The following is a 140,147-nucleotide window of genomic DNA, read 5'->3' as shown; positions in this document are numbered from 1 at the left end:
AGAAGACATCTGGATGGCCAACAGGCACATGAAAAGATGCTCAACGTCACTCCTCATCAGGGAAATGCAAATCAAAACCACACTCAGATAGCACTTCACGCCAGTCAGAGTGGCCAAAATGAACAAATCAGGAGACTATAGATGCTGGAGAGCATGTGGAGAAATGGCAACCCTCTTGCATTTGTGGTGGGAATGCAAATTGGTGCAGCCACTCTGGAAAACAGTGTGGAGGTTCCTCAGAAAATTAAACATAGACCTACCCTATGACCCAGCAATAGCACTGGTAGGAATTTACCCAAGGGATACAGGAGTACTGATGCATAGGGGCACTTGTACCCCAATGTTTATAGCAGCACTCTCAACAATAGCCAAATTATGGAAAGAGCCTAAATGTCCATCGACTGACGAATGGATAAAGAAATTGTGGTTTATATACACAATGGAGTACTACAGGGCAATGAGAAAGAACAAAATATGGCCCTTTGTAGCAACATGGATGGAACTGGAGAGTGTGATGCTAAGTGAAATAAGCCACACAGAGAAAGACAGGTACCATATGTTTTCACTCTTATGTGGATCCTGAGAAACTTAACAGAAACCCATGGGGGAGGGGAAGGAAAAAAAAAGAGGTTAGAGTGGGAGAGAGCCAAAGCATAAGAGACTCTTAAAAACTAAGAACAAACTGAAGGTTGATGGGGGGTGGGAGGGAGAGGAGGGTGGGTGATGGGTATTGAGGAGGGTACCTTTTGGGATGAGCACTGGGTGTTGTATGGAAACCAATTTGACAATAAATTTCATATATTCAAAAAAAAAGAAAAATATTAAAATGATTAAAAATATAATATTTGGATCTTATTGTATTTCTGCACCTTTAATGAATCTTTTCATCCCTCAAAATTTTAATCATGGCATGTGGTAATCATGAAGTAAATTGTTAAATACTGCATATATAAATACTTTGAAAATAATTTTAAAATTATGATTATATACTTATATAGCATATATAATTATATATATATATAATTTTAACCACAGATATACACCATATATATATATTTATATACACATGCACATACACACTATTCAGTATATGTATTTTTTTTTAATAAAAGGAAGAGAAAAAATAAATGAACACTTTGTTTGCCTTAAATGATAGGCTTAGGTGTTTGCTATGTTCATTCATTCCCTGAGTAGGAATCTAGTACTTATGCACAATTCTCTTTCCTTTAAGGGCATACAGTCTAGTTGGGAAAGGGCAAGCAAAGAAAAAACTGTGAACCAATAATTTAATTGCTCCATTGGGGGTCACATTTCATATGCAGTGTGAGCATATGAAGGACACTTAGGTTCGCTGACTGCATTACAGAAGGCGTTATTAATGATATACATTTTGAGATAAAATTGAAAGGTTGTAGAGAAGTTTTCTAGGTGGATAGACTGGGCAAGAGTATTTCAGGCAGAAAGAACAACATGTGCAAATCCATGGAAATATGATAGAACATCATAACTTCCTAGAATATTTGCCATTTAAAAGAATAGCACAAAATAAATATACTGGCTCAAAAACAAAAACAAAGAATAGTCTTGTATATAAATCTCTGTACTTACTCTTTTCTGAATTTCCCTGTGGTACTATTTCCCTTCAGCTTAAAGAACTTGTGGTAACATTTCTTGCAGTGCAAGTGTGGTGGCAATGAATACCCTTAGTTTTCCACTGTTTGAAAATATCTTTCTTTTACTTTCATTCATGGAAGATATCTTGGGGGATACAAAATTCTTAGTAATGGTTTTTATTTCCCTGTCAGTGCTTTAAAGATATTTCACTGTATGCTGGCTTCCTTGGTTTCTGATGAGAAGTTGTAATCATTTGAACAGTTGTCGACAAGAAACATAACAAGCTTTAAAAACACGTGAAAGACAGAAACTTAGCCAAAATGACAAGATGGAGGAATTCTCCTCACAAGAAATGTCCAAGAAGAAATCACAGCCAGAGACTTGCTCAAAACAGATACAAACAATATATCTGAACAAGCATTTAGAAAAACAATCATAAGACTATTAGCTGGGCTTGAAAAAAGCATAGAAGACACAAGAGAAATCCTTGCTACAGTGATCAAAGACCTAAGAACTGTCAGGATGAATTAAAAAATCCTGTAACTGAGATGCAAGTGACAATGGATACAGTGACAGTGAGGACAGAAGAAGCAGAAGAGGGAACGGAAGAAACAGAAGAAACAATTATGGAAAATAATGACTCTGAAAAAAAGAGGGAAAGGAAATTACTAGAGCATGAGGGGAGACTTAGAGAACAAAGCGATTCCATGAAATGAAACAATATCCATATCATAGGAGTCCCAGAAGAAGAACAGTGAGAAAAAAGGGTAGAAGGTTTATTCAAACAAATTTTACCTGAGAACTGGTATAATTAATATAATATAATATAATATAATATAATATAATATAATATAATATAATAATAATATAATCTGGGAAAGGAAACAGGCATCCAAATTCAAGAGGCACAGAGAAATCCCCTTAAAAATCATCAAAAACAGGTCAACACCATGACTTATAGTGAAACTGGCAAAATCCAAAGATAAAGAGAGAATTCCAAAAGCAGCTGGGGATAAAAGGTCTTTAACCTACAAGGGTAGACACATAAGGTTAGTAGCAGACCTGTGTGCTGAAACTTGGCAGGCCAGAAGGGAGTGGCAGGAAATATTCAATGTTGAATAAGAAAAATAAGAAAAATATGCAGTCAAGAATCCTTTATCCAGCAAGGCTGTGATTCAGAATAGGAGAGATAAAGACTTTTCCAGACTAACAAAAACTAAAGGAATTCGTGACCACTAAAGCAGACCTCCAAGAAATTTTAACGGGGACTCTCTGAGTGGAGGAAAAAAACCCAAAAAAACCCAAAGCAACAAAGACTTCAAAGGACCAGAGAACATCACCGGAAACACCAAGTCTACAGGTAACCCAAGGGCACTGAGTTCATATCTTTCAATAATCACTCTGAATGTAAATGGACTAAATGTTCCAATAAAAAGACATAGGATGGCAGAATGGATAAAAAAAGATCCACCTATATGCTACCTACATGAGACTCATTTTAGACCTAAGGACACCTACAGATTGAAAGTGAGGGGATGGAGAACCATCTATCATGCTGCTGGATGTCAAGAGAAAGCGGGAGTAGCCATACTTATATCAGACAAACCTGATTTTAAAATAAACAGTTGTTAAATACAATGTGCCATTTTCGTAGAAATAATGATTCCGTGATTTTCCATTTATCTTTGATTTTTGAGTATTTGAGCATGATGGCCTAAGTATGATTTTCTCCAAATTTATTCTGTTTGAGGTTCATGAAACTATGGAACCTTTAAATTAACACTTTTAACCAATTGGAAGTTTCTGGCCATTATTTCTTGAGATACTTTTTCCCTGTCCTTTTCTCTTTCTCTCCTCTTTAACTATATTTACACATGTTAGACTCTTTGAAATTGTTCCATATATCTGTGAGGCTCTGTTTTTCTTCCTGTTCAGATCATATACTTTCTATTGATCCATCTTCAAGTTACTGCCTTCAGAGAAAAGCCACAAAAAATGGAAACTTACCATGTTCGCTTATGTTCCTTGTGCAGATTTCAACTTTCCTCCAAATATTGCCTGCTTTTGTTTGGTCTCCAGAGTGTAGGGTAGTTGCTTTATATTTTGTCCAGATTTTCTAATTTTCTAACTCTCTCTTTTTTTTTTTATTTTAGAGAGAGAGGGGTGGAGGAGCAAAGAAAGGGGGGGGGAACTTAAGCAGGCTCCATGCCCAGCACGGAGCCAGATGTGGGGCTTGAACCCATGACCCTGGAATCATGACCTGAGCCTAAATCAAGAGTTGGTCGCTCAACTGCCTGAGCCACTCAGGTGCCCCCAGATTTTCTAACTCTTATTTTCAGCAAGATCAGGTTCTTTGGCTTCATTTCCTCATGCAGTAAGCAGAAATGAAGGGTATCATTTTACTCTGCATCAGCACAGATTTAACTCAATCCCTTACAATTTATACAATTATATTCACAGTCCTCAATGAATTAATAATAATCATAACGACCTAAAGTCTGCAAAAGTAGAGATTAAAAACTGCTCATTATACTACACTTATTAATGAAAAGAACTCATACATTTACAATATTTTTATTGATTTACTCCTAGTTAACTAGAAAGATCTTTCTGAATTTCCAATGCCTTGGTTTCTTTATCAGTAAAAAAAAAAAAAAGGTTAAAAAAAGCTAAACTATATTAAATTTTTCCTGAAAAATACTCTACTGTTATATATGGTGTTGCTTACAAAAAGGTTGTATGGTTAAATATATTTGGGATTGTAGGATTAAACAAAGTTGAATAGGGTTCTTTTCTGCAATATTCATCAAAGCTTTTGATGTGCTAATATGGTAGAAGTTTCTGAAAAGAGGACAAGATCATTATTACTTTTTTTTAAGAGAGAGAGAGTGAATGTGAGTGGGGAAGAGGAGATGTAGGAGAGAAAGAGAGAAAGAGAGAGAGAATCTTAAGCAGGCTCCATGCTCAGCGTGGAGCCCGATGTAGGGCTCCATCCCACAACCCTGGGGTCAGAACCTGAGCCAACATCAAGAGGCAGATGCTCAACAAACTGAGTCACCCAGGCACCCCAATATTATTTATTTTAGCTTTTGTCTAAGGCTTTAAGATGCCTCAGCAGGCAACTGTTATTCATCCTTGATATTTTGTTCTTCATGGAGTTTTTCCCCATTAATTTGTCTTTTAAATGTTGCAATAAAATATTATTTATCTTGATTACTGAGTTTTTTTTTAATTTTAATTAAAAAATTTTTTTAAGTTTACATCCAAATTAGTTAGCATATAGTGCAACAATGATGTCAGGAGTAGATTCCTTAGTGCCACTTACCCATTTAGCCCATCCCCCCTCCCACAAACCCTCCAGTAACCCTCTGTTTCATCTCCATATTTATGAGTCTCTTATGTTTTGTCCCCCTTCCTATTTGTATATTATTTTTGTTTCCCTTCCTTTATGTTCATCTGTTTTGTCTCTTAAAGTCCTCATAGGAGTGAAGTCATATGATTTTTGTCTTTCTCTGACTAATTTCGCTTAGCATAATACTTTCCAGTTCCATCCACATAGTTGCAAAGGGCAAAATTTCATTCTTTTTGATTGTCGAATAATACTCCATTGTACATATATAACACATCTTCTTTATCCATTCATCCATAGATGGACATCTGGGCTCTTTCCATACTTTAGCTATTGTTGATAGTGCTGCTATAAACATTGGAGTGCATGTGTCCCTTTGAAACAGCACACCTGTATCCCATGGATAAATGCCTAGTAGTGCAATTGCTGGGTCGTGGGTAGTTCTATTTTTAGTTTTTTTGGGAACCTCCATACTGTTTTCCAGAGTGGCTGCACCAGCTTGCATTGCCACCAACAATGCAAAAGAGATCCTCTTTCTCCACATCCTCGCCAACATCTGTTGTTGCCTGAGTTGTTAATGTTAGCCATCTGATAGGTGTCAGGTGACATCTCATTGTGGTTTTGATTTGTATTTCCCTTATGATGAGTGAAGTTGAGCATTTTTTCATGTGTTGGTTGGCCATCTGGATGTCTTATTTGGAGACGTGTCTATTCATGTCTTTTGCCCATTTCTTCACTGGATTATTTGTGTTTTGGGTGTTGAGTTTGGTAAGTTCTTTATAGATTTTTGGATACTAACCCTTTATCTGATATGTCATTTGCAAATATCTTCTCCCATTCTGTCAGTTGCCTTTTAGTTTTGCTGATTGTTTCCTTCACTGTGAAGAAGCTTTTTATTTTGAGGTCCCAGTAGTTCATTTTTGCTTTTGTTTCCCTTGCCTCTGGAGACATGTTGAGTAAAAAGTTGCTGCGGCCAAGATCAAAGAGGTTTTTGCCTGCTTTCTCCTCGAGGATTTTGATGGCTTCCTGTCTTACATTGAGGTCTTTCATCCATTTTGGGTTTATTTTTGTGTATGGTGTAAGAAAGTGATCCAGGTTCATTCTTCTGCATGTCACTGTCCAGTTTTCCCAGTACCACTTGCTAAAAGAGACTATTTTTATTCCATTGGATATTCTTTCCTGCTTTGTCAAAGATTAGTTGGCCATACGTTTGTGGGTCTATTTCTGGGTTCTCTATTCTGCTCCATTGATCTGAATGTCTGTTCTTGTGCCAGTACCATACTGTCTTGATGATTATAGCTTTGTAGTGTAGCTTGAAGTCTGGGATTGTGATGCCTCCTGCTTTGGTTTTCTTTTTCAAGATTGCTTTGGCTATTCGGGGTCTTTACTGGTTCCATACAAATTTTGGGATTATTTGTTCTAGCTCTGTGAAGAATGCTGGTGTTACTTTGACAGGGATTGCATTGAATGTGTATATTGCTTTGGGTGGTATTGACATTTTAACAGTATTTGTTCTTCCTATTAAGGAACATGGAATCTTTTCCCATTTTTTTGTGTCTTCTTGAATTTCTTTCATAAGCTTTCTATAGTTTTCAGTCTATAGATTTTTCACCTCTTTCGTTAGATTTATTCTTGGGTATTTTATAATTTTTGGTGCAATTGTAAATGGGATCGATTCCTTGATTTCTCTTTCTGTCACTTCATTGTTGGTGTATAGGAATGCAACCGATTTCTGTGGGTTGATTTTATATCCTGCAACTTTGCTGAATTCATGAATTAGTTCTAACAGATTTTTGGTGGAATCTTTTGGGTTTTCCATGTAGAGTATTATGTCATCTGGGAAGAGTGAAACTTTGACCTCCTCCTGGCCAATTTGGATGTCTTTTATCTTTGTGTTGTCTAATCACAGAGGCTAAGACTTCCAACACTATGTTGAATAACAGTGGTGAGAATGGACATCCCTGTCTTGTTCCTGACCTTAGGGGCAAAGCTCTCAGTTTTTCCCCATTGAGGATGATATTAGCATTGGGTCATTAATATATGGCTTTTATGATCTTGAGGTATGATCCTTCTATCCCTATTTTCTTGAGGGTTTTTATCAAGAAAGGATGCTGTATTTTGTCAAATGCTTTCTCTGCATCTATTAAGAGGATCATATGGTTCTTGTCCTTTCTTTTATTGATGTGATGAATCACATTGATTGTTTTGCGGATATTGAACCAGCCCTGCATCCCAGGTATAAATACCACTTGGTCATTTAAATAATTTTTTAAATGTATTGTTGGATCTGGTTGGCTAATATCTTGTTGAGGATTTTTGCATCCATGTTCATCAGGGAAATAGATCTATGCTTCTTCTTTTTAGTGGGGTCTCTGGCTTTGGAATCAAAGTATTGCTGGCTTTATAGAAAGAGTTTGAAAGTTTTCCTTCCATTTCTATATTTTGGAACAGTTTCAAGAGAATAGGTGTTAACTCTTCCTTCAATGTTTGGTAGAATTCCCCTGGAAAGCCATCTGGCCCTGGACTCTTGTTTTTTGGCAGATTTTTGATGACTAATTCGATTTCCTTACTGGATATGGGTCTGTTCAAAGTTTCTATTTCTTCCTGTTTCCATTTTGGTAGTGTTTCTGGGAATTTGTCTATGTTTTCCATATTGCCCATTTTATTGGCATATAATTGCTCATAATATTCTCTTATTATTGTTTGTATTTCTGTTGTGTTGGTTGTGATCTCCCCTCTTTCATTCTTGATTTTATTTATTTGGGTCCTTTACTTTTTCTTTTTGATCAAACTGGCTAGTGGTTTATCAATTTTGTTAATTCTTTGAAAGAACCAGCTTCTGGTTTCATTGATCTGTTCTACTGTTATGTTTTGGTTTTTGGGTTTTTTTTTTGGTTCGATAACATTAATTTCTTCTCTCATTTTTATTAGTCCCTGTCTTCGCTGGTTTTGGGTTTTTAAATTTTTTTTTTCAACATTTATTTATTTTTGGGACAGAGAGAGACAGAGCATGAACGGGGGAGGGGCAGAGAGAGAGGGAGACACAGAATCGGAAACAGGCTCCAGGCTCTGAGCCATCAGCCCAGAGCCTGACGCGGGGCTCGAACTCACGGACCGCGAGATCGTGACCTGGCTGAAGTCGGACGCTTAACCGACTGCGCCACCCAGGCGCCCCGCTGGTTTTGGGTTTTATTTGTTGTTCTTTTTCCAGTTCTTTAAGGTGTAAGGTTAGATTGTGTGTCTGATATCTTTCTTCCTTCTTTAGGAAGGCCCAGATTGCTATATACTTTCCTCTTATGACCGCCTTTGCTGCGTCCCAGAGGTTTTGGGTTGTGGTGTTATCATTTTCATTGGCTTCCATATACTTTTTAATTTCCTCTTTCACTTCTTGGTTAGCCCATTCATTCTTTAGTAGGATGTTCTTCAGTCTCCAAGTACTTGTTACCTCTCCAAATTTTTTCTTGTGGTTGATTTCGAGTTTCATAGCATTGTGGTCTGAAAATATGCACGGTATGATCTCGATCTTTTTGTGCATGCTGAGGGATAATTTGTGTCCCCATATGTGGTCTATTCTGGAGAACATTCCATGTGCACTGGAGAAGAATATATATTGTGCTGCTTTAGGATGCAATGTTCTGAATATATCTGTTAAGTCTATCTGGTCCAGTGTGTCATTCAAATTCATTGTTTCCTTGTTGATTTTTTGATTAGATGATCTGTCCATTGCTGTGAGTGGGGTGTTGAAGTCTGCTACTATTATGGTATTACTGTTGATGAGTTTCTTGATGTTTGTGATTAATTGATTTATATATTTGGTTGCTTTTGCCTTTGGACAATAAATGTTTACAATTGCTAGGTCTTCTTGGTGGATAGACCCCTTGATTATGATATAATGCCCTTCTGCATCTCTTGATGCAGTCTTTGTTTTAGAGTCTAGATTGTCTGATATGAGTATGGCTACTCTGGCTTTCTTTTGTTGACCATTAGCATGATAGATGTTTTTCTATCCCCTTATCTTCAATCTGAAGGTGTCTTTAGGTCTAAAGTGGGTCTCTTGTAAACAGCTTATATATGGATCCTGTTTTCTTATCCATTCTGTTACCCTTTGTCTTTTGATTGGAGCATTGAGTCCGTTGATGTTTAGAGTGAGTACTGAAAGATATGAATTTATTGCCATCATGTTGCTTGTATAGTTGGAGTTTCTGGTGGTGTTCTCTGGTCATTTCTAATCTTTGTTGCTTTGGTCTTTATTTATTTATTTACTTATTTTTTATTTATATTTTCATCTTTTCTCTCCTCAGAGAGTCCCCCTTAAAATTTCTTGCAGGGAGGGCTGGTTTAGTGGTGACAAACTCCTTTAATTTTTGTCTGGGAAGCTTTTTATCTCTCCTTCTATTTTGAATGACAGCCTTGTTGGATAAAAAATTCTTGGCTGCATATTTTTCTGATTCAGCACATTGAATATATCCCGCCACTCCTTTCTGGCCTGCCAAGTTTCTGTGGATAGGTCTGCTGCAAACCTGATCTGTCTTCCCTTGTAGGTTAGAGACTTTTTTACCCTTGCTGCTTTCATGATTCTCTCCTAGCCTGAGTATTTTGTGAATTTGACTATGATATGCCTTGTGGATGGTCGGGGTTTTTTTAATCTAACGGGGGTCCTCTGTGCTTCCTGGATTTTGATGTCTGTGTCTTTCCCCAGGTTAGGAAAGTTTTTCTGTTATGATTTGCTCACATAACCCTTCAACCCCTATTTCTCTCTGTTCCTCTTCTGGGACTCCTATGATTCTGATGTTGTTCCTTTTTAATGAGTCACTGATTTCTCTAATTCTTAAATCATGCTCTTTTGCCTTAATCTCCCTCTTTTTTTCTACTTCATTATTCTCCATAAGTTTGTCCTCTATATCACTGATTCTGTATTCTGCCTCATTCATCCTTGCTGCCTTGGCAGCCATCCGTGATTATAGCTCAGTTATAGCATTTTTTATTTCATCCTGACTAGTTTTTACTTATTTTATCTCCGCAGAAAGGGATTCTAATCTATTTTTGACTCCAGCTAGTATTCTTATTATTGTGATTCTAAATTCTGGCTCAGACATCTCACTTGTGTCTGTGTTGGTTAAATCCCTGGCTGTCATTTCTTCATGCTCTTTCTTTTGGCGTGAATTCCTTCTTTTCATCATTTTGAAGGGAGAAAAAGAATTAATGAGGTAGAAAAAATTAAAATAAAAAAATTAAAATAAAAAATATTAAAATTAAAAAATTAAACACACACACAAAAATCAAATAGATGATGCTATATCATATGTGTGTTTTGGTCTGGGTGTTGAAAGTGACTTGACAGATTGGAGAACAAAGGGGGTGGGGTGGAAAAGGAAATCGTTTGAAAATTTGAAGAAATGAATACACTGAAGTAGACTAAAATGAAATGATGGAAGTAAAGTAGAATTTGAAAAAACTTAGACAAAAGTAAAGAATATAGTAGAAAATATTAAAGAAAAATAGTTTTGATAAAAATTAAAAATAAAAATGAATTTTTTCTCTTTCTGTATTCAAGAAAAAGAAAAGAAATGAAAAGGAGAAAAAAGGAAAAAAGGAAATTGTTTGAAAATTTGAAAAAGTGGATACACTGTAGTAGACTAAAATAAATGATGGAAGTAATATTGAATTTGAAAAATTTACATAAAAGTAAAAAATACAATTTTTAAAGAATTGAAAGTAAAAATGAATTTTTTCTGAATTCAAGAAAAAGGAAAGAAATGGAAAAGAGAAAAAAGAAAAAGAAAAATGAAATTGTTTGAAAATTTGAAAAGGTGAATACATTGAAGTAGACTAAAATAAAGTTATGGAAGTAAAATAGAATTTGAAACAATTTACACAAAAGTAAATGATGTAGTAAAAAATTAAAGAAAAATATTTTCAATAAAAATTGAAAATAAAAGTGAATTTTTTCTCTTTCTGTATTCAAGAAAAAGAAAACAAGTGAAAAAAGAGAAAAAAAAAAGATAGAAAATTGAATAGACGGACCGGCTAACAGATTGAAATATGGCTAAAATTAGTTCGTCTTCCCCTTGAAGTCAGACTCTGAAGTGCTTTATGGTCCATAAACTAAGCAGGCGGTGAGACTTGTGTTCTTGAAGAGTGAGGTTGACCCAGTTGGTCAGGGCCTAGTGTAACGGTTCCCTTCTCCACTAGATGGCGCTGCTAGCCTACTGGAGTGGATTGTTGTGGTGCTCATAGGTATGTATGCACATGCGCGGGAGTGGTGAAAATGGCATCACCCAGCTCCCCAGTCTCTAGTATCAGAACTCTGTTCTCCCCAATCAGCAATCGTGCACCTGTCCTTTTTCTTCAGCTTTCATCCACTCCCCACTTTTTCACTCTGTGACTAGGCCCCAGATAGTACCTCTCTCCCAAGTTTTGTCTCAGATGTGGCTGTTTTTCCTGGCCCCCCACTTCTGAGGCACTGCAGCTTTGACCAGTTCTGCCCCTCTGAGGAGGGTCTCAGCAAGCAATGGCTGAATGCCAACTGCACCCAGGAAAGTTCGCAAGACCATGCTGCTGTCGGTGCCCAGTGATTGTGGCTGGGTGCCAGCCTGCCCTGAAAAGTTTCGCAAGATAGTGTAGCAGCAGTGTTTCAGGGATTATGGAAAATCACAACACACATCTGGCACCAGGCTTCACCCTTAATGACCTTCTTCCAGCACCAGCGAATGTGGACATTCTCTGGGGGCTGCTGGGCCCAGGTGGCCTCAACAGTCTCTACCAAATGTCCTTCCAGCAGTGTAACTGCTTTTCCCCATGTGGCCCGAGAACCTCCCAGACCCCACTCTGCTCCTGGGGATTCACCCTTCCCTTCAGAGCACTGCCAGGTATGGAGCTGCATAGTTGCAGACTCTGAGCTCCCCCTGTTTACAGTCTAAATGGAATTTAAACCCTCTCCTTTCTCCTTTCTCCCCTTTTAGTTCAGTCCCTGTGGCTGTTTTCAATTTTCCACTTTCTCTCCAGCTACTTTTGGGGAGGGGTGCTTTTCCCATATTCTCCCCCCCCCCCGCCTCCATCCTCTCTCTGCCTGCAAAAGCATACTCTGTGCCCTCCATGGCTTCTCTCTTCCCAAGTTCAGCTCTACGTGCCATGTACCTGCTGAAATCTGTGGTTCAGGTTGTGCAGATTGTTGTGTTAATCCTCAGATCAGTGTTCTGGGTGTGCAGGATGGTTTAGTGTTGGTCTGGCTGTATTTCACGGACGCGAGACACATAAAAAACTTCCATGCTGTTCTGCCTCTTGGCTCCCTCCATTCTTATCACCTCTAACTCTCGAAATCCCACCCACGTCTTAAGGCTCATTCCAACTACTCTCTTCTATAATGCATCCATATGTATTCAGATGGATACAGGGATATAAGGCCTTTACTGAGTTTTTTGATGACTCCTTAGATTTTGCCCTAGAGACAATGCCTCCTATGCCTCACTTGCCTCCCTCTGGTGTGCCAGTGTAACCACATATCTAGTAGACAATGCTGGTCTAGAGAAACTCACACATCTCTCTACTCAAGAGGACATGTACAAGAATGCTTGTGGTTGCATTGTTTGCCATCGCAAATTTAGAAATAACCTCTATGTTTATCAACAAGATAATCAATAGCTCGTCTCCATGCAATGAAATTCTCGTTTATACAGAGTTAAGATAAATAAATTTGTGCTACATACATAAGTAAGGAGAAAGCTTCAATACATTCAGAGTATCTTAAGCAAAAATACAGGTTGTAGAATATTATATGATGTGTGGTACCCAATCATTGAATGTTTTAAAAACTCCACAGAAAAATAACAAATGTTGTTTATGATATACATATGCAGTAAAAGTATAAAAACACAGGTGTGATACAAACCAATCTCAGAATAACTGTTGTCTCTGGGAATGGAAGGAGGGAAATGAGATTAGGAAAAGTTATATTAGAGACTTTAACTGTATGATTAATTTGTTTTAAATGAAAGATTGGGAGCAAAATGGCGACTTGCTAGAATTTGTTTTCTGCCAGTGGGCACATAGATCTATCTTGTGTTATTATTCCCCATAGTTTTCTCTGTGTTAAAAATAGATCACCACAACAAGTAAATGAGAACAATACATTGTGTGAGACAGGTTTTTTTTGAGACAGTTTTTAAAAAGACTAAGTTTCATAGACTTGCTTACAGCTGTTGCATTTGAGCAAAAGTACAGGGAAGGTTCTATTCCCTCCATGAGCTGGAAAGACAACCTGGTATAGTGGTAAATGCTAAAGCTTTGGAGAGGTATAAAATCCTAACTTGGTTGCTTGTTAGCTCGAGTGATGTCATTAAATTTTTGTTTTCATGTCTGTGAAATAAGGATCACTGTATTTGTCTTATGGCCTTCTTCTAAAGGTCAGAGTGACAACTTTCAAATGGTTGGCACAGCTGACATTCTATAAACTGCAGACTTATGTACATTAGTGCAGATTTTCCTTCTGTTCCTTTATACCTCAGACCTTCTGTGTACCTTCTGCTTTTGTCCTTACTTCAAAGCCAAGGAAAGAGGAGTATCTGCTTAAATGAGAATAAAACCACAAGCGCACCTGACTGTGTCCCTGAGAAAAGCAAATAGCTCCTGACACAATCAATATATATATTCCAGCAGAGTGAAACTGAATTGAAACTTTACTGTATAACGGCACTAACACTTGCCCAACTGATCTCACTGAGAAGCTATGAACACTAATTCTGTGATGAGAAAGAAAGCCTTCTCTGAACTCTAGTGGGTTCTTGCTTCTTCTGTCGTAGTCAGGATGGGGGACTTTTCCTCACTTTGGCCGGTTTGACGTGCAAAACACATCGCCACAGGGGCCTCTGAAACCAAGAGCTGGAACTGCAGAGATACTGGATATTTGTTATCAGAATGATCTTAAACCATTTGCTAACAAATAACAGGTAGCTGTCAGAATTGAAAATGATCTTCAGTATGGTTGTCTCAAGTGTTCCCCACAGATATGGAAAATGAGGTAAGATATTCCTAAGGTGTACAGAATTCTGTTTATTGGGGTGCTCCAAGGACAGATAAAAATACCAGAGTTCCTTTCTTCCTTTGTTGGTCAGTCCACCCATTTATCCACCTGGACATTGACCCTTCTGTCCAGTCAAATGGGAAAGCAAACCATAAAAGAGAACCTCCTATGTGTCAAGGAGTATGTCATAAATATTTTGTATACAGTATTCTATGTAACTAGATTATTATGTTCTAGGTGCTATACTTAAATGCATTAAGATGAATATGGCTTATTTCTGAACCAGAAGTGTGCTAGGGTAACTGGGGCAATATTATAAGTACACAAATAACTAATACCAGTCACAACACACAAAAATACAATGCTCAAAGAAAATGCTACAGGAATCAGAGGAAGACATGTCAGACAGGGGCCAGCATTAGGAAACAAAAAGGGAGCCTTTGAACTGGTTAGGAGTGATCACACAAACCTGTGCACAGGATGGGGTGAAGAACATACCAGATGGAGGAAGATGGTGAATAAAAGCATGAAAGAGGGAAAGGATTATAAAATCTGAACTGATGGTATCGGACTCATGTGCTCATCCCTTTTATGGAATGACTTCATTGTGGTCCAGAAAGGATCCTTCTATCTTCAGTATCCAATCAACCCCAAACAGTGGGTCTCCTACACGTAGACACTTCTAGCTTTGATCATATGAAATAACATGCCTAGAACAGAGCTAAAACTGTTCATGTTGTGAATTTATTCCTTTCTTACAGTTTGATATTAGAGCCCCTACTTTTTCTCCTTGGGTGGAGACTTGGGAGCACATAAAAGTTCTTGGAGCCTGGAGAGACTAGGCAACTTGGAGATGGCATATTTATAGCCATTTTTAGAGCAAGCAAGATGTAGAGTCAAACATGACAGAGCCATTAGGATGTCACTTCTCTCTCACAGCTTCCATGATCTGTTCCCTCACTGTCCTCCAGTCACTGGGAGAATGTGTCCCCTTTCCTCTGTCACCACAAAGACATTGATGAATCAGCATCCCCCATGATCTTTATCATCAGACTCTTTTTCTCTATTGGTTTTTCCTTCCCCAAATAAAAACATGATCAGACCTCTCCCCTTAAAGTATAAAAACCATCAAACTGTTTCTTGATGCTAAATCCTTGCTATTTTTGTCACTCACCCATCCATTCTTTATAGTCAAGTTCTTGAAAGAGTGCATCTACATCGGTCTTTTCCATTTCCTCTTGTGCAAATCACTATTGAGCCTGCTGTGTCTTGGGTTCCATCCCATCCTTCCCCTGAAATGGCTCTCATAGTGTTCATTATCTGTTTCTGCGTGACAAATAATTTCAATATGTAGCAGTTTATAACAACAAATATTTGCCATCTTACAGGAACCAGGAATTAGAAAGTGGCTTAGCTGGGTGGTTCTGGCTCAGGATTTCTCACAAGGTTGCGATAAAGCTTCCAGGAGAGCTACAATCAACCAGGGCTCAACTGAGACTAGAGGAGACTTCCACATTCCCTCACATGGTTGTTGGCAGCCCTTGATTCTTACTGGCTGCTGTTCAGAGGCTTCAGTTTTCATCATGTAAGTATTCTCCATGGGGGTTCTGACAACATGGAAGCTTGCTTCTCCTAGAGCAAGAGACCAGAGAGAGAGAGAGACAAAGAGAGAATGCACTTAAGAAGGTGCCACAGTCCTCTATAACCCAAACTTAGAAGTGATACACCATCTCCTCCACATGTTATCTGTCAAACAAACCAACCCTGGCATGATGTGAGAGGGACCGCATAGGGCTGGGTCAGTGGGGTTGATCTTTTAGGCTATCCACCATGCTCACTAAGGTCACCACTGAGGACCTCCTTTTTTTTAAATTTTTTTTTTTTTTTTAACGTTTATTTTATTTTTGGGACAGAGAGAGACAGAGCATGAACGGGGGAGGGGCAGAGAGAGAGGGAGACACAGAATCGGAAACAGGCTCCAGGCTCTGAGCCATCAGCCCAGAGCCTGACGCGGGGCTCGAACTCACGGACCGCGAGATCGTGACCTGGCTGAAGTCGGACGCTTAACCGACTGCGCCACCCAGGCGCCCCACCACTGAGGACCTCCTAATGGCCAAATCCAGCAGACACTTTTCTGTCCTTGCCGGGTGTTATGGGCTGCATGTTTGTGTCCATCACTCCCATTTCATGTGTTGAAGCCCTAATGCCCACAGTGATGGTATTAAGAGGTGGGTCCTTTGTGAGGTGATTAGGTCATGAAGGTGGAACCCTTATGATGGGATAAGAAGAGACCTGAGAGAACTTACTTCCTCTCTCCCTCTCCCTCCAGCACATGAAGACATAACCAGAAAGAGGGTCCTTACCAGGAACTGAATTGGCTGACCTTAATCTTAGGACTTCCTAGTCTTCAGAACTGTGAGAAATACATTTCTGTTGTTTAAATCACCTGACTATGGTAGTTTTGTTACAGCAGCCCAAATTGACTAAGATACCAAGTAAAAGGTTTGGCTTTGGTGTAACACTTCACTCCACCTGACCCCTCCCTCCTTAACTTCCTCTTTTCTCTAGATTTCTTCCCTCTTGGTTTTCCTCCTACTTCTTGGTCTGCTAATCCCTAGTCTTCACTCTTCCCTTCAGTTTGCCTCCTAAGTATGGGTATACTCCCGAGGAGAATGCCCTCAGGTCCCTGATTGCCCTTTGCCAAAATTGGTGGCTCCAAGCTGAACTCATTTTCCCCTTTCCACACCTTGTCATCCTGTGGTCACCTTGTCAGTGACTGTTCTTGAACCTCACGTGCTCCCCAACATCAAGGGTCTCAGCAATGTCAGAATGATTGGCTTAATTGGAGTTTGCAAACTATGGAGCCCCAGGAATATTTTGTTTGTTTAAACTAAATTGTGTCTACAAAAAATGAAAAAACTAAAAAAAAAACCCCAGGTTTTCATCTACTCTTGAAACCTGAATTTTTACATAGCAACATGAAGTGGAAGCCGAGTGGCAGCTACCCCACTTATTCTAAGCATGTACCATCCAATCTGCTGCGAAATTTGCCATGGTCCCCACTGCTGCCTACTGATCTCTAAGAAGGTCCCTGGATGGCTGTGCTTTTTACATTTTATTATTATTTATTTTATTACCTGCACAGACCTTGTAGTGAAGTGTGTTATAGATTTTTCTGTAAACATGCTGGTATTTCTTTTAAAAAAAAGTTGCAAAATTATTCATTGCCTTCTGCAAAAACATAGATACTATCGCAATAGTATAGGAAATGTGGGCTTTACATTCTCCACCTCAACCTCTAAATAAAGGAAATGAAGTCAAATTCCCTATAAGTGAAGACTGGTTCCTTTTAGTATCTGTGGTAGCTCCTTTTTGCCTTTGCTGTTGTTTATTATAAACATGGCAAATAAGCTGCCTGATTTGTATGTATACAGCATTTAGAAAGAGAATTTAGAGCATTTTTGGTCCAAGGATTATGGAAAGACTGACCTGACCTCAATGATCAAGTCACTTAAGTTAGCTTGGTGATTTTTGCTCTCTCAGCCAGACACATTTATTTCAGTCGGATGGGTTATTTCTGCTTAAATCTCTCCAGGTCATCAGTTTTGAGAGGAGGTAGGTGTCACTTTTCTACACCACAGAATTATTCCAGTCGGGTGGAGTCGAGTCCCTGGGAAGCTGGGTGATCACCCACCTTTCTTGCAGATTCAGCTCCTTCCTGAGCTGCCTCGAGGTAAGGGATGGTACCAAGCTTTGCAAACACAGGGTTTAGTCACCTTAGTTCCATGTAACCAGGATCCCAAGGGCCTACACATGAGCCTGAAAAACTGCTTCTTTATAAGTGAAACAGAAAATTATGTTTTTGAAAACGCCACACAGGGGCGCCTGGGTGGCGCAGTCGGTTAAGCGTCCGACTTCAACCAGGTCACGATCTCACGGTCCGTGAGTTCGAGCCCCGCGTCGGGCTCTGGGCTGATGGCTCAGAGCCTGGAGCCTGTTTCCGATGCTGTGTCTCCCTCTCTCTCTGCCCCTCGCCCGTTCATGCTCTGTCTCTCTCTGTCCCAAAAATAAAAATAAACGTTGAAAAAAAAAAAATTTAAAAAAAAAAAAAAAAAAAAAAAAAAAAAGAAAACGCCACACAAAAATTTACTATATTTTAAAATCAGAGATGAGTAACATGTAAGGACAATTATAAACAAGGAAAACCGCTCTGAAATGATAGATGGTTTGTTCAGTCTTTTTCAGTTCCTTGATAACATTTTTCAGGTGTAATCAGGGTTCTGCTCTGCTAAAGTTAGGCCACAAATTACCTTGTCTGCCAGCAGTTTGCTAGATGGATTTACCACCATGTATTTCCACATATAAAGATCCCTAGGAACCTATTTTTTTCAGGGGTTTTCATTTCCTTACACAAGTTTACTGTTTCCCACTTTTCTTTCATAAAATGGGGGGCACATTTTAAAACTAGGTTACTTTTCAAAGGTCTGCGTATAATTTTTTTTCTTTTTCACTATACTAAGCTATATTATATAAATAAAAACATGGTGGGAGTCAAACACATTCATATTTCAACACAATGGAGTTTCTCTGGAAGCCATGAAATTTAAATATCCTATCGAATGAATTCAGTTCCACATTGAATTCCCTTCTTGGAGCCACCATGTTTCTGAGGTCTTATTACTTCTGGAAACAGAAGAAACTCGTCAGTCTTGCAGTATTTCACTCTGGGCAGGGAGAGGAGTAAAACCTGGTCTCTTCAAGTCAACTGAAGCCAAATAATTAAGTTAGCCCCAAATGGCACAACTCGCTGCCTTAACCTCAATGTTACTGCACATCATTAAAAGTAGGGTTCGAGAGTGTCAAAACAACTTGGCCATTTGCTTCAATTTCCATTTTAGTTTGGCAGGATCTCCTTTTGCTGAATAAGGACAAAGGTGAATCTTGATTCAGGAAGAAAGTGGGATAAAAGAAGCAGAAAAAGCAGAAAGGGAAAGTAACTAGATATTGGGGTAAGGGAGAGGGAAAGGAAACATTTATTCAGAACTGCCTATGACCAGGCATTTTGTGTATTTTACCCTATTTAATGTCATAAAACCCTGATAAGTGGGTATTGTGTCCACACCATGAATGAAAGATATGAGACTTTGAGACATTGGTGGGCTAACTCCCAAACCCATGTTCTTTCCATCACTATCTGAGGAATAAGAAAAAGTGAGAATAAACATGTTGGAAGGATTTTGACCCATTCACTGTGGGGATTTGTTGGGAAATTGGTGCAAGGGATGTGTAGGGCTTGAGGAATTTGGGTTGAGGACGACAGGCTGAGATGTTATTTTAAAAGGCTGAGAATCAAGTACAAGTTCCAAAGAGGTCTGGCAAAGTTCCTAAAGGCCCAGGCTTATGTCTTGATGGTTTGGGAGTGTTTGGAAGGCTTTCATGGTTCCTTGATTTAGCCTGGTGATGGATTTAGCCTGGTGATTTAGTGAGTGACGGAGAAGGCAGTACATTTTATCCATTGAGGAGAAGGAAGTGGACAGGTGCCAGACACGATCTGACTTATGTGTTAAGAGAATGACTGCTTGCTTTGTGGACAACAGACAATAAGGGCTCAAATATAGAACTAAGCCAACAGCAAGGGGTTAGGGCAGGGGTCCAGGTAAGGTAGGGTGGTGGCAAGAACCAGAGTGTTAGGGTGGAGAGAGTGAGGAGTGGTTGGATTTATATCATCTTTTAAAGTAGAGCTCATATCTGGTTAATGGGTTGGATATAAGGTGTGAGACAAAGATACAAAGTCAAGGATAATGACAAGGTGTTTATGTGGTCTTGGAAATTGAGTGAAACTGTGATGGGAAGACATCAATACAAATATCAGAAGCATTTTTGAAAAGCTAAAAAGAGAATTAACTCCAGTGTGGTATATAATAACTTTGATACATCTGTTGGTCATTTAAGGGAAAATTTTGGGACAACAGTTGGATGTACAAGTCTGAAGATACTATATAGGAGTTAGATATTAGGGCTGGTGGCCTACATAGAAATATATAACATTTACTTTCTATTTTTAATTTATTTTATTTTATTTTATTTTATTTTATTTTATTTTATTTTATTTTTAATTTATTTTAGAGAGAGAGAGCACAAGCAGGGGAGGGGCAGAGAAAGATGGAGAGAGTCTTAAGCAGGCTCCACACTTGGCATGGAGCTCGATGTGAGGCTCGATCCCACAATCCTGGGGTCATGACCTGAGCTGAAATCAAGAGTCGGATTCTCAACCAACTGAGCCACCCAGGCACCCCAGAAATGTATAGCATTTAAGTCCATGAGATTGGGTGAGATCTCTATGGTAGTGAGCGTGAAGAGAGAAGAGAAGACGTCCACGGATCAAGGGCCACTCTGGCCTTTGTTTTAAGAGTCACCACAAGGCCATCTTGGGGCCGTCTACAGCTCTCTTTTATACCCCACATCCAATGTAGCAAGCAAATCCCTCTTCTAACCATGCCCATAGTTATCATCCCCATCCCAGCTGCTGTGAACACTCCCCTTGATGGTGACAGTCCTCGTCTTCCTTCTTTGTGGCAGCCTAGGCTGACTAACACAGACGGTAGTGACTTCTTGCAGTACCTGATCTCTGGGTAACAGTCCTTCTCTTCCCTCTCCCCACTTCAGTAGTCTAGTCCTTTTAACACTTTTAAATAGTATCTCCTGTATTAAATCCCTTTGTGCTGAAAATACCTAAGGTGATTTCTGTTTTTCTGACTAAATCCTGACCGATACAGTATTTGCTACCAAGGATGATAATGGCACATCACTCTCGGGATGATAACGGCACATCAAACTGCATTTATTGATACAGGTGCAAATGCCAGTGATTTTGAAATTTCTATGGTATCTTAAGCAGCTGGTGTGGTTACTTTCAGTTCACTTGTTTAGTTGACTGAAGCCTGGACTCACCAGTGGCCTAATTCAATGAATCTGAGGTGCCATGACTTCCTTGGTGTAGTGGAAAAGAAGGAACCCAAAGACTTAGGGAGACAAAGGTCAGGGTAAATTTTTCGGGTATGACTCTCCCCATTCCACTAAGAGGACCCAAAGCACTGAAAAAAATGCACTGAGGAGTGAAACACCCTAATTTTGTCATGCTCTGTACAGTCTGTCTCTTGCTAACTGGGGATGAAGGTGATAGAGGCCGCCATTACCATGCACCCTCAGAGCGGCTGAGACCAAGCAGCAGCACTTAAGTGCCTGAGACAACATGGGCCCAGCTCCTGAAATGGTCAGTAGGGGTGGAAGAGCAATCTGAATGTGGTGACTCATTGTGGCTATTTGATCAGTGTCTTTGTGACTGGTAAATGGGCAGCCAACTAAAGTCATAAAGATGGTCAGAAACATTTGCTATCTGGACAATAGGCTCTGAGCTTGTGTAGCCCCAGTGGCACTGTGTCCTCTCACCCAGAACCCACTCAGGCCAATTCATTGACTTGGAGCCTCTTGAATGAAGGAGAGACTGAGTCTCTTTGAAGAAGGAGCTGTGACAATACCACAATTACATAGTGTAAATATTCCTCCACAATTTCCCCCAAAGGACCTGCATCCATGTATCAAGATGATGGTGAATTGAGTAAAAAGAAATAACAATATATTTAGGAGGTGTAATCAGCAAATCAGAATTCATATTAATTCCTGGGGACCTGAAATGCATCCATAGTCTATGAGATTTGGGGCTCATCGAAGTTGGGTGATAAATGGACTATGGGTCTAAACCCATCTTACAGCAGGCCTAGTAAGTCTGAATTTCCCTCGAGTTATTTCCCAAGTTCCTGAATGCATGATTGGAATAGACCCACTGGGAACTGGCAAAATCACCACATTGGCTTCCCGACTTATAGACTGAGGGCTGTTAAGATAGGAAGATCCAAACAGAAGCCGCTGGGACTTCCTCTCCCTACCAAGGCCTGAGTGAACTGCAGTAGTTAGTACTACTACCAGAGACTTGAAGGATGCAGGAACAGTGATTCCTTCTACATTCTCACTTACCTGGCCCGTTGGCCTGGCTGGAAGGCAGCAGGGTCATGGAGAATGACTGTGCATTTTTGCACACTTAATGGATGTGGTTCCAATTGCAGCAGCAATACAGCCGGAGTAGGTGCCATGGGAGACTGAGCCACCTGCTCATAAAACTTATTTATGTTTCAGAACCATTTCTACTTAATTTGGCATGCTGTGGTGCATGTCCAGTGCTATAAACTGGGATTCAGGTAATACCTAGCTCGTAATGAGCAATGGTGATTAAATTGTGCCTTGGGCTCATGGCCAGGCATTCAGTCTCAGTCAGGGCTCAGGGGTAAGCCAGAAGCTGTTTCTCAAAGGAGAGTAGACATTTGAAGAGGAGGACATGGCCTTGCTCCCAAACCTGAGGCGTCTGTATTGCTCCTGGGGTTTGCCAAAGAGACCACGCAGTATCTTTATCTATTACAGACACTGTGAGCGTCATGGGATCTTCTGGGTTCTAAGGCCCATGTGGCTGGGCAGCTTTCACTAATTGGACTAATTGCAGAGGCTTTTCTTGCTCTCGGCCTAATTCAAGTCTGGCAATCCCGTGGGTTTGTCGGTAAATGAGTCAGAGTAATTGACGCGCACCTCAGTGTGGTATGTGTGTAGCATGATCTTACATTTCAATTTGCCCAGGCCAGTCCCAGTTGGTTTTAAAGATAAAATCTCAACCAACACTGAGTCCTTAATGTTTTATTCTCCTGGACAGTCACTTTCACTCTTATATAAATCTCCACCATTTTATTCTCTTGGAAAAATACTTTGACTCTTTTTTTTTCTTCTAGTTTTATTGAGAAATAACTGACATACATCATTGTAGAAGTTTAAGGTGTCCAGCATGATGGTTTGATTTACATGAATAGTGGTCCCCCTTATCCACGGGGGATATGTTCCGAGACCTCCAGTGGATACTTGAAATTGGGGAGAGTACAGAACCCTATGTGGGCTATGCTGTTTCCTATACAGATATGCCTATGATAAAGCTTAATTTACAAATTAGGCAAGTAAGAGATTATAATAATATTATTGTAGGGTAATAACAATAAAATTATAAAAATAGAACAATTATAATAATACTCTAGTAACAGTCAGGTGAATGTGGTCCCTTTCTCTCTCAAAACATCTTATTGTACTGTATTCACCTTCTTGTGATAACGTGAGATGACAAAATGCCTATGTGATGAGATGAAAGGAGATGAATAACATAGGCCTTGTGACATAAATTTAGGTTACTATTGACCTTCTCACGGTATGTCAGGAGGAGAATGATCTGCCTCTAGACCACGTAGTTGACCATGAGTCACTGAAACCACAGACAGCAGAACTGTGGATAAGGAGAGATTCTTTACTGAGTATTTACTCTGTCAGATGCTGAGGACATAAATAAGTCATAGCTTCTCTTGTCCAAGGGTATGGGTTAGTGGAAGAAACAGACACAGACAACTGCAGTCTAGAACAACACATATACTGATGTAGGTGTGTACTAAGCTCAGTGACACAGAGGCAGGTGCAAGGCACAGGAAAAGTTTCACAGACAGAGGCTGATAGAGCTGAGTGGTGAGGTGCTCTTTGGAAGACAAGAGTGAAAACTGCAGATAAGGGGGCGAGTACCCTGTCGTGAAATGATTACCACAGTGGGTTCAGCTAACATTCATCTTCTCATATAGATACACTAAAAATAAAAGAAAGGAAAAAAAGAAAAACAATTTTCTCCTTGTGATAAGAACTCTCAGGATTTATTCTCTTAACAACTTTTCCTATATGTCATACAGCAGTGTTAGCTGTGGTCATCATGTCGGCGTCCACATCCCCAGTGCTTATTCATCTTATGACCGGAAGTGTGTACCTTTTAACAACCTTCCCCCAATTCCTCCTACCCTCACCCTCCACCTCAGAAGTCCAATCTCTTTTCCTATAAGTTTGGTTTTTTGTTTTTTGTTTTTGTCTTTTTATTCCACACATAAGTGAGTTCATACTGTACTTGTCTTTCTCTGACTTGTTTCACTTAACTCATCCATATTGTCACAAATGGTAGGATTTCTTCATTTTTTAAGTGTCTGAATACTATTCTATCATATATATATATATATATATATATATATATATATATATATATATCACAAATTCTTTATCCATCCATCAATGGACACTTAGTTTGTTTCTATGTCTTTGCTATTGTAAATAATGTTGCTGTGAACATGATGTGGGGATTCAGATATCTTTTCAAGTTAATGAAGTTAATGTTTTCACTTCTTTGGGTGTATCTCCAGAAGTAGATTTGCTGGGGTCATATGATAGTTCTACTTTTTAATTTTCTGAACATCCTCCATACTGTTTTCCATGGTGGCTGTACCAATTTATAATTCCAGCAAAAGTGCATAAGGATTCCCCTTTCTTCACATCCACATCAGCATTTGTTATCTCTTGTCTCTTTGATGATGGCCATTCTAACGGGCATGAAGTAACATCTCATGTGGTTTTAATTTGCATTTCCCTGATGACTAGTGATGTTGAGCATCCTTTCATGTACCTGTTGGCCATTCATATCTTTTCTTGGCCCATTTTTAAATTGGGTTATTATTTTTTTTCCTATTGAGTTGAAGAGTTCTTTATATATTTTGGATATAAACCCCTTATCAGATGTATGATTTACAAATATGTTTTCTCATTCCATAGGTTATCTTTTCACTTTGTCAATGGTTTCTTTTGCCATACAGAAATTTTTAGTTCAATGAAGTCTCTCTTGTTTATTTTTTTGTTTTGTTGCTTGTGCTTTAAGTGTCATATCCAAAAAATCCTTACCAAGATCCACGTCAAGGAGCTTTATTCCTATGTTTTCTTCTAGGAGTTTCTCATGGCTTCAGGTCTTATATTTAAGTCTTTAATCCATCTTGACTTAACTTTTGTGAGTGATATAAGAGATGAGTCTAGTTTCATTCCTTTACATGTGAATATTAAATTATCCCAGCACTATTTCTTGAAGAAACTTTTTCTCCATTGAGTATTCTTGGCTCCCTTGTCAAATATTAATTGACTGCATAGGCTTGGGTTTCTTTCTGGGCTCTCAGTTCTCTTCCATTGGTCTATTTGTCTATTTTTATGCCAGTACTATGCTGTTTTTGCTGACTATAGCTTTATAATATAGCTTGAAATCAAGCAATGTGATTCCTCCTGAATTTTTCTTTTTCTTAGGATTTCTTGGCTACTCAGGTTCTTTCATGATTTCATATAAATTTTAGGAGTGTCTTTTTCTACTTCTGTAGAAATGCCATTGGAATCTTGATAGAGATTACATTGAATCCAGAAATGGTTTTGGTAGTATTGGCATTTTAGCAATATTGATTCTTTTATTTTTAAGTTAAAAAATTTTTTTATTTATTTTTGAGAGTGATAGGGATAGATTGAGAAAGCAGGGGAGGGGCAGAGAGAGGGAGCAGAGAATCCCAAGCAGGCTCTGCCCTGTGAGCCCAGAGCCAGAAGCAGGGCCCAAACTCATGAACCATGAAATCATGACCTGGGCCCAAACCAAGAGTCAGATGCTTAACCAACTGAGCCACCTAAGTGCCCCTAACAATATTGGTCCTTTTAATCCATGAACATGGAACACCTTTCCATTTATCAATGTCTTATAATTTTCAGAGTAGAAATCTTTCATCACTTTAAATTTAATCCTAAGTATTTTATTATTTTGATGCTATTGTAAGTGGAATTGATTTCTTTACTTCTTTTTCAGAAAGTATGTTGTAGGGGCGCCTGGGTGGCGCAGTCGGTTAAGCGTCCGACTTCAGCCAGGTCACGATTTCGCGGTCCGTGAGTTTGAGCCCCGCGTCAGGCTCTGGGCTGATGGCTCAGAACCTGGAGCCTGTTTCCGATTCTGTGTCTCCCTCTCTCTCTGCCCCTCCCCCGTTCATGCTCTGTCTCTCTCTGTCCCAAAAATAAATAAACGTTGAAAAAAAAAATTAAAAAAAAAAAAGAAAGTATGTTGTTACTTATTTTTATACATTAATTTTGTATCCTGAAAACTTACTGAATTCATTAATTAGATATAACAGTATTTTTTATTGTCTTTAGGATTTTCTATGTAAAAAATAAATCATGTCATCTAAAATAGAGACAGTTTTGCTTCTCTCTTTCCAATTATGATACTTGAAATTATTTTTAATGCATGATTACTCCAGCTATACTTTTAGTACTATGTTGAATAGGAGTGGTGAGAGTGGGCACCTTCCTGGTCTTAGAGAAAGTTTTCAACCTTTCACCATTGAGTATGATGTTAAATATGGGCTTATCATAAATGGCCTTTATTATGTTGATATATGTTCCATCTATGCCTAATTGGTTAAGAGTTTTTATCTTTAATGGATGTTGACTTTTGACTTTGACTCATTTATAGAGTTATAACATATTACTCCCTTGGACTAATGCTGTGATCACTTATAGATCTTTAATATTTACTGGGGAAATATGTCCTCTTTTGTATATATGCTATCAACACCCGTTTCAAATACCCTATTTAGAAAGTATCTAATTTTATGAAGGCAAAGTCTAATCGCACCATTGTGCTGAGTATCATGAGGTCCGATCTCCCCTTCCAGGGCCTCTTCCCTTGATGACTTCAAGGAAATTCTCAGAGGATTTTGGATTATATTTATAAAGGAAAGAAACACTGATGTGTTGAGGGTGTGGTAGTCAATGCCTTAAGCTCTTAACCATTTGCCTGTCTGCAGAGAAGGTTTTGCAAATAAGTCCTTTTTTTTTTTTTTAATTCCAAGTCTAGGGTTTTATATTTCCACATCAGTCTCCACCTGCCATTTCTATGCAGATGCTTTTCCAAGCTTACAGCATGGAAAGTCTTGATTTAAAGAAGTAAATGTAAGGATCCAACTTACCAGCATTTTTATTAAGGTCACACAATGGGAGCATACACTGGCCCCCACTCTATTGTCATTTTTCCCACAGATAGAATGAAGGATGTAGATATGGATGCCAGAAAAGGGTTACAATTAAAGGAGAGAAGGAAGCTGGGAGTGGTGGGAATGTGTAAGAAGGGAAAGTGACGGAGAAAGGGTAGGGAGAACAAGCTCCTGAGACTAACCCATCCTGATCCTTTTCCACCTGCAGAGTCAGGCATTCAAGAGGAAAATGATTCGTTTGAAAGATAACACACCACTTCCATCTGTCAGGAAACCAGACCCAGACTAGGTGATGTGGGCCTGTTCTACTTGCTGTCCTTCCGTGGGAAAGTGATTGTTCCATCTGTGTGAAACCTAATCTTGCCAGCTCTTGTTCTCACTTTCCTACCATGGACCATTGGCCTCCTGGGAAGCACCTGCTTAACCTGTGCCAGTGTCTTACCTATCCATTCAGTTACTCTGTGGTTTTCACTCTGTCTTCCTCTCCTCCTCTGGTTCCACTCAGGGCTGTGTGAAGAAGCATACCCATGGCTTCTGACATCTTCTGAGCTGTTTCTCTCTATCTCTGCCAAACCCAGAATTCTGGGGGCCAAAGCTGAGTTGTATTCTTCCTATTAACTGAAGCCAGCACCACACTGAGCCATATCAGTGCCAGGGGCCAAAAGAAAAATGTATATCCCTATAAACATGTTTTTACCTACCTTTTAATGTTTTCTTCCAGAACATTAAAGAAGTTGAAGGAATATTGAAAAATTGATAAGCAAGTTCATTAAAACTCACATTATTTTAAGTTTAAATATTTTATTTATATCCCCTGAAAGAATTTGTTATAGTTTTACTTTCCTTTCTTTGATGGAAGCAAAGTCATCAATAGTCTTTCCAAAATCTACTTCTGGAAAAAACTAACCATTAAAACTATGCCTCAACATGGCACTCTGGGATCCTGTCTTTATTTAAAATTTTCATATTTTGTTCATCATTTGACATTAATTTTGATTTTAAAAGATATTGCACTACAATAGCTTTTATGTTAATTATTGAGTGGGTTTTTTGCACCCTGTTAAACATGAGCAAGCGGAGAACCCCATTTGCCTTACCCTAATCCTGGCAATGACGATGCTACACCGTGTTCTGGGTTGGAGAGGGCAGAAGGTGTATCTGGCACTATTGGCCGATGCCTGGATGGATTACTGGAACAGGCTGATTAAACATGTGCTCAGGGAACACACAAAATAGACACACCAAAACCAAAACTGAAACCAAACAGACAAGATCCCAACTGCTATAAGCTTTTCCTTTTTAACATTTGTTCCCTTTGCTTTCTCCCCTCCCCACATACATTATTATTTTTCTGAACCATTTGAGAGTATGTTGTTCATATCATGTGCTTCTACTGTTAAATACTTCAGTGTGAAATTCCTAAGAACAAGGACATTCTCTTCTCTTACGTTATCACAGTACAATGATTCAAATCAGGAGCTGTAACATTGATTTAATCCACAGTCTATATTCATTTGTGCCAGTTGTCTCCGATAATGTCAATTATGGTTATTTTTCCCCCAACCCAGGATACAATCTAGGATCAAAGGTTGCATGTAGTTCTCATGCCTCCTTAGATTCCTTTAGCCTTTCTTTGTCTTTCATGACCTTGACATTACTGAAAGATACAGATCAGCTGTTTCGAAGGACATCTCTCAGTTTGAGTTTGTCTGATGTGTCCTTATGGTTATAGTCAGATGATGCATTTCTGATGAGAACACCACCAAAATGATGCTGTGTCCTTCTTGGTACATCACATCAGGAAGCACAGGATGCTGCTTTGTCCGTTATCACTGATGTTTGATTTGATCATGGGGTTACGGCGGTGTCTGTCAGGTTTCTCTGTTGTAAAGTTGTTCCTTTTTTTTCTTTGTAATTAGTAAATAATTACTGAAATTGGGGATAGTACTGAACCTTATATGTGCTATGCTGTTTCCTATACATATATGCCTATGATAAAGCTTCATTTACAAATTAGGCAAGTAAGAGATTATAATAATATTGTAGAGTAATAACAATAAAATAATACAAAATAGAACAATTATAATAACATACTCTAATAAAAGTTAGGTGAATGTGGTCCCTTTTTCTCTCAAAACATCTTATTGTACTGTACTCACCTTCTTCTTGTGATGACATGAGATGATAAAATCCCTATGTGATGAGGTGGAAGGAGATGAATGATGTAGACCTCGTGACATAGACTTAGGTTACTCTTGACCTTCTCACGGTATGTCAGGAGGAAGATGATCTGCCTCTAGACCATGCAGTTGACCATAAGTAACTAAAACCACAGACAGCAGAACGGCGGATAAGGGGGGTACTCCTGTACTGAGTATTTACTCTGCCATGAGTACATACAAATTCTTTGTAAGTAATTACATGAGACCATGTAAATATCTTGCTCCTCTTCACACATTCACCAGCAGCTCTAGCATTCATAGAAACAAATGTTTTCAAGATTCAACAAGCATGCACAAACTTAGCACTTTGAAAAGGACAAGGAAGGGCAGGGACAGCTGTGCCAGTTTTTCAGGACTTGAGGACCTAAGTGTTTGTCTGGCCTGGCCATACCTGCAAACCAAGAGGTCACTGCTACCAAGTAGAGCTGAAATCCTCCTGGTGCAGAAGCTATTTTCTTTCTGGCTCTATACATACTGCCTGCCAATCAGGTAGAAAGTTTACCATAAACAGGTGAAGAGCTACAGGGAGCAGGGAGGGGAGCTCGAATGACTCAATAAGAAAACTCTTGGAAACTACCTTGTGGGATTTCAATTCTACAGCCAAAAAGAATAGAATTTCTCTTTCTAATTCCCGGACTTGGTTGTTGGCACCATACCTCTTCTTTTTGAAGCCAATCCCGTGTGTTATCAAATTGTAAATATTAGCACTTCTTCTGGCATCTTAACCTTGCCTTAGGGACAGGAGTGAGGGCTCTCAAACAGTGGCTCTTAAAAGTCCATGTTTGATGGGAAAATGTAACTGGGCTTTCAAGAGCAGGTTGGGAAACGTTGGCACAGAGATAAGGCATGGAGATGATAGCAAGCAAGGGGGAAATTGCAATGTGAACATGGATTGCAACTGCTTAGGCAATCTGCCAGCAGGAGACTCACCCAGGACTTTACCCTAATTTCTGTCTAACCCTCACTATCTTTAGAAGAGTGTGCAACGTCTAAGCAAAGGTCAGTTCTTATCAGGAAAAGTATGCTTAATATGAATAATTATTATATCAGGATTTTTACTGAAAGGACTATATTTAGCAAAACAACTCCATGTGCAATTTTTTGACTTGAAAGAATAGCCCTTGGAGAATTTCCTCGATTGGCTGGCATCAGTCAAAGAAGACTAAACCATTCTGCACAAATAATGAAAGCAGAATTTTGAGTGTCCAAGGACAACCTAACAAAGGACAAGGTGAGGACAGCCCCCATCTCCTCCATCCTCCTCCTTCTACCAAAGACACAAGGAATAATCTAGACAAAAGACTGAAGGTGTGTTGGGGAGAGGACCTAGCAAGATGGACACAAGTTGAGAAGGGGAAGCAGGTGAAAAGCTGTGTGTCTTATCTTGGGGAGTTTGTGGGGGCTCTCAGCTCCATGCTAATGTCCCAAGATCTTCAATGAAATCTCCTTCTTCACAACTGTCTGTATGGTGGTGCTTGGGAGAAACAAGGGAAAGGGACTGAGCTCCAGGTTTGGGTGGCTGCAAGGTGGAGAAGAAAAAAGCTGCAGGAGGGAAGATGTCACAGAGAGCAAGACTTCAGTGAAGGAAGGAGCTAGATCAAGAGAAGACCAGGAGAAATAAAGCCTCTGAAGAGTCCCAGCAATATTGGTGGAAGAAGAGTGCCGAGGGCTCTTCTATGCAGGATCAAGTTCAACCTATATTTACTTAAATCTCAAAGGACAGGAAGCTGGATGGGCCGGAGAGCATGGGGCACCCAGGATCAGGGCAATCTGGAGCTGCAAAGTTTGGCTTAAAGAAAAGGAGGGACAAGAAGGACAAGACGACTGATTAGAGTGTATCCTGCACTTGGAACAGATACTTCAACTTCTTAATATGCCTTTTGTTCTCTTGGAAAGTGCTAATTTAACTTTCCAGAAACTAGAAGGACATCTTTGTTTCCCCCCAGTGTTTCTTAGTCTCTTTCCTTCCCACACTGTATTGTCTGACTGGCCAATGTTGTTTCCTGCCATGCCTTGAAAGCAGCCTCGTGCTTTCTTCCCCCATGACAGGAGGTCGTGCCAGTTCATGCTTCTCTGACTTTAAAAAGCACATGGTAGCTCCTCTTTGTTCTTTAAGGTCTTAAAAGATGGAGAGCAGTATAAAGGTCTTTGATGGAGAGCAATAAAATTCCATCCCACTAAAGAAGCTAATTGCAGGGTTTTAAATATTGATGAAAGGCTCTTTCCCCTAAAGGGGAGATTATCTTCTTCCAACTAGAAAAAAAGCCTGAATCCTCAAGGTGAAGTCACTCAGCTTGCCACCTGGCACCCACATGAGGTTTCTGAGGGCTCTCAGAAAGGGGTTGAAGCCATGCAGAACAAGCCACTTTTTATTGTGGAAGAGGACAAAGTGGAGCAGGGGAGTAGGAATAGTCAGACAGCTACATGTGCTCTCTGGAAGGTTCTATGTGGCTGGCAAGGGCTTCCCCTGAAAGGTGGACAGAGTGCCTGTGAGAAATGTTGTCAGCCGGCTATCTAAAGGTTTTAAGAGCCTTGGTCAGAGCCACAAATCCTCATTCATCAGGAAGGATTTTGTGGTTGAAAGGAAAGGTTTCGACTAAGTTTTTTTTTTTTTAATTTTCTTTTTATTTTTTAAAATTTACATCCAAATTAGTTAGCATATCATGCAACAATGATTTCAGGAGGAGATTCCTTAATGCCCCTTACCCATTTAGCCCATCCCACCTCCCACAAACTCTCCAGTAACCCTCTGTTTCATCTCCATATTTATGAGTCTCTTATGTTTTGTCCCCCCTCCCTGTTTTTATATTATTTTTGTTTCCCTTCCCTTATCTTCATCTGTTTTGTCTCTTAAAGTCCTCATAGGAGTGAAGTCATATGATTTTTGTCTTTCTCTGACTGACTAATTTCACTTAGCATAATACCCTCCAGTTCCATCCACATAGTTGCAAAGGGCAAGATTTCATTCTTTTTGATTGCCGATTAATGCTCCATTGTATATATGTACCACATTCTCTTTATCCATTCATCCATAGATGGGCATTTGGGCTCTTTCCATACTTTGGCCATTGTTGATAGTGCTGCTATAAACATGAGGGTGCAGGGGCGCCTGGGTGGCGCAGTCGGTTAAGCGTCCGACTTCAGCCAGGTCACGATCTCGCACTCCGTGAGTTCGAACCCCGCGTCAGGCTCTGGACTGATGGCTCAGAGCCTGGAGCCTGTTTCCGTTTCTGTGTCTCCCTCTCTTTCTGTCCCTCGCCCGTTCATGCTCTGTCTCTCTCTGTCCCAAAAATAAATAAACGTTGAAAAAAAAATTAAAAAAAAACAAACAAACAAAAAAACATGAGGGTGCATGTGTCCCTTCGAAAGAGCACACCTGTATCCCGTGGATAAATGCCTAGTAGTGCAATTGCTGGGTCGTAGGGTAGTTCTATTTTTAGTTTTTTGAGGAACCTCCATACTGTTTTCCAGAGTGGCTGCACCAGCTTGCATTGCCACCAACAATGCAAAAGAGATCCTCTTTCTCCACATCCTCACCAACATCTGTTGTTGCCTGAGTTGTTAATGTTAGCCATTCTGACAGGTGTCAGGTGACATCTCATTGTGGTTTTGATTTGTATTTCCCTGATGATGAGTGATGTGGAGCATGTTTTCATGTGTCAGTTGACCATCTGGATGTCTTCCTTGCAGAAGTGTCTATTCATGTCTTTTGCCCATTTCTTCACTGATTATTTGTTTTTTGGGTGTTGAGTTTGATAAGTTCTTTATAGATTTTGGATACTAACCCTTTATCTGATATGTCATTTGCAAAAATCTTCTCCCATTCTGTCAGTTGCCTTTTAGTTTTGCTGATTGTTTCCTTCACTGTGCAGAAGCTTTTTATTTTGATGAGGTCCCAGTAGTTCATTTTTGCTTTTGTTTCCCTTGCCTCTGGAGACGTGTTGAGTAAGAAGTTGCTGCGGCCAAGATCAAGGAGGTTTTTGCCTGCTTTCTCCTCGAGGATTTTGATGGCTTCCTGTCTTACATTGAGGTCTTTCATCCATTTTGAGTTTACTCTTGTGTATGGTGTAAGAAAGTGGTCCAGGTTCATTCTGCATGTCGCTATCCAGTTTTCCCAGCACTACTTGCTGAAGAGACTGTCTTGATTCCATTGGATATTCTTTCCTGCTTTGTCAAAGATTAGTTGGCCATATGTTTGTGGGACCATTTCTGGGCTCTCTATTCTGTTCCATTGATATGAATGTCTGTTTTTGTTCCAGTACCATACTGTCTTGATGATTACAACTTTGTAGTATAGCTTGAAGTCCGGGATTGTGATGCCTCCAGCTTTGGTTTTCTTTTTCAAGATTGCTTTGGCTATTCGGTGGTCTTTTCTGGTTCCATGCAAATTTGGGGATTATTTGTTCTAGCTCTGTGAAGAATGCTGGTGTTACTTTGATAGGGATTGCATTGAATGTGTAGATTGCTTTGGGTGGTATTGACATTTTAACAATATTTGTTCTTCCTATTCAGGATCATGGAATCTTTTTCCATTTTTTTGTGTCTTCTTCAATTTCTTTCATAAGCTTGCTACAGTTTTCAGTGTATAGATTTTTCACCTGTTTTGTTAGATTTATTCCTGGGTTTTTTTATGGTTTTTGGTGCAACTGCAAATGGGATCGATTCCTTGATTTCTGTTTCTTTTGCTTCATTGTTGGTGTATAGGAATGCAACCGATTTCTGTGGGTTGATTTTATATCCTGCAACTTTGCTGAATTCATGAATCAATTCTAGCAGTTTTTGGTGGAATCTTTTGGGTTTTCCATGTAGAGTATCATGTCATCTGGGAAGAGTGAAAGTTTGACCTCCTCCTGGCCAATTTGGGTGCCTTTTATTTCTTTGTGTTGTCTGATTGCAGAGACTAAGACTTTCAATACTGTGTTGAATAACAGTGGTGAGAGTGGACATCCCTGTCTTGTTCCTAACCTTAGGGGGAAAGCTCTCAGTTTTTCCCCATTGAGGATGATCTTAGCATTGGGTTGTTCATATATGGCTTTTATGATCTCGAGGTATGCTCCTTTTATCCCTACTTTCTTGAGGGTTTTTATCAAGAAAGGATGCTGTATTTTGTCAAATGCTTTCTCTGCATCTATTGAGAGGATCATATGGTTCTTGTCCTTTCTTTTATTGATGTGATGAATCACATTAATTGTTTTGCAGATAATGAACCAGCCCTGAATCCCAGGTATAAATCCCGCTTGGTCGTGGTGAGTAATTTTTATAATGTATTGTTGGATCTGGTTGGCTAATATCTTGTTGAGGATTTTTGCATCCATGTTCATCAGAGAAATAGATCTATAGTTCTCCTTTTTAGTGGGGTCTCTGTCTGGTTTTGGGATCAAGGTAATGCTGGCTTCATAGAAAGAGTTTGGAAGGTTTCCTTCTATTTCTATTTTTTGGAACAGTTTCAAGAGAATAGGTGTTAACTATTCCTTTAATGTTTGGTAGAATTCCCCAGGAAAGCCATCTGGCCCTGGACTCTTGTTTTTTGGCAGATTTTTGATGAGTAATTCAATTTCCTTACTGGATATGGGTCTGTTCAAAGTTTCTATTTCTTCCTGTTTCAGTTTTGGTCGTGTATATGTTTCTAGGAATTTGTCCATTTCTTCCATATTGCCCATTTTATTGACATATAATTGCTCATAATATTCTCTTATTATTGTTTTTATTTCTGTTGTGTTGGTTGTGATCTCTCGTCTTTCATTCTTGAGTTCATTTATTTGGGTCCTTCCCTTTTTCTTCTTGATCAAACTGGCTAGTGGTTTATCAATTTTGTTAATTCTTTCAAAGAACCATCTTTTGGTTTCATTGTTCTGTTCTACTGTGTTTTTTTTGTTTTTTTGTTTTTGGTTTTGATAGCATTAATTTCTGCTCTCATTTTTATTAGTTCCTGTCTTCTGCTGGTTTTGGTTTTTATTTGCTGTTCTTTTTCCAGCTCCTTAAGGCATAAGGTTAGGTTGTGTATCTGAGATATTTCTTCCTTCTTTAGGAAGGCCCAGATTGTTATATACTTTCCTCTTATGACCACCTTTGCTGCCTCCCAGAGGTTTTGGGTTGTAGTGTTATCATTTTCATTGGCTTCCATATACTTTTTAATTTCCTCTTTCACTTCTTGGTTAGCCCATACATTCTTTAGTAGGATGTTCTTCAGTCTCCAAGTACTTGTTACCTCTCCAAATATTTTTCTTGTGGTTGATTTTGAGTTTCATAGCATTGTGGTCTGAAAATATGCACGGTATGCTCTCGATCTTTTTGTGCATGCTGAGGGCTAATTTGAGTCCCTGTTTGTGGTCTATTCTGAAGAACGTTCCATGTGCACTGGAGAAGAATGTATATTGTGCTGCTTTAGGATGAAATGTTCTGAATATATCTGTTAAGTCCATCTGGTCCATGTGTCATTCAAAGCCATTGTTTCCTTGTTGATTTTTTGGTTAGATGATCTGTCCATTGCTGTGAGTGGGGTGTTGAAGTCTCCTACCATTATGGTATTATTATCGATGAGTTTCTTTATGTTTGTGATTAATTGATTTATATATTTGGTTGCTTCTGCCTTTGGAGCATAAATGTTTACAATTGCTAGGTCTTCTTGGTGGATAGACCCTTTGATTATTATATAATGCCCTTCTGCATCTCTTGATACAGTCTTTAAAGTCTAGATTTTCTGATGTAAGTATGGCTACTCTGGCTTTCTTTTGTTGGCCATTAGCATGATAGATGGTTCTCCATCCCCTTAATTTGAATCTGAAGGTGTCTTTAGGTCTAAAGTGGGTCTCTTGTAAACATCTTATAGATGGATCTTGTTTCCTTATCCATTCTGTTACCCTATGACTTTGTTTGGAGCATTGAGTCCATTGACGTTTAGAGTGAGTACTGAAAGATATGAATTTATTGCCATTATGTTGCTTGTAGAATTGGAGTTTTTGGTGGTGTTCTCTGGTCCTTTCTAATTTTTTGTTGCTTTTGGTGTGTGTGTGTGTGTGTGTGTGTGTATATATATATATATATATATATATATATATATTCATCTTTTCTCTCCTCAGAGAGTCCCCCTTAAAATTTCTTGCAGGGCTGGTCTAGTGGTCACAAACTCCTTTAATTTTTGTTTGTCTGGGAAACTTTTTATCTCTCCTTCTATTTTGAATGACAGCCTTGCCGGATAAAGAATTCTTGGCTGCATATTTTTCTGATTCAGCACATTGAATATATCCCGCCACTCCTTTCTGGCCTGCCAAGTTTCTGTGGATAGGTCTGCTGCAAACCTGATCTGTCTTCCCTTGTAAGTTAAGGACTTTTTTTTTCCCTTGCTGCTTTCATGATTCTCTCCTTGCCTGAGTATTTTGTGAACTTGACTATGATATGCCTTGTGGATGGTCGGTTTTTGTTGAATCTAATGGGGGTCCTCTGTAATTCCTGGATTTTGTTGTCTGTCTTTCCCCAGGTTAGGAAAGTTTTCTGCTATGATTTTCTCACATAACCCTTCTGCCCTTATTTCTCTCTCTTCCTCTTCTGGGACCCCTATGATTCTGATGTTGTTCCTTTTTAAATGAGTTACTGATTTCTCTAATTCTTAAATTGTGCTCATTTGCCTTAATCTCCCTCTTTTTTCTGCTTTGTTATTCTCTATAAGTTTGTCTTCTATATTGCTGATTCTCTGTTCTGCCTTGTCCATCCTTGCTGCTGCTGCATCCATTCATGATTGCAGCTCAGTTATAACATTTTTTATTTCATTCTGGCTATTTTTTTTTACCTCATTTATCTCTGCAGAAAGGGATTCTAATCTATTTTTGACCCCAGCTAGTATTCTTATTATTGTGATTCTAAATTCTGGCTCAGACATCTTGCTTGTGTCTGTGTTGGTTAAATCCCTGGCTGTCGTTTCTTCATGCCCTTTCTTTTGGGGTGAATTCCTTCATTTTGTCATTTTGAAGGGAGAAAAGGAATTAATGAGGTAGAAAAATTGAAATTAAAAAAATTAAAATAAAAAAATATTAAAATTAAAAATTAAACACATACACACACATGCAAATCAAATAGATGATGCTAGATCCTAGGTGTGTTTTGGTCTGGGTGTTGAAAGTGGTTTGACAGATTAGAGAAAAGAAATGTGAGGGGAGAAGAAAGAAAAAGGAAATCATTTGAGAATTTGAAAAAATGAATACACTGGAGTAGACTAAAATGAGATGATGGAGGTAAAGTAGAATTTGAAAACATATACACAAAATTAAAGAATATAGCAGAAAAAATTAAATAAAAATACTTTTAATAAAAATTAAAAATAAATATGAATTTTTTCATTTTATGTATTTAAGAAAAAAGAAAAGAAATGAAAAAGAAAAAACATAAAAAAAGAAAACGTTTGAAAATTTGAAAAAAATGAATACACTGTAGTAGACTAATATAAAATGATGTAAGTAAAATAGAATTTGAAATAATTTACATAAAAAGCAAAAAATGTAGTAATAAAATTAAATAAAATATCTTTAATAGAAATTTAAAGTAAAAATGAAGTTTTTCTGTTTCTGCATTCAAGAAAAAGAAAAGAAATGAAAAAGGGAAAAAAAGAAAAAGAAAGAAATAAAAGGAAATTGTTTGGAAATTTGAAAAGGTGTGTACACTGAAGTAGACTAAAATAAAATGATGGAAGTAAAGTAGAATTTGAAAAAATTTACACAAAAGTAAAAAATATAGTAATAAAAATTAAAGAAAAATATTTTTAATAAAAATTGAAAATAAAAATGAATTTTTTCTCTTTCTGTATTCAAGAAAAAGAAAAGAATTTTAAAAGAGAAAATGGAAAAAGAAAAAAAATAAAGAAAATTGCATAGATGAATCTGCTAACAGATTGAAGTAGACTGCAATTGCTTCATTTTCCACTAGAAATCAGTCTATGTAGCTCTTTAAAGTCCATAAATTAAGCCGGCAGTGAGATTTGTGTTCTTGAAGAGCAAAGTTGGCCCAGTTGGGTGGGGCTCAGTGTAACAGCTCCACTCTCCACTAGGCTGGGGTGGATTGTTGCAGCGCTCCTAGGTGCATATGCGCATGTGTGGGAGTGATGAAAATGGCGCCACCCAGCTACACAGTCTGTTCTCCCAGATCAGCAATCATGCACCTGTCCTCTATCTTCAGCTCTTGTCCACTCCCCGCTTTTTCACTCTCCGTAACCAGGTCCCAGGCAGTACCTCTCTCCCAAGTTTTGTCTCAGATGCGGCTGTTTTCCCCAGCCCCTTAGTTCCAAAGGACTGTGGCTTTGACCTGTTCCACCCCTCTGCGGGAGGGTCTCACTGAACAGTGGCTGAATGAGCAATGGTTGAATGTTGGCTGCACCCAGGAACGCCCGCTGGGCCCTGCTGTTGCCGGTGCCCCAGGACTGCGGCCGGGTGCCAGCCCACCCCAAAAAATGTTCGTGAGACAGTGTAGCAGCAGCGTTTCAGGGATTATGGAAAATCACAACACACATATGGCACCAGGCTTCACCCTTAACGATGTTGCCCCAGCTCCAGCAAACGTTGCCGCCTTCTGGGATCTGCTGGAACCAGGTGGCTTCAACAGTCTCTACCAAATGTCCTTCCAGCAGTGGAACTGCTTTTCCCCATGTGGCCTGAGAAGCTCCCAGACCCCACTCTGTTCCTGGGGATTCGCCCTTCCCACCAGAGCACCGCCAGGTATCGAGCTCCGGAGTTGCAGCCTTTGCGCTCCCCTTGTTTACAGTCTTAATGGAATTTAAACCCTCTCCTTTCTCCTTTCTTCCTTTTTTAGTTTAGTCCCTGTGGCTGTTTCCAATTTTCCACTCTCTCTCCAGCTGCTTTCAGGGAGAGATGCTTTTCCCACATTCTCTGCCCCCCCAGTCTCTGTCCTCTCTCTGCCCGCGAAAGGGGTTCCCTACATTTCGCGGCTTCTCGCTCCCCAAGTTCAGCTTTCCGCGCCATGTACCCACTGAATTCTGTGGTTCAGGTTGTGTAGATTGTTGTGTTAATCCTCCAATCAGCTTTCTAGGTGTGTAGGGTGGTTTAGTGTGGTCTGACTGTATTTCATGGATGTGAGACACACAAAAAGCTTCCCTGCTGTTTCGACATCTTGGCTCCTCCCCTGGACTAAGTTTTTTCAACTTTATTCATGGAATCAGAGTAAAATTTATAGTAAATAAGCGTCATGAGTCATGGCAGCATTATTCACAGACAAATGCTAAAAGGTGGAAGCATTTCAGGTGTCCGTTGACAGAGGACTGGATAAACAAAATGTGGTATATGCGTACAATAGAATACTATTTGGCCTTACAAAGGAAGGAAATTCTGACACGGGCTACAATATGGATGAAGCTTGAAGACATTATGCTCAGTGAAATAAGCCAGTCAGAAACTTACTGCATGATCCTACTTATATGAGGTACTTAGAGTGATCAAATTCACAGAGACAGAAAGTAGAATGGTGGTTGCCAGGGTGGGGAGAAGGGAATGGGAGCCGTTCGATTGCTCCACAATTTCAGTTTTGCAAGTTGAAAAGAGTTCTGTGGATGGATGGTGGAAATGGTTGCACAACATGAATGTACTTAATGCCATTTAATTGTGCACTTAAAAATGGTTAAGATGGTAAGTTTTATGTTGTGTGTATTTTTCCACAATAAAAAAGAAAAGCTTGGTGAGAAAGATAATGTGCTGTTTGCACAAAAGCTTGCAGTTCTTTAAAGCATGGTTTTCAACATGTGCTCCATGAAAGCTCTCATGAGAAAAAGATTCTGTTGTTCAAAGCTAGAAAACCCTTTGTACATTAGGTACAGAAGAGTCTCTGATAAGGTCTGCATTGAAAGTTATTAGGCTTTTCATGTGTATTTGATCCTAAAACACCTTTTCCCAGAGACCCCTTAAACACCTGTTAGCACTCCCATTCTGCAAAATATCAGCTTGGAAAGCATTATATAAATCTTCCTCCCATCTGTATAGAAGATGTGTATAGAAAGCAATGGGTGGTTTTCTTCATAGACTTTGGAAACTCAATTCTTTATAGACGTATCTAGTGACCTTTGTGATTAGCAATTAGAGATTAATATGTTATGCTTTGTTAGTTCAGTAAAGAGACCATAAATAAAAAGCTCTCAGGGTGTAGATAGGTCTTCTGACCTCCCTTCTTCAAAATTAGTCATTTGGATTTTGCTGATAATGGATGCCACCACGGTCACCCTGACAGCAGCTACCACTGAGATTGCAGGCTTGTTGATGTGGTTGAAGTGTTGGGGTTTGGAGCCAATGAAAAATAGAATTCTTGAGGTGTCTTTGGTGCAAAAAGGTGGTTTATTACAGCACTGGGACAGGACCCGTGGGCAGAAAGGGCTGCACTGGGGTTGTGAGAAGTGACTGATTATATAAGATTTTGTATCCTATGGAGGGGAGGGTTATGTTAGGGCTCTAGGAAATTGAGTCTATAGGTTTCTGGAGATTGCCTTTTGCTTGCAAATCATTAAGACAGTTGCAAACTGATGGAGACTCCCTCCTGCATGACTGTGATCTCTATCAGTTAACTATTTGCTTTTGGTCAGCTGGGAGTGCCTGAGGAATGTCACACATACCACACCTGGTGGGGAGTTGTGGGGTGCTAGCTAGATTGTGCTTTGTCCTCAGCTTGCCTTTTTCTCCCTCATCACCATAATTTGCAAATAAAAATCAGCCAGGTGGTAGTAACTGTCCCTAGACAGGCTTTTTTTTTAATCTGCCAGATGCTTCCCTTTACCATGACTGATGCAAATGGTCAATAGGTCCTACTTGGATAGAGAGACTAATGTAAGAAAAGGTCTTGCTTTCATACTTATTATTTAATGCTTGGATTTTCTCCTGCATCTCCATCCAGGAAAGTTACAGAAAAAGAAATTATCTCACCGTGTATCTTAGGTCCACCAGTCAACATTTTGGGCAAATTATTTCCACCTTCTGGATTTTGTATTTCCTAGCTCTAAATTAAAGAGGTTGGATTAGATTGCAAAAGTTCCTTCTGGTTTAAAAAAAAACCATTTTGTTTTGATAAAAGGAGTAATTTTCCTTTTCTTGGTAAGTCAACATTTCTGTCTTTATGAAGTTTTTAAAGTCTGGATATTTCCTGTTTATAAGTATCTGCAATTTGCATACAGTGTGTTTCATACTTAGAAAACACTTTTCTTATCAATTCTATTGTTCTGTTACCTTTATTGCTAGGCTTTTGACAGATTGTTCTTAGAAAAGGTGGAAGTTTTAAGCCCTCAGCTATTTTGAACGAGAATAGAACATTTAAAAGTGAAACAAAGCAAACTTTTAAAAACACCTGTAAGCGGCAACACTTAAGGACAACCATTAAAAGAAATGAAATGGAGTCTAAAAGTTCCAAACCAGAAAAGAGAAAGAAATGGAATAAGAAGGCAAACATGCCAGAAACTCAAAATTAAAAAAAAAGAAAAAGAAAAAAATCACACACACACACACACACACACACCACAAAGTAAAAAATGGTAGGAACAAGCCCCAAAATTGAAATAATGAATAAGATGTTAATGACTTAAATATACTACCTAAAACAGACTTTGGAAAGTCTCTTTGGAAAACAGTAATGCAAAATTCAGCCATGTGCTTTTACAAAAGACATGCCCAAAACTTAAAGACATGGGAAGGTTAAAAGTGAAAAGGATAGAAAAAGATAAAACACACAAATGTTAAACAAAAGGAAGCTGGAGACAAGATATTCATTTCAAATAAAACAGACCTTACGACAAAAAGCATCTTCAGGAGTAGAGTGGTCTCTGCATAGTATTTACAAATTAGCAGAAAGATGCTTTCAACATAGTTTCAAACACATAAAGCAAAAATTGGTAAGATACCTGGAATTCCCAGGAGAAATGGGTGAATTCATCATCGGAGTAGACTATTTGGATGAAAAAAATTTCAACTGCAGATAAGCGAACAGACAAATATGAGAGTTGTGGTTTGGATTCACTGGTAAAGTATGTTGTTTCACTTACAAAATTTGGCTGAGTGCCTAGTTAGTTTTAACCACCAGTCTAGATTTTGGGTGACAGTGGTGACACCCAGGTGTGGTCCCTGATGTTAGGACTCAGACCCCAGGTCCCAGGGCAGTCTGGAGAAGGGTGGCCAGGATGCCCTCACCACAGCATGGCATTTAGAGGTATAGTTCACGTATTTTGGAGCTAGTCTTGTTTGGGTCTTGCCTCTAGCACTCAGGAGCTATATGTTTGGGGGCAGAAATTTAATATTGATTGATAAAATGGGTGCAATGCCCGCCACCAGGTGTAGGTGGATGACACAACAAAAAGTATTTTAGCTCTTAGCACCATGCTTGGCCTGAGCTCTCAATACTTGCTAGTTACTTATTATTACATGGTATTTTGGAAAAAGCATCAACAGTTGCTGCTGAACCTGGTGATAAAGCTTTAATAACAATCTGGTAACAGTACTTAGTGGATGAGTATAAGATAGATGAATCCATTCTCCCACAAATCCTAGTATTCCGGTTTTTATTCTCTTTAGCCAACTTTAGAGTTTGGCATTCTTGGGGCTCACAGTTGGTGAACCTGAACATTATGGCTATTTTCAACAGTTCTTTGTGTGCTTAGAGTTTCAGAGTCAGGGTAATGTGGATGGGAGGGCAAAAGGCAAGCTGAGGGCAAAACACGTGTTGACACCTGGTAAATCTCCACTGCCTTAAGGCGGGATATATACATGTAAAACATTCCTCAGCACTCCTCACTGCCTGACTACAAAGGCAGAGCTAAAACAAATGATCAACTGATAAAGATCGCAGTCCTGTAGGCCATGAAACTGCACTATAGTTTATAACTGTCTTAATTATTTACAAGAAAATCAGAATCTTTTTTTTTTTTTTTTGAGACAGAGAGAGAGCATGAACGAGCGCGTGTGCACTCATGCACATGGGGGAGGGGCAGAGGGAGAGGGAGAGAAAGAATCTTAAGCAGGCTCCTTGCTGAGCATGGACCTCTACCCCGTGACCGTGACATCATGACCTAAGCAGAAATCAAGAGTCAGATGCTTAACCGGCTGAGCTACCCAGGCGCCTTGAAAAACACAATCTTAATAACAGTCAGCCCACCAGGAACCTATAGACTCAATTTTCTACAGCCCTAATGTCACCTTCACCTCCATAGGATAGAAAACCCTGTATAATCAGCCACTCCTCGCAATCACAATGCAGCACTTTCTGCCCATGGGTCGTGCTATGATAAAAACACATTTTTGCACTGCAAAACATCTCAACAATTCTTTCTTGACCATTGGGCTTGATGATCCTGCATCAGTGAAATGTTTCTTACTTTGCCTCCTGGTTCAAAATGGTCACTTTACCCAGGACATGCCTAGATATTCTAATAAGATATTTGCATAAAACTCAGAATATGAAACTATTAACTCTTTTTTAAAAAAAAAATATTTTATAAGTGGCTGCCTGTTTGTGAGCTGCCACTTCATTTTAAGAGATCAACACCAGGGGCACCGGGGTGGCTCCAGATGGTTGAGCGTCCAACTCTTAATTTCGGCTCAGGTCATGATCTCACAGTTGGTGGGTTTGAGCCCCACAGGCTCTGCGCTGACAGTGTGAAGCATGCTTGGAATTTTCTCTCTCTCCGTCTCTGCTCCTCCCCTGCTCATGTGCTCTCTTCTCTCAAAACAAATAAATAAACATTAAGAGATCAACACCAAATGAGGCCAGTATTCAAAACAGAGGTCCCAAGGCACTTCCACCTACTGTCATTCATGTCAACATCAATAAGTGTTTACTAAACTCTTCTTAAATGTCAGAAACATTCCTATGTTGAGCATGGTGGAGAATACAACTCTGGATAAGTCATGATTCCTACTTTGAAGGATCTTACTGTTTAGTGGGAGAAATAAGACAGATACAAAACTCTTATCTTCCTGAGAACAGAAGCAAGGCAGGGATGTCTACTCTTGCCACTTCTACTCCACATTGTTCTGGAGATAAAAAATCAATATAATAAGGTAAAAATTAAAAAAGATAAATGAAAGACATAAATATTGGAGATGAATAATTAAAACACTTTATCCTCAGACAAATAAAAACTACTAGAAGGAGTGAATTTACCAATGTCATAGGATACAAGGTCATTATACAAAAATCAATTATATTTCTATATACTAGCAATGAAACTTGGAAAATGAAATTTTAAAAGCATTACCACTTACAATAACATAAAAAATATAAAATGCTTACGAATAAATTTAACTAGAGGTGTTCAAGTCCTGTACCTTGACAATTACACAGCATTGTGGGGAGAAATTAAAGATCTAAGTACATGGGGAGATAGCCCATGTTCATGATGAGAACCCTCAACGTTGTTAAAATGTTAATTCTCTCTAAATTCCTCTGTAGAAATACAACCCTAAACAAAATCCCTTAGAATTTTTTGTAGAAATCGATAAGCAGATTTTTAACACTTACAAAAAATAGAAAAGACCTTTAAAATAGTTGAAACAATCTTGAAAAATAACAGTTTTTGCTTCCTAACTTTAAGAATTATAAAACTACAGGGGTGCCTGGGTGGCTCAGTCAGTTAAGCATCCAACTCTTGGTTTCGACTCAGGTCATGATCTCACACTTTTGTGAGTTCAACCCCCACAGAGGGTTCTGTGCTGACAGTGTGGAGGCTGCTTAGGATTGTCTCTCTCCTCCCTCTCTCCCCCTCCCCTGCTCATCTGTCTCTGTCTTTCTCAAAAATAAAGAAATAAACTTAAAAAACAAGAATTATAAACTGTAGTGATTAAGACAATGTGACAGGGGCATAAGAACAGACAAATAGACAAATGGAATAGAATATAAAGTCCAGAAATAGGCCCACACATGTACTACAGTCAGTCAATTTTCAATAAATTACCAAAGGAATTTGATGGGATATGAAGGTTAATTTACCAAAGGTGATGAAACAACCAGATTATTGTATGGGAATTATGAACCCTAGCCCTATCTCATAGCATGTACAAAAATTAATTTGATATAGATCATATACAAAAACACAAAAACTATATAAGGCTTCTATAAGAAAACATACAATAGTTTTGTTACCTTGAGGTGGGCAAAATTTTCTTAATTAGAACATAATCCATTAACCATAAATAATCAATAAATTACACTGAAACAAAATTTTAAAACTTCTTATCTGAAGATACCATTAAGAAAACGAATAGGCAAGGGGTGCCTGGGTGGCTCAGTCGGTTAAGTGTCTGACTTTGGCTCAGGTCATGATCTCACAGTTCATGGGTTCAGGCCCCGCATCAGGCTCTGTGCTGACAACTCAGAGCCTGTATCCTGCTTCGGATTCTGTGTCTCCCTCTCTCTCTGCCTCTCCCCCACTCACGCTCTCTCTTTCTCTCAAAAGTAAATAAACATTAAAAAAAGAAAATGAATAGGCAAGCTACAGACTGGGAATATGTAATTGAGATGTATGTTTACATCAAGTAGACACTTAAATTCAGAATATATACAGAATTTCCACAGCTCAACAACACAAAGACAAAGCCCTCCATTATTACTATTATTTTTGTTTTTTGTTGTTTTTGTTTTTTTGATTTTTTTTTGAGAGAGAGAGGGAGGGAGAGAGAGAGAGAGAGAGAGAGAGAGAGACTGAATCTTAAGCAGGCTGCATGCCCAGTGTGGAGCCCAACACAGGGCTAGATCCCACAACTCATGACCTGAGCTGAAATCACAAGTTGGATGCTTAACCAACTGAGCCACCCAGGTGTCCCCCAAACCTCCATTTAAAAGACACTCCACAAAAGAAGAACTACAAATGCTCAGTAAGCATATGAAAAGATACTCAACATCATTAGTTATCAAGAGAGTGGAAATTAAAACCACAATAAGGCATCACTTTATATCTACTTAAATGGTTAAAATGAAAGGGACTGACACAGCAAATATTGGACATGACATGGAGTAGCTATTACTCTTGTATGTTGCCAGTGGGAGTGTAAAAAGGTACACCCACCTAGAAAAACTATCTAGCAGTTTCTTATGAAGTTAAACAGCCACCTATTTGGGAATTCTCTCTAGAATTTTTGCCACTGGTTATTTACCCAAGAAAAAAGAAAACAGGGTCCACAACTGAGACTTGCACATGAATGTTCAGAGTGGTTTTATTCATGATAGCCCAAAACTGGAAAAAAGACATATTATCAATAGAAGAATGGATAAATGCATTGTAGTGTATTCTTATAATGCAATACAATTCAACAGTAAAAATGAATGAACAAATAGAGCACACAACAGCATGGGTGAATCTCAAAAACATCATGCTGAGTGAAATAAATCATGTACCAATGTATACAAAAGTGTGCATATTGTATAAAATTCTAAAGCAGACAAAAGTAATCTACTGTGATAGAAATCAGACATTGCCACTTTGGAGGATAGAGGGTGGGGATTAACTGGGAAGGAGCATTAAAAACCTTTCTAGAATGATCGATATGATGGGGGGAAATAAGTATATTCATTTGTGACAACTTACTGATATAGAAACTAAGATCTGTGCACCGCATGGCATGTGAATTAAAAAGGAAGAAAAAAATTCTCTTACATAGTAAACACCAGAAACTCCACTAATTCCTACCTAAATCACAAATTCAAACATCCTACTGGAACTTCATTCTTCTTGACCTCGTGGATCTCTCCACCTTGACGGCCCTGCCATTTTTCTGTATCCACCACTCTCATTTCTTCACTTCCCTCTACCAGGATGGAGTCCACGGCCCATTATTATTATTATTGCTCCCTTGTAGATAACCTCAACTCTTTTGCCTCTTTTCTTCCTATCCCATTTACCGGTTGCAGCTCAACCCTGCATAAAGCAAGCCACTGCTTGTTCTGTGCCTGCTTGCATGCACCTGAGTGTTTCTGGGCAAAAATCCCACAACTGGGTAGACTGACATGACTCTAGTTCTGTGATGACCAACCTTCTTCTAAGCTCGTGATTTCCAACCTCACTGCTGACAGCCTATTTTGCTCTCCTCAAGGAATATTCTAGCTTTACTCATTCCATACTGTGTTTCTCTTAGCTCATCACTTTGACTTGTATTAATTTTTTTAAAGCCCCAAACAGCATATAATAAAGAGAGTCTATCCATTTCTCCCTGCTACCAAATGCAAACACCTCATGGCATTACCACCCAATTTTCCTTCTCTCCTTTGTCTGGGAGGTGGTATCCTCCTCTCCTTTGCAAGGTCAGGGACCCATTGGTGCACTGGATCCCACCTTCTATTTGCCTTATCCAACTGTTCCTTTGTTAGGGTTTCTGCTCTCACTGTCTTTAACCCTTAGCTCTCTATTGGATCCATCCAATAAATATTCAAACATCTGTATGCCACACTAATCTCTAGCTATTGCCCTGATCTCCTACTTAGCTGCTCTTCTAAGAGCTTCCAGGTCACATCCTTATCTCTTATTTTTTCTTCAGTGTATTCAGTTTTGCTCCTGCCTCCTCCCCACCACAGAAACTGATCTGGTTAGGTGGTTGGTTTCACGCTGCCATGCCAGTGATGATTTCTCTGTCCTTCTTTTACTGGAACTTTCTGTGGCATTCTAGTCTGTTAACTACTACCTTCGGAGTGCTATGCTTCTTCTCTTGGCTTCCATGACACCAAACTCCCTTGATTTTCTCCTAACTCCTGGTCCCAGACTCCTTTGCTGACACCTCTGCTTCCTCCCCTGCCTGAATTCTAACACTTGAGTTCCTCAGGGAGCAGTCCATGGTCTTCTTCTTCTCCCCTTAAATCTTCATTCCATGCATTTATATTTTTATCTCTTATGACCCCTAAATGATTATCTGTAGCCCAGCTCTTTCTTCTGGTCCCCAGACTCTTGTATTCAATGACTTTTACTTAGTATTCCTAAATTTGATGGCTCACAGAAGTCCCAACATTAACATGTCCCAGAGTAAATAATTGATTTCTCCATTTCCACCCCTCCATTATTCTTCCATGTTTGGGTCCATTGCACCAAAGCAGAACCAGCTCCATCTTTCCTGCTACCTTCTTCTTTTGTCCTCTTCCCCTCAACACACATATTCTAATTCATCACAAATTGCTCTGGATTTTATCTATAAAACATGTCTTGAAATTATCATTGACATGTCCATATTCCTGTGCACAGATGTAACCCAAGACATTCTCACCTCTTGTCTGACTCCTGCCTAACTTCCAATCGGTCTTCCTATTTCACCTCATGCCCCACTTCAATCCACTCCCACGTAGCAGCCAGAATGATTAAATAAAGGAGTATAAGATAATATCTCCCACTCACCCTTAACTGTCCCCCCCACCCCCCTGCATTGAAAACTATCAAGGAAGTTTTTCACTTAAAACACAACCTAAAAACCCTTAACATGGTCTCAAGGATGCACACAATGTAGTTTTCCTCACCAACCTCCCCTTGAAACACTTTTCCTCTCATTCACTATATCAGTTTCCCTCTTCACCTTAGTACCTGAAGTAACCAACCTCTTCCCTTTCAAGAAGTTTGTACAACCTGTTCACTTTGCCTGGGACATTCTTTCTGCCACTCTTTGCCTGGCTCCCTCTGAGTCAATACACTCAGTTCCAACATCACTTCCTCAGTATGGTCTCTGTTTTTCTGTGTCTTGACAGTCCAGTATTTTCTATTGTAACAACCCAATTTGTAAATATATGTTTATTTGTGTGTGTATTTGTTTAATGTCAGTTTTCTCTAAAGATGTTTAATATCCATGAAGATAGAGACCAGGCCTGTTTTGTTTGCCCCTGTAGATCAGTAATTACAGTCCCTGACCTGTAGTGGATGCTCAATAAGTATTTGTTGAATGAATTTATTGTTTAATATGGTAAAAATAATAATTTTCCCAGGATGGAATCAATTGTCTGTTTTTCTGCAACTATTCCTAATCCCCTAATCCCTAATCCAGGATGTATCACTCCTACAAAGTGTAGTTTATAGCTTTCTGTATTTACATTTACTATGCTACTAATGGTAGATATTCCTAATATTCCATTCTCCCCCACTTTGAGTTACAGGTAAGATTATATTTTCCTACTGTGTTAGGTTAGGTTATTATTCCTGATATCTTCTGCTCCTCAATTGTGATAAGATTATTACATCTCCTGACCCTTTGGTTTACTCATCAGGCTTCCTCATCTGACCTGTGGTACTTCTCTATTTGAAGGACTATATTTCTCTGATATCAGATATAGCCACGTGACTTATGGGAAAGGAGGTGTGCCACTTCTGAGAAGAAGCATTACAGCCACTGCACCAATCCACAAGCTCTCTTTCCCATCTGTTGTCAGAATGGCAATGTCTCATGTAGGAGCTTCTCCTTTAGCTTGGATCCCAAGGCTTTAGGTGACCTCTAGGTAGCATGTCACATGAGCAAGAAATAAATTGCCTCTAAACCATTGACATTTTGGGGGTTAATTGTGGCCACAGTTTAACCCAAACTAAACTGCCTGATAGACGCACTTCCTTGAAGTCATGTGTGGCCATTGTGACTGCTTTGGCCAACAAAATGTGAGCAGAAGTGATCTGCTGGGATCACTTCTGGGAGAGTTTAGCTTGATCATGTCTCTCTAGACTTCAGAAGTCATGACTTCGGGTCCAAATGCAGTGGAGGGGTGAATGAATCAGCAACAGATGTAAAGAGGAGTAGATATTTATGACTTGATAAAGGGAGAGAAAATAAGATTGCCTGGAAGAAAATCTCCTGCACCTGATACAAAGGTGCCTTGACTCTCTGATCCAAATCCTTACTGCTGCCTTTGCATTTGCTGGGATAGGACCTGACCTACAAAGAAGTCCTGGGTGTCAGAGACCACAAAATGCCATCTCTGTGTGGCTCACCACTAGTGAAGTCAAGGAACTTTGTGTACTTACTGAGGCAGTATGGCCCAAGGCAAGCTAGGAGTCCATGCTTTCTCCCTATCTGCTGGTTGTCACTGGTGTGTGGGACTCAGGGTCTTTTTCCAAGAAGTACCTAATTGACGTCACTGGTTTATTGACAGATGCATGTGGCCAGGAGGTTCTTTTGAAGGTGACTAAAATACCTTATAAAATACTGCCAAGCCCCAAATTCAGCTTCAAGAAACATCTCCTGAATATCTGCTCTATTACTGGCAATTGAAGTTATTTCCTTATAACCACCAAGTAAGGAAAATAATATCTCCATTAGACAGATGGTGACATTAGTTCAGAGAGTGTAGGGATCTTGCCCAAGAATGCGAGTGTGAGTGGAGAGCCTGGGTTTGAACACAAAAATTTGAATTCTATTCTCTCTCTCAATCTTTCTCTTTCTGTCTCTCGCTCTGTCCCTGTCTCTGTCTCTCCCTCGCTATATGTTAGTGACGCTGCATACACCACCACTATCCTCTTAGTATTTCTTCCTCTAGATCTCATCCCTAGAATTTTTTTCCTTGAATGCTCTTCCTACTGGCGTGGTGTTAAAGGAAAATTTTCAGTCTCCTGGAAAGAGTTCTTGTGTGATAAAAATCAGTTCTTAGGAGTGTAATGGAAGAGGCCAGGGGGGCAAGCTTTGAGAATCAAAATAGCAAGACCTTTCCTGATTCCTGTTGGTTATTCTCGAACCAGCTGTGATGGGCTGAGGTGGGAAACTGGGGATTCATAGAGCTCCCAGTTGGAGCCACTGGCCCAAGACAGTCCTCTCAGAGATGCTTCAGATGCCTGAGGCATCACCTAGTGTCCATGTGAACACAGTGAGATGCTCCAGAGGAGGAGGCCAGCCATGGGATCTCTCTCCCAGATTGCCTCCCAGAACTCCCACCAACTGTGGACTTCTCAAGTTGGAGAACACACTGTAATTAAGGGGTATGCCGGGGCAGCTGCAGGCAACTATCACTCAGACAGAGCCACCCACTGCTTCCACTTGCTGCTGCCATGTCTGTCCTGAAGTTCATCTGCAACTCTTGGAGGTGACTAATTGTCAGGTAGTAGTTCTGCCAAGGGTTTCAGGACTTGCAGTCACTTGGGGCTCCAGAAATGTCCTGGTGGGAATTGGGATGACCTACATGTATGTTAAGCTTTGTTCAGCAACAAAGCTTCTAGTCGTCCTCCCCATGCTTTACTTTCTTTCCGTGGATGCTTGGTAGGAAAGGGCTGGATCTCCAGGTCTTTAATGAGGGAGAAGTCAGGCACTAGGCGTGTGAAGAGGGGTGCAAAGTTGGACTCTTTAATTCAGGTCATGCCAATTACTGCTTCTTGGAGTTGATATCTGCTTCTTTTTTAAATTTTTTTTTAATGTTTTTATTTGTTTTTGAGACAGAGATAGAGCATGAGCAGGGGAGGGGCAGAGACAAGGAGACACAGAATCCAAAACAGGCTCCAGGCTCTGAGCTGTCAACACAGAGCCTGACACGGGGCTCGAACTCACGGACTGTGAGATCATGACCTGAGTTGAAGTCGGACGCTTAACTGACTGAGCTACCCAGGTGCCCCGATATCTGCTTCTTATACCCTATTCCTATACCCTGGAAAACTGGCCTTTACCGGCAGGAGCCAGGCACTATATTATTCCTTATCTCATTCTACAAAGGCCAGTACAGCATCATGACACTTGCTACACAGTATAAAAGTGAGGAAGAGCTTCCCCACTCATGTCCAAGCAGAACAGACTTGAGATTGGGGCCATTTGCTTTCTGAGGGGGGCACAGTGGGAACCTGGGAAACCTTCTGGAGAGAAAGGGAGGTTCTACTTGAGCAGCCAGCACAGTATCTAGCTACTCCTTTCCGTAAGAGAGGTGAGAAAAGATTGTCTTAGCTTTCCAGGGCTTTCTCTGGAGTGGGGACAGATAAGTCCGTGGTCTGACACTTTCCTACCAGAGCTGACCCACCTGACTTGGTGCAGTTAAGTTGGCATCATGCTTCTGAACACTCTGAGGCCACAGAGGTGGGCAGATGGGCCCAGCTCACCCTGCCTCTGCCTAGGGTTGGCTTTCTTTCAGCTACTTCCTGGAGTCCTTCCTCATCCTCTGCTAGACCAGTTCTCCTATATGTCCCTTTCTCACCCTTATAGTCTTTACTCACCCATTTCTTTTTTTTATTTTTTTTATTTTTTTTTAATGTTTATTTTTGAGAGAGACAGAATGTGAGCAGTACAGGGGCAGAGAAAGAGAGAGACACAGAATCCAAAGCAGGCTCCAGGCTCTGAGCTGTCAGCACAGTGCTCGATGCAGGGCTCGAACCCACGGACGGGGAGATCATGACCTGAGCCGAAGTCGGATGCTCAGCCGGCTGAGCCACCTAGGTGCCCCTTTACTCACCCATTTCTGAACCGCTTCCATCCCTTTAGCAAACATTCTTTCAAATTCCTTTTGAAATGTTCCTCATGGGCAAGCACCAATCATTGATTATGGCAGAGCTCCAACCCATGAGTGATTCTCATATGACCTTCAGTTTTCTGGAAAGTTTTACTTCACTTAAACCAGAATTTCGGTGATTGGAGTTTACTTAATTCAAATCCCTAGATTTTCATTGTTGCTATTTTGTGAGGGTTTGTACCCTAACTTTTCCTTACTTGTCCAAATCCAGTGTTAACTAGATATCTGTACTGGTCAGTTCTCAGGGTCTACATGATCTTCTGGGTCATGAGGGAAACATGGGTGCCCAAGTTGTAATCTTGGGGATCCAGAAGAGTAGAAGGAGCACTGACTTTGGAATTAAAAAAGTGGGGTTCAAGTTCAAACTGCTGCTCACTCTTAGGTGAAATGAAAGTGGGGCTTCATTTGAAAATGAAATTTCTTCAGTTGAAAATGAGGCTTATCATACAGAGAAAGACATACCATATAGTTTCACTCTTATGTGGATCCTGAGAAACTTAACAGAAACCCATGGGGGAGGGGAAGGAAAAAAAAAAAGAGGTTAGAGTGGAAGACAGCCAAAACATAAGAGACTCTTAAAAACTGAGAACAAACTGAAGGTTGATGGGAGGTGGGAGGGAGGGGAAGGTGGGTGATGGGTATTGAGGAGGGCACCTTTTGGGATGAGCACTGGGTGTTGTATGGAAACCAATTTGACAATAAACTTCATATATTGAAAAAAAAAAAGAAAATGAGGCTTATGATATCATATATTATAATTTCTGAGGATACCACAAAGTGATCTATATAATAAAAGCATCAAAATACTGTACAAATTAGAGTACAAGATGACAATCATGGTGGAAAGGAAGAAAAAAGGAGAAGAGTAATGATACAAATAAGTGTCAGATCATGATGACTTTCTCTCCTGGATGGGAGGGAGGCAGACTCAAGGAAACCATGTGAGAAGAACGGATGCCTTTCCTTCTGCCTTCCTCAGCTGAGTAGAGGTCACTGAGCAAATATTTACAGATGACTACCATGTGTCACTGGGGATACAAAAATAAGCGAGACCAGATCTCTGTGTTACATGCCATAATAGAGGTAGGAATACAATATAATGGAAACAGATGAGGGACCAATGAATTGTCCTGGATATTGCTGTGAGTCTGAGGCTATGGGCCTGGAGACACTGGTTGTATCTAAGCTGAGCTTTAGAGGATTCAGTAGGGGAAGGAGTGAGGAAAGGAAGTTCTAGGCTGAAGGAATGACCTGGGCAAAGGCATTGGAGTTTGGTGGTGAGTTCAGGAACCAGAGACTACTCTACCGGCCAAAAGATGGATTTTGTGGGAGAGGTGGCTAGAAATTAGGCTGGCAGATAAGCTGGTCCCAGATGGGTCTTGATGGCACATACAAGGAGCGTGGCTCTCCTTTGGAGGGACAGGCCAGGGTAAATGGCTAGACTGAGTCTTGGATGTGAGTTGGGGGCCAGTTTGTCATAAACCTGGGTATGTGGGGGCATGCTGTAAAAGGTGAGTGACATAGGCTATGAGTGGTTACTTCCCTTAGGCCCAAAAAACTTGTTACCTAGTAGGGAGGGACATGAGCACAGGGAAGACAGAGCAGGGCCACCTCTCACCTGTCCTCAAGGTAGGGCCATGGTGAGCCATTTTCTATCGTTGGTGAGTCCAGCTTTCAGAGTTACTGGGCTTAATTTGTAGGAGTCCCAGACCTTGCCAGCAAGAAACTTCTTGGCACCTCCATCCACCAATGGATCTTTTAAAGGAGTCCACTCTATGCTTTGGTGGACAAGAGTCTCAGGCTAACAACATATTTTGTAATTCTACAAAACTGTCAGGAACATTTCAGAAGCTTGCTACTCAAGGATACTCCACTTTCAGAGGACTACTCGAGGATACTCCACATTAGGAAATACTGGTCCACATGGTTACATGTGAAAATAAGTAAGGAATAAACTAGAGCACTTCCATCACCTGATATCATTTTCTTTTCCTTAGCTACACCAATGCTAGACAAGAAATGGGAGTGTCCTTGTAGCAAGGTACAACTTGTTCAGACCCGGCCAAGGCTCAGAGAACATGAATAAAAAGAGCCATTGCACACTAGGGCAGTCTTTGTCTTTGGAAAGAAAGATACAAAAAAAAAAAAAAAAAAAAATCCAAGAATTCAAGCATTATCCCAAGCATTGTCAGAACTGGAAGTGCCTGTGGAATTTTATAGATGGGAAGGGGTCTTGCCAAAAATGTCAGAGAGAAGAGCAGATCCTTGGCTGTCACCTGAGGCTCTTGTCTCCTACACTGGGACTTTTTCTATGGCTTCATCTAACCCAGTGCTTGGTTGCCAAAATTCTCTAGACCAGTTGAGTAGGGCCTCTGTCTATTCATAACAAAGTCATAGGGAAGCTTGGGAAATGTGTGTGTGTATGTGTGTGTGTATTTACATATACACATTTATATTTACATTTTTTATATATTTATGTGTATATATTTGTGTGTGTGTGCGCGCATGTGTGTACTTTTGGTGGGGTGGGGGGATAAATTCACAAGCTCTGCTCACAGACCCACCATGGAAGCACTTCTATTTAGCTCCAGGCAAAGTGTTTCATGCCTTTCCTGGAGTTGCTACTTTATTGGCACCCTAGATGGGGCTGTTGGGGCTGTATGATTCATTCACAAGATTCTTGTCACTCCAGTTCCTACTTCCATGTGAGATTCTCGGAATAATGGTGATAATAAGATAGAAATAATGAATAGGGAACATTCAATATAGGGAAGACACTGATAGTGATCAAGACTGAAAAATGACACATGCCAGGTCACTAAGGACTATTAAGTATTCTGGTCTGGCTACTCAACTGGAGAGAAAGGGCAGCCAAGAATCACAGGGATAGGAAATCTGCTAAGGGGCCATGAAGTGTCCCTGAAATAACTGTGGTTGCCATTCTATGTTCACCATCCCTGGAATCCTCTCCTATTCTCCCTTCCTTTAGGTCTTCTGTCTTCCTTCACATCTGCTTATGTCTTAAGTCTATGACTTCTAGACTAGGCAGCTTCTTGGAACATGGGGGGAAATGTTTTAGCCTCCATACAGGAAACCTCAGGCCCACAGGTTCTTAAGTCTATCAATACATCTGGTTCTCCTGACAGAAAAGGGGCCAAGTCCATCCTGCCTCCACCTTCTCTGCACACCCTGGGTCTGGGCTTCTGGGGGGACTGGTGGCTGTATTACATAAGTTGCATTTTATCTACTTCTACTTCTGGAAGAGTGAGGCTGAGACCTGGGCTCTTTTCTAGGTCTCCAAGGAGTCAAAATGTCAGATGGGTGAAAGCTAAGATTGGATTCCCTTCCCACAGTCTGGTTCTTCTCTCTCCCTATAACTTTTTTATATTCTACATTTCTTTGGGATTGTAGAATTTCCCATATGATCGTAATCAGATACCTGTTTTCTGTTTACTGGGTGTTCTCAGTCCTCAGAGCACATTATAGGGATTATGAGAGTAAAAATAGCTATAAACCATCTCTGTGTGGTTTTTCAGAGGACAGGCCTCAGGGCTGGTACCTGCCTCAGCCCCACAGACCCTAGACTCCTGCTGCTTCCTCCTCTGCTGCCCCCACTCTGACTCTCTCTTGGCCGTTTCTCAGTGCTGGTTCTTCCTCAGTGCTAAGTGAGAACTTTGTCAAGGAAGCAGTTTCTCCCCTGCCTCTAACCCCTGTAATGGGTCAAAGGACCATTCTAGGAGAGGCGTCGAACTGGGAAAGCCTAGTCTCTGCTCTCTGTTGCTGTCTGAGGGTTCTAGTCTCAGAGGGACTTGGTTTAAATCCTGGTTCCCCCTTACCAGACATGTGAGTTACTTAACCCCTCTGATCCCAGACAGCTTCCTTATACAGAAAACAAGAAATTATATCTAGGTCATAGGGATGTTGTACAAAGTAAATGAGATCCATATAGAATGAACAGCCCAGGACCTGGCACATATTCGTGACCTCATAAATCTTTGTCCTCTTCAAAATGTCTCCCACTGTGGAAGTGACTTAGCTTTGGCCTGTAGACTGGCCTCAGAACTGGAGGCCTCCCACTGCAGCCTTTATAGCAAGAGCCATATACTCGCCTAAAAGAGCTTCAAGTTGTTAAATCAGTAAGGTGATGTGGACGTCCTAATTTCTCCAGTTGTCACGAAATGTATTAAAACAAAACTAACAGTATAAGCAGCCCCTGAAATCTGTCAGTGAGAATTTCTCAGTGTGCTGTGATATGGATGGGGCAGCCTAGCTCATGAGATTAAAACCCATGCTTCAGAAAACCAGCAGATATCATGTCCTGAGACTTGGGAATTACTCCCGGAGGGCTAAAATCTCCAACATTAACCCTCAGATGCAATGATCAGCTGACTTTTATGGCTCTGGAGAAAGGGGTAGACCTCTTCCAAAAGTGCGGCACTGGTGCCATCCGCAGTGGACAGCATCGTCCAGGCAGGGACAAGACCGCAGTGAAGGATGTGTGAGGATGGAAGCCTCCATGCAGGTGACTCCAGTTTCCACATCTTCTCCCTGAACACTGGGAAAATGAAACCTTCCAGAGAACAAGTCTGAGGTGGCTAGCTCGCCTTCTGCCCCTGATTACTTTGGGGACTATGTTCTACTTTGGGGTTGTATGCTTTAGGATATTAACAGTGGTTTAATGGGCTTTTTTTTTTTTTCCAGAAGAGAAGGAGTTCCTTCCTTTTTAAAAGAAAAATCAAATAACAGCATTAGCACCACTATATTCCTGTGGAGCATTCTGGTTCAATGACAAATTTAGAATGGGAACAGCAGGTGATCTCCCTGTAGAGGCCTGCACCCTGAATTGTCATCTGACAGACTACTGTAATAAAACTGGGTTGGGGAGGGCTGAAGGAAGCTCTCAAATTTTCATATGATAAATACTTTGAGGATATCAGTATATAAGACTGAATTCTGCATCTCTGCACTGACGAGTGTTGATATTTAGGAAGGAAGGTAAGTTCTGGGTCTACAGTGCTGGCTCAGGGATCCTGACTTATCTATAAGGTACAATGAGGTGCTCTTTAAGCCTCTCTGACCCTATAGTTGATCAATACGCAGTACAGTGTCTAGGATACAGCAGAGTAACATTAAAACTGATAAATGACAGACACATAGACCAATGGAATAGAATAGAAACCCCAGAACTAGACCCACAAACATATGGCCAACTAATCTTTGACAAAGCAGGAAAGAATATCCAATGGAAAACAGACAGTCTCTTTAACAAATGGTGCTGGGAGAACTGGACAGCAACATGCACAAGAATGAAACTAGACCACTTTCTTACACCATTCACAAAAATAAACTCAAAATGGATGAAAGACCTGAATGTGAGACAGGAAACCGTCAAAACCCTAGAGGGGAAAGCAGGAAAAAACCTCTCTGACCTCAGCCGCAGCAATTTCTTTCTTTTTTAAAATTTTTTTAATGTTTATTTATTTCTGAGGCAGAGAGACACAGAGCATGAGTGGGGGAGGGTCAGAGAGAGGGGGAGACACAGAATCCGAAACAGGTTCCAGGCTCTGAGCTGGCAGCACAGAGCCCGACACAGGGCTCGAACTCACAAACCGTGAGATCACGACCTGAGCCGAAGTCGGTTGCTCAACCGACTGAGCCACCCAGGTGCCCCAACCGCAGCAATTTCTTACTTGACACATCCCGAAAGGCAAGGGAATTAAAAGCAAAAATGAACTATTGGGACCTCATGAAGATAAAAAGCTTCTGCACAGCAAAGGAAACAATCAACAAAACTAAAAGGCAACCAATGGAATGGGAAAAGATATTTGCAAATGACATATTGGACAAAGGGCTAGTATCCAAAATCTATAAAGAGCTCACCAAACTCTACACCTGAAAAACAAATAATCCAGTGAAGAAATCGGCAGAAGACATGAATAGACACTTCTCTAAAGAAGACATCCGGATGGCCAATAGGCACATGAAAAGATGCTCAACGTCGCTCCTCATCAGGGAAATACAAATCAAAACCACACTCAGATACCACCTAACGCCAGTCAGAGTGGTTAAAATGAACAACTCAGGAGACTATAGATGCTGGAGAGGATGTGGAGAAACGGGAACCCTCTGGCACTGCTGGTGGGAATGCAAACTGGTGCAGCCGCTCTGGAAAACGGTGTGGAGGTTCCTCAAAAAATTAAAAATAGACCTACCCTATGACCCAGCAATAGCACTGCTAGGAATTTACCCAAGGGATACAGGAGTGCTGATGGGTAAGGGTACTTGTATACCAATGTTACAGCAGCACTTTCAACAATAGCCAAATTATTGGAAGAGCTTAAATGTCCATCAACTGATGAATGGATACAGAACTTGTGGTTTATATACACAATGGAATACTATGTGTCAACGAGAAAGAATGAAATATGGCCTTTTGTAGCAATGTGGATGGAACTGGAGAGTGTTATGCAAGGTGAAATAAGTCATACAGAGAAAGATACCATATGGTTTCACTCTTATGTGGATCCTGAGAAACTTAACAGAAGACCATGGGGGAGGGGGAAAAAAAAGAGGCTAGAGTGAAAGAGAGCCAAAGCATAAGAGACTCTTAAAAACTGAGAACAAACTGAGGGTTGATGGGGGGTGGGAGGGAGGGGAGGGTGTGTGATGGGTATTGAGGAGGGCACCTGTTGGGATGAGCACTGTGTGTTGTATGGAAACCAATGTGACAATAAATTTGATATAAAAAAATAAAATTTTAGGTTGTGACCCCCCCCCCCCAAAAACCTGATAAATGAAATGGTTGTGTGACTATTGCCCGGTGTAAAGGGCTGCTCTGAAGCCCATCCTTAAAACAGAGTGTGGGAATGGGGACACTTAAGGCCAAGGACCTGGGGATGAGACCAAAGTCGTCTTCTGTTCAGGAGCCCATGATCCTTGGTGACATTACTTCCACATGCAGCTTTGCAAGTGGACCAAGTCAGACATTCAAGCCCTGCTTACTTGCCTTTAATTAAAACCATGTTCTGGCCTTGCTGTTATTCATTCATTTGTTCTTCATTCATTATTCAACAAGTATTTTTTTGAATAAATATTGTGTCTATCATGTCCATGTAGTGTTTTCCACTCAAGGGGGCTCTGCTTTCTGAGCTTATCTGAAGAAAACAGATAAACATCTCTGTCCTTGGCAAACATATTGTGTTAGTAGATGTAATACTAGGTGCTGTAACAGACAATCCCAGAAATCTCAGTGGGTAAGCACAATACAGACTTATTTCTTGTTCCTATAAAGTCACCTAGATGATGTGGGAGCCAAGGGCAAGCTGCCCCCAAAATTTACCATTTTGGCATATTAATTTTATTGAACTAAAGTTATTTAAGAAATAACCAGAACAAGAAGAACTTCCTGACTGCACCCCCGCCCCAGCCTTTGTCTCCAGAAAGCAGGAAATAAATTATCCCTGTGAAAGTTATCCTCTCTGTACCAAGACGTCTTTGTCACCATAGATAGGAAATTTAGGACAAAGAAGACTGTATAAACCTTGCTACTTTTATTAATTTACTACCCAGTCCAAATTCTGTTTAGAATGCCTTACCAACTGAAGCTCTTGAACATAAGTTTTCTTTGTCCTATCATTTCCTAACACATTTGTTTCTTTTTCTAAAAAATAGACATACTGCCAGGCTTGATCATTTACTTGGGTTTCAATTTTGTTATTGGTCCTCTGTGTGCAGGTAATTAAACTTTGTTTTTCTTTTTCTCCTGTTTAACTGTCTCTTGTCAATTTAATTCTTAGACTGTCTAGAATCACCTTGAATAGTAGGGGGAAAATCTTCCTTCCTAGTAGCTACAAGGGTGGTGGAAGGGAGTACTCAGATTTTTGTATTTATTTTTAAGTTTATTTGTTTATTTTGAGAGAGAGAGAGAGAGCGAGCATGTATGCACAAGCAGGAGGTGGGTGGTGGGAGAGGTAGAGAGAGGGAGGGAGAGAGAGAGAATCCCAAGTAGGCTTCATGCTATCAGCACAGAGCCTGACTCGGGGCTCAAACCCACAAACCATGAGATTATGACCTGAGCCGATAGCAAGAGTTGGATGCTTAACCAACTCAGCCACCCAGGCACCTCAGATTACTATACTTTTTAAAGCATTTAGGCTGACTGGAAGTTCTGCCATTTTCAGTGTGTGGCTTCCAAGGTCACCCTGGGCATTGACATTAGTGATCAGACAGTGGGAGAGAGAGGTTGGGAGCCTAGATATTGTGAACACCACATTCGCCCATATTATATTCGTGAAACCCAGTCATAGGGCTCCCTTGCATATAAGGGGATGGGAAATGGTGAGTGACCTCCCAGCAGAAACTCTTCATTAGAGAAGGAGGGCATGGATATTTGGTGAAAAGGTAGACATGTCTGCCATACTTACATTCTCTTGGGTGCAGAGAGAATAGGGTGCAGACAATAAACACGTAAGTGGGTACATTGTATAGTATTTCAGATGATAATAAGGAAAACAAGTCAGGTGAGAGGAATAGGAGGTGCAAACAAATTGTGAAAATAATTTTCCTACATGGCTACTCACTGGCCATATTGTCTACAGAGCAAATGTGAGTTGATCCTTTGCATGAGCTACAACTAAGGACTCTCCTTCCTGCGTTGTGCTGGAGCGCTCAGATTGGAAAGAGAGACCTTACATTCTGTCCAGACAAGCCCATATTGTCCTCGCCACAAATGCCCCCAGGGTTACAGAGTTTATTGAGTACAAAAGACGTTATCAAAACACATAACAGATGCAGACAGATAAAGTGGGTTTAAATTGCTTCTGGGCTTTTTCTATTCCTTGAGCTTTTGTGTGCCTGCAGTAACTGACCTAGGGTGAAATTCAGATGCTTTTAGTTTTGACTCAGTTCCTTTTTCAATAATGCCAACTTCTTGATTCTAGAAGGATCTACTTCCCAGATGTGTGTAGAATATCAAGGGTTGATTTCCTCCAAAGTAATAAAGGATGACTTGTTGCTGACGAATACTAGCTGGTTACCTAATATCAACAATAGAAGGTTAGTTGGAAAGGAGCTAGGAAGGAACTGAATGTTGCTAATAACATGGAAGAACGTTCTGTTATTCAATAAGAGTCAGGGGACCTAGTGGGCATTATGCTAAGTGAGAAAAGTCAGACTGAGAAAGCCAAATACCATATGACTTCAGTTATATGGGGAATCTAAAGAAACAAAAGAAGTGAACAAACACACACAAATCAGAATCGGATCTATCCATACAGAGACCTGCTGGTTGCCAGGGGGAGGGCGGTAGAGGGATGGGCAAACGGGTGAAGGGGTGTGGGAAGTGCGGGCTTCTAGTTATGGAACGAATAAGTGATGCGGATGACAAGTACAGCATAGGGAATGTAGTCAATGATATCGTAATAGTGTCGTATGGTGGCAGAAGGGAGCTACGCCTGTGGTGAGCACAGCACAATATACAGAGGCATTTAATACCTACGTATATGGTTGAAACCAATGTAATCTGTGCCAACTATACTAAAAAAAAATCTAATGAATCAAGAAAAAAGTCAGGGGCTTAGACATTTCTGAAAATACACCCTATGCCTTGCATTGTGGGCTCATCCAATAAGCATTTATTGATCCTTCTTGCACACCTGGCAGTACACTAGGCCCCGGCGACACAGCAGTGACACAGTTCTGCTCCCCCAACCAGGGCTCACCATCCAGGCGTGGAAGACACTTCAGCCACCAGCAGGCTGGATTCCAGCTGCACTGAGAATGCCACGCTGACAGTCCTGCGTGTATGCTCCACGTTAGGGGAGAACCGTCCAAGAGATGATTTCTCTGCTGGGGAGTGGGTAACAGACAAGCGTGCTATGGCATTATTGGCAAGTCAACCTCTTTGCCCCTCATCTTCTTTGTCTGGAAAGAGGAGATAATAATAACTTCCCTGCCCATCTTACAGGGCTGCTATAAAGATCAAATGAATCATAATACGCTATTCAGGTGTCAAGAATGTGATTAGGGCTGGATAACAATCTAGATGTCTGGGAGCACACGGGAAGGCAGGTTCTGCACAGCGATGTTCCGGGAACATAGCAAAATCTTGAATCCAGCATGAGCATATCTAAGAGGGAGACCAGTCTTAGGAAAGAAACAAAAAACAAAAACAAACTTCATAAAAGAAACCCACCTCACCCCTGCAAAAAAAACAAAAACAAAAACAAAACCCGAGCAATGGAATATTTTGAAAGAAAAGTGATTTTTTTTTCTTATCATTTGTTTGCTATTGAGAGACAGAGAGAGACAAAGCATGAGCATGGGAAGAGCAGAGAGAGGAGGAGACACAGAATCTGAAGCAGGCTCCAGGTTCTGTGCTGTTAGCATAGAGCCTGACACAGGGCTCGAACCCACCAACCACAAGATCATGACCTGAGATGAAGTTGGATGCTTAACCGACTGAGACACCCAGGTACCCCTGTTTTTTTCTTTTCAAGTGAAGTTTGTCGAAAGTGAAAAAAAACAAAACAAAAAGAGAAAATGCCCTAAGGTACAGATCAAAATGCAAATTCAGGTGTGAAGCAAAGAAAGGAGCCCCCATGGAGTGAGGCAGCCCAGGCTGGCTCAGGACTGGCAGGAGGACTTCTGCAGGCATCTGGACCTGCCAGGACATGTGTGTGGCCTGCCTGCCTGAGAACCCCTCCAAAGTAATAGAGGCTTGACAGCTGTTGTCTGGCCCTGACCAGACCTCCAGAGAATATTCCAGAAGTTCTCCTGAATTGCTTTTCCTCCAGGGGGTGCTTGGACCCAAGGGAGCTCGCTGTTCCAGAAATAAGGACTTCTCTCGGCAGTGTTTTCATTCTTCACTCTAGTGATTTCCCACAAGTGTTGTTCCAGAAGAGAAGATGCTTCTGTTCAGGGGGCCTCGGGACTCATTTGGTTTTTCTGTGGACTTTGAGACTTCACGTGCCCACACAGTATCTATTATAAACCAAGGCATTCCTTAGGGAAAACAGGGTAAGTTCACATAGCGTAAGCCATAGTGGCCCTATTTCAAGCCCCGAGATCCCATTCATTCAGCCCAAATTTGAGAATTCATCCCAACATTGAAAGCATATGCAGGAGATCTTCAGCTTGGGGAGGTGGAGGGAGGAAATGCTTACTTTGGACTGTTTTCTTCTAATTTGTGACACGTTGAAAAATTACAGAGAAGGAAATGGTCCTTGTTTTCTGTTGGATAATGAGCAAGGGTACAAAGTCAAAGTTTTGCCAAATCTCAGTATTCCCGAGATAAAACAGTTACTATAGTTAGTACAGAAATAAAACCTGAATGACAACAAAGGCCCTTCTTAAAAATTTATTTCACTTTTGTTTTTTTAATGCTCACAGTAACCAAGGAATTTCACGTCTAGATAGAGAAAGAGGCTGAAGGTCGGCTGCCTAACCTGGGTCTCATTTAATTCTTACTAGACAGGATTCTTACAAAGTAGGCAGTCACCCCCATTTCATAAATGAGATTGAGACCAAGAGAGTGATTTTTGCCAAAGGTCACACAGCAGTTCTAGAGCCATTATTTAAGCCTGATTACCCAACCCTCAACACTGAGCTCTTTCCTCTGCCCCCCACCTTCACATTGAGAGTCTCCTGGGACTTTGGCTGCAGTCTAGCCAGGAGGAAGTAAAGGGCTTGCAAAACTGGTTGGATCAGTGGATAGAGGAAAAGCCTGTCAACCACAGAAGATGTGAGTGTGGTCAGGGAGTATTGCCCTATTATGAAACACCACCCAGACTCAGTTCTTCTACCTCTCCCCATCTCCTTCCTTCTTCTTCCTTTTGGAGCACTTCTCAATCTTGCCTCTATTGACATTTAAAGACCAGATAATTCTTTGTTGTGTGTGTGTGTGTGTGTGTGTGTGTGTGGCGGGGGGGGGGGGGGGGGGGGGGCGGTGCTGTCCTCTGCATTGCAGGGTGTTTAGTAGCATCCCCAGTCCCCAGTTTCTTATCCACTAGATGCCAGTATCACCTCTCAGTCATGGTAAGGACATGGGAATATCTCCTCCCGCCAACCCCCCAGTTAAGAACCATTGTTTTATGGTGACCGGTCATCCCACTTTGTCCTGGACTGAGAGGTTGGTCCCAGTATCAGTGTTTAAAGCAGGATAGTGGGGACCAAAAAGGGACGCTTGGTCACCCTACAAGTGAGATTTCATCTCCTGCTTAAATAAAGTCTGCGGAGCAAGAGGGCATTGTGTTGACAATGTCCTGGCAATCTGTGGTTTCAGTGAGCTGTTGCTACACGGACTACTTCTGCCTGATCCTCCTTTCTTCCTCCAGGTAGCCTGCGAGGGGCTCAGGGGAAGTGACCTCCTTCAGAGAGGCTGGCTGAGTGGCCACGTGCGTTGTTAGAGGACTGAAGAAGACGGGCGGGAACACTCGTGTGTGTGCACGTGTGTGAGCTGGGAGGCACAGGTGGGTGCTGACCACAGAGAGCCTATGGCGCTGCCCAGGTGGGTGACGTTCAGGTGTGTTCACACCAGAAATTCATACTGGATGGGAGAAGGCTTTCAGCTCTGTGTTAAGTTGGCCTGTGCCTCTATGGTGTGGCTGTTTTGACTTATTGATATCGATATTGGTTTATTGTTGATATTTTGAAATATTCTTAGGAGTTACTCTGGGAGCCAATGAGAGGCCTTTCCCTGAGAGAAATAAACAAAAGAAAAACTTCAAAAATGGTTTGTTATCAGGATGATTTTTGTTGTGCTGTTGAGAATACAGGTGCAATAGTTGGAAATATTTGGGTTCTTGGCAAACTTACCAAGTACTACTAAAACGTATCATTTGCCTCTCAGGCACTCAGCTCTTGGGGTCATGCATATACCCATTAACAGGATGAAACCAGCTGAGTTCTGAGGACGACAATGCTGAGGTCCAATGCTAGGTTTTGCTTCTGGATCATTGGGCTCCGTGGCTTGTGACCCCTGTGGTCCTCCAGGCTGTGGGAGAATGAGTCCTTTGTCTAAGTGCTGAGTCTGGGTTGCTGTAAACCTGAATGGTAAAATGACAAGTGTGGACGTGGAGGGTGTGGGTCATTTCTACTGCCGTGGCTCTGCGCATGGCCTTTCTTCCTTCTGTGGCTGCAGCAGAGGGGAGAAGAAGCAGGTTCCATGAGGGCAGTGCTAATGACAGCAGGTCACCTGGCGGCAAGGCCCTCCCCTCCCCGGTTTCTGCACGGGCCTTCCACTGTGCTCTTTGACACAGGTGTGGGGAGGGCGATTTACCAGGTAGGAGTGTTTGCATTTTTCTTGATTATGTAAACTGGTTGCTTTTGCCAACACCCTGTGCCCTGAGGCTCTAGGCTGGTTTCTTCCCATTGGCTGGCCAGGTTTCATTTTATTGGGAGGTGTAGTTTCCAAGTTGTCAAGTGGCCATAACTGCTGGTGCCTCTTGGGAGTGAAGCACCTGGAGGCAGGGGCCCACACCCCATCCCATAACAATGACAGCGGATGAGTTGGTTTTCTTTGTGAATGGCAAAAAGGTAAGATCGAGCTGGCCTTTGGTCTGGCTTCTCCGCTCCCCCGAATGGAAGTTTGTCCTTTGGAAGAGGCCTGTTCTCTCTTTCTTATTCTCTTTCTCTCTCTCCCTCCAAAGCCTTGCTGCATTTGGGGTAACACTGGGGAGAGAAAACCTTCTCAGAGCTAGAATACAGTCAAAATACTCCAGGGGCAAAGGAGTGGGGGGGGAGGCAGGCGAGAAGAGCGGTCTGAGTTGCCAGTGACTCTGCAGCAGCAGAGACCCTGGCACAAAGCTGGAAAAGGGCACAGGGTCCTGGGTGAGACTGGAGGTCACCCGCCACGCCTCTGTCTTTGTGTTTATTCCAACACATCCTGAGGCTTTCGTTGTTGTCTTTACTGAGAGAAGGAGCAGGAACTTGTTTTCTTGCTAATACCGGGATAGAAGATGTTCGTAGCCTTTGATTCAGATATTTCACATAGGTAAATGTGACAGTTAACTTGTGAGGACATTTACTGACATCTTGTGGCAAGCCACAGTTTTTTGGGTTTTTTTTCCTCCCCGTAAGGGGCATGTTTCTCTCCCTCTCTCTCCCCCCATTGCAATAAATGTTTCTAGTCTCTTACTTTGATAAAATTGCCCCCCTGATGACCTCCATTGGTGCATAGGGACGTGGGGAAGGTAGGGGTTGTGGAGCAGAGGGGGCCTTATGATGTGGGTACCAGTCTTCCAGGCACAGCAAGGCTATGAATCTTTGCCAATTTCACTGCAGGTGAGGGGTGGGGGGGTGTAAGCACGTGCCTAGTCCCATCCCCTTGCCCCCCACCACCGCTGGGGTACCCTGGTCTGCTCCGGAAACCGAGTAGGGAATGAGAGGGACAGTAAAAGGACAGCCATAGTTTTATCTTGTAAAAGGCCATGTGGACGGTGTGAGTGATGAATGTGTCCAAGGTGCCCAACCCCCTCCAAACAAGGGTAGTTTTATCTGTTTTGCTCTATTGGCACTTTTGAGTTGAGAGATTGGGTGACATTTGAGGTAATTTTCAAGAACGAAAATGTACTTCACAGGGTGGGTAGTGGTTAAATTGTCAGGATGTGTTTGTGTGACTAGCAAGGGAATTGCATGAGCCATGGCAACATCCGTGCTCTGAAGACCGTCGGATTCAGTTTGAGTGGTGCCACCGGGAGGCACTGAGGATGAGGTAAGCCGTGTTCTTCCGGGTTTGGTGTGTCTCTCCCTTAGATTTCTTTTCAGGACTGGCATCTGGCAGCTAGCCATGAGGCAGGGCAAACTTCCCTGCTGACGCTTGTGAGACTTTGGCATCTGACATTTCCAACAACTTTGTTGCACTCAGCGGTTGCGTTGGAGAGTGTTAAGGAACAGTAGAGTTGGCTTTCTGGAAGGGTTACCCACACAAAGCATCTTCTGTGGAATTTTTCTAGTCAATGTTTGCGAGTGAGCACCTGGATTCAGTGACTTCCAAGGCCGTGTCTTACTCTAAGATTCTATTATTTGTTATGCCATCAGTTTGTGTGTGACAGGACAAGATTCTGCTCTTCTTTAGGGATGGTGTGCTGTGACCCACTGGATCTGAAAAGGACATTTCAGGGTCCAACTGGCTTGGCAAAGCTGTGTCCTGCGTATTTCCGCTTCACTTTAGAAGAGCAATTTCAAATTTCTAGATGGTGTCATCACATCAAACCCTACTATCCCTGGAAGCTTTTCCTATTGTCAGTGTCTGTGATGCATACTCAGGTTTGTAAGTTATAAACCTGTGGCCTCTTGAGAATCTGCTAGAAAGGGGGAGAGGCAGTATAAGAAGTGATGAGGTGAAAGCAGTCCTTCGGAAACAATACCAAGCAAGGATTCCCAGGCAGATCAAGGCAGCTGTGAATAAGTTTGTTTCCATTTCTATTTCCAAGACCTTTCTATATCTAACTCTTTTGGTGTTGGATATTATGCAGAGAACTTACCAGAGAAGCTGCTGGAATTGGTGACTCACTCTTTTTTTCTTTTAAATTTTTAATGTTTATTCCTAAAATAAAGAGAGAGAGAGAGAGACAGACAGACAGACAGACAGAGCATGAGCGGGGGAGGGCAGAGAGAGAGAGACACACACACACACACACAGAATCTGAAGCAGACTCCAGGCTCTGAGCTGTGAGCACAGAGCGCGATGCGGGGCTCAAACCCACCAACCGCAAGGTCATGACCTGAGGCAAATTCAGACACTTAACCGACTGAGCCACTCAGGCACCCCAGAAATTAGTGACTCACTCTTAAATGTAAGCCTCTTATTCTCCCTGTGTGAGACTGTCCAGGACTCTGTCTCCACCAGCTCGGGTTCTGGACTGGGTATAAGATGCCACTGATCAAATACCTCAAGTGTTTTCTGTGGCAGTGATGGGCCTTGATGACCAGTGTCATATCCTCTGTTCTAGAGTCAGAGTTGGAGGGAAAGAAAGAACTGCCTAGGATTTTGGTGTTATCGTAGTGACAGTCATTTTGGTGGGTGGGATTCTAGAAGCAGTGACTCTGTTTCGTGGAGATTGTGGCACCCGGAGGAATCTGGCAGCTTTGGCACGTGGGGCACAGCCAAAGGTGTCCATGAGTGATCCCCACAAGAAGCAGGTGGCAGCTACAGAGAGCCTCTCAGTGGCTTCCACTCACTCACTCACTCACCCCCATTTACAAGCTCCTCCGTGGACTAAGCCTGTTGGGTATGTACACACTGGAGGAATATGATCTCTAAGACCAGGCATCAGCCATTCAGGAGCTTGTGAACCAGTTAAGGAGAAGGATTTTCATTCGGCAAAGTAATATATTGCAAAATGTGTTTCACAGAAAATTCTCCCCATGAGATCCTCTTTTCAGATATTCTTTTTCTGTTTTAGAAGAGGGTGTATTTGTTTATTTATTTATTTTTTTTTTCAACATTTATTTATTTTTGGGACAGAGAGAGACAGAGCATGAACGGGGGAGGGGCAGAGAGAGAGGGAGACACAGAATCCGAAACAGGCTCCAGGCTCTGAGCTGTCAGCCCAGAGCCCGACGCGGGGCTCGAACTCACGGACCGCGAGATCGTGACCTGGCTGAAGTCGGACGCTTAACCGACTGCGCCACCCAGGCGCCCCTTTGTTTATTTTTTTTTATGCCTGCCCAGAATTTTATTTTATTATTATTTTTAATATAATTTATGGTCAAGTTAGCTAACATACAGTGTATACAGTGTGCTCTTGGTTTTGGGGGTAGATTCCCACGATTCATCACTTACATACAACACCCAGTGCTCATCCCAACAAGTGCCCTCCTCAATGCCCATCACCCATTTCCCTCCTCCCGCCCCGCCTTCTTAAACCACTTAGCACAGTGTTGGCACATAGTAGGTGCCCAATTAATGAGGACAGAATGAGTGCATGAGTACTAAAAGCCCTTACAAGTCCTCTACTGAAGAAATTTAATTTCTAAACTTTGCACTTTGAAATTATCTTAAATTTGCCTAAAACGTTGTAAGAATACAAAGAGATATTATAGACTACTCACATTCACCAGCTTAACATTTTGTCATATTTTACTTTATCATTAAATTTGTCATTCTCTCTCTCTGTACGTACACACACATACACACACACACACACACGTCGAGATGTTTATATGGTACACACACGTATTAGATTTTTATGTATCTATTTATAGATATGCATGTAGATATATAGATGCATATAAGTACCTAATTAATTTTATATATTTATTTATGTATGTAATTAATAGAAATAAATACATAGAGTATACAATTTTCTTCTTGAACCATTTGAGGGTAAATTTCTGATATAATGCCATTTTACCTCTTAAACCAAGTGTAAGAATATTCTTATAGAGCCAGTGTCTCTAAAAATCAGGGAATGTGGTATTGACATAACACTATTATCTAATCTGCCACCCCTCTGCAGCATATTCCAATGTCCCCAATAATGTCATTTTTAACTTCTCCTAGCGTCCCAGGGTCATACCATGGCAGGATCCCAAGCCCGGGACCCAGGGTCATACTGTGGCAGTCGGTTGCCATGTCTGTTAGTTTCCCTCGAGCCGGAATGGCTCCTTAGCTTTCCTTGTCTTTTGTGACACTGATGTTTATGAACAGACTAGACCACTATTTCTTAGAATGTCTCTCATTTTGAGTTTGTGTCATGCTTTCTTATGATTAGATTCAGAGTCTGCATTTTGGGCAGGAATTCCAGAGAAGTGATAAGTGGTTCTCAGTGCGTTGCATCAGGAGGCACATGATGTCAGTCTCCTCTATTATTTGGGATGCAAACTTTGATCACTTGGTTATGGTGGCATCCACCAGTTTTCTCCTCTTTAAGATTACTTTTTTACCTTTTAGAGTTAATCAATAATCCATGAGAAGATCCTCTGAGTCTGTGAAACTATCTTGATCATCAACATTTCACCCACTAGTTTTAGCTCCCATTGATGTTTCTTGACTTGGTCAGTTATTGTGCTGATTGCAAGATTAGGCTAACTGTATTCATTAGTTGGAACTCTTCTGTCAGAAAGAACTTTCTTTCTCTCCAGTCTGTTTATTTATCAGTTACCACTTTGGACTCGTAAATTTTAGTTTTATTTAATGGTTTATAATCCATTAGAGCTATTATTTGTTTTGATGCTTAAATTTTATCAGAGCAATCTGCTGAACCCAGCATTTCCTAAGCTCATATCCCCATGAAGCGTTTGTCCTTCAGAATGCCCACTGGCGTCCTGTTGAGAGAGGATTCTGTGGTGTTTGCCGGAGCAACCCTGTAGCCGTGCTGTGAGGTGGCACAGCCATTCTCTGTAGGAATTCAAGGAAGGTTGGACCAAGTGTGCCTGGAGTGATATAAAAAGTCTTTGCCGGAGAGGTTTCACTATAGTATAAAGACTATATTGTCAGGAAAGTAGAAGAAGAAAAGGCTGAAAATGAAGATTAGTAACATAATGGAAAAAGGCCTTGGAAGACAGTCTAAGGAACTTGGATGTTATCTTGAACATATGGGAAGGCACAGAAGGCATGGAACAGGGGGCAGATGTGATGAAAGCCGAGTTGGACGATAAGCAGAAGCTACAATTTGGGGGGAAATAGTAAGCTAAGAGGCTTCTTCCTGCAGGAAAGGAGGTAGGAATCTTTGTGTGTTTATGACTTCTCTGAGAGAAAAGAAATAACTCCTTGTGTGCGCTTTGTAACTAGGACTTTGGACAAACTGGATCTGTGGGGTGTGATAAAAGAAAGCTAATTTGTTTTTCTACTTTCCTTTAAACTTTCTTCAAGGGGCAAATTCTGTCAGTTTTATGACTTGTTGGGTTGCTCCTAATCAATAAAGCAGTGCTGTGGTCATTTCTAAGTTTCCATACACAGTCTCAATTCAGGATAGAGAGGTGAGGATAGCAAGAAAGTTCTCATCTAATCAGTGCTGGTTAAGATGGCTTCCCACCATGGGGAGCATTCAACTGCAAGTCTCACGACGTCGGGCATGTGCCTTCCTCTGGCCTGCAGCTCTTCCTCAGTCTCCAGTTTAGGGAGGACTACTCCACACAGACTCTGTTGGAGGTCCCATCACCTTCTGCAGTCAGCGTTCTGGGGATGATTTAAACAACTCCACACCAACTTTCCCTCTTCTGCATGGACTACACTAGGTCCTCAGGCAACCCTCCACATCCTCTGCTTTCCCAAACTCTGAGAGTGCTCACCAATTCCAATGCTGCCATTTCTTCTTCAGTAAGCCTATCTCTAGCTTTTAGATATGCAGACCGCTATATCCCCTGTTCTACAAGGGCAGTATGTTAGCTTCACATGTAGGACTATGGAAGCCCCCTCACAAAGTTTGAGGCGTGAGATACCTCCTCTCCTCAAGCTTAAGAAGATGTAAGTCTCACAGCACCATTCTCTGGAAAGAAATTCTTGTCCCAAATTCTCTCTCTTTAATCATCCCAATCACCCAAACCCTATTACCCTTGATAACATATGATGAATGTGAGTAGTGAAACAGGTTGTCATGGATTTCCTTTGACTATTTGCATTGAAAACTGGTACCTCACTTTGTAGACCACATTTTCATCTTGTTGAATACATCATTTGTGGACTTTTGGGTTGAGATCTCCTCCACATCTCACATGTGTTGATGTTATTGACTGTGCTAGCCCAACACACACAATACTCCCTGTGAACACAGGCCAACAGACCGGCTCTCTACCGTCTGAGAATGTACATGCTGGGAGGCATAGCCAGAGACCTGCATGCTGCCATTCTTAGCTGTCCCTGGCATTCACAGGTGTGACCTAACAGCTGGAAATGAGATGTTTGACTTTAAGGGGGCTCTGCCTGGCAAGCCCAACAGAGCAGGCGCAATACCTAAGCCCTCCGTGGTAGGTCCAGAGCAAAGCACTAAGGTAGAATTTTAGAATTGGAGAATATCCGCATGTACACAGAACGGCTTATAGTTCGTATGTTCATTCTAGTGGAATTATCAAGAAAAAGACCTTGGTTTTCATGACATATTTAGCACATCCCTATTAACTCCACAGATTCTTGGGCAAGACAGTGGCTAAGTATACCTAGGATTTATTTTCTTTCTTTTTTTACTCTTATAGGTGGTGGAGAAGAATGCGGACCCAGAAACAACCCTTTTGGCCTACCTGAGAAGAAAATGTATCCTGACTTTGGAGGGGGAGGGGGCGATGGGGACTCATTCTCTAGGCCTTATGTCACTTTCTAGTGACGGGTGGGAGGCTGTGAAGTGTGGAGGACAGAGCCCTAGAGTCTGGCTCTGGGCCCCTGCTTTGTAGCTCTTCACTCAGTAGCTGTGTGACTCTGGGAAGTCATCTGAACCTTCCAGGAGTAAAATTACCTGCTGTCCACTGAGAGGATTCTTCCTGATATTTCTTAAGATCTCTTCCAGGTAAGACTCAAGTGATGCCAGGGTTTAATCCAGGGCGTGTAAAATGAAGAGCTGTGAATGGCCCTCATTAGCCCTGGTTAAGCTTCGCCACCATTCCCCTTGAGGAGGGGGCCTTCCTCAGGAGATCCCTGCTGACCCATAGAGGGCTTCCTGGCAATCTTCCCAGCTCTGTGAAGGCCGAGGGAAGGTCGGAGGAAGGGGTGTTCTTTGGGAAAGGATGCCTGAACTGGGGAACTGTATAGAGGTGCCATCCATTGTGGAGATGGTGGGCCCCAGGAGGCAAGGGACAGTGGATTCCTGAGGGGCCCTTGGGATGCTCCTCTTCCCTCAGCGAAGGCAGGGTTTTGTAACATCTAATACCTTGTGGTCTTTCAAGGTAGGAAAGTACTCTGAGACCCTAGAACAGAAACAACAGAGAAAATATGATAGGAGCTGGCATTTAAAGAACATTTACTATATGTAGGTGGAGTTCAAAGTGATTTTCATATGTGATCTCACTGATCCCCATAGCCATTCCTTTGACAGAGGAGGAAGTGAGGCTGGCACATGAGAAGGTCCTGCTTCTTGCTCATGTTCTGGGCAAATGCTAACAGAGCCCAGGCTAAAGCCCAGAGCCAGGCTCTTAACCTCCCACCTGTACTGGAAATTATTCAGGGTTGGTTGCCGGGATGATGCTCATCCTGACCTCCTTTCACCCCAGGGGCAGGGAGGTCCAGTGGCTCATTCAGGTGATATGTCCTGGGACAACAAAGGATTTTTTCAGTTCCCACAGAAAAAAGTCTGAAGTCCATGGGCTTACCTCTAGTTCACTCACCTCTTATCAGATGGTGTCTGGCTCTCGTGTACTTTGTCCTGGATTTTCCATCTGGAGAGGGCAAGTCTGGCCTATTCCTTAGGCATGTTAGCAAACTCAAAGTTATCAATTTCTGCCAGTGTATGTAAGAGATGTCTCCAATAGTGGTCCCCATCCTCAAAGAATCTTCCTTTTAATTTATGTTCACATAGCCTATGGGTGGATATTCAAAAGCCCCTCATCCAACCCTAATTTTGGTTCCTGGACTTCATCAACCCAAAAGGTTCAAGGTGAAGAGTTGGGACTCAGTAGGTCCCAGAAGAGATCAAAGTCTCTTTCAGGCGGGAGTGATTTTATTGCATACCCAGCTGGGGTGATGTGAGGGCTGCCCCACATGCTCAGCCTTTGAGGTGCCAGATTCACCGGCCCAGTAAGACCACAGAGTTGGGAGCCTAGAAGAGCATGCCAGGAAGACCCCGCAGTCAAGAAAAATCTCCAGGATCGGAGAGCTGTGGGACCCCAGTCCCAGGGAATACTTGGGTGCTGTCTGATGGGACCCTGATACCTTTCTTCTGTGCAGTGGGGATGATCCCGTTCTCTGCCTTCCGGGGTGCAGTGCAGCCTTTTCTGGAGACAGAGGCTGTGTGGGTCAGCTACCTCCTCGGGTTGAGGGGCTTGAGCCTATGTGGGGTGATGACTGGCTCTGCACATGCACTTCCCAGCGGCCCAGCAAAGACACTTCTGTGCGCTCATGTTCCTTAACCCTCGACCATCCAGTGGGGCTGAGCGGGACCAAGCTGGGCTGCGGAGAAGGGGGCTGCGGGGCTTGCACGGTGATGCTTTCCAAATATGATCGTTTCCAGAACAAGATCGTGTATCCTTTGCCGGCTGGCTGATTGTCCATGCAAGGACTGTGATGCAGGGGTCAGGTTGTGAGTGTGTGAGTGCATGTGTGTGTGTGCACGCACATGAGACCTTTCTTGATGTTTATTTAGTTTTGTGACAGAGAGAGACAGAGCATGATGGGCAAGGGGCAGAGAGAGAGGGAGACACAGAATCCGAAGCAGGCTCCAGGCTTGAGCTGTCAGCACAGAGCCCGACGTGGGACTCAAACTCACAAACTACAAGATCATAACCTGAGCCAAAGTCAGAGGCTTAACTGACTGAGCCACCCAGGCTCTCCTGAGACCTTTCTAAGATCCAGATTAATTTCCCATCCTATGAAATCCTTTACTTGGTCTCAACTGCATATGGGATAAAGTCCAATCACTGTGCTTAGCACTCATGGCCCACACAGGAAGGTGTGCCCCACCTGGCCTCTCCAGTTTTCTCCCTTCGTGGGACCAGCATCCCACCCTTGGGACAACTGTGGACTCCTAACACTCTCTTCCCGCTGATTTCCTGGTCTTTGCATAAGTTGTTATCCAAGTCTTAGAGTGCCCTTTTTCTAGGCCTTCTCTACTTGGCTAACTCTTGCTAGCTCTTTCGGACTGGGTAAAATATTACCTCCTCTGGGAAGCCTTCCTTGACCTCCTAAGGTTGGGTTGGGTACCCCTTGTCTGTGCAGGTCCCACAGAGCCCTGTGCTCAGCCCTCCTGAAACGCTTACTATAAACTCTTTAGATTGCATCTTTATTCTGGCTTCTATTTTCCTGAGTTGACCACAGACTTCTAAAGAGCATCGTACACACCTCCATTTCCCCAGCCCTCAGCAGAATGCCTGGCATGTGACTGGCCCTCAGTAACTGATGTTGAGTAAATGGATGAGGGGTTCATAGAAAAATGGATATCAGGAAGCTCTGTGTAAGGGGCTGGTGTCTCATGTTTCCCGGGGACTGCCCCTCCCTGTTCCCCACAGAGGATGGGAGAAAAGGAGGTAGCTGAGAGCCGGGGAGCAAAAGGGACTGGAGCTTCTGAAACTGGAGAGGCTTTGGAAGGGCCCTACAGAGAGAGGAGCATGAGCTGGGCCTGGAACCTTTGGCAACTTCCTCTTGACTCAGCCTCCAGGGTCGGGCTAAGAGGTGACTGTGGGTGACCCTGGCGCCCGTACTCCAGCTTGGAGGCCTAGGATGCACTGATGCATGCTCCATAGGACCCTGCAGGGGCTCGTGTCTCCCCGGGGCATGGGGGGGGGGGGTCTTCCTTTGTTGCTAGCTCAGAGTCCTGGGTGAAGACTTGAGGACAGTGGTGGAAGAGGCCAGAATGTAATGTAGAGTGAGGAGTAATGACACAAAGCGTCTCAAAGTCTCTGATGGCCTGTGTGGACAATGAAATGACCTTAATCTGGGGCTCCAGCCACTTTTCTGCCAATGCCTGCCTGGCCCCCATCTGCTCTTTGCATCATGTTGCCGTGACGACTGTGGAAGGAATAGGAAGCACCAAGTCGAGGCTGCATCCTGTGCAGGTAACTGGAGGAAACAGAAGCTCAGGCCAGGGCTACAGACTTGCTTTGGAATGTGAGGCTGAGTGTCACTACCTGGCGGGGAGGCGCTGTGGCCCGGTCACCTCTCCATCTCCTCTGAGGGTGATGAGGTGGAAAGACGAGGCCCCAGGCCTAAAGCTCCCTCCTGGGACCATTGCATGACCCCGAGGGAACCACGAGGTCAACCAGATCTGGTGGCCAGGGCAGTCGGGTCATGCCAGACCTCGAGGGGGAAGGGGCGATGGATGTTCCCACCTAGCCCTCCGAGTGTGCTTAGGGAACCCCTGTCATCTCATATTCAAGATTCCAAAAGCTCTGTGCTCTTGATTAAGAAGGCTGCCTATTCCCTGCTCCCTTGAATGGTAATCCCATGGCTCCTCTCATGTCCTGCCTGCAGATAATACAGATGTGAGCTACAATGCCTCTATCCTCACTAACATGGAGGTTAGGACGGGCTTAAGAAGAGAATAGAGGCATCTGAATGTCTGACCGAGGCTTTTTTCCTGATGGTTATCAGGCCACCTGGCAGTGGATGGAAATTAGGTACAAAGAGTGGACAGTAATCTGAGAGGTTTTGTGGAGAGAATCCAATGCTTTGGGGCAACGTGGAAAGAAATGACAGCAGAGCACTGTGGGAAGGGAAGGCCATTGTTTCCAGAGCTCTTTGTGTGGGGAAAGTGATGCAGGGGTCTTCTGGACATTATAGTCATAGAAGGTACCAGAGGCAGGCCCACTGGCCATTTGAGGAGACATGTTGCTCAGATCGTGCCTTCCTTGGGCACTTTATGTGAATGTGGGGCCAGGGCCTCTGGCTGAGCAAGCTGGCTGCATTCTAGGGGAGGCATGAAATTTTCTTTTGAGCTTAAATTTCTTTGAAAGCAAATGAAAGAACAGTTTAAACACAGGGATCATGTCTGAATAATCAGCCAAAACCCTCATTTCCAATGGTACAGATTCTTATTCCCAATGCACTTATTTTGGCCCCAAGTTGTTATAGAGCCAGATTTCACTCCTGCTTTTCCATTGGCTTTTCTCTTGTGGTTCCTATGATACTACGCTTTGTTCGAATTCCTCCTACTTCCCAGTTGGTGCCCTGTGCTGGCTCCCTGCCGGTGGAGGTCCTGATTACTGCAATGTCCTCCTGGCTGGGGCCTGGGCCCTTCTCCTCTTGCCCTGCACACTCCCACTAGGCAAGTTCATACCATCTACGTGCGCACAGCACTCACATTTATATCTTCAGCTTTGACCTCTCCTCAGAGGTTAGTTTCATATTTCCAACTGCATACTTGACACCACTATGTGAATGTCTAATCTCAAACTTGACAAATCCTATTTGGCCCCTGACTTCTTTCTTCCCCAGTCTTCCTCCCTCTGAATCAATGGCAAAAGCATCTGCCCACTTGCTCAAGACAAGACCTAGGAGTCACCTGTGATTCCTTCTCTCCTGTATCACACCCAATCCATCCAGAAGTGGTGTCTACTTGACTCCCAAAGCCTACGATGGCTTCTTCATCTTCTGTCAGTTTCCCCAATTACTGCTTGGTCTGAGCCACATTCCCTCTTGCCTGGACCATAGTTGTGTCCCGGTTCCTGTTTCTACTCTTGTCCCCTGGAAACCATTACGTAGCCAGAGCTAGAATGATTCTTAACAAACATAATTAGATCCTATATACTCTTCCCTGATCCAAATCAGGTCATTAAATTCAACTTCCAAGTCACCTCTTCAGAGTGGCTATTTCTGACCCCTCCAAGTAAGCCACTGGTCACTCCAGGTCCTGTCAGCTTGTACTAATTCTCTACACAGCATTGGCCTCCACCTGGAATTTTCTTGTCTCTTTTGTCAGTTTCCCTACTAACTTCATGAGACTGGAGACCTCGTCTCTCTTCATTGCTCTGTCTCCAGTGCCTTACCATGTGTGGCACGGACTAAGCTCTCAGTAAATATTTAGAAAATGGATGAACATATATGCCAGGCACTGGAAATACAACATTTTTAGCAATTTTATTTAACATAAGTCCCAGGAGAGACTCTGAAAAGACAATAATAATGATGATGATAATAATAATAATATAATATGGAGAATCTCCTCGAATGAAAAATCTTGCATAAAAATCTTCTATATGACACATTTCCAAATTCGTATGTCCCCACTGGACTTCAAGGGTTTCCTTCACTTAAGAATGTAGTGATATTCCGGTTGGAAAAAAATGTGTTCATCTGTTATTTTATTATTATTATTTTTTTAAATGTTTACTTATTTTTGAAAGAGAGACAGAGACACAGTGTGAGCGGAGCGGGGCAGAGAGAGAGACACACAATCTGAGGCAGGCTCCAGGCTCTGAGCTGTCAGCACAGAGTCTGATGGGGTCCTCAAACTCACAAATCGTGAGATCATGACCTGAGCCGAAGTCAGAGGCTTAACTGACTGAGCCACCCTGGCGCCCCTCAATCAGCATTTATTAAGAATGAGATGAACATGGGGCGCTGGGGTGGCTCAGTCAGTTAAGCCTCTGACTTCGGCTCAGGTCATGATCTCACAGTTCTTGGGTTTGAGCCCTGTGTCGGGCTCTGTGCAGACAGCTCGTAGCCTAGAGCCTGCTTCGGATTCTGTGTGTCCCTCTCTCTCTGACCCTCCCCCGCTCACACTCTGTCTCTGCCTGTCTCTGAAAAGTGAATGAACATAAAAAATGTTTTTAAACTGCTGATTGATTTGGATTGCAGGCTAGTATATTAAAAGAATATGACACAGCTCTTCCATTCACCATGTGCGATTTTGGCTAAATCTTTTAAAACTCTGGGCCTGCTTCGTCCTGTGTCCAGTGCAGAGAATGGAGGGTGAGAAGCCCTTCCGGTTGTACTGGTCAGTTTTCTTTGAAGAGGCTTTTCTGTGAATAACTAGCATTGGTCGACTACCTGTTATGTGCCAAGTATGATAATGTCAAGGGTGTCATGTGAATTATGTCATTAAATCGTCACCACAGCCCCAGAGATAAGTACTAGGGTGGTCGTCATGATACAGATGAGGGGCCTATGGCTCCCGAGAGGGTTGCTAACCTGGCCAAGGCCACAGTCGGCACTAAGACTGACTTTGTGCAGTGACTGCTACCCCTCGTGACATGTCGACATGGACTGGCTTCAGCTGGGTCATCTAGAGAGCCTGAGAGCGTTTGTGCCAATGCATATGTCTACGTGGTCTGTCCCTTTTAGGAGAGAATTGCCAAAAGCCATGGCTCCCAGTGCGGGTTCTGCACCCCTGGCATCGTCATGAGCATGTACACGCTGCTCCGGAACCAGCCTGAGCCCACCATTGAGGAGATCGAGGATGCCTTCCAAGGTACGGGCCTGGAGGCACAGCCTAAGGGGTCGAATAGCAGCTGGGGCTTTGCGGAGGTTAGGGAAGGGCCAGAGTGTCAGCCAGGAATGGGTTGGGAGATGGGACACTGCCTTTTGGAGGAAAGGCTCAGGTACCCCAGCTTGGTGGCTACGGTCTGCTGGGAGCTTAGCCCTCTCTGAGTTTGAAGAACACTCCCATGGTCTGGAGACCTCCTGGGTCTCCTGCCTTAGTGTTCATCTTCCCGAGGTGTCCTTCAGCGCTCGGATGGGGTGGCACTGCCTGGTTGGCACAGGAGGAGATCATGTGGAAAATTCCACAGAGGCTAGTCACGTGGCTTCCATTCTTCTCAGCTTTTATTAGACAGGATTCTGCAAAGGCCACTTAATGAGGAAGGTGGCTGTGATTCTGAGCCTTGGGCAGGAACTGGCTTCCCACTTGGCCTTTTGTGAATGGGCCCAGGACCCTGGGCATGGTGTCTGTGCCTCTGAATTGAACAGAGAAGACTTGCATCCTTTCACCATTTCAATTCATCATCTACTCAATCAGTTGTATTGAGTCCTATCATATGTCAGGCACTATACAAGGTACAAGGGACACAGGGATGTCCCAGGGGATGAAAGATGGTCTCTACGCTCACGGAGTTTGCAGTCTGAATGGGAAGAGAGATTATAATGTAGTTTGATAAACTCATCGAGAAGGCCATGACCAGACAGCAGGGGAGCGCTCAGAAGACACCTGATTCGGTCTGGGCAGTGTAGGAAGTCTTCCTGGAAGAAGTGATAGATGTTTTGAAGTCAGAAATACGAGGAGGAGGACAGGGTGTTCCAGGCAGAGAAAACAGAATATGTAAAGTGAGTATTCAACCGAGCCAGGAGTAAAGTCACAAGCCCCTCACCTGCCCCCGGTGCCTGTGCTGACAATGCAGCTTTGTCCCTTGGCCCACAGGAAACCTGTGTCGCTGCACGGGCTACAGACCCATCCTCCAGGGCTTCCGGACCTTCGCCAGGGTAAGTGGGGGCTCTGGGACAGCTCTCAAGCAGCGACACTCCAAAATCCCAGTTGGCAGGGTCCAAGGGCCCCTGGAGGAAGAGGAAAAGGGGGGATGGCCAGCTGGTGGATCTACCTGTGTTGGACTCTGTTGTCTTTGTTCAGTCCATGTCAGTAGCATGAGGACTTCCCTTCCAGGGAAGGCTTGTTCCTGGAAGAGGCACGATGCCCAAGGCTAATTTCCTCCAGGGCATTTGGGTCTGACAGAGCTCTTGTGGCCCAGGTGCTGAGCCCTGGTGTTAAGTAACAACCCAGCCCACCCCGCAGCTGCGCCTCTCCTCCTTCCTCTCCGAGCTGCTTTCCGTGGTTGGCACTCTGCGGGGCCTATAAACCTGCTAATGAGATCTCCAGACAGTGTGAATCCCTGCAGTGTTCGTACACCTCCGAGGGAGAAGTCTGGGGCTGGCTGTGCGGGCACTGATTACATAAACACGACACACACCTGCCATCTGCCAGGGGAGGGGGACAGAGGGCTGGCCTCTCCCTTCTTGGCTTCTCTCCCAGCTTCTGCCTGCCCCCCAACAGGGTCGAGTTGACTCTGATCCCAATCAAACCGTCTCATCTCAATTTAATTTTGGGTTGGGGGCAGAGTCAGATGCCTTTCACTGACCTTTCAGGGTGCTACATTAGGAAAAGGATATTGTATCCAGATGACCACAAAGAGTGGAGACACAGACAGAGCCTATGGGAGGGAGGGCAGCACACTCTGCTGAAGGCGTTTGATGACAAAGAACAAGGAGGTGCGGACTTAAATGAAAAAGATCCAAAGACTCCTCCAGTCTTGGTGTCTGCAGACCTGGGTTCAAATCCTAGTCTTTCACTTACCCGATGTATGACCCTGGGCAATTTCCTTGTTTCTCAAATGGGGATTATAATGGCACATACAATATTATAACGTTATGATAATACATATATAATTATAATAATATTACAAAATTATAATAATGCCTATAATAATTCTTATAGTGTTTGTGGAAAGTACTTCTTGTAAAGCCCTTAGAACAGTGCCTGGCACATCTTAAATATTAAGTATTTCTTCCCTCACGCAATATTTGATCTACATCAATTGCTCAAGCTTCCCTGAGAGCCAAGGATTGTTAATCTCGCCCACGTATTTATTTCTTAAGAGGCTTCTCAAAGAGCTACAATCTTATCAGCCCTCCTACTTTCTGAAAAAGTGAAGGGCTTTTGAGTGTAGTAGATGGTCATGTCCCTTCTCAGGGTTGGAGTTTTATCATCGTTGGAATGGTCCTCGACCAGCTGCCAGGCGGTGTAGAGCTGAGTGGCCTGAGCGCTTCAAATGACTCGCACACAGGGTGTGCTCAGAAGCTCATGCACACCAGTCGTTGGAGACCCCTGTCCCCAAGGTCTTATTCAGAGCCTTTGAACTCTGACTTTACCCACAGTTCTAACAAACCTGCCTACCTCATTTTCATGCCCATAGCACACATTAGGTAAGTGAGGAGGATTTGCCGGAAGGAGGCACACTGTTCACAGCACGAAATGGCACTGTCCATCTAGTAGCAGGGAAGGAAATGGAGGAACAGTAAAAACGAGCACAAGCCTAGTAGTCTAGTATGCTGAGAAAAGGAGAAATCTCTCCAGGGGAGAAAAACCCAGCCTTATCCAACCTCATTGACATTAGACATTGAGGGAGTGACACATTATTGTACATCCCAGTAATTTATGTCATGGCCATGGCAATGGATTATCAAGAAGAACGGTGTCAGGAAGAATGAGCTGACACTTCATCCGGAAAGGGTACTTTGGTGAAATATGTCCTTCCCCCGCCAAGCACCGGGTGAGCGAGGCTGATGGCTTGCTGTATGCAGGTTCCCTCGCTTTGGTTAGGGCCTGGTGATTCTCCTGCATCACCCCTATCCAGGAAGACAGCTGAGAAGAGACACTACAGGGACATTTATTTCTTCCAGAGGAAAAGGCAAGGCCGTGGTGGGAGGGTCCAGAGGAGACAGCACTGTGACATCCAAGGCAAGGCTGTGAGTGCAGAAGGCGGCTGTGCACGGGGCAGCACGTGCAGGGGCTGAGGCCAGGGCAGGGTTCTCTGCTGGTGACAGGTCTGACAGCACTTCCTTAAAGGCCATACTTTCAGCCTCCGTGGCCCTTTGGCTTTCCTGGGCCCACTAATGGGGTGTGACTCATCCACTGGGAACTGGCAGCACGGAATGGTGTTTCCCATGATTCAAGAGCAGAAGGGCCACCCCAGACCTGCTGCTGTAGGAACTGGCTGCCTTGGAGGCGTGCCCGGGGCATTGTCTGGGAGTTTCTCCCAGCTTTGCCTCTGAGCATGATTCCATGATTCCAGAGTGTCTCCCAGGTCCTGAGCTGAGACTCCCGTCTTCTCAGGATGGATCACTCAGGTGGACCCACCCCTTCCCCACCCTGATTTCCTTCGTTCTGGGAGCTCTACCCTGTGCTCTGCCCCTGGCACCCTGAAAGATCTTGAGCTAGTCTTTCCCCAGGGTGATGGGTCATCAGACCTGTACCCATCCTCAAGCATAGGATCACAGTGAGGAAGGAAGTATGTCTAGCTTTCGTGAGGTCATCTGGCACACTGGCTGGACACCTCTTTGAACCCAACACTGGGCCCAGACATGCTTTGAAGGAGCTCCACCAGACCCCAGCCTGGAAAGAGGCCATCCGGGCCCCCTCAGAGCTTGACTGATGTAGAAGTAGAGGCTCTTGGGGGCCCAGAGAATAAAGGGGGAAAATGGACCTAAAGATATGTTTTGGTAGAGTAGGACTTAGCTTTAATAGAGACATTTTCTCAAAATTTCCTGGTGCTTCCAGGAGAGATCTTACTTGTCTAGTCATGAGTGACTCAGTCTCCATCAACCAAGAAAGGGAGAGTGGTTAGAGCAGAGGTCTTCCGTCTGCGCAGAGGTCAGTGGAATGGGAGCGGCTGGCAGCTGTTTCTACTGATGCTGGCACAGCAGCAGGCCTCAATTGCGTTGAATATTCACGATCCAGGTCTGTAGCTTCTGTGAAAACTCTTTGCAAATATTTCTGTGTGGATATCTGTCATCTTTCTAGGATGGTGGGTGCTGCGGAGGAAGGGGGAACGACCTGAACTGTTGCATGAACCAGAAGACAGACCACAAGGTGAGTGGGACCTCCTTTCCCTGGAAGCCTGGGGGCCAATCTCAGATCCAAGGAGCAGCGGACTCTCTTCACAACCTCAGCAGTGCGGCCAGAAGAGGAAACGTTGATGCCCACCCTGAGCAGGGGGTGAAGGTGCACATTAGCCCCAGGGCCTCTGGCGAGACCTCCTTGTTCCTACTTCCCAGGAGCAGCACGGCCCCCCGCCAAGCCTCCTGGGGTGGGGGTGGGGAGGTGCAAACAAGCTCGCTTGGACAAAGGATTGGGTAGATCATACAGGCGTTTTAGAGGAGGAGATGAGGTATCACTCATCTGTTCCCTTTCCCAGCAGATCACTCTCTCGCCATGTCTATTCAACCCGGAGGAGTTCACACCCCTGGATCCCACCCAGGAGCCCATCTTCCCCCCAGAGTTGCTGGTAGGTGATGCCCCACGGAGAGGCCCCGCTAAGTCTGTGTGCCATGAGCCCCTGGAGACCCACTTTATTCATACCAATGGGGACCTTTGTGTCCTTGTCCTTTGGGTTTTCCTTTCCCCTTCTGACACTGGAGGTCACGTCCCTCTGTCACATACTCCCAAAGGGACCCACACTTGTCACACACATGTCACTCTGAGCACAGAGAGTGGATCCCTCCAGGACCCTGTGCAGAGTAACAGGTGCTCCAGAAGCATCCGCTGACCTGGCTACGTCGAATGTAAAAGTAAGTCCCTTAGCACCCATTCTCCTCCTTGCAAGCAGTCCATTATTTTACAAACCAACAACAAAGAAGCAAAGCTGTACTCAGAGGGCACAATGCCTGGCTTGCTGCTCTGGTTTAAGGACACTCTCACACCCACCCTCCCACCGTGACGATTCTGCTTCTTCGCTCCCACATTCATGGCAAGGAAAGAATCGTGCCTCTCTCTAAGGTCCCGAGTGCAGATTCCCTGGGGGGTGTTGAGCACATGACGACAGCCTGTTGAGTCCAATGGGACAGAAGGAAGGGCTTTGGGGCAGGCCACCGGCACACCTTTCTCTGGATCCTGTAACCTTGAACAAACTGTCAGTTTGATTTGGGATTTGTCTCTCCCGGCCCCACGTCACCCCTCACACACTAGAACCAGCCTCTGCTGCGTTCCCTCCTGACACCCCTTCCTTTGCTACCTCGTCCCCCCCACACCTTGTCCACTGCACCTTCTGGGGACAGCGGGGGTGGGGCAGGGGGCACTGCACTGAACCTGGGCTTTTGGTCAGAGCAGTCCAGGTCACCTGGTGGCAGGTGAAGGTCCCATAACCTCCTGGGTCCTCAGGTTCGTCCTGCACCTGTGAAAGGTGGGGCTAATGATGCTTCCTCCACGGAGGTCTCCTAAAGCCTAAGTGAGATCATGTGTGTGCCACGTCCTCCCTGCCTCAGTACGTGCAAGTTCCCCTCCCTTCTCCCCGGACCTGGATCCTCGTTCTGAATTCAGTATTGAATGAATCAGTAGAAGACTAGACCCCTTTGGGGACCTAAATTCATCAGGGAATGGCCGTAGGAAGGAGACTGTGTGGCAAGAAACTACATTTTCCAGAGGCTGAAAGATACTCCTCAGAAGCAGCTGCGTTTTGAAGGCGAGCGAGTGACCTGGATCCAGGCCTCGACCCTGCAGGAGCTGCTGGACCTCAAAGCCCAGGACCCCGAGGCCAAGCTGGTGGTGGGGAACACGGAGATAGGTGAGAGTGGGGCCGGCCTGCGGCCTGCAGGGGGCCAGTCTGCCTGGGCAACCCCACGCTGGCTGTGTGTCCTCAGAAAACTTGCTTTACCTCCCCTGGCCCTGGTTCCCATTATATATAGGGGGGAATAACACCTCCTCAAAGGGCTGTTCTGAGTATTGGATGAGATCCTTACTGACCGCTCTCCGGAAACACGTCAGGTGCCAGCTATGTGCCGGGAACTGTGGGAGGAGCTGGGCTACCCAGATCAGTGTCTTTGTTCGTTCTCTGGAGTACCTCCCAGTGGAAGTGAGGGGGGAGCAGTGGAAGTCAAGGTTCTAGGCCAGTAACAGATGCTGGGGGTTCCAGAAATGTCATTCTCTTGTCCCCCACTTTTTCTGGGGGGGTGATGTGGTAAAGGCAAAGGAGAGATGTGCCAATGTGACTGTGTCTGTGTTGCCCACGACTGTGGCCACCAGCCCTGTTCCTGCCACCACCTGGGACGTGAAGCTCACAATACGTGAATGGGCCAGGGTGGCTGGGGGATGTGTAGCTCTCTTCCCCGGTGCTTGAAGGGATGGAAGCAGAGGTGCCCAGGTCGCTTCTAATGTCCATCCGTTCCTGGAGCTGGCTTGGCCCTTTTCTCCTTTGCTGGCTCCCAAGCCCAGGGAGGTTCCAAGGAGAGGATCGTGGCATAGCCAAGGTCTTAGAGGACCTCTGGTTTCGGGGCAATCGACCTACTTTTAAGCCGCCACAACCATCCTGTGGGAGTCTCCTGGCTATTGTTCTGGAAAGAGTCCCCTGGGTCCTGGGTTTTTGTTGGATCTGAGGACACAGAGAGGAGGACCTGGCTTGGCTCTAAGCTAGCAGTGTACAGATGCGGCCCCGGCCCCGTGAGCACAGGTGTGGTACAGAGACCCCAGCTGCAGTAATGTGGACACGTGAGATGTGCCTCAGGTGATGTGGTCCTGAGGGTCTGCGTAGCTGTGGCCCTGGGGTCCAGGGCAGCACGAGTTAAAGTGGAGGACGACTGTCTGGAAGAGTCTTTGATCTCCTTTGACATGTGACATGTTCCTTGTCATGGGTCATCTAACATCCTGGACCAGTTAGATTCTAATAGAAGGGAATCCATAAAAATTTCATGAGCTCCAAGTGAGAGGGAATTTCTTACGACCACTCCCTCTGCCTCACCCCTTCTCCCTTATACATACACGCAGCAGTGTAACCACTGACAGCCAGGGTAGGGTGCTGGGGAAGCTGGGCATAGAGAGAACCTTGTCAAGACAGGCCATGGATGGTCTCTGTCCGCAGTCTTTATCCTGGGAACCGGTATTCAAACAGGCCAGACTCCGCAAAGCCTGGGCCACCCATCACACACTCTGAATAGCCCCCGAGAGGGTGGGGAGGATGGGCAGACATTTCTTTTTGAACCTTCCCATCTGTAGGTCTGTGGGAGGGGCTGGGAGGTGCAGAGCTAACCAGGTCTCAGGAACAGAACAGAGGGGCGTCTGCTCACAGACCTTTCTAACTTGACAGAAGGCCGGTAGAGATGTATGGTCCTGCAAAGTCCTGCTCAGGCAGGTGTCGGGGACCAGGAGGCAGATTTGATGTTTTCTCTCTCAGACGATTTTCCTTTTTGTCTGAATGCTAGACTTTCGTGTTATTAGGACCCCAACTCTAAGAATTGTCTGTTCTTAGCTGTGTGATGTGGGCAAGAGCCTCACCTTCCTGTGCCTCAGTTTCTCTTCCTATAAACTGAAAATCACAGTATCTCCCAAGGCTATTGTGAGGATTTAATGTGTTAAAACATGTATAGTGCTTACACGGGTTCCTGACATATTTTAGCATGCTGCGGCTTCATCTACTATCCCCCACCCCTGCTCACACACAGACACACCCTCACACACACAGGTTAATTCACATTTCATCTCATTTAACACTAAAAGACACATCAGCGGGGCCTATGGTGGTTCCATGTGTGCGAAGTGTGTACAACAGGATCAAGCAGGCTCTCCTTACTGAAGAGCAGAAAATCTGAAGGTGTTGAAGGTCCAAGCACAGAGTCAGAAAGCTAAATTTAAAAAAAAGGAAGCTTTTTTGGGTGATAAAAGAAATCAAAAGGCAAAAAAGAATTTCATCTCATCTGAATTCCACGAGGATTTTTGGGGGGAGGGAGAGAAAGACACAGTTTGCCGGCTGATAGCGTGGAAACCGCGGTCCTAAGACACCCACAGAGCATGATGCGATCGTGAATATGTCATAGGTCCTGTGTGCGTGGCGAGAACAATGCCGAGGCCCGCCTGGTAGTAGCCTGTTAACTTCGGGTTTCTTGTTTTTCTCGAGGCATTGAGATGAAATTTAAGAATATGCTGTTTCCTAAGATGGTCTGCCCAGCCTGGATCCCTGAGCTGAATTCAGTGGAGCATGGACCTGAGGGTAAGGAGGGGTTTGCCCTGAGCCCACGGAAGGCTGGGATGCAGGGGATGGGTCCCTTGGGAGGGGTGGCCGGTGCCAGGAGAGTCTCTCCTTTGGCTGCGCCGCCACCTGCTTCTCCTGGAGCTGCCTTGCGTGGGGAGCAGGGACGCCCTTCATTGCCTTCCTCCGCTGAGCATCTGTGGCAGACTGCCAGTGGGCAAGGGGGGCTGTGAGATTCTCCACAGTCATTCTCAATCCTGGCTCCACATTAGAATCGCTCACAGGGGGAGGGGGTCAGTGCTGGGAGGTCTTGGGTACTTTAATAAAGAAACAGGACTTCTCCCTCAGAGATCTGATTTTATTGAGGTGAGAACCACTGGTTTAGACAAGAGAGCATTCTGGTTGTAGGATCAAGAGGGCTGTGGTTGAGTCCTGGCTGGTGTATTAGCTGGGTGGCATGGGGCAAGCCACTTCACCTCTCTGGGCGTTAATTTCCTCATCCCTATAAGGATGTGAGAGCTGGTTCATCGTCACTCAGGTACCAGTAAAGCATGGTAGGGGCTGTGTGTCCAAGTGTTTTCTGAACTGTGAAAGGAATTGCTGTTTTTCTGCGCATGTGTTCCCAGGTATCTCCTTCGGAGCCTCGTGTCCCTTGAGCTTTGTGGAAAAGACGCTGCTCGATGCCGTCGCCAACCTTCCTGCCCACCAAACAGAGGTGTTCAAAGGTGTTTTGGAGCAGCTGCGCTGGTTTGCTGGGAAGCAGGTCAAGTCTGTGGCGGTGAGTCCCTGTTCAGGAGCCCTCAAGGCTGAGGTCATGGGGCCTTTTGTCACGAGGCAGATGCGCTAGTCTGTCCTCTGCTGAAGATCCGGTGCACCCCAAACTCTAGTGCTTAGCGCTATGTGGGGTGTTGGTTAAAAATGCAGTCTCCTGGGCACTGCTCTCAGAGATTCCGACTCAGTAGGGCTGGGATGGAGCCCCAAAGGTGCTTCTGGGGAAGGGGGCCTGCGGGTCACTCTTGGAAACACATGCTGTGTGCCTCAGTCTTTACCCCTGAGGTTGGCAAGATGGAGCCTCCTGCCCACCTTGTTCCTGAACTTGGCGGAAGCTATCAGCAAGTGGATGAGAGATTGAGCCAAATGTAGTCTTGGACTACCTTTCATCGTTGGGGGGAGTGCCAGAGGTAGACACCCCCAGAGAGGAGGGAGGGGTCCAGCTGTTGACTGTTCACAACTAAACTCCAGACTAGCCCCCAGGTTCCCCATTTGCTAGCGGCATTCACACACCCAGGACCATTGGCGGCTCACCACAGCTGACGGTGTAGGGTTGGCGGGGGTGGGGGGGAAGGAAAGCCACCCCGTCCATTCTATTTTGTTGTTTTCAATTAGAACAAAACCCAAAGGAAACAGCCCCCACCCTGTTCCCTCACCCTACCCCAAGCACCTGACACCTCTGATTGTGGCTGAGTAGACAGAAGCTCAGAAAGCTCCCCTAAATTCTCCAGCTGGGTGGGAATCTACTTCCAGGAAGTATTTGCTTGCATCATGTGATAAACCACCTCAACCCTTTCAGAAAAAGTTTGGATGAAATTGAGCAGATTTCAAGGAGCTGACCCACATTACCGACGAGTAAATTTTAGAGCTGAGATCCAATCCCAAGTGTTCGGATCTCAGGTTTTGCACGTGGTTCTGGATGCTTGAGTTACGCCGGTCTTGTGCCTTCAGCGAGCAGGTGTCCCCCACCTGCCCTGTGTTCTGCAGCCTGCTGTGAGAGCAAGGTTTTCCTGGGTGGGCTGGGCTCTCACGCACACTCTCTGCTTGTTCTAGTCCATCGGAGGGAACATCATTACCGCCAGCCCCATCTCTGACCTCAACCCTGTGTTCATGGCCAGTGGGGCCAAGCTGACCATCGTGTCCACAGGTGAGAGCTACGTCATGCGGAAGTCAGGAAAGAGGGCCCCACGGGGGAGAAGGCTCACAAGATAGGTGACTTTTTGGAGAGACAGGGCCCACAAGTCAATGACCCAGCCATCCTAAGGTTTGGATCCCTGGGAACTGCAAGGGAGATATACCCAGATCGGGGGCCAGGAGAGCCAGACCATTTCCTTATTAAGAATTCCCAACAGGATCTGCCACCTAGAAGGCTTACCTAGTAGTGTGCTAGAGCCAGAATGCACTGGCTCACCACAGCCCACAGCTGGATTTTCAGGGAGTCTGTGAGTGTTTGATAGACATGGCCATGATTAAAAATTGAATTGTAGAAACTTACAATAAAATAAATTACATTAAAAATAAAGGTAATAAGTGCTCAAAATTCATCACGTCCTAATATTTGAGTTTATTTTACTATTGCCCATGCCCTTAGAGTTATTCCCATCTGTTACATCTGTAGAGTGGAAATGCTAAGTAATGATATGCTGCTATGCACCGTCCTTGTTGGAGGGTCCTCGAGACCATCCCCAGTTTTGATGACTCCTAGGAAGTCAGGGAGGACTCCCAGGACTCAGCCTATCGTCATACTCATGGCTATGACTTATTAAGTGGGAGCACACAAAGTAAACTTGGCAAAGTGAAGAGGGACATGGAGCACAGTCTGGAGGAATCCAGGCACAAGCTTCCAGAGACTTCTCCCGGTGGCGTCACACAGGTCATAAGCTGCATTGTGATAACGCACGTGAAGTGTTGTCTGCCGGGGAAGCTCGTCAGAGACTGAACAGCTAGGGCTTTTTGGGGGGTTGGTTGCGTGGCCCTTCTTGGCAGGTACCAAAAGCCCAGGCACCCGGACAGAAAGCAGATGTTCAGCATAAACCATGCTGTTTGTATGAACAGTTTAGACACAGTCAGTCATCTTATCGGGGAATCTGCTGAAATCCAAGTTCCCAGAAGACAGCCATGGCCAACCTTTGTAGGCAGTCCTTTCAGAGGACAGCAGGCGTGTCGTGTCAACTCTTTGCCACCCTCTTTCCAACTTCATGTTCACTGATGTCACTCCGGGAGCCTGAACTTGGCTATGGTGGGAGTATTGATACCGTAGAAATTAGCAAGTACTGCAAAATCTGGACTCCCTCCGCCCACACATAGTCCATTGTTAAACATTCACCAGCACATCCCTGCGTAAGGATTTTAGATGGAGGACCTTGGCCCTAATTGTGCCAGCACTGCCCTCTGACTGTGGGTACCAGAGACCAGGATGGGGAATTTACCGGTGCCTCGTTCTCTGCTTTCTCACATCTCTGCATCCGGCCTGTGTACAGGCACCAGGAGAACGGTTCGGATGGATCACACCTTCTTCCCCGCGTACAGAAAGACCCTGCTAGCTCCGGAGGAGATACTGCTTTCCATCGAGATCCCCTACAGCAGGGAGGTGAGCTGCTCAGGAGCGTCCCATATCACTCTTACCGCAGCGAGGCTCCAGACAAGAGACCAGAGTCTGCCTCGGGGACCAAGCTCAGCATCTCTCAACTTTAACAAAGTCTCTGAACACTGCCTTTCACCAGCCATAGTGTTCTCTGGGCAATGAAGAGCTTCAGGGCAGGGAAGAGGGCATTCCATGGACTCATGGCACGTGATCCTGGGCAAATCGTTTCAGATTTCTGAGCCTCGGCTTCCTCGTCTGTAAAACGGACGCAGTGTTACCTACCCGGGAGGTTATTGTGAGGATTGAAATCAGGAATGCCTAAGGTTCCAGGCCGATGTCCAGAAACCAGTGGGGATCTCCATCTGGTAGCTAGCAACATGATTTCAAGAGCACATCCAGCCACTGAGCACTTCTGCCCCAGGTCAGAGGAGACTGGGGCTTGCATGCTGAGTGGAGGGGCTGGCCGTGGGTCAGGCCCACACATGTTGATGAGGTGTTTATTTGCTGACCTTGCTCTGAGTTGGCGTGGTTGCATTTCTGCTCATGGGAGGTTTTTCTGTCCTGTTGAGGCAAGTCTGGGCACTTCTGGCTGCCTCGCTGTTGTTCCTGGGGGCCCGTGGTGTCGTCACCTGGTGCCTCTCTCTCCTCCCTCACCAGCTACACATTCCATAATGGGCCGTGTAGAAAAGTGATCTGTGTGAGGCTGGGAAAGCAGCTGTAATGGAGAGTATTAGGAGTTTTACCCAGGTAGCGCTTGAGCGCGCGTTACAAGGCATGTTCGCCCTTGCTAATTTTGGCCCCCTTAATGAGAATGCTAATTAAATTAGAGCCATGATGTCCCTGAGGTGGTTTCTTACTGATTTTCTAGCTTGTCCTTATAGACCATTTTGAGCAGTGATTCCCAGAGTTTTTGTATTTCACAGATCAGTAAATTTTCCTCTTTTTAATTATGAGTTGGAGAAGGGAGGAGGGAACAGGCATACAAGAGTCCGGTTTTTATTTTGCCAGATAGGGACATTAGCCAAAAACATGTCATAGGGGCGCCCGGGTGGCTCAGTCAGCTAAGCTTCCGACTTCAGCTCAGGTCACGATCTCACGGTTCGTGAGTGCAAGCCCCACATCGGGCTCTCTGCTGTCAGCACAGAGCCTGCTTCAGATCCTCTGTCCCTCTCTCTCTGTCTCTGTCCCTCCTCTGCTCATTCTGTCTCTCTCTCAAAAATAAATAAATACACTGAAGAAAATCTTTAAAAACAAAAAACATGTCATGACAGAAAGGAGATTTTAATACCCAGAAGTAGGGAGGCTTTCTCAAGAAAGGACAGCTGCCAATCTGACACTGACATGGTGTGGCACCCCGGTGGACACGTCACCGTGGACTGGCACAGTCCTGTTCCAGAACCAAGCCCAGACTCCAGGCTCACGGTCCCGGGGCCATGTTTGACATCGGGAATCCGGACTAGCGTCGTGGTCAGGAGGAAGCCCGATGACTTCTTCGAACAGAAGCTTGTGGCCAGTGTGGGCGTAAACAGTGAGCTTCGCTGGGCTTTCTCAACAACGCTTCCCTTAAGCCTCTGCCTTTGACGTTAATCAGAATTTGCGGTGCCAGGTGGGTTCAGACCTCCAGCAGAACCTGGCCAGAAAGGGCTTGATAGGAGATCGTTCTTACCTGGAAAGTGACTCACGCGGGCCTCCTATCCTGACAGACAGGGCCTGCCTGGAGCCCAGTGGGAAATGTGTGCTCAAAGCACAAAGGCAGCTAGTGTTTCATAGTGTGGTTCATTCTTTCAGGAAGCAAGGTTTCTAACCGTGAACAAGAGACCAGTGGGAGAGACAAGCTAGAGAGAGCACGTGCACAGGCGTGGGTGAGGGTGCGTTCACACTCCCGGTGGCATCAGGCTGTATCTGCTCGAGAGGCAGTTAAGCCAACAGAGGTTTGGGCACAGCCGAGAGGCCGAGTGGGCGCTGAAGCTGGGCACCAGGATGGGAGGACTGGGGGCTGGGGGACCCTGAGCAGCCTTTGTGAACATGTCTTTCCTCTTCCCAGCTGTTGGTTGAGAGAACCCTGCTCTCCTTTTCCTTGACTTTGGGTGTTCCTGGCCGACAGGGGAAATCTCGCCCCTTTCCCGGCTTCTGGGAGTGTTATCCGGGCCTCGTGCTGAGCACGGGACAGTCGGCGCCGCCCACATCTTTGAGTCCCACCGGCAGCCCCTTGCGGGGTTGCGATGGCCCTGTCCCTTCACCTGCCCTTTCACCCCCGTGCTTCAGCCTCACCCTCTGCAGTTGTAGCAAATGCAGGGGAGAAGCAGGAACCTTTCTCTTGTTTTGCAGGGTGAGTATTTCTCCGCCTTCAAGCAGGCCTCTCGGAGAGAAGATGACATCGCCAAGGTGACCAGCGGCATGAGGGTCCTGTTCAACCCGGGAACCGCGCAGGTGAAGGAGCTGGCCCTTTGCTACGGCGGAATGCACGACAGAACCGTCTCAGCCCTCAAGACCACGCGGAAGCAGATATCAAAGTGAGAGCTGCCGGCAGAGTGAAACGGCCAGTGCCGCTCCGACTCCCGCAGTGCTGCTAGCTGCCGGGACTGCAGGCGGCGTTACTCTTGCCGCCGCTACAGCCATGACTTCCGCCCTTACCGGGGTTACCGCTGCTGCTACCCTGACTGCCGCTACCCGTACCTCGATTCCTGGTAGCATGGCTGTGGCCGCGCCGGTTCCGCCCTGCCTGCTACGGCTCCGCTGCCCTTGGTACCGCTGGGCCCGCCGTTGCTGCGGCCACGAGCGGCCACCGTTGCCATTGCTCTCACGGCTGGGCCTCTACCCCAGTTACTGCGGCTGGCACTACTCACACTGGTACTGCTACTTCTGTTGCTCCTCTTGCCGCTGCTGCCACTGCTGCTGTTTCTGCCACCGTCACTCCTCGGACTAGTGTTGCCGCTGTGGCTTCCACTGCTGTTCCCAGCGATGCCACCACTGCAGTCTCTCTACCGCCGATGCTCGTATTGCGGCTCTACTCTTCCTGCGGCTCCTCCCGAGAGTACTGCCCACAGCGTTCCTGCTGCCACTGTGTTAATGCTGTTGCTGCCACTGTTGTGTGTGTCCCCACCGTGACTCTCGCCACGACTCACGGTCGCGCCTCTGCTGCTCCTCCCGCTACTAGTCAGTGTCGCCAGCGCTGCTGCTACTGCTCTCACCACTGTTCCTCTTTCCACGACTTCTACGCCTTCTGCTTTCGCTTCTACCACGGCTGTTACTTCTGCTGCTACTGTTCGGCCACTGCTAGTATCCCTCCTACGGTATTGCTGCTGCCCCTCCCGCTGCACTCTGACTGTGGCTACTCCTACTACTATGGCTAGTGTGTGGCAGCAGTTATCCCGAGCCCTTCCCCAGCGCTGGCCTCTGTAACGCTGCCAATAACCAGATGGGTAAATAAGGCTTACGTTTGGCGTTTGGCTCTTTGGTTCCGATGCCTGGCTCCAACACTTTCCAGACGGCTCAGAGAAGTCAAGTTACCGAATCTTCCCATGCCTCAGTTTCCTCATCGGTAAAGGAGTATACAAATTTTCCATGCTACACTTTTACATGGAAATGGAAAGTGATCTTTCGTAAAAAGCACGGAGGATGTTGCTTAGGGCGTTATTAAGGACTGAATAGATTTAATTAGTGTAATTTTGTGGTCGTTTTAAAATTGTGTCTATTTTTATTTGTATTATTTCTGTATTTATTTATATTTATTTTTATATTTTAGAGAGAGAGAGAGAGAGAGAGAGAGAGCAAGAGCAGGGGAGAGGAACAGAGGGACAGACAGTGAGAGACAGAGAGAGAATCTTAAGAAGTGGGGCTGACCTGAGCGGAAATGAAGAGTTGGGTGCTCAACCGACTGAGCCATCAAGGCACCCAAATTGTGTCTAGTTTTAAAAGTTAGGAAACTGAGGGGTGCCCGGGTGCCTCACTCGGTTAAGTGTCTGACTTTGGCTTGATCTCAGGGTCATGATCTCAGGGTTCATGAGTTTGAGCCCCGCGTCAGGTCTGTGCCGACAGCGCGGAGCCTGGAGCCTGCTTCAGATTCCTAGTGTCCCTCCTCCCTGCCCCTCCCCTGCTTGGCTTCCATCTCTCTTTCTCAAAAAGAAACATTAAAAAAAGGTTTCTTAAAGAAGATGAGGAAACTAAGGCTCAAGCCAGTAACTTACCTAAAGTTACACAAGTATAAGTATCCAAGCCAAATTTTGAACCAAGTTTCATATGACTACGGCCCTGTGCCTACCACCCCACACAAGTGATTCTGATGGCTGAGTAGGAGTGCTCTCCCACCTTCTGCTCTCTGGCAGTTTCTGGAACGAGGAGCTGCTGCAGAACGTGTGCGCGGGCCTGGCGGAGGAGTTATCCCTGGCCCCCGACGCCCCTGGCGGCATGGTGGAGTTTCGGCGTACCCTCACCCTCAGCTTCTTCTTCAAGTTCTACCTGACAGTGCTTCAGAAACTGGGCATACAGAACTCGAAAGATGTGAGTGTGGGGTGTGGGCAAGATACAGACTCTCTGCAGGACTTTTGTTTGGGAATTTAAGAAGCCAGTCTGAGGGAGGGGTACGGTGGACCAGGTGGTAAATTGGCTTCTCCCTTCTGACATCTATGGACAGAGGAGCCTTTGCTCCAAGGACACATGGCCCAGGTAGCCACATGGAGATGGGAACCAACGGGATGGTTGAGAGGCAGAACACTGAACTGGGCGTCAACGACTAGGGTTCTGGTCCCGACTGAATCGTTACCTCACTTGAAACTTGAATAGGTCACAACTCTCTTTAAGTCTCAGTTGGGAAATCTGCTGATCTGGGTGGTAGACCAGATGATCCTTTTGACAGGCTAGCTGTTTCAACTGTGGTTTTGTAGTTAGAATGGAATGTGGAGTGAGATGAGAAGGTAGAGGGTGGAATGAGAATGTAACAGGTGCTGCTACAGTCAGGAGACGGTGGTCACTGAGAGGGTGTGCGTTCTGGAAAGGGTGTGGCTGAGCGGAAGCCCAGCTCCCCATATTGGTTCAGTAAGCATTTACTTTGCACCGTCTATGCATAACATTGCACTTGGCACCGGGGGTGGCCTCGTGTGGGAGAGAACGTGATCACTAAAGGCCAGCCTAGAGTGACAACTGAGCAGATGGCGTGGGGAGTGCAAAGGGGAGAAGCTTCCACAGATGTGGGGACCGCAGACAGAAATCCCTCTTTAAAAAGCATCCCTAATAGCTTTCTTCTTTTTCTTTTTGAAAAGCATTTATTTATTTATTTTGAGAGATAGAGAGAGAGAGTCCATGCGTGCACGCGAGCGGGCAGGGGCAGAGAGAGAATCCCACGTAGGCTCTGCACTGACAGTACAGAACCCAACGTGGGGCTCGACCTCAGAACTGTGAGATCATGACCTGAGCTGAAAGCAAGGGTCAGATGCTTAATTGACTGAGCCACCCAAGCACCTTGAGTTTGTTCTGATTATAAGAGTAATACATTTCCTGTGGCAAACTTAAAAACACAGAAATATATTAAAAATTAAAATAGAAAATTAAAAAACATTTCAACTTTTTAAATAAAAAATTAAATACTTTTTTATTACTTTTCTTTTTAATTAAATATGCTTTTCTCTCAGATTCTAGAGGAAACCACTGCCACTAGTCTTGCTTTTTCCTCTGATCTTTTTCCTACATTCATTTGTCCATCTTCTGTCATTGTCTCTTTTCTCTTTCTCTTTCTAGCTCTCCATCCATCCCTCTCTCTATATACCTGTCATCTTCCTATCTTTTGATCTGCACACATCATTTTCTAAACAGATTTAGGGTCATGCTGCATATAGAGTTTTCCATTTCCCCTGATTCTGTTGAGATTATATTGTGCTCATTTTCCATTTCATTAAATATTTCCCATAGAAATGAGAAGGAAGAAGGTTTCCAGCAAGGCAAGGAGAGAGAGAGAGCAGCGTGAATAAATGCAGGAGGGAGGGAAACCATTTGGTGTGTTGGAGGAAGCACAAACCATTCACATGCAGGCTGCAGGGGTGGGAAGGGGCCCGAGGCTGTTATAAAATGCTGGGCTCTCAGAGCCCACGTTCTGACGTTGACATAGATCCAGCCGGCACGAGGAGTGTACAATGAGGAGGTGAGGGGAACGGTTGTTACGGTTGCCACTTGGGGACAACCAAGGGTGGGATCAATGATAGAACTAGTCATGATCACTACTGTTAACTTACCTCCACAGAAGTGTGGCAAGCTGGACCCCACCCATGCCAGTGCCACCTTACTCTTTCAGAAAGACCCTCCAGCCAACGTCCAGCTCTTCCAAGTGAGTATACCTGATGTATGGCTGATCTCACAGGCCCTTGCAGGGCACATCAGATGATGCTGACCTTTGGTGAATGACTGGCTTTAGTTGTGTGTGGGTGCTCAAAGCTCCTACTGCTTTGCATAAATATCCGGTGAAGAAAATGGGAATCGTATTAATGTCAATGAAGCTCTTTTCCTCGTTCCTTACCTAAATTTTGTCTCTCTTGGGATTACTCTCATCTTCACCTGCTCCTTAAGGAATAAAAAAAAAAATGTCCCGATTTTGTCTTTTCTGGTGCCTCTGTGGGGCTGATGTGCAATGCCAGGAGTTCTCCTGGTCATAACAACAAAACAACAACTTTCTGTCAATGGCAAGTTTTTGAGAAGCACTAGGTAAGGGGTCAACTTTTTCTGTAGACACTTTGGATTTTGTGGGCCCTGTAGTTTCAGTTGATACTCCTCAACTTTGTCATTATAGCATAAAAGCAACCAGAGGTAATACATAAATGAATGTGTGTGGTATGTACCAATAAAACTTTATTTATAGAAGCAGGCAGTGGGCCAGATTTGGCCCACAGGCCACAATTTGTGGAACCATGCAGCAGAGGCTAGTGGTCCAGACTGTGAACTCTGGGCTCCACTGCCACGACTGGAATTCAAACTCTGCCAGTTTGTAACTGTGTAACCTCGACAAGTCACTTCCTCTGTGTGGCTTTTGGGCAAGTTAATTATGCCCACCTGCAAGTGTCCCTAATGATGGCACCTGTTTCCTAGGATGGTTCTGAGGATTAAATGTGTTAGTAAAAGTAAACAGCTTAGATTAGCGCCTGGCATATATTAAATACTCAGTGACATGTTAGCCATTATTATTATGTCTTTGAGAAACCACATACAACAGAATTTTGTTACAAATCCATTTTGGAACACTTTGGCAAGTACAGAAAGATATAAAGAAGAAAACAAAAATGACCCAAGATCCCACCTCCAAGGGAAAATCATGATATTTTTGTTGACTTCTTTCCATTTTTTCCTATGCATATATGGACATTGACACGCTATGTTTATAACATACACATTTTTCCTACAGAATTCAAATGATCATACTCACACACAATGTTTTATGTCCTGTGTTTACATGTAATGTGAACATTCTTGCCTTCTAATTTAAAGTCTTCAAAAGTATGTCTTAATAGTTGTATACCGTTTGATTGGATGCACGTAGCACCAGTTTTTAACTCCACCCCCCATGAGTGCACATTGAGGTTCTTCTTCAGTTATTTATTCTCCCCCCCCATACAGGGACACTATGACCACCTCTGCTCTGCCTTTCTGTTCCTTTGCCCTGTGTCCCTCCTGCCTCCTCCGTCTTCACTCAGGTTTGCTTTGGCCTGAAGCTCCCTGCAGTTTCCCCAGGCCTGTAGGGAAACAGTGTCTTATGCAGCTCAGTTTGACTGATGACCATGTTGTTCCAGGAGGTGCCCAAGGGTCAGTGCGAGGAGGACATGGTGGGTCGGCCCCTGCCCCACCTGGCCGCGGCCATGCAAGCGTCTGGGGAGGCCGTGTACTGTGACGACATCCCTCGCTACGAGAATGAGCTGTCCCTCCGGTTGGTCACCAGCACCCGGGCCCACGCCAAGATCAAGTGAGTGGAGTAAATATCCTGAGGGAGGAGGGTGCTGGGAGGCTCCTCCAGGGCCTTCCAGTCTAGAGAGGGACTGGGAACTCACCTGAAAACCAGCCTGGAGAGGAGCGGGAGAGGTTAGGGACTCAGTGGTGCCTGGCAGGGTGAGGGGATGCTGAGGCATAGGCAGGGGCCAGAACAGGAGAGCCTCGGAATGCTGAACCGGGACATTGCACTTGAGCCAAAAAGCAGTGAGGAGCTTTTAACAGGAGCAGGTCAGCTCTGCACTTTGATATTGGGCTAAACTTCAATGCAGTATTTCAGGAGAACTTGAGTCAGCACTAAGGGGAAGAGCGTGGCCTTAGAGTCAGACCGACCCGGGATTGAGTCTCTGTTCCAGTGTTTACCAGCTGTGACCTTGGCCTGGGATGCCTAAGCTCGCAGTTTCTCTATTCATAGCCGGGTGTTTTCATGATGATCAGTGACAGAGTCTGCAAAGGACCTAGCAGAGAAGAGCCACCCGTGCCCGTCTGTTGAATTTGGAAAGCCCAAATGACAAGCATCGCTACCTCTATAATAATACTAATACCCAACACTCATGTGGCACTTAATATGTGCTGCGGCCTTTAAAGCATTTTACATACATTGGCACCTTTACTCCTCGCAACAACCCTACAGGCAGGTCCTGTTATGATCCCCATGTTCCTGATGAGGAAGCTGAGGCACAAGGGCGGTAAGTTACATGCCCGAGGGCACAGAGTTGGTAAGCAGCCAAGAGGGAGTTTGAAGCCAGGCAGCATTAGCAGCCAAGCTTTGCTGCCTCTTGATGTTCAGGCCAGAGACTGCATTGATCTCCTGGTGGGCATCAGACACATATCCTGTTGAACAGAGCAGCTAGGAGAAACCCTCCCTTGGATTAGGGATCCCGTCTCCCCATCACTGGTTTTTCCCTCTGCCGCTCCTAGCTGCCTGGAGACAGGCTGCAGGAATGGTAACCTAGACACCGAGAAAACTTAACAGGTAAGTAAAGTCTTCCAGTTCTCTGAAAAAAACTGTTTCAGATGATGTGGCTGCCATCTCTAGGGTAAATTCGTCTGCTTTATCCTTGTCTTGAGCCCACACTGACCACACTGGCCACGATCCACATTGTCTACGTTCTTTGCTCCATCTGAGCCATGTGTGAATGGATGGAGGAGGGTGGGGGGCTCTGTAGTAATGGCAATGACCTGGGCTTTGCCGGCTGCGTGCACTTGGAAAGAAGCGAGGACCTGGCTTTGGCTCTTCATAACCTAACCTCAGTCCTAATCCCACCTATGTTGCTCTCTGGCTGGGTGACCTCGGAAAAGCTGCTCAATTTCCCTGAGCTTGAGTTGCCCCAAATGTAGAAGGAGGATAATGATGATGACGTTCTGGGCTCTGGTGAGGTTTGCCTGTTGGAAGTTGCTTGGCTCTTCAGAGTGGTTTCCATACCTTTCTGTGGGGTGCCTCTGCTCTATCTCCTCTTGGGGGCCCGGGCCAGAGTGACCAGAACATAGCTGAGACTGTTATTAGTGAAACAGTCTCCAGGTGTTCTCCCTCTCGGGCCTGATGATGGCTGGGCTGCCCTGCTCTTCTGGGATAGCTTCATGAAGGTGGGGAGACAAATTTGGCTGTGTGACTATGTTCAGGGACATTCGATCAGTGGTGCAGCAAGGGCCCAAAAGTGCTGAGTCTGTGTGGGTATTAGCTGTGATGTGGGTGTGAGCTGGAGCTCTCAAGAGTAAATGCTACTCACTGTGATGTGGTTCCATAGTAGAAGGTCCATGGGGGTGGGCCTGTCCCGTTCATTTTCTGTTCTCCACAGCACTCAGCATGGTGGCCTTCACAGGGTACATATTTCATGAGCATTTGCAGAATAGGATAGGGTAGGATAGCCTATGGAATGTAGGATAGGATAGAATATAGAATGCAGATAGGATAGCATAGACAAGGGATGGAGAAGGAAGGAATTTGAGTGGAGGAAAAATCAACATGAGGACAGTGGTATCCAGTTGGTGGTGGGTCTTCTGCTTCAGTTTCCCGCCTGGGCCCCTCACTGTGCTCATTCTTGCAGGTCCATAGATACTTCAGAAGCTCAGAAGGTGCCAGGGTTTGTCTGCTTTATCTCTGCTGATGATGTTCCTGGGAGTAATATAACTGGAATTGGTAATGATGAAATGGTGTTTGCAAAGGATAAGGTATGTGTTGGATTTTGTTTTTAGATATGAAGTTAGTGGAATGGGCACTTGAGTTTTAGTTTGTGCTCATTCCTCCAAATCCCTAATCTTAAAAAGATTACACATTGGTACATACTGTGGCCTTCATCGTGCAGGGCGATCAGCACAGGGATGGAATCGGTCTGGCGGCACTTTTAACTTTCACTTAGTGTTTACTTGTTTATTTCATTGTTGGCGGCTTGTTGCACATGTTAGGATGACTCCAGGCCAAACTGGTATTAAAACAAGATTGGTGATTATTCTTTAAACTGCCAGTTAGGTTCTTCAGGGGATAAATAACTCCTTTGTGAAAAGAAAATAAAAATACAGTAAACAAACTACCAGAATAAAAATCACAATACTGTCACTATGTGTATTGAAAATTCACTTATACGAAAATTCATCTATTGCTGTCAAGCATATATGGAGTTTTGACACACACAGGCACACACACACATTTCGGAACTTTCAGGGTGGAAGTCACTTGACAATTTTAATACAGTTCAAATGCAAATTGGAGATGAGCTGGCGTTGCCTAAGGGCATATTCACTTTATTATTAATGTACAAGAGAAAGAGAGAATAAAAAAACTACAACTATGAGACACAAGGACTCCATTTAACAAGAGAACAAATTGCTTTTGAAAATTTCGAGAACCTCTAAGACTACTGCTAACATGATGGTTAGTGAGAATTAGCTGGGATAAACCACCACAGCCCAATCAATTAAGTTAACAACTCAACTGGGTCCTCAAGAGATAACTATCAGAGACAGTATAGCTTTCCACCGTCAGAAACCTCATATTGCAAAGTGATGAGTTGGACAATTTTTTTTTTTTGGTTCATGTTTGGGGATTTTTGGAAGAAAAATGCCTCTGAAGGAATGGAATCATTAAGTGGTGAGAAAATGACAATCATTGTTCTGAAAATCTAACAAAAAACTGGTTTATTTATCAAGTCTGAGAACCAGAATGTGGGAAGTACTGCTTCTGGGCATCTAGATGAAGTGTAAGACATGATTGCTGCCTTTGAGAAACTTTTGGTGTAAATCTGGAAACAGAAATTCAAAGGGAGAGGGGTGCTAGAAAGAATATGAACCGGAAGCCAGGGCCTGAGATTTAGTCATGGTCTATTAATGAGCCAAGGCAAGACCATGATCTTGCCTTCTGGGTCTGCGTCTCTTCACCTGAAGAACAAGGGTGTTGGAGTGCATCTGAGTCAATAAATAGACTTCATGCTTCCATACAGTCCATTCTGCTCACGGCGACATGACTAATCAATCACCACTTTCTATCCTGGGCAACTTCTCAACAAGCTGCCAGCGGTAAATCATGAAATTGGTCCCTGAGATAAATCGAGTTTGCCATCTTGATACTCGTGATCTCCAAGTCCTAGTCCAGTTCCACTACTTCTAAATCCTCAATGAAGAAGCACATAATCCCAAACAGTAGGACAAAGACATGCCAAGACCCCAGAGGCATTCCTGGATGTCCCTTAAGGAAACTGTGGGGGCAAGGACTTCCTTCGCCTTTTGGGCAATCCAAAATCGTTTGCTTCATGAGGAGTGAATTATATGCTTTAACAGTTTGGCTCGGTTCCCAGGTGACTTGCATTGGGCACATCATTGGTGCTGTGGTCACCGACACCCGAGAACATGCCCAGAGAGCCGCTCAAGCGGTGAGAATCACCTATGAAGATCTTCCAGCCATTATCACAATAGAGGTAACTGAGAAAGGACTGCATGGGGAGGGGTGAGCCCCCTGTCCCTGGAGGCACCTTTACTGGGATACTTTAGGGGGGTTCCAGCAGCAGGTGGGATTCGATTAGACAGGAAGAGGTAAACCCTTCAGCCCCAGGATTGTGTGGTCTTCAGAAAACTTCCCCATCATGATCCCAGACTCAGTCTGCCAGAGGCCAGACTAGGTCCCTCCTTCCAATGCCAGCTCCTGTTGGTTCCTTGAGGGACTCTACTTTTCCTCAAGATCCAAGCGTGTCCAACTATCTCTGAGGAAATGGAGGCACATGGCCTCTGGCTACATGCAAGCTTACTTGAAGCCTGTGTAAGACCCTTGTACAGATGCCCTTGTGAGAAGAGGGAGGGTGGTTCCAACAGCCTCTCTTCCCCCTGGTGGGAAATAACCTTTCTTCTCCTGAAAGTCTGGTCACTGAATCGTCTTTGTGGTCCTCAGGATGCTATAGCAAAAGACTCCTTTTATGAGCCTGAGCTGAAGATAGAGAAAGGAAACCTCACGAAGGGGTTTTCGGAAGCAGACAACATTGTTTCAGGTATGGCCGTGCCATACAGTCCTGGGGTATGGGCTGGCCCTGGTTTATGAATTAAATTCAAGAGCTGGACCTTGAGTCCTGGAGCAGGGGAGTGAATTTTTACCAGAAGAGTCCTCCTGATGTTTGTAGCAAAATAGTGGACAGTTGGCAGGGAAAGACCCTCTCTCTTTTTTTAAATTTTTAAATGTTTATTTATTTGTGTGTGTGTGAGAGAGAGAGAGAGAGAGAGACAGAGCATAGGCTGGGGAGGGGTAGAGAGAGAGGGAGACACAGATTTGGAAGCAGGCTCCAGGCTCTGAGCTGTCTGCACAGAGCCCTACAAAGGGCTCAAACTCACCAACTAGGATCATGACCTGAGCCGAAGTCGAACGCTTCATTGACTGAGCCACCCAGGTGCCCCTAGACCCTCTGCCATCTTAATGTCCACCTCCTGTCTCCAGGTTACATATGAGTATGTGGTTCTGGGTAGCTGGGAGTGTGTCGGATTTAGAAGGCTGTCCGGGGAATTAGTGGCTACAGGTCCTGGCCCTCCCTGTGGGCCTGCGGGGCACCCGTCTGCTGGTGACATCCCTTTGGGTATTGTTTCCTACATTGTCCATAGTGTATTCCTAAGCCACTGGTGAGTCAACTCTGCAACTGGCCCAATAGCTTCCGTTCCAGAAGATGCTCTCATTTTTAGCTTTTCAGTCACATCTGTTAATTCCTTCTTTACCATTCTCCAAATTTTACCAAAGAGTTTGAAGGTCTGCAGTGAAAGAAAGCTTCATGCCTGATGCATTTTGGTATCATTCTGGTTTCTTTGTTGGGGTGGGGGATTTGGCTCCCCCAGGTGGCTAAGGCTTTGAGACCCTTTTCACCCCTGCTGGGAACCTAGAGGTACCAGTGTGTGAGCAGCTGGTTGCTGCCCAGGGCCCTGGCGAAGTGCACTCTCCTTCAGCAAACTCTGGATCACCATGGGGGTCACATTGCCTCCCCAGGCGAGTTGTACATTGGTGGCCAAGAGCACTTCTACCTGGAGACTCACTGCACCATCGCTGTCCCCAAAGGCGAGGCAGGGGAGATGGAGCTCTTTGTGTCTACACAGAACACCACGAAGACCCAGGTACCGTCCTGTGGGTCAGCTCCAGGGCCTGGGCATGGCACTGGGGAGCTTCTGGCCAACTAGGAGTTGGTGATGTAGGACATGGGAAAAGGGAGATCTGGGCTGGTGCTGAAGGGGATCTGAGGGTAGTGGTCCTGGAGCCAGACCCTATCAACCAACAAGCTTGTGTCACTGAGTTGTGACATAACCTTTCTTGGTTTCCTCTTCCATATAATGGGCCTGGTAGGGTGTTGTAATGACTAGTTGTTTACTACTTGGATGGCATCTAATAAGAGTTGGTTTTTATTTTTCCAGTGAGATATGGCCTTGGTCAAATCATATCCGATCTCAGGCTCCTCATCTGTAAAACGTGGGTGATGGGTTTAGTGATCGCCACAGAGACCACTAAATTATCTGTGGCAGCTCAAATATGGCGGCTCCCCATTTCTCTATTGCTGGTAAGGCGACAGTACCGGCCAGCATTTTGGGCAGCTGGTCCTACCCCCACAACTCACCAGTTCTTGGCTGGATGAAATGAACTTTGGCTCTGAAAGTCTGCTGTGGCCAGCCGCTGAACCCCCTTGCTAGAAACAAGTGTCTGAATTCAGTCTGCAGTGACTAATGAGTGTTAGACTCCAGCACCTCGAGATCAAGGGCTGCCTGGGGAGGTGAGGGGGATTCAGGAATCAAGGAATTTCAGAATTGACGGCACTAATTAGGCTTGCAGAGGGCGGGCGGCTCTAGGTCGGGGTGAGGTAAGTCCAGATGATGTGTTCAGTGCAAGTAATTTTTCTTTTGTCCACAGAGCTTTGTTGCAAACATGTTGGGGGTTCCGGCAAACCGGATTTTGGTCCGGGTGAAGAGAATGGGAGGAGGCTTTGGGGGGAAAGAGACCCGGAGCACTGTGGTATCCACGGCAGTGGCTCTGGCTGCATACAAGTGAGTCCCCCTAGCCAGCTCAGAGAAGGAAATAAGGCTGCCTCTGCCAAGAAGGCTTTCTAGATTTTTCCCTTTTAGAAGCAGATTTCCCTTGCTTTGAATTTTCACAGCCTTCTGCTTTTAGAACTCTTGGGCATTGGGGTGAGGGTAACACCATCTGTTTCTTTGTGTTCGATGCATGGATCCCTGTTTAGCCTCCCCTGCCTGCGCGTGAGGGCCCTCAAGGCAAGGGCACACATCATATCCTTACATTCCCCATGTGTCCAGCAGCTTTATTTCTAGACAGTGAAGCAACCCAGCCCCAGTCTGCTTGTGCACCAGGTGGAAGAAGAAGTCTCCCATGCTTCCTCCCTGAGACCCAACGACTGGGCTGTTGCAGAAGCTCCCAGGGTTCTAACCTTCTGATGCCTCCCTTAGGACGGGCCGCCCCGTGCGCTGCATGCTGGATCGTGACGAGGACATGCTGATAACTGGTGGCAGACATCCCTTCTTGGCCAGATACAAGGTTCTAGTTGTCGGGAGCTATGTCGGGGCGGAAGGGGAATGCCATCTCACTGGGAAACCTGGAGGTGAAGATCCAGGGATCCTGGGATGTACTCTTACGTTTTTCACGAATACCTGTAGAAGTTCAAAGAAGAAATAGCAATGAGAAAAATTTTAATCTGCCAGCAGCCACATAGAAGGGCGATGCTGGCCGGCCACTTCCCTAGTGAGGTCACAGCATGGTGTTTACACCTTTTGTGAATTTTCTCTGCCCCATACCTAGTCTTTCTCCTCTCAGGGTCGGAAGCATTAGTTTTCAGCAGCCCTGGGATAAATCCCTCCTGCAGAATGACCTAATGTGTTCATAGCCAGATGTAAAGATCAGAATGATTACTTTGTAATTTACAGTGAGAAATAAAGCTTCCAGGTTGTTAGGGTGGGCACCTGCTCCACCAGACCAGGGGTGGGGTCCCTTTGCTGAGTCTCTGTGGATGACCAGCATCCTGTCCCTCTAAACACTAGTACAACCTGACAGATCCCAGTCTGGGAGCCCTTTCTCTCCATTAGGTGGCTTTGAACATCCCCCTGTGACCTCTTCTCGTTTTGTTTCATGATTGAACTCCCCCGAAGGGATTATATTTCCCTTCTTCCCAAATTCTTGCAGACCTGAAGAAAGTCCCAGGTCCTTACTTATGAAACGGCCTATAAAATTTGTTCTGATGGCTACCTGAGGTCAGGGATGTGAAAGCATATTCCTGCTTCTTGTGCACATTCCTGTTTGTTGTGCACATTCCTGGTTGCTGTGGCTTGCTGGCCAAAATGTGTGAGGCGTATCTCCAGTATCTCTCTGTTTCTCTTCCCGGCTCTCCCTTCTCTGCCTCCTCACTCCCTCTCGTAAAATCAGAGCCAGTGTAGGTAGAAGGAAGGGGGAGCGTGGGGAGAGGGTGTGTCCAGGGTTGAGGCCCCATGGAGCGTCACTGGAGAGATGTCAGGTCCTCTCTGCTTCACCTGTTAGCTCCGGTGACCTTATTTCCATGGTATGATGTCTTGTTCTTTCTGCTTCCTCCGGGTAGCATGAGTGGGAGGGGATGACTCAGGTTAGGCAGAGGAAAGGGACTATCGAGAACTCTCTCCTTTTCATCAGGTTGGCTTCATGAAGACTGGGAGGGTTGTGGCTCTGAAGGTGGAGCATTACAGCAATGCGGGGAACACCCTGGATCTCTCCCAGAGTGTAAGTAGGATGCACCCATGCCTCTGGGTGGGGGGTGACTGGGAGGTCACGGGCAGGCCCCACAGCCCCACAGGCATAGGCCTCCTCACTTCCTGCCTGGGATTATTGCAGTAGCCTCCCCGTTGGTCCCCACCTTGAGGCTCTCCACCCCTGGTTAAGCTCTAAAGCACAGAGATAATCCTATTACTTTTCTGATTGGAAATTCTTCCTTTGGGGTGCCGGGGTAGCTCAGTCAGTTAAGCATCATCGGATTTCAGCTCAGGTCATGATCTCACGGTCTGAGATCGAGTCCTGCATCAAAAAAAAAAAAAAAAAAAAAAAATCATAGTAATAATAAAAAGAAAAGGAAATCCTTCCTTATTTTTCAGATATTTTGCCAAGCCAGCCAAGTCAGTTACAAAACTTTATGCAGAGTATGGTGACATTGTATGTATGTGTCTGTAAGATGAATATACCTCTATTATAGATATAATGATGTGCCTGGAAAATTCCAAAAGAACATATACTAAACAGTGATTGGATGGGTTGAAGGGAGGGGCACTCACTGTCATTTTCTTTGTAACATATTTTTGTGATGTTTGAATTTTAAGTAATGAATTTCTTTTTTTTTTTGGTAACAGTTTCACTGAAATATACAATTTAAGGGTTTTTAGTAAATTTTAAGAATTATGTAACCATTATCATACTGTAGTTTTCGAACACTTCCATCACCTGAACGTGATCTCTTTCCGTCACTCCCGTTCTCACCCCCTACCCAGCCCAGACATCCACCAATCTACTTTCTGTCTTTATAGGTTCTCCTCTTGTAGTCCATTCATATAAATAGACTCTACACTGTGTAATCTTTTGTGTTCGGCTTTTTTTTCTCAGGATTGATTATTTATTTATAGTTTTATTTATTTAAGTGATCTCTGCACCCAACATGGGGCTCAAACTCACAAGCCCGGGATCAAGAGTTGCACGCTTCTCTGACTGAGCCAGCCAGGTGCCCCTCAGGATAATGTTTTAAGATTCCTTAGTCCTTCATTCTTTTCTCTTGATAATATTTCATTATATGGATAGGCCATTTTTTGTTTTCTACTCACCACTTAAAATACTTTTGAGTTGTTCCCTGTTTTCAGCTTTTACGGGTAAGGCTACTTTGAACATTCTCATACTAGTCTTGTGTAGACATGAAATTTTGTTAATCTGTGTTAATTTTGTGTTAATTTTATTAATTTTGAGATTACCAGTTACCTTTGTGGTACTACTTTTTATAACTATTTTAAATCCGAATTTTATAACCATACTAGGTACAAACGCGTAGATTTTTCTTCTAAAAGTCAGTCAGACATTTCAGGGCAAACAGAAGTTCCTGTTAGCCCCCACTCCCCATGCCACTCCTCTTTGCTAGGGGCTAACTGGTTCCATTATAAAACTTCACACTTCAGATGCAGTGTAAAAACTGCTCAAAAAAAGCAACACATTTAGTCTTCTCACCATTTGCAACCTGGGCCTCTTGGTGTTTTGGAAAAATCAGGTTGAAAAAGATACAGTGCTTGTCCCCAAAGATCTTAGAAGCTTTTAAATCCAATCCAGCGAACATTTATTGAGTGCCTAGGGTGGCAACATAAAGAATAGGTGGCATTGTTTCTGCCCCAGGAAGTTCACAGTACGGTGGGGGAGACAGATAACAAAAGACAACATGAGGTGTGCCTGGGTGGCTCAGTCAGTTAAGCATCCGACTTCGGCTCAGGTCATGATCTTGCAGTTTGTGGGTTCGAGCCCCGCATCAGGCTCTGTGCTGACAGCTCAGAGCCTGGAGCCTGTTTCATATTCTGTGTCTCCCTCCCTCTCTCTGACCCACCCCTGTTCATGTTCTGTCTCTCTCTGTCTCAAAAATCAATAAACGTTAAAAAAAAAAATTTAAAAAAAGACAAAATGAAATAGAAGTATGAGTTAGAGTGCTAAGGGAAAGCAAAAACTGAATTAATTGAGACATACTCAAAACATCTAGGATGACTAAGACTAAAATAGTCAAGGGCACAAAAAACAGCCTGTGAGAGAGAGAGAATATACATGGGGAAGTAAACCAAACCCAAAATGAAACGAACAAATAAAAGCTGCCATTGATCTCATCAGGAAGATGAGTTATTACACCTTCAAGAAAGAATAGGAGGCCATAAACAAGAAGCATTTGGAGAATAAAAACTAACTCTGGTGAGATAAAACTCTGAAAGCAAAAGGGTTGAAAGACACTTCAGCAAATCTCTCCAAACAAAAGAAAAAAAATACAGAAAAATTGGAAAGAAAATACAACGAAATTCGAGGACTAGTCCAGGAGACCCAAACGATAGAAATTTCAGAGAGAAAGAATGGAAACAAGAGAGAGGAGGAAACTATCAAGAAGTTACTCAAGAAATCTCCCCAAACTAATGGGCATACATTTTAAGATTAAAAGAGACCATCCAGTAACAAGCACAATGAGGGAAAATAGAACTATGCTAAGTTATATCACTGTGAACTTGGAGAAACCTGGAGATAAAGATTTTACAACTTGCAGGGAGGAGAAAAACACAACTATTTCCAAGAACTGGAAAGACATCGATTGGATTTGTCAATACTGGAGAGCTCGAATGCACTACCAAAATGCCTTCAGAATGTTGAGGGAAACTGGAAAACCTAATTCCAACCAAGAATCCTATATATATCCAAATCATTAGTTAAGGGTAAGAGGAGAAGAAAGACATTTCAGACATGCAAGTTTCAAAAATGTACCCCATGAAGTATTTGACTCTTTAAACTACTTGCCGTACAACTTCAATGGGAAAAGAAACTGCTTTAAAAAGAATTCAAGGCTCAGTCGGTTAAGCGTCCGACTTTGGCTCAGGACATGATCTCGTGGTCCGTGAGTTTGAGCCCTGCATCAGGCTCTGTGCTGACAGCTCTGAGCCTGGAGCCTGCTTCAGATTCTGTCTCCCTCTCTCTTCCCCTCCCCCACTTGTGCTCTCTCTATCATTCAAGAAAATAAACATTAAAAAAATTAAAAATAATTCATAAAATCACCTCTTTTCTTTTCTTTTCTTTTCTTTTCTTTTCTTTTCTTTTCTTTTCTTTTCTTTTCTTTTCTTTTCTTTTCTTCTTATCTTCCTTTTTTTATAGAAGCAACTGACCAGTCCGAACTGGAAGGGCTTCCCCAGGGAGGAACTGAATGAGGATGTTAGTAGATGGGAAAGGTGCAGGGGAGGGCGGGCATGTCAGGTGAGAGTAACATGTAGTCAGAAGAGAGGAAAAAATATATTGGGGAAAAGTCATAAAGAGTCTTGAGTTCCATGCTGAAAGATGTATGAACTTTACTCCGAAGAGATTAAGTGCCATTTTTAAGCAAGAGGTTGACACGAAATGACCTTATGTTGTAGTTTGAGGCAGAGATTAGAGGAGGGAGAGACACAGAGGCCAGGAGCCCAGTAAGGAGTCTGTTGCAGTACCAGAGAAGAAATAATTTGGGCCTGAGGAGGAGCAGTGACCAGTGGGGCTGGAAAGGCAAAGATGGGTGCAGCCCTCAACATCCCTTTCTTGAGGAGCCAATGAAATCGGTGCACTGCTGTCTCCCATTTTGGTTTCCTCTGCTGCAGATAATGGAACGAGCTCTCTTCCACATGGACAACTGTTATAAAGTCCCCAACATCCAGGGCACTGGGCGGATGTGCAAGACCAACCTGCCCTCCAACACGGCCTTCAGGGGCTTTGGGGGGCCCCAGGGAATGTTCATTGCTGAGCATTGGATGAGTGAAGTCGCAGTGACCTGTGGGCTGCCGGCAGAGGAGGTAAGCTGGGAATTTGGTGGCACAGGTTAACCTACTTTGAGGGGACATTGGCTTTGTGTCTTGGGCATCTCCCACGGGGGCAGAGGAGAGGGGTTGGAACCTTTACTTTAGGTTGTATCCGTTCATCTCTTGCCACCAACAAGGCCTCAGTGTCTCTCTCCTTGCAAAGGTGCGAAGGAAAAACATGTATAAGGAAGGAGACCTGACCCACTTCAACCAGAAGCTTGAGGGGTTCACCTTGCCCAGGTGCTGGGAGGAATGCCTAGCAAGCTCTCAGTATCATGCCCGGAAGAGGGAGGTTGACAAGTTCAACGAGTAAGCACCGGGAGGGGAGGAGTCTGATATTCTGGCATTCTCTCGGGTTTCATATCCTACAGCACATTTGCGATACTCATAATACCAAGCTAGTAAGATGCTTGAGGGTGCTGAGTTTGCTGACCCACTCCCAGCCATCTCTTTAAGATACTCAAATGATTTGTTCAGCCTGGGGGCAGATGGGCATATACAGCCTGCACTCAGTATCATAGCCCATTGATATGGTTCACCTTTACACTCATCTGCTGTTGGAGCACACCAGCCGAGGACTAAGAACACCACAGTGATGCAGCAGCCTCTAGCATGAATCTATCACTGTGACCTTACAGTCACTCCATTTTCTTAGGCCCCAGTTTCAACATCTGTAAAATGGGGGTAATTACACCGGCCCTCTTTCCTCACTAAGTTACCCAGAAAACCAAACAGAAAGCACAGAGAAGGTGTTACCACTATCATCAGTGAGTGTCATAAGTGACTGTCTTCCCTGGTACAGTCACAGCACCCTGACTCTGTTTGAGCTCCACTCTGGGAGGAAGTTTTGATACTTTCAAGTGCAGACCCTCAGGGATGGGTCCTCCTTCAGCGCAGCTGAAGAACACAAATCGCACCCCTTTTTCATTTGGTTTGCCCAACTGGGGCACAACTCAGTTATGATAAGTACCATGTGGGCAGCTCCAAAGATGCCTTGTTCCAACTTTACAAAGATGTTGACTGAAACTACATCTAAGCTGACACAACCATGATAGAAAATGTTCTATGCAAATCTTCCTTTTTTTCTCCAGGGAGAATTGTTGGAAGAAGAGAGGGTTGTCCATAATTCCTACCAAGTTTGGAATAAGCTTCACTGTTCCTTTTCTGAATCAGGTAATTGCCTTGTATAATTTTGTGCCTCTCCACTGGGCTGGGGCCCCATTTCCCTCTCTGTCTGCACTATCACATGGGAAAGGTCGTTGTGGCTGGTGCCAGAGCAGAGTGGAGGGGCTCTCTGCTGTTTAAATGGACTTGAACTTGCATATCCCTATTTGTCCAGGATGTCACAGGTCAGTGAGGGCAGCACGGGACTCAGAGATCTGGGGTCAACTCTCAGGTCTCCTTCGTCCTGACTGAAGGGCTACAGACAGCTACTCTGCCTTTCTGATCCTATGGCTTCATCTGAGAATGAGCACAAAGACATTTGACCTCCTTCCCTCTGTGGAAGACACACAGAAAGAGAGAGAGTGGAAATTTTTCGGGAACTGTTGAAGGGCTACATGATTAAATCACAAGATTCACGGTGCTTTAATTGGAGTCTGAGGCTTTAATCCAAATGCTGCTTCCAGTTTTCTTTCTCCTGGGCTCCAGAAATATTGGCCCCAAGCATCTGGCTGAGTTAGGATTGACCCAATTTTGTGTTTGGAATCCTTCTCTTCCTGTAGGCAGGAGCCCTGGTTCACGTGTATACAGATGGCTCTGTGCTGCTGACCCATGGAGGCACTGAGATGGGCCAAGGCCTTCACACCAAGATGGTCCAGGTGAGCAGCCTGCACATGGGGGGGTCCTCTCTGACATCATGGCATCCACGTGCGGGAGGACGCTATGAGCAAGTGAGTGGCGGCACACCTTAGAAGCAGAAACCGGCCTCAGCTGTGGTCGGTCCCGGCTCCGCTGCCCATTTACGTGTAACCTCGGGCAAGTCTTCTCCCCTCTCGGCCTCTGTGTCTTCCTCTGTGCAAAGCGGTTGGCCGGGTGACCACTCAGGTCACTTCCGTTACCCACATTCTAGGGCCGTGGGGTTGTGTTGGTTTACAAGTTGCTCGGGAGCTTCTTGGGAGTAATCTGAAACTGGCCCCTGTACTCAGAGGGCAGAGGCAGACAGAAAAAAGAGGCCCAGGTTGGCAGGTCACAGTTTTAAGATGCAAAGGGAACTTACCTGAGAGGCTTGCCTTGGGTGGCAGCAAGACAAATGGATCCCTACCCCCGCCCACCAAATCTTAAAAGTTTGTAGGGAGAGAGGCCTCAACTGGGTTGAGCCAAGTTACTGTGCAGGTGTTCTCAATCCCACGTCATCATCTCGAGGCTGTATCCTAGAAGCAGCCCCTGGGAGCCAGAAAGGCAAGCAGAACCCACATTCCAAGGACAGGGGAAGTGGTGAGGAGCCTCTGATCCTTTGAGTCCAGCTCATGGGTCAACTGGTGGTCACATTTAAAAACAAATGTTTATTTATTTATTTTGAGAGAGAAAGAGAGCATGAGCAACGGAGGGACAAAGAGAGAGGGAGAGAGAGTTCTGCACTGTCAGTGTGCGGAACCTGACTTGGGGCTTGAACTCATGAACTGTGAGATCATGACCTGCGCTGAAACCAAGAGTAAGACACTTAACCAACTGAGCCCCCAGGGAGCCCCCCGGTAGGTCACATATTTTTGGTGACCTTCCCTAACACTATGTAAGAGGCTGTGTTGTGTGTATAAAGGTTTCCCCCACACAGAGGAGCTAGGACGTTGGAACTGGAGTAGACTTGGAACACCTGCTTAGCTCATGGACTGGCCAGAGTAGATTTTTTAAAAAGCCAAGGTTAGCTTTAGAAAGCACTGCTAGTCACCATTAGGATTATGAATTTTTTTATGCAACAAAATCACTCCATAATGTTCTGCTTCAAATTGAGACAGATATAAGAACATCCCAGTCTCAATAGGCTTATAGCTTATAAAATTATTTTATTGCCTGTAATGATGAACCTGAAACGGTCTTGGGGAGAAGGCAACCAAGCCCCATGCCAAGCCTTCCCTGAGAAAGTGATGTTGTCTCCTTTTCTCAGGTGGCCAGCAGAACACTGAAAATCCCCACCTCTAAGATTTACATCAGCGAGACAAGCACAAACACCGTGCCTAACACCTCTCCCACAGCTGCCTCCGTCAGCACTGACCTCAACGGACAGGCCGTCTATGTAAGGAGCCTGGGGAGCCAGCAGAGCTGAGGGCCAGTCAAGGGCTTTGGGCCCAGAGAGCTCACTGGGGTGGAAGCTGGAATGGTCCTTATAGGCTCTTTGGCTGTGGCCATGCCTTTGGCTGTCTTATCCAAGAGAATGCTGTTCCTCCCAACACCATGTTGAAAGAGAGACCTAAAAGCCACAATCACTTCTGTCAAAGTCGAGAAGGATGAGTGTAGTATGGGGAGGAGACTTGGAGAGTCCCAGGGGACGTTCTGGAAGGACATACTCCCCAGTGTTAGAACTGGCCACAAGACCATGGACTGAAATTGGAATTTGATTTTGCAGCTGGCCGGGTCCCACCAACTTACTTCTCTTTCCACATAGGGGTTGTAATTAACAGAGGAATTTGATGGGAGAAGTCAGTTCCTTTGGGTTCCCTCACATATTTCATCTTCTGTAGCCTAAGAACCGGGTGTTCTCCCAGCAAGGGCCAATGCCAGTTCCTGTGGCAGGGTCCTGGAGTGGAAGCCACCCAGTCATTCTTAAGACGGTGGCAAGACTCTTTGAGTGGCACCTTGGGCACAGCATTACTTGGAGGTAGCCTTGCTGAGGCCCTTGGGATTTTGCCTGGGCCAGGAAATACGGAAGACTGATATGTCTGGTGTGTGGGCATGTGTTCTTAGGAAGCTTGTCAGACCATTCTGAAAAGGCTGGAACCCTTCAAGAAAAAGAATCCCAGTGGCTCCTGGGAAGACTGGGTAAGTGTGAGCTGATCCAACGTGCTTTTGAAGAGGAGAGAAGTTAAAGGCAGGTTCTCTGTCCCTGCCGCAGCAGGAATAGGTCACGATCTAGTCCCAGAGGCAGAGAAGCTGAGTGGTCCGTAGGGTTTCACAGCACAAGTAAATGCTCCACCTTGCTGGGCCCCTTTCTCCATGGTTTTCATAGTGGAGGGAAGGCACTGGAGGAAAACTTCTGAGCCAGGATCTTGACAACCCCATGGCGACTGGGGCTTTGGCTGCCCTGAGCCTGAGAAGGTAGGGCGACCGCTGAAGGTGCCTGACTCGGGCCTGGTTCCGTACCCCGCTTGTCCTGAGGCTTGAGGAGTCTGGTTTTCCTCAAACCTGCTCTCAGAGGGCTGCTTCGCAGCACTTCCCCTTCCTCAGCTCTGGAGTCTGGGTCCACTGAGGCTGCATCTGTGAAGGAGTGGGGAAAAAGACATTTCCCAAGAGTTTATATCCTTCCTGTGGTTTTACAAGTGGCAGGCAAGCCACTCTTCTCATCACAAGAATGAGCCCAGTTCTCTGGTTTCTGGTTTGGTGCCTGTGTGTCGGGAACCCTCAGAGGGAAGCGTTAAGGAAGTCTCTCTCTGGGGGCAGGCGGGGGGCTTCATCTCTTCCAACAAGCAGACATCTCAGTGGCAGCCCTGCTTTACCATCTCCCAGAGTAGGGTTGGGGTGGGAAAGTGAGCACAGTGGGAACATAGAAAATGAGCCCACACCTGACCCACCTCAGATTGTACTAGTCTCCCTCCATAGACTCAAAGAAAATAAGCTATTTTTCTCAGACCCACTCACCTTACATGCCGCACGTGACCTCTACTTCCCTTCCTACACTCACAGATACCGCACACATAAATACCCCATGAATGTAGGTTGACTTTGGTAGTTTGGATTTTTAGCATGGAGACCCAGAGAGGCAAACTTGAGCTGGTCGTTGAGGGGAGAAAATTATTGGGACAAGTACAATGCAGGAACCACACGAATGGAGGTGCAGAGGTGTGGGGACAAGGAAGGACTAAAATACATCAGTTTGGCTGGCATGGCGATGACGCGCGGGCAACATAAAGCCAGAGAGAGGATTGGGGTCCTTAATGTGAAGCATTTGCTCTATGGACAATGGGGAGTCAGCCAAAATTGTAGAGTAGGCGAGTGATGTAGGCAGTATGGTATGTTAAGATGCTCACTGTGATTGGGTTGGGCTACCTGGCAGCATGGGCAGGCTACGTGATGGGGGAAGACCAGTTAAGAGGCTACTGTAGCCCCCCAGGCTTCCAATGGCGGGGACCTAGTGCAGGTGAGAGCACAGTGCGGTCACCCAGTGCAGTGAGAATGTGAGGCAGGGTGTGGAAGCGAGGACCACCGGTACAAATAGTTGGTCAGCTTCCGGAGGAGGAGGGGAAGCTCATGAAATCTTAGTGCTGGGTCAGGGATTCTGGCACCCATGCTAAGCCCTTCCTGTTGTCTCTTTGCTCTCCTCAGGTCACAGCTGCCTACCTGGACGCAGTGAGCTTGTCTGCTACCGGGTTTTATAAGTAAGGACAATGCTGCTGTCACCCACCTCACAAACTGTGGTCATCCTAGCCTCTGAAGTCCCCTCCCGCACCAAATGCTCTCAGCCTTTGGTCAGCAGAGAGCAGTCCCACCGAGACGCTTCAGTGGACTTGTGTCAATTTCAATTGAAAGATGCTCGGAAATACCTGGCATTGCCAACCTATGTGCCAACGAGGCAAAAGCATGAGCTGCCATTAAGAGAAGACCTGTGTTCTAGTTCTGGTCTTAAAGTGTACCATTCCATTTGGAGAAATGAGGGATTCTCTCTGAGCCCTTTTCCTCATTTACGACGTGGTGGGACCATCCTCCCTCGGCATTCCCCTAGACCCAGGGCTGTCTGCTGTGTGGCGTTCCCCTTGTGTGTTAGTTACTCTGCTGTGTGCGTTGGCTTTCTTTACGGAGGCTTTCCTGGGACAGAAAGAGAGGAAGATTTAGAACACTTGGTCTCGTTCCAAAGCGCAGAGTTCAGGGGAACTTGACGTGGGACTTGGAAAAGAGCACACGCCTTCTGCTACTTTGAACTCCAGTAGCAGTAAGAAGAGCTAGAGACCCCGCCCAGTTGACGTAAAGGCTGGAAGAAGATGCGATCCAATTTGCTATCTCCCATAAGTTCTAGTTTTCTCTGGAGAATTTAATTAGGACCTTTTCTTTCACAGATCAGTGGGTTTGGGAAAATAGTTCAGTATGCATTTTAGGCAAAGTCACGTTTTGCCAGTGCTCCCTGGGTTATGTGACATTTGACCTGCACAGGCAGAGATTAGAGCAGATGTTCTCGGACGTTCTCGTTCCGTTGTCAGAGTTGGTAAGACTGGGTAGGATACAGGAACACCCAGGTGAAGATGATGACCTCAGAGGTCAAAGGAGGTGGTGGGTTCTCCTGGGAGAAGCCTTTTCCCTCAGCTCCGAGTTGGTTTTGTTTTCATGCAGATTCCGATCCCTTCAGCTCACGTTATTTCTGGGTCATGCGTAGAAAAACAGAGAGGCAGAGTACTGTGAACTCCAGGTGGGAGAATATGCACGCACACACGTGTGGCTCGTGTGAACTTGGAATTGTATAAGATACTCAGGATCAAAGAAGAATAACGTAGAAGAGAGCATCTGCTTTTATGAATAGCACTTTCCCCGAATCATTTGTTGACACCGAGAAGGGGCCAGTAGCCGAGGAGAAATGCAGGCAAGGGGTTAAAGGTACACCCAGGCTGACATGAGATGCTGACCTTAACTCTCCCCTGGAGAAAGGTGAGCAGCAGCCCAGGAGGTGGCACAGGCAGGGGCTTTGGTTCTGAGAGCTTGAACTCTAATCCAACACTTCCTTTGGGTGTGGTTTTCGTGTCCTTCGTGAGCTTGGGCAAATGTGTCACCTGCTTCTACCACACAGAGGCGGGCACACGGATACTATACACCCCTGGGCTGTACAGAAGGCGTCACATAAGGGCCATTGGCAGATCCTAGCAGACATGAGGCAAGAAACTCTGGAATACCTGGGTTTCATTAACAGGTCCAAAATATTAAAAACACGTGGACTCTTTTGAAGGGCAGCTGCATGAAAAAATAAAACCTGTGGAGTCTTAGGATTTTGTGGGACAAGCTGTGTGTGTGTGTGTGTGTGTGTGTGTGTGCGTGTGTGTGTAGGTGGGGGGGGGCATGTTAATCTTAATACATATGCAGTGTTTTCTGTTGTCTCCTCCAGAACACCCAACCTTGGCTACAGCTTTGAGACGAACTCTGGGAATCCCTTCCACTACTTCAGCTATGGGGTGGCTTGCTCTGAAGTGGAAATCGACTGCTTAACAGGAGACCATAAAGTAAGACGTTTGCAAAATCTTAGTACTAAGTTAGGGGAAAGAGAAGAGAAACAAGTGAGTTGCAAACATCAAGAACCAATAGAGACACACTTTCTGGCTGGGAGAATAATGTGTGATGTCACAGCCTGGCAAACTTCCGATGAAGGACCAGAGAGTAAATATTTGAGGCTTTCTGGGCCACAAAGACTCTGCCTCAACTACTCAATTCCATCACTGTAGCACAAGATCAGCCATAGATGTATGCAAACAAATGGGCATGGCTGTGTTCCAGTATGATGTGATTTGTGCACACTGAATGTGAATTTCTCATAGTTTTCACATGTCGCGACATATTCTTATTTTTGTCAGTCATCTAAAACCGTAAACACCATTGGGGCACCTGGGTGGCTCAGTCGGTTAATGTCCGGCTTGGGCTCAGGTCATGATGTCACGGTTGATGGATTTGGACCCCACATTCGGCTCTGTGCTAATAGCTCAGAGCCTGGAGCCTGCTTCAGACTCTGTGTCTCCCTCTCTCTCTATCCCTGCCCTGCTCGTACTCTGTCTCTCTCTCTCTCTCTCTCACAAATAAACAAAACATTCCAAAAATTGTAAGAAAACGTAAACACCATAATTAGCTCACAGGGCCTACAAAAACAGGGCACAGACTGGAATCAGCCTGTGGAATGTAGTTTGTTGTCCCCTTCCTTACACTATCTGTCCAGACTCAGGTTCCAAGTCCCAGGAGCCTGGGAACCAGCCTTCCTGCTCATGGGTGTGTGTGTGTGTGTGTGTCCACAGTTCCTTCTGATCGCCTGAAGAGTGTGGCCACTCCCTTCCCCTGCCTAGTGGTCACAGACTCAAACCTCGGCATTCACGATACCAGTGCAGACTGACAGGGATAGGAGCACCCTGCCTGAGCATGCCCGGGGCACGCTGCTTCTGAAAGTCCTATCTGGGTTGACACAATAATTTAAGGGTCACTGAGCCCCATCTATCATTCCGCACATTCCTTTCTTCTCACACTATTTGTATTTTGCCATCCACTTTAGAACCTCCGCACAGATATTGTCATGGATGTCGGCTCCAGTCTGAACCCTGCCATTGATATTGGACAGGTAAGGCACATGGGTGACCAGGGTGGTCATGGACTTGGCCAACCTTCAGTGCTAATGCCTTTGCTCTGCCTACACCGCTGCCTGGCGAAGGCCCAGATAGCTGATCCCAGGCCGGGCAGGAGCCAGCTGGGCTGTCTGCAGAGGGCTGTGTTCAGCTTCTTTCCACACCCACTCCCCGTGGGGCTTGGCGCCTATTGTGGGAAGCGGTATCTGTCCTTGGGGAGGGGGAGGCAGAGTGGCCACGGTCTCTGTCTGGCCTGCAGGTAGAAGGGGCGTTTGTCCAGGGCCTTGGCCTGTTCACCCTGGAGGAGCTGCACTACTCCCCGGAGGGGAGCCTGCACACCCGTGGCCCCAGCACCTACAAGATCCCTGCGTTTGGCAGCATCCCCAGTGAGTTCAGGGTGTCGCTGCTCCGTGACTGTCCCAACAAGAAGGCCATCTATGCGTCCAAGGTACTGTTGCCCTGGGTCTGCACTGTAGGAGGACATGGGGGTAAGACCCACCTACCGCGTGGGTCTGCAGGGGCCTTGTCTGGAAGAGACCAGGGTGCTTGACACGAGTTTTGGTGAGGATGGTGGAGCGACGGGCAGTCCCTGCCTGGGAAAAAGAAAACTGGGATGACACCAGCTCTGTGTGGTCAAAGCCAGCTCCTTTGGGCGCACTCGGAGAGATGCCTTTCATCCAGTCCTGTAGGTCAAGTCCTGACTGACATCTGTGTCTCAGGTGTGCATCTTGAGCTTGGTCCTAAAGAGGACCCCACAGGTACACACCCCTCCCTGTTATCCCTTAAAAATAGCACATTCACTGCAGATGGGGCAATACTTCTGTGCAGACTCTCGTGCCTCCTTCAGTGGCCGGCACCTGACTTGAAACTCGATCTGCATGCCTCAAGGATTAGAATCATCCCTTATTTCCTCCCGGTCCCCAGTAATTATGAAAACTGGTTGAAAATCCCATAAGCTGATTGATACCGTCCTAATCTAAGAAGGAAAACACGTAGTCACTTGTAACCAGTGAAACATACCCATTTGTTCCTTTCATGATTTACTTCACCGTGGTTGGGTCTGGGAGACTTTGTGATCTCGCCATCGACTCTCATGCTTTAGCATGCCTTGGGATCACTGCAGGCTCACGAAAAAATACATTTTGGTGAGACCTGTCCTTAGAAATTTGATTCAGGAGGGCTGGAGTAGGACCCTGCAACATGCATTTTTAATAAGCATCTCTAGTGCTTTTGATACATGGAATTTCTGGTCAGTGCTTTGGGGGAACAAAACCAACTCTGCTAGAAAATGTTCAATTCCTACTGGTCGTGATGCCTAGATTCCAGACGACGCTGTAAGTATAATTAGGGTGCCTACAAGTATAATTAAGGTGCCTGTAAATGTGGGTGTCAGAGTTGCAGGTAGAGGATTCCCCCAGCCTTATAACTGTGAGGAAGGGTCCAGATTCATGTCAGACACTTTGTCCATAAAATATAATTATTTAAAACAGCTTTGAATGGTACATTTTCTTTGCATGGTGTCATCAGAGAAAAGTGACACAGTAAGAGTTGAGAACGCCATGGAGGTTGAGTCATTTACCAGATTGATTGTTCTCAGCCCTGAAGAATTATGAGCAGCCTTCCTGTCTTGCTGGCCGTGGCCCGCTGGGGCTGGCTGGGGTTCCTGGCATCTCCAGCCCTCCTGGCGCAGAGGCTGGGGTCCTGTTGCCTGACTCCCTGTCCTGCGCTCTGTCCGCCCAGGCTGTCGGCGAACCGCCCCTCTTCCTGGCAGCCTCCATCTTCTTCGCCATCAAGGATGCCATCCATGCAGCTCGAGCTGGGAACCCGGATTGTAAGACGAAGAAGCTTTTCCAGCTAAACAGCCCCGCCACCCCGGAGAAGATCCGCAACGCCTGCATGGACCAGTTCACCAGGCTGGTATGAGGCCCCTCGAGCGCCCACTCCGTTGGGGGGAGGCCGGGCAGAGGCGGCCCATGCAGAGAGGAGAGCGGGATGCCAGGCTCCCTGTCCACTGGGCAGCCTTGGGTCCTCGCTGCCTTCCTTGTGCCGTTGAGGCACCCCCTCGATCTTGCTGGAAAAGAGCAAGAAATGAAGTTTGTAGCTGGGCTTCCTCAGAGGAAAGAGGGCTCTTTGGTGCACAGCTGTCAACCACAGATTTAATTTTTTCCCTTGAAGATGGGGGTGATGGGTAAACGTCCAGTAAAGCCTAGTCTTTAGCGTCCATCACTAGCACTTTGGGGACCCTTCTTTGCGAAAGCCACCGTGTGAGTGCTGTGGAGACAGAGACAAAAAGCGGAGTTAAGGAATTGATTAGATGCACCACGTTCGTTCTGCGATGACTACATGCCATCCCGATGCTGGCACACACGGGTGCCCACAGAGACTTTGTGGTCTTTTAGGAAACCAGCTAATTGTATTTTGCGGTGGCTGGTTACGACCTTAGTGTACATAGCAGCATGTAGGAGGAATTCTATGGTCTTTGGACCATGGGAAGCGCTTCCATGATACTTGTAGTGCACAACGCCTGGCCACAGAGGACCATGCAGGGACAGGTTCTTCCCCTGTTGCCTCTGAGTTGTGCTGAAGCGGGCTCCGCCCACACAGGACCCTCCAACTGCCGTTGCAACAGCAGCCTCTGTTGAGTTAGCAGAGCCAGATTCTTCCTGATAACCCAAGTTGGATTTCCTCCTGGGTATTTGTGGAAGATTTGTTGGGCCTTTTTGGTTTAGAGGTGAAATGGGTACTCGTGGACCAAAAGGGTTCCAGGCATGGGAGGTTGCGGGAGAGTCTTGAAAGCAGGCCAATCTGCCTTTTCAGGCCTCAGCAGCAAGGGTGAGGGAGACCGAGGGGTCCCCAGGTAGGCCACTGTCATCTGCCAATAGCTTTAGCTATGGGGTAAGATCACCAGACCACGTGTCGAGTTTCCAGGCAGCGAGGATGCCCATAACTCTGCAGCAACCTTCCCACAGCCCAGAACCTTCTCACCATGGCCACATGCTGACAGTTTCCCAAACCCTTCCCCGGGAGACTAGGCAGTTAGGGGGCCCTGACCTGGGGGCACTCCCAACAGCTGAGACTGCAGAGGGATGGCTGGCCTTGGAATGGTGGCCGGCAGTGGTGGGAGGTGGCATGGGCATCCGAGTGGGCAACGTGTCCTGTGCTATGGGAAGACCCTGGTGATGAGTTTTCTATCATTCCTTCCTAGTGTGTCACTGGCACTGCAGAAAGCTGTAAGCCCTGGTCTGTGAGGGTCTGACGACAAAGCCCCCAGCAGAGGCTGCTTATTATGCGCGGGAGTTTCCATGGAGCATGAGACATGACATGCCTGCAGAACATGATCTATACATGTCATGGGGTGACGGTGCTGTGAGTCATCAGGATGATGTGTGGAAGCACACGGAATGCATTGGAAGATTTTGGTTTGTTTTCGCTGAAGATTTTGATCAAAAATATGGTTTGCAAACATAATGATAAGCAAATTCAGAACTCTTAGGCCCACGTGGCTAATATGCAATGAGAATCTTTGTATGTCTGCTTTAATCATGTATGTCAAATAGGTGTACGTGCTCTGTCCCAGCTCACAGGCAAGGCTGTATAGCCTCAGATGCTGACAGTGTCTGTCCTTCAAAGAAGATGCCCCCCCAGCCTCCGGAAGCTTCCATCCTAAACCAGAAAGTCTTCCCTTCAAACCAATGAACATCACATTATAACCGCTGACCCATAGTCAACTTTGCAATGGGACAGTGGGGTGAGATTCAAATCCCTAACCACCTTTGATCATTGAAGACAATAGACACTGAAACGAATTCAAGGTTAATCTAACCTTGTTAAGTGGCAGCAAGGAAATTATTCTATACCATCCAAAGCCGACCAACACATTAACTGAGCACCTACAATGTGCTAGGTTTCTTTCTCTTCCCCTTTGTACAGTAAAAGAAATCAGGTTTAAAATGTTTCACTCGAGGGGCTCCTGAGTAGCTCAGTTGGTTAAACGTCTGATTCTTGATTTCGGCTCAGGTCATGATGTCACGGTTCGTCAGATCGAGCCCCGCGCCGGGCTCTGTGCTGAGAGTGCACAGAGCCTGATTGGGATCTTCTCTCTCTCTCTCTCCCTCTGTCTCTGCCTCTCCCATGTGCGTGTTCTCTCTGTCTCTCGAAACCAATAAACTTTATAAAAAATTAAAAATCTTCATTCGTTGCCAGAGTAATTTCCATTTAGAAATCACGCTACGAAAATCAAGATCAACCCGAAGAATCACAGTCAAGAAGCCTGGGTTCTCATCCCAGCGGCGTCTCTATCTGTGTGACCTCAGTCTGTCACTTCTCTTTTCTGTGCTCTTCCTTACTCTAGAAGGAAAGAACTGGACTGGACTAATCTCTAAGGCCTTCCCTGGCTCTGAAAGTCTATAAATACACGACCCGAAAACTTCAGTTACATAAGGGATCTGCAGCTATCAGAGACATGGCTCCCTTACTGTGATGTGACATCTGGGCTTATTGAACTCTGCTTCGATTCTCCCAAGTTCTAGAACTTGGTAAAGAGCACAGGAGAGGAGCAAGCATCCCTCTAGCTGTTCCCACAGGTGATTTCGTCGCTGTATGGTGCTGGGTGAACGATGTGACATCATCCTGCGCCTTCACTGCTCCAAACACCCAACCTTGTCCCAGATGGGGCCATGACTCTGGCCACGGAGGGAGAAGAGGGGAAACCATACAGTTGAGCCCAGCGCTTGATGCCACTAAGAAAAGAAACGGTCAACTGGTTGGCATGTGAGAAATGCTTATTAACCATCATGATCTCACCAAATGCGAATATCTGCCATACCTTAGCCAGTCTTCATTTCTAGAGAACACAGGCACACAAAACACTCACACACGTGCCCTCACACTACACACACACACTTTCTTACAAAATTCCTTTCCTCAGAATAGTCTAGACATGCCAGCCGTGTTACAACACAGTTAAAAGTGAGGAACATTTTATTTTATTTTATTTTATTTTATTTTATTTTATATGTAATTTATTGTCAAATTGGTTTCCATACAACAATCAGTGCTCATCCCAATAGGTACCCTCCTCAATGCCCATCACCCATTTTCCCCTCACCCCACCCCTCCCATCAACCCTCAGTTTGTTCTCAGTATTTAAGAGTCTCTTATAGTTTGCCTCCTTCCCTCTCTGTAACTCCCCCCCCCCCCATTCTCCTCCCCCCTGGTCTTCTGTGGAGTTTCTCAGGATCCACATATGAGTGAAAACATATGGTATCTGTCTTTCTTTCCTGACTTATTTCACTCACCATAACACTCTCCGTTTCCATCCACATTGCTACAAATGGCCAGATTTCATTCTTTAAAAGTGAGGGACAGTTTAAGTTGAACTAATAGTTCCATGGAGATCCATGCAGGTCCGTTTCATTGACTATCTGGAATGTTCTAGAACATTTGGACAGTAGCCCAAGATGGAGATGTGTCAACTGTTATTAGCCAGGCTGTAAGCACTGGATGATGACTGTGAATTCTCTCCTGAGCTTAGCAACAGAGGCAAGGCAGGGTGGTTAAGAAAATCAAACAAGCGAGCGCTCTGTGCGCTGTACATCACTGTTATGCCGAGCTGGTGTTCTCAGACACCTGGCCTTGCCCTGCTGTCCTAACCTGTAAACCTTCTGGAGTCTGTGAGGCAGGGTGCCTGGTGTTCCTGCCAACAGCGCCTGCGGTATCGCACCGCGACCTGCAGAGGGCGGAAGACGACCGGACACGAGACCAAAGCCTCCAGGGGCACCACCTCTGGGATCAGTTACCAGGGAACTGACTGAGCATCTCGGAGTGGACCGAGTGTCTTCAAAGGCCCCTCCAGGAGTTGGACCTAAAGCCGACTTAGGGCTTCAGAATGGCAAAATCTCCGCCAAAGAGCCCGTGGCAGTGAGCTTTTGATGCGGGGCTAGTATGGGGAAGGGAAAGGCAAGTCTTCTTTCCTGAGCATCTGCAACTTGCCAGATGCTACATTTCGTGCTTTACCTGCAGGGTTTCCTTGAACCCTCCCAGGGGCCTTAAAGAAAGTGTTCACTGAATCTCTGAAGGAGAAGCCCTACCCGCAACTCCACAAAGGACTTTCCAGTCGGGGGTGTTTACTGCTGGGGAAACACCACAGGCGGTGCCCTCGGCGAGCCTGCTGTAGACCGGGAGTCGTTGAGCCTGACAGCGTGGACTCGGGCTCAGCAGGCTGGCAGAGGCTGCCGGAGGCCCCTGGATGCTATCTCTTCCCCCGGAGGCGGTGTTGGGTTGTAACGCTGGCGTGGCCAAGCTGCTGAACTGTTGTCCAAAGGCAGCTGAGGAACGTGGCCCTGCTCCAGAGCTGGGGTGGCTGGAGGGCCAGGATGGAGACGACAGGATGCATGGAGATCACAGGAGGAACCCCAGGCAAAGGCTGGGAACAGAAAGGGGCCTAGCCTATCGGTTTAGGACTGGGAACATCCCTGAGCCTTGGTTATTTTTATCTGTAGCCGAGGGGGAGCCTGGAAACCATTTGCTGCCTATTTTAGGTCCTGGGATAAGGCTATTTGGAACATGTAGCTTCCTGGACCTGCTGAAGCTTGACATCATCCTGCGGCCCCTGGGCCCGGAGGCCTGCCCTTTCGTTTTGTCTCTATCCTGAATTAGAAGAGTACGCGTTCCCAAGGCAGGAGACAGATCTTGTGACAATCTTGTCACCTGCAACACAGCAGCCCATGGATGGAAGGGGAAATATGAGGCTTTGCCCCTGAACTGGCCCAGCCCTGGTCTTGCACCATCCCCCAGATCAACTCAGCGCTCTGGAGTGTGGGTACCATCAAGGTCAAGCTCTTTGTTTCAGACCTGAGAAACCTAAGCCCAGAGAGGGTAATTGACTTGTTTGGGGTCCCACAGCCCTTCAGCGTGGAGAGACACGGGCTTACGACAAGGGTGCCAGATTCCTGGTCCAGACTCTCCAAATCACACCTCTGCTCATCAAGTGGGCCTTCTCTTATGCAAATGGGTCAGATTTCTGGGGGGTCAGATAGAAATCCAGTTATGCTGGTTGGGAAGAAGATATGGAAGGCTTGGGGCCCAAGACAAACACTGTGGCAAGGGGGGCAGGATGCTAAAATGGGATTCTTTCTTAAGCCCCACGGATTGGAATAAAACAGTAAGTGGAAAACATCCCCCTCATTCCAGAGTGAGATGCTCAGTCACCTACGCAAGACTTGTAGAGGGGGTGGCTGGAAACGGAGTCATTTAGCTCATCCCCTACCTCCAGGAAACAAAGGGTTGAAATGGAATTTGAGAGATTGGAGAGAGAGGATTTCTCTGAAGATAGCAAGCTGTACATCCTCCCTGCCAAAGAGGAGAGAGAGGGGTGGGGTGGGAGGGGGAGAGAGAGAGTTTGTGTGTATTATAGGGGGAAGGTCTCCCCAACCAGGCCATTGGAGGGGGAGTTTCCAGTGGACCACTCAAGGACCCAAACCGTGACCGTCGCTTGAGAAGCTGTGGTTGGATGAGCCAGAAGCAGCAGGAAGGGAGTGTGAGCGAGCCACGCGTTCTCCAGTGTCCAGGCAAGGGTACCGGTGTGACCACAGGGGAAGTCGAAGGTTACTCTGCATCTTGTTTACACTTGGCTTTTCCATCTTTAAAAATTTTTTTTTTTACATTTAATTTTTGAGAGAGAGAGAGAACAAGAAAGAGTGAGAGAGAGGGAGAGAGAGAGCCCGAGTAGGGGTGGGGCAGAGAAAGAGAGAGACACACAGAATCGGAAGCAGGTTCCAGGCTCTGAGCTGTCAGCACAGAGCCTGATACGGGGCTCAAACTCACGGACTGTGAGATCATGACCCGAGCTGAAGTGGGACGCTTAACCGACTGAGCCACCCAATAGTTTCTCAACTTTTATTTTTTATTTTTTTTATTTTTTAATAATTTGAAATCCTTTTTTATTAATTTTTTTTCATAGGAAATTGATTGTCAAATTGGTTTCCATACAACAACCAGTGCTCATCCCAACAGGTGCCCTCCTCAATGCCCATCACCCACTTCCCCTCCCTCCCACCCCCCATCAACCCTCAGTTTAGTCTCAGTTTTTAAGAGTCTTATGGTTTGCCTCCCTCTCTCTCTGTAACTTTTTTTTTTTTCCTTTCCCTCCCCCATGGTCTTCTGTTAAGTTTCTCAGGATCCACATAAGAGTGGAAACATATGGTATCTTTCTCTGTATGACTTATTTCACTTAGCATGACACTGTCTGGTTCCATCCATGTTGCTAGAAAAGGCCATATTTCATTCTTTCTCATTGCCAGGTAGTACTCCATTGTGTATATAAACCACAATTTCTGTATCCAGTCATCAGTTGATGGACATTTAGGCTCTTTCCACAATTTGGCTATTGTTGAGAGTGCTGCTATAAACATTAGGGTACAAGTGCTCCTATGCATCAGCACTCCTGTATCCCTGGGGTAAATTCCTAGCAGTGCTATTGCTGGGTCATAGGGTAGATCTTTTTTTAATGTTTTGAGGAAGTTCCACACTGTTTTCCAGAGAGGCTGCAGCAGTTTGCGTTCCCAACAGTGCAAGAGGGGTCTCGTTTCTCCACATCCTCCCAGCATCTATGGTCTCCTGATTTGTTCATTTTAGCCACTCTGACTGGCATGAGGTTATCTCAGTGTGGTTTTGATTTGTATTTCCCTGATGAGGAGTGATGTTGAGCATCTGTAATGTGCCTGTTGGCCATCTGGATGTCTTCTTTAGAGAAGTGTCTATTCATGCCTTCTGCCCATTTCTTCATTGGATTATTTGTTTTCTTGGGTGTGGAGTTTGGTGAGTTCTTTATAGATTTTTGATACTAGCCCTTTGTCTGATATGTCGTTTGCAAATATCTTTTCCCATTCTGTCAGTTGCCTTTTTGTTTTGTTGATTGTTTCCTTTTCAGTGCAGAAGCTTTTTATCTTCATGAGGTCCCAATAGTTCATTTTTGCTTTTAATTCCCTTGCCTTTGGGGATGTGTCAAGTAAGAAACTGCTGCGGCTGAGGTCAGAGAGGTTTTTTCCTGCTTTCACTTCTAGGGTTTTGATGGTTTCCTGTCTCACATTCAGGTCCTTTATGCATTTTGAGTTTATTTTTGTGAATGGTGTAAGAAAGTCATCTAGTTTCATTCTTCTGCATGTTGCTGTCTAGTTCTCCCAGCACCATTTGTTAAAGAGAGTGTCTTTTTTTCCATTAGATATTCTTTCCTGCTTTGTCAAAGATTAGTTGGCCATACTTTTATGGGTCCAATTCTGGAGTCTCTATTCTATTCCATTGGTCTATGTGTCTGTTTTTGTGCCAATACCATACTGTCTTGAGGATTAGAGCTTTGTGGTAGAGGCTAAAGTCTGGGATTGTGATGCCTTCTGCTTTGGTCTTCTTCAATATTACTTTGGCTATTTGGGGTCTTTTGCGGTTCCATAGAAATTTTAGGATTGCTTGTTCCAGCTTCGAGAAGAATGCTGGTGCAATTTTGATTGGGATTGCATTGAATGTGTAGATTGTGTTGGGTAGTATTGATAGTTTAACAATATTCTTCCAATCCATGAGCACGGAATGTTTTTCCATTTCTTTATATCTTCTTTAATTTCTTCACAAGCTTTCTATAGTTTTCAGCATACAGATCTTTTATATCTTTGGTTAGGTTTATTCCTAGGTATTTTATGCTTCTTGGTGCAACTGTGAATGGGATCAGTTTCTTTATGTGTCTTTCTGTTGCTTCATCATTAGTGTAGAAGAATGCAACTGATTTCTGTACATTAATTTTGTATCCTGCGACTTTGCTGAATTCATGTATCAGTTCTAGCATTCTTTTGGTGGAGTCTTTTGGGTTTTCCAGTTTTTCATCTGTTAAATGTTAGCTATTCTAGTGGTGGATGGATATGATTTTACAACACACTCATGCACAAGTACTGTGCATTGCATCTGGATATACACATAGAAAATATACAAACGTGAATGGGAAGGATGGACACCGACCTCAGGACACTGACTACCTCCAGGCTGAGAGGAAAGCCTGAGGGTAGAAGATACAACAGAAGGCTTCGCGATACTCACAACATTAATTTTTAAACACGGCAAAGAAACATTTTTAGAACTGGGTGGGAAGTGTATGTGTGTCTTTGATTTTTCTCCATGATACTTAAGTTTGATTTATACTATAATTAATTTTTTTCATTTAAGGAAAAAAGCTCTTAAAAGAAAAACAACACCCTTCATACAGAAGCAAACAAAGTCACAGTGTATCTGGTTATAAAATACACCACTTGAAACTTGGCTAATAGATCAGACATTCCCCTCCTGGGTATAACTGTGTGAATATATAGAAATGTTTTAAGAAACTGTAGGGGCGCCTGGGTGGCGCAGTCGGTTGGGCGTCCGACTTCAGCCAGGTCACGATCTCGCGGTCCGTGAGTTCGAGCCCCGCGTCAGGCTCTGGGCTGATGGCTCAGAGCCTGGAGCCTGTTTCCGATTCTGTGTCTCCCTCTCTCTCTGCCCCTCCCCCGTTCATGCTCTGTCTCTCTCTGTCTCAAAAATAAAAAAAAAATAAAAAATAAATAAAAAAAAATGAGAAACTGTAGTACAGAATAAATAATAGGACTGGAAGCAAATATTAAAGGTGGACATCTTCATAATACATGTATATATTGCAAGAAGGGTAATTTCTCATGCTTGGTGATACCTCTCGAGTGTCCATTTAGAAAAAGACTGGGAGATCATGACCTGAGCCGAAGTCGGGTGAGCCACCCAGCCGCTCAGGTAATTGTGACATTTTTAACCTGCCCACTGTCTTTAGCAAAGGAAACATTTATTTACTATTCATACGCTGTCAGCACACAGAGAAGAACCTTGAATGCATCCACTGGGATCTTTGTCTCCCTCCACGCCGTCATCACTGAGTGCTGTTTCCCCTGCTTGGAACAGTCATGGCGGTGTTATTCCTGAAGAGTCCGATATTTACCTGTACTCATGTTTAGCTTTGGTTTTCTCATCCCGGCTTTCATAACCCACTCCTTCCTTCTGCGTTCACTTTCCTTCTTTCAGAAACACATCCTTTAGCAGTTTTTTCAGACATTATAAATGGTCAACTCAGTCTTTTGTAAAAATGTCTTTATTTTTTCCTTCCTTCTCAAATAATGGTTTCGCTGGGCACTGCATTGCAGGTGGTAGTGATTTCTCCCAATCTATGGACCATGTTTTTCTGATGGCAGCCTAAGCGTCTTTCCTTGGCAGGTAAAATATCTTCTCTCTCACTAGCTGCTTTTCTTCTGTTAAGATATTTTATTTTAGGGTGTTCCATTATCTAGGTGTAGGGAGAAACTTTTTATTTATTTTTTAAAAAATGTTTATTTATTTTGGGGGCAGGACAGAGAGAGAGAGTGAGAGAGAGAATCCCAAGCAGGCTCCGATGTCAGCACAGAGCCCGATGCAGGGCTCAAACTCACAAACCATGAGATCATGACCTGAGCCAAAGTCAGATGCTTAACCTACTGAGCCACCCAGGTGTCCTGGTATGGAGAAACTTTTAATTTGTTATGCTTGGGATTTAGTTTCTTCATTCCCATGTCAACATCAAAGGATGTTGATGGGGGTCCACTTTACATAGTCACCCAGAGACCAAGGATAACACAGCCCCCCCCCCATCTGGTAGTTGCACCAACTGGGTTAGGAATCTGTTTTTGGAGCTCTTGCTCTCGACATTCTGACTTTGAGTTCCCTCTTCCTTTACAGAACTTGGGGGTTTCCCTTTCTCTCTTTTGAGCTCAGCTGGGTGCTAAATGATTTTACATTTTCTACAACATTTATATCCATTTGAAGCAGCAGAACATTCATTTAATTAAAATTTCACATTGTCAGAATTTGAATGTTTTTTTTTTCTGTTGTTTATAAACCATCCAATTTCCGGTATTTTAATTTTTTAAAAATTTTTGCTTCCCTTCCCTTATGTTCATCTGTTCTGTGTCTTAACATCCTCATATGAATGAAGTCATATGATTTTTGTCTTTCTCTGACTAATTTCGCTTAGCATAATACTCTCTAGTTCCATCCACGTAGTTGCAAATGGCAAGATTTCATTCTTTTTGATTGCTGAGCAATACTCTATTGTGTATGTATGTATATATATATATGTATATATATGTATATGTATATATATACATATGTATATGTGTATATATATATATATATATATATATATATATATATATATACTACATCTTCTTTATCCATTCATCCACCGATGGACATTTGGGCTCTTTCCATACTTTGGCTATTGTTGATAGTGCTGCTATAAACATGGGGGTGCATGTGCTCCTTTGAAGCAGCATACCTGTATCCCTTGGATAAATACCTAGTAGTGCAATTGCTGGGTCGTAGGGTAGTTCTATTTTTAATTTTTTGAGGAACCTCCATACCATCTTCCAAAGTGGCTGCACCAGTTTGCATTCCCACCAACAGTGCAAAAGAGATCCTCTTTCTCTGAATCCTCACCATCTGTTGTTGTCTGAGTTATTAATGTTAGCCATTCTGACAGGCGTGAGGTGGCATCTCATTGTGGTTTTGATTTGTATTTCTCTGATGATGAGTGATGTTGAGCATTTTTCATGTGTCGGTTGGCCATCTGGATATGTTCTTTGGAGAAGTGTCTATTCATGTCTTTTTCCCACTTCTTCACTGGATTATTTGTTTCTTGGGTGTTGAGTTTGAGAAGTTCTTTATAGATTTTGGATACTCACCCTTTATCTCATATGTCGTTTGCAAATATTTTCCCCATTCTGTCGGTTGCCTTTCAGTTTTGCTGATTGTTTCTTTCAATGTGCAGAAGCTTTTTATTTTGATGGGGTCCCAGTAGTTCATTTTTGCTTTTGTTTCCCTTGCCTCCCGAGACGTGTTGAGTAAGAAATTGCTGCGGGCAAGATCAAAGAGATTTTTGCTTGCTTTCTCCTCGAGGATTGTGATGGCTTTCTGTCTTACATTGAGGTCTTTCATCCATTTTGGGTTTATTTTTCTGTATGGTGTAAGAAAGTGGTCCAGGTTCATTCTTCTTCATTTCATGGACCAGTTTGCCCGGCACCACTTGCTGAAGAGACTGTCTTTATTCCATTGGATATTCTTTCCTACTTTGACAAAGATTAGTCGGCCATACGTTTGTGCGTCCATTTCTGCGTTCTCTATTCTGTTCCATTGATCTGAGGGTCTGTTCTTGTGCCAATACCAAACTGTCTTGATGATTATAGCTTTGTAGTATAGCTTGAAGTCTGGGATTGTGTTGCCTCCTGCTTTGGTTTTCTTTTTCAAGATTGCTTTTTCTATTCGGGGTCTTTTCTGGTTCCATACAAATTTTAGGATTGTTTGTTCCAGCTCTGAAAAGAATGCTGGTGTTCTTCACCAGGGATTGCATTGAATATGTAGATTGCTTTGGGTAGTATCAGCATTTTAACAATATTTGTTCTTCCTATCCAGGAGCATGGAATCTTTTTCCATTTTTTTTGTGTCTTCTTCAATTTCTTTCATAAGCTTTCTACAGTTTTCATTGTATAGATTTTTCACCTCTTTGATTAGATTTATTCCTGCCCATTTTATGGGTTTTGGTGCAACTGTAAATGGGATTGAATTCTTGATTTCTCTTTCTGTCGCTTCATTGTAGGTGTATAGGAATGCAACCGATTTCTGGGCATTGATTTTATAACCTGCAACTTTGCTGAATTCATGAATCAGTTCTAACAGATTTTTGGTGGAATCTTTTGGGTTTTCCATGTAGATATCATGTCATCTGCGAAGAGTGAAAGTTTGACCTCCTCCTAGCCGATTTGGATGCCTTTTATTTCTTTGTGTTGTCTGATTGCAGAGGCTAAGACTTCCAATACTGTGTTGAATAACAGTGGTGAGAGTGGACATCCCTGTCTTGCTCCTGACCTCAGGGGGAAAGCTCTCAGTTTTTCCCTATCAAGGATGTTATTAGCTTTGGGACATTCATATATGGCTTTTATGATCTTGAAGTATGATCCTTCTATGCCTACTTTCTTGAGGGTTTTTATCAAGAAAGGAGGCTGTATTTTGTCAAATGCTTTCTGTGCATCTATTGAGAGGATCATATGGTTCTTTCTTTTATTGATGTGATGAGTCACATTGATTGTTTTGCGGATATTGAACCAGCCCTGCATCTCAGGTATAAATCCCGCTTGGTCGTGGTGAATAATTTTTTTAAAGTATTGTTGGATCTGGTTGGCTAATATCTTGTTGAGGATTTTTGCATCCATGTTCATCAGGGAAATTGGTCTATAGTTCTCCTCTTTAGTGGGGTCTGTGTCTGGTTTTGGAATCACGGTAATGCTGGCTTCATAGAAAGAGTTTGGAAATTTTCCTTCCATTTCTATTTTTTGGAACAGTTTCAAGAGAATAGGTGTTAACTCTTCCTTCAATGTTTGGTAGAATTCCCCTGGAAAACCATCTGGCCCTGGACTCTTGTGTTTTGCAGATTTTTGATGACTAATTTGATTTCCTTCCTGGTTATGGGTCTTTCAAACTTTCTATTTCTTCCTGTTTCAGTTTTGGTCGTGTATATGTTTCTAGGAATTTGTCCATTTCTTCCATATTGCCCATTTTATTGGCATATAATTGCTCATAATTTTCTCTTATTATTGCTTGTATTTCTGTTGTGTTGGTTGTGATCTCTCGTCTTTCATTCTTGATTTCATTTATTTGGGTCCTTTCCTGTTTCTTCATGATCAGGCTGGTTAGTGGTTTATCAGTTTTGTTAATTCTTTCCAAGAACCAGCTTCTGGTTTCATTGATCTGTTCTACTGGTTTTTTTTGGATTTGATAGCATTAATTTCTGCTCTCATCTTTATTAGTTCCTGTCTTCTGCTGGTTTTGGGTTTTATTTGCTGTTCTTTTTCCAGCTCCTTAAGGCGTAAGGTTAGGTTGTATATCTGAGATCTTTCTTCCTTCTTTGGGAAGGCCTGGATTCCTATACACTTTCCTCTTATGACCACCTTTGCTGCCTCCCAGAGGTTTTGGGTTGTGGTGTTATCATTTTCATTGACTTCTATATACTTTTTAATTTCTCTTTAACTGCTTGGTTAGCCCATTCATTCCTTAGTAGGATGTTCTTCAGTCTCCAAGGATTTGTTACCTTTCCAAATTTTTTCTTGTGGTTGATTTCGAGTTTCATAGTGTTGTGTTCTGAAAATATGCACAGTATGATCTCAATCTTTTTGTACTTACTTAGCGCTGATTTGTGTCCCACTGTATGGTGTATTCTGGAGAACATTCCATGTGCACTGGAGAAGAATGTATATTGTGCTGCTTTAGGATAAAATATCCTGAATATATCTGTTAAGTCCATCTGGTCCAGTGTGTCATTCAAAGCCATTGTTTCCTTGTTGATTTTTTGATTAGATGATCTGTCCATTTCGGTGAGTGGGGTGTTGAAGTCTCCTAATATTATGGTATTACTATCGATGAGTTTCTTGATGTTTGTGATTAATTGATTTATATATTGGTGTACTTCCACATTTGGTGCATAGATGTTTACAATTGCTAGGTCTTTTTGGTGGATAGACCCCTTGATTATGATATAATACCCTTCTGCATCTCTTGATACAGTCTTTATTTTAAAGTCTAGATTGTCTGATATGAGTATGGCTACTCCGGCTTTCTTTTGTTGACCATTAGCATGATAGATGGTTCTCCATCCCCTTACTTTCAATCTGAAGGTGTCTTTAGGTCTAAAGTGGGTCTCTTCTAAGTAGTATATAGATGGATCTTGTTTTCTTATCCATTCTGTTACCCTATGTCTTTTGATTGGAGCATTGAGTCCATTGACATTTAGAGTGAGTACTGAAAGATAAGAATTTATTGTCATTATGTCGCTTGTAGATTTGGAGTTTCTGGTGGCGTTCTCTGGTCCTTTCTAATCTTTTCTTGCCTTTGGTGTATATATATATATATATATATATATATATATAGTCAATATATGAAATTTATTGTCAAATTGGTTTCCATACAGCACCCAGTGCTCATCCCAAAAGTGCCCTCCTCAATACCCATCACCCACCTTCCCCTCCCTCCCACCCCCCATCAACCCTCAGTTTAGTCTCAGTTTTTAAGAGTCTCTTATGCTTTGGCTCTCTCCCACTCTAACCTCTTTTTTTTTTTCCTTCCTCTCCCCCATGGGTTTCTGTTAACTTTGTCAGGATCCACATAAGAGTGAAAACATATGGTATCTGTCTTTCTCTGTATGGCTTATTTCACTTAGCATAACGCTCTCCAGTTCCAACCGCATTGCTACAAAGGGCCATATTTCATTCTTTCTCATTGCCACGTAGTACTCCATTGTGTATATAAACCACAATTTCTTTACCCATTCGTCAGTTGATGGACATTTAGGCTCTTTCCATAATTTGGCTATTGTTGACAGTGCTGCTATAAACATTGGAGTACAAGTGCCCCTATGCATCCGTACTCCTGTATCCCTGGGGTAAATTCCTAGCAGTGCTATTGCTGGGTCATAGGGTAGGTCTTTTTTAATTTTTTGAGGAACCTCCACACTGTTTTCCAGAGTGGCTGCACCAATTTGCATTCCCACCAACAGTGCAAGAGGGTTCCCATTTCTCCACATCCTCTCCAGCATCTATAGTCTCCTGATTTGTTCATTTTGGCCACTCTGACTGGTGTGAGGTGATATCTGAGTGTGGTTTTGATTTGTATTTCCCTGATGAGGGGCGACGTTGAGCATCTTTTCATGTGCCTGTTGGCCATCCGGATGTCTTCTTTAGAGAAGTGTCTATGCATGTTTTCTGCCCATTTCTTCAGTGGGTTATTTGTTTTTCGGGTGTGGAGTTTGGTGAGCTCTTTATAGATTTTGGATACTAGCCCTTTGTCCGATATGTCATTTGCAAATATCTTTTCCCATTCTGGTGGTTGCCTTTTAGTTTTGTTGGTTGTTTCCTTTGCTGTGCAGAAGCTTTTTATCTTCATGAGGTCCCAATAGTTCATTTTTGCTTTTAATTCCCTTGCTTTTGGGGATGTGTCAAGCAAGAAATTGCTACGACTGAGGTCAGAGAGGTCTTTTCCTGCTTTCTCCTCTAGGGTTTTGATGGTTTCCTGTCTCACATTCAGGTCCTTTATCCATTTTGAATTTATTTTTGTGAATGGTGTGAGAAAGTGGTCCAGTTTCAACCTTCTGCATGTTGCTGTCCAGTTCTCCCAGCACCATTTGTTAAAGACTGTCTCTTTTCCATTGGATGTTCTTTCCTGCTTTGTCAAAGATTAGTTGGCCATAAGTTTGTGGGTCTAGTTCTGGGGTTTCTATTCTATTCCATTGCCCTATGTGTCTGTTTTTGTGCGAATACCATGCTGTCTTGATGATTACAGCTTTGTAGTAGAGGCTAAAGTCTGGGATTGTGATGCCTCCCGCTTTGCTCTTCTTCTTCAAAATTACTTTGGCTATTCGGGGCCTTTTATGGTTCCCTATGAATTTTATGATTGCTTGTTGTAGCTTCTAGAAGAATGCTGGTGCAATTTTGATTGGGATTGCATTGAATGTGTAGATTGCATTATGTAGTATTGACATTTTGACAAGATTTGTTCTTCCAATCCGTGAGCACGGAATGTTTTTCCATTTCTTTATATCTTCTTCAATTTCTTTCATAAGCTTTCTATAGTTTTCAGCATACAGATCTTTTACATCTTTGGTTAGATTTATGCCTAGGTATTTTATGCTTCTTGGTGCAATTGTGAATGGGACAAGTTTCTTTATTTGTCTTTCTGTTGCTTCATTGTTAGTATATAAGAATGCAACTGATTTCTGTACATTGATTTTGCATCCTACGACTTTGCTGAATTCATGTATCAGTTCTAGCAGACTTTTGGTGGAATCTATCGGATTTTCCATGTATAATATCATGTCATCTGCAAAAAGTGAAAGCTTTGCCCATTTTGATGCCTTTGAGTTCCTTTTGTTGTCTGATTGCTGATGCTAGAACTTCCAACACTATGTTAAACAACAGCGGTGAGAGTGGACATCCCTGTCGTGTTCCTGATCTCAGGGAAAAAGCTCTCAGTTTTTCCCCATTGAGGATGATGTTAGCTGTGGGCTTTTCATAAATGGCTTTTATGATCTTTAAGTATGTTCCTTCTATCCCGACTTTCTCCAGGGTTTTTATTAAGAAATGTTGCTGGATTTTGTCAAAGGCCTTTTCTGCATCGATTGACAGGGTCATATGGTTCTTATCTTTTCTTTCATTAATGTGATGTATCACGTTGATTGATTTGTGAATGTTGAACCAGCCCTGCATCCCAGGAATGAATCCCACTTGATCATGGTGAATAACTCTTTTTATATGCTGTTGATTTCGATTTGCTAGTATCTTATTGAGAATTTTTGCATCCATATTCATCAGGGATATTGGCCTGTAGTTCTCTTTTTGTACTGGGTCTCTGTCTGGTTTAGGAATCAAAGTAATACTGGCTTCATAGAGTGAGTCTGGAAGTTTTCCTTCCCTTTCTATTTTTTGGAATAGCTTGAGAAGGATAGGTATTATCTCTGCTTTAAACGTCTGGTAGAACTCCCCTGGGAAGCCATCTGGCCCTGGACTCTTATTTGTTGGGAGACTTTTGATGACTGATTCAATTTCTTCCCTGGTTTTGGTTATGGGTCTGTTCAAGCTTTCTATTTCCTCCTGACTGAGTTTTGGAAGCGTGTGGGTGTTTAGGAATTTGTCTATTTCTTCCAGGTTGTCCAATTTGTTGGCATATAATTTTTCATAGTATTCCCTGATAATTGCTTGTATCTCTGAGGGATTGGTTGTAATAATTCCATTTTCATTCATGACTTTATCTATTTGGGTCATCTCCCTTTTCTTTTTGAGAAGCCTGGCTAGAGGTTTATCAATTTTGTTTATTTTTTCAAAAAACCAACCCTTGGTTTCATTGATCTGCTCTACAGTGTTCTTAGATTCTATATTGTTTATTTCTGCTCTGATCTTTATTATTTCTCTTCTTCTGCTGGGTTTAGGCTGTCTTTGCTGTTCTGCTTCTATTTCGATTAGGTGTGCTGTTAGATTTTGTATTTGGGATTTTTCTTGTTTCTTGAGATAGGCCTGGGTTGCAATTTCCTCTCAGGACTGCCTTCACTGCATCCGAAAGCGTTTGGATTGTTGTATTTTCATTTTCGTTTGTTTCCATATATTTTTAAATGTCTTCTCTAATTGCCTAGTTGACCCACTCATTCTTGACTAGGGTATTCTTTAACCTCCATGCTTTTGGAGGTTTTCCAGACTTTTTCCTGTGGTTGATTTCAAGCTTCACAGCATTGTGGTCTGAAAGTATACATGGTATGATCTCAATTCTTGTATACTTATGAAGGGCTGTTTTGTGTCCCAATATGTGATCTATCTTGGAGAATGTCCCATGTGCACTCGAGAAGAAAGTATATTCTGTTGCTTTGGGATGCAGAGTTCTAAATATATCTGTCAAGTCCATCTGATCCAATGTATCATTCAGGGCCCTTGTTTCTTTATTGACCGTGTGTCTAGATGATCTATCCATTTCTGTAAGTGGAGTGTTAAAGTCCCCTGCAATTACCACATTCTTATCAAAAAGGTTGCTTATGTTTGTGAGTAATTGTTTTGTATATTTGGGGACTCCCGTATTCTGCGCATAGACATTTATAATTGTTAGTTCTTCTTGATGGATAGACCCTGTAATTATTATATAATGCCCTTCTTGATCTCTTGTTATAGCCTTTAATTTAAAGTCTAGTTTGTCTGATATAAGTATGGCTACTCCAGCTTTCTTTTGACTTCCAGTAGCATGATAAATAGTTCTCCATCCCCTCACTCTCACTCGGAAGGTGTCCTCAGGTCTAGAATGTGTCTCTTGTAGACAGCAAATAGATGGGTCTTGTTTCTTTATCCATTCTGATACCCTATGTCTTTTGGTTGGCACATTTTGTCCATTTATGTTCAGTGTTATTATAGAAAGATATGGGTTTAGAGTCATTGTGATGTCCGTAGGTTTCATGCTTGTAGCGATGTCTCTGGTACTTTGTCTCACAGGATCCCCCTTAGGATCTCTTGTAGGGTTGGTTTAGTGGTGACGAATTCCTTCAGTTTTTGTTTGTTTGGGAAGACCTTTATCTCTCCTTCTATTCTAAATGACAGACTTGCTGGATAAAGGATTCTCGGCTGCAAATTTTTTCTGTTCATCACATTGAACATTTCCTGCCATTCCTTTCTGGCCTGCTGAGTTTCAGTAGAGAGATCGGTCATGAGTCTTATAGGTCTCCCTTTATATGTTAGAGCATGTTTATCCCTGGCTGCTTTCAGAATTTTCTCTTTATCCTTGTATTTTGCCAGTTTCACTATGATATGTCGTGCAGAAGATCGATTCAAGTTACGTCTGAAGGGAGTTTTCTGTGCCTCTTGGATTTCAATGCCTTTTTCCTTCCCTAGATCCGGGAAGTTCTCAGCTATTATTTCTTCAAGGTGTACTTCAGCACCTTTCCCTCTCTCTTCCTCCTCTGG

At 44.2% G+C, this 140,147-nt stretch overlaps 1 protein-coding gene across 2 annotated transcripts; it reads left to right on the top strand.

The window, feature by feature from the left end:
• Positions 1–65,952: 65,952 nt before the first annotated feature.
• LOC147582328 (xanthine dehydrogenase/oxidase) lies at positions 65,953–123,787 on the top strand. Of its 2 annotated transcripts, none has more exons than XM_086700305.1 (36): positions 65,953–66,096; positions 72,697–72,754; positions 74,575–74,671; positions 76,092–76,200; positions 79,427–79,553; positions 80,499–80,560; positions 83,652–83,720; positions 84,049–84,135; positions 85,269–85,410; positions 87,733–87,825; positions 88,431–88,582; positions 89,629–89,722; positions 91,056–91,165; positions 93,488–93,672; positions 95,485–95,659; positions 97,392–97,475; positions 98,929–99,098; positions 101,170–101,293; positions 102,913–103,032; positions 103,500–103,596; positions 104,574–104,698; positions 105,483–105,616; positions 106,034–106,121; positions 107,244–107,330; positions 110,945–111,136; positions 111,306–111,451; positions 112,234–112,315; positions 112,867–112,962; positions 114,246–114,374; positions 115,043–115,117; positions 116,618–116,670; positions 118,380–118,494; positions 119,526–119,591; positions 119,855–120,043; positions 121,336–121,512; positions 122,801–123,787. In XM_086700305.1, the coding sequence occupies exons 1-36, from the start codon at positions 66,055–66,057 to the stop codon at positions 122,849–122,851; spliced, it is 4,002 nt and encodes a 1,333-aa protein (XP_086556431.1). In that variant the 5' UTR covers positions 65,953–66,054; the 3' UTR covers positions 122,852–123,787. The 2 variants fall into 2 exon arrangements, with proteins under 2 accessions (XP_086556431.1, XP_086556430.1); XM_086700304.1 differs by having other exon boundaries at positions 84,046–84,135.
• Positions 123,788–140,147: the final 16,360 nt, after the last annotated feature.

The sequence above is a fragment of the Puma concolor genome, chromosome A3 (assembly GCF_028749965.1).
Source record: "Puma concolor isolate L17-30 chromosome A3, mPumCon1.1.hap2, whole genome shotgun sequence".
Classification (NCBI taxonomy): domain Eukaryota; kingdom Metazoa; phylum Chordata; class Mammalia; order Carnivora; family Felidae; genus Puma; species Puma concolor.
The sequence above is the reverse complement of the archived record's forward strand: the minus strand, read 5'-3'. Positions and strand labels throughout refer to the sequence as shown.

Bases quoted from the DNA above. Each gene is read 5' to 3' on its own strand.
- LOC147582328 (XM_086700304.1), top strand. From the start codon at position 66,055: ATGACAGCGGATGAGTTGGTTTTCTTTGTGAATGGCAAAAAG. The intron at 97,476-98,928 runs GTGAGTATACCT...ATGTTGTTCCAG, and splicing joins CCAACGTCCAGCTCTTCCAA to GAGGTGCCCAAGGGTCAGTG. The intron at 111,452-112,233 runs GTAAGCACCGGG...TTTTTTCTCCAG, and splicing joins GAGGTTGACAAGTTCAACGA to GGAGAATTGTTGGAAGAAGA.